This window comes from Canis lupus, chromosome 10, assembly GCF_048164855.1.
Source record: "Canis lupus baileyi chromosome 10, mCanLup2.hap1, whole genome shotgun sequence".
In the NCBI taxonomy this organism is placed as follows: Eukaryota; Metazoa; Chordata; class Mammalia; order Carnivora; family Canidae; genus Canis; species Canis lupus.
In genome coordinates, this window is record NC_132847.1 from 11,226,462 (window position 1) to 11,370,640 (window position 144,179).

Here is a 144,179-nt window from a genome sequence, read left to right on the forward strand (position 1 = left end):
GGTACCATGGAGTACCAGGAAGTATTGGGGTTATAGAAGACATAAGAAATCATTTTATTCTATTCTTAAGTGTTTATACCCACATGCAGTAGCATTTAGAATGCATAGAGCCAATATATATATCTCTGTAAGTCTGTTGCTTCATCTGAAGAGGCTAGAGTGAAGGGAAATGTTTTTGGAAACATTTATATTTCAAAAAATATATCTTTCTTCTTCACTATATACCAACTTTTGTTTAATATTTGTATTTAAAATATGTTAAATATAAAAACGAACTCAAGTCCAAGTAAAAGGGTGTTGATTATTGCAGGATCCACAGCGGAAGGTGGCTCTAAATAATGTAGATGCTCTTCCATAGAGGACAGGTTAAATAAACTGTAGCCCTACCATGGAATATTATGCCATTCCAAGGTGAGGGGGAACTTGTGTACAATGATATCGAGGAGTTATTGTGTGAAAAAGACAAGATTTGGAACAGGTTTCATAGGGTAGTTCCCATTTATATAAATAAAAAATGTTATTCTTTCATGAAATTCATGCAACAAATATGTACAGGGCACCTACTGTGCGTGGGACTATTCTAGGTGCTTGGAATATAGTGGTGAAGGAAACCAAGTATTCTAATGGAATTTATACTCCAGTGGAAACGGATATTGAAAAATGTATAGATATGTCATGTAGCAATATGTAGTGTTGAGTACAGTAAAGTAAAATATGAGGGGGAGAATCACGGACTGGGGTTGCTCTGCCCTATAAGAGACAAGGGTAAAGGGACATTTGAGCAGAGGCTTGAAGTTGGTAGGAACAGATGGGAGGGAATGAAGATGGGGTGATATCTCTAGGCTTACTATTTTGAGTTTTGAGTCATGTAAATATTTTTCTGAAATAAATTACAAGAATGAAAAAAAACCCTGAGATTCAACATCAGTATACATAAATGAACCTCGTATGTTTTCAAAGTTGAAAACACAACCACAGAAGATAAAAATGTAATCCAAGTATCTTCAGCAGCCATTTGTGGGACATACCCTAAGGGCAGCATAGCAATAAAATCTTAAGCTTAGCAGTTTTGTTGTAAGTATTGCGAGTGGTACTGCAATTCTGAAACTATTTTCTGTATACCAGAAGATAGAGCAAATGAGTTAAGATACTGATCTGTTGGGAATCAGTTTTCGCTGTGGAAGAAGGCAGATGACAAAAAGGGTATTGTAGAATATGAGGGTTACCGTTAGGGCATGGAAGAACTGAGTTTTTGTAAGATTTGAAGAGTTAAAATTGTGGAGGATCTCTTTACAGAGAATTAGAAAGGAAGAATTCGGTATAGAGCCTGAAAAAAGAGCTCATTTGCCTCACAGTAAATGTTTCTCACATCTGGTGTTGAATTTGACTTGAAAGCAGAGGTGTGTTTTCTTGCCCTACACAGCAGAAAGGCTTAGAAACAACAGTAATACCCTTTCTAGCGATGAGCACAGCTACTGTTCCTACTGTGTTTTTCAAAATACATTCCCCAACAGAAATGAGTGAAATAACCCTGGAGAAATGGCTGTCCTGGTCTGGGCTGGAAAATTTTAAGAGGGGAGATCCCATAACGTCTTGTGCCAGACTCCGGGGCTCAGAGGAAATGGGATCCCATCAAAATGACACGCCAGGATAGGTCCTAAAGCTTTTGGTCCAATCCTGCTGTGCATATCCATATACTTGGATGCTAATATAGAGACATCATCCTTGAGCAGCGTTCACTTCCTAACGCTGGGTCAAATCTTTCTGATGGCCATGTGGGCTTGGGAGTGCAGTTGAATCAAATTCAGGGGTACTGGGAAATTTTCCTAAGAGGAATGCTGTAGAGCTGGCCTAAAATGGATGTGCCTCAAAGGGCGCCCAGACAGCCATAGACGGGCAACTTCAGCATGCTTTTCATTGCAAACCTTGCCCTGCTTTTCAGAGAATCCATAAATTGGTGCAATTTGTCCTTAGGGAATATCCTGGTTGGCTGTTAGCTAGTTGCTGCTTACCCAAGGAGAAGAAACAGTTTCCTTTCCTCCTACTGTTTTTTTTCTTCTTCTGTGTTTTTGTCTTTAATGAATGAAATTGATCTATTAATTGGTTTCTCTTGTATATAAAATAGCATACTGATAAATGTCTCAGAATTCTTTCCTGATATTTAAGTTTGTCTTACATTCATGAAATCCTATTATGTCTGAAAACCAGTTGTACTGAGGAAAATAGGTTCTTAACCCTCCCCCTGTTTTTTTTTTCTTTTCTAAATTAAAGATGCTACAAGGAAAAAAAACCTTTTTATTAGAATATTTTTTGAGTTGATAACTAGCTGTGTTAAGGACCTTGAAACTTTAGGACCACTGGTTTTCCCAAGTACTCATTAATCCTTCCAAAATGCCCAAGACCAAAATAAATAGCATTCAAATCAGAAATAGTAGGGCACAGTAGAATATTAGTGAGATGCCAGCAACCATATTTAGCCCCAAAATTAAGAGGAAAATATTAAATACATGTGATGAAATGTATTTGAACATTTCATATTGTATTGGCATATAAAAAGACCTGAAAGCAAGTAGCTAGTGGAGTAAAAGGAAAGGGGAATGGGAAACAGCAGAGATTATCCAGAGAGGTAATAAATGGGTTGTTCAGGGTCATTCAGAGTGGACTGAAAAAAAAAAATTGTTCCATGAAAATGATGGGAAATAGTAGCACAAATACAAACCTGGTGGAAATATCATTCTAGATTTGATGCCATAAAGCTTTTGAATACCCTATGTCAGTGAATGGAAGCCTTCAAAACACAGTGCTACTTCTGATGAAATGGGCTTATTCATTAGGGAGTATTTAAGGCATGGTTCTGAAGAACGCTGCTCACACAAAGCCTGATGGTTAGAGCCTCTCTTGGCTTTGCATAGTGGTGAATTAACATGAACGTGTGTGTGTGTGTGTATGTGTATGTGTGTAGGGGGTATGGGATAAACCCAAAGGAAAAATAGATACTCTGTTGAAAACTCAGATAAATACGGAATAAAGGTTTCTCTCACTCCGCAAATAGAACCCACCGGGACTCATGGAAATGAAACCATAAGTTTGTTCCCTCTCAGGAAAGCATACCTCATAATGTAGAATAACATTGCATTAGAATGGAGTCAACGTTTTGGCAAAATTTGGGGGAAAAATAAGTTCTTTTAGCTGGTTTAACTTAGACTGGGCCTATCATTAAGAATATGGAAATAATCTAGTAGAGTCCACAAAAATTGTGGTATTTTTAAGAAGACCATTGGGAGGCTGATTAGACATCTATTTGATTTGGCATTTAAGAAAATTGGACCTAAAATGTAAAGGAAGCCAGAAGGGCAATTACATGTATAGATTGAATATTGTTACACAAACGTACCAAATCACTCTTAGCACTTAAACAAATGATTACCAGCAGAACGATGCATTTGAAATTCAGTCCATGTTTCTGTGGAACAAAGTTCTGAGGCAGACCATAAATCTTGTGTGGATGCCGCACATGAGCATGGGTTCTTTGTTTTTTATTTTTTGGCATCCCCTTAGTCATTCTTAAGTTAGAAAATCACAGAATCAGAGTTGGAAGGACATCTAGAGACATCAACTAAATTACTTCTCTGCAGCAACTCACTACCTTGTGTATAAACATTTCCAGGAACAAAACATTTACAACTTCCCCAAGGAGATTGTTAAATCATTCCAATGTTTGTAAGCCCTCACAGCTAGCAGTTCTGTTCCACATGGGTATCGTATTTGCCCTCATTCCATTCTCCCATTTCATGTGGCTTCCTCTTGTTTGGATCCTATTTTCCATTATTCAAATCCATCTGTTTTCCCTCTTCCTGCATCCTTAGCCCAGGTTTTGTCTAGAGTTCACTGCCACATTGGTTGTCCTGTAGTCTTGTCATCATCCCCAGATCTGTTTTCTCCTGAATCATTATTTTGGATCGCGAGCAAATGACCCCAAATGTTACAAATCAAGCTGGGAGGAAAATGAGGGATGAGAAAGTATGACTGTCTAAAGGACTGTTTTCACCCAATGCAGGATATAAAGGCATTCTTGCAGGCTTAGGAGACCCTCAGTGGGGAAGGCTGGCAGCCTCTCTCAGGCTTACTTACCCAGGCATTGTTGGGAATGCTTGCTGGCCAACACTCAATTAGCATACATAAAGCTCTGTGCTGGGAAAATTTGCAGAATCAATTAGAGTTCAGATTATTTTTTTAAAAGCATGGTTGAGGGACTCATTTAATGACTTGCATTTCTGGATGTTTCTATTCTTGTAGGAACTGCCTGTAGAATATTAGCAGGTAGCACTTAAGACCATGGGAAATTGTGCACTTCAAGAGGCATTCCTGTATGCCTTTTCCATCTAGTAGGGTAGCACATCAGTTTGGAATTTGTGTCGTTCCTCAAATCTAAATTTTATACATCCCACAGAATTTTCCAAAGAGTAATCTTTATGTTTGACCTAGACTCACTATATAAATCAATTTATGAATAAATCCAGTGATTCTTCTTTCTGTGAGCTAAATTCTTGTTTCATGTACGTTAATAATGCTGAGTCCTTTTGTTTTCACCATCGAGGCAGTCCCTTGATTTGCTTAGCATAAGTGGATTTTTTGTGCTAAGTGAGGAGCACAGTTTATTCCAAAAGTCTCAGCTCCTGATAACTATAGGATTTTATTCTAAAAAAGGATCATACATATTCATCAAGTTTTTGGATAAAAATAAAGGCGGTATTTTAATTTACGACATTTTTTATTAATAGAACTTTTGCAGCCTACTTATGTTTACAGAGAGTTACTATTTGCAGGAGGTATTCAGGAAAGTATCAATGTCTGTCAGAAAAGAATTTTATTGTAGAATCATTGCAGAGGGATAGACCGTTCTTTCAGATGATCCAGAAGAGAGAATGTTGAAAGTTTGAAGTCCTAGCTCAAGGATACTAGGTGACGGTTTGGGGAAACACGTAAGTGAATGAAGAGGTTAATTGGTTATTGAAAAATCTTTATAGCTGCAGAAATACACGTATCATTTAATTACAGTGTGATAAGTTTCACTGTGAGAGGTAATGCATAAGAGCCACCTTCTTAGTGTGTGTATGCACATGTGTGTGCATCCTCTATTCTAGGAGATGATGAATTATGATTAATGAGTCCTATGGTTACACAAATGTTTAAAGGGAATAGTCTTCTCCTTTCCATCAAGTCATAAAGTCTGTTCCAGACCTTGAAGCTCCAGTCTTTTGCCACTCCTGCCTCTGGCCCCTAGGAGTCCTTCTTTGAGGTAAGGAGAAGGTAAACTTTTGCTGTAAAAGGCCAGATAATAATTACTTTAGTTTTCGTGGGCCATGTGGTCTCCAACATAACTACTCAGCTTTGCTTTCCAAGCTTGAAAATACAGAAACAAATGGATGTTACTGTGTTCTAGTAACACTTGATTTTCAAAAACAGGTATCTGGTGGGGTTTTATCCATGATCTGTGGTTGACTGACCTTTGTTCTAGATATCTGAGTCTTGCTCATTATTAGACAATTCTGTCATAGAGGTTCTTGGTCATTTCCCATTCTGCCTGAAGAATGTTTCTAAAGATATTTTTCAAGGTAGCTGTGTCGCAGTATATGTCTTAAAGGGCCCAGTTTTATCACCTAGTGGGAGACTGAGGTACTAGTACCCCTCTGGAAGGGCTGATGTTAACCTCCAGGGAATGTCTGCAGTGTGTGGTGGACAGAACCATGGCATGAGATTCAGGAAGCTTGAGGTCTAGTGTACGTCTGTGACCATAGGACTTGGTTTCCTCAGTAGCAAAGGAGGATATTGGGACTAGAATTCTATGAATTTTTACCCGCTCTAGGATTTTATGATGCTAAATTAAGGTTCTTGGCAAAGCTGATTCTGTAGGCAGGCTTAGATCTCCATGCTTCACTTTTAAGCCATGTTCCTCAGAACAAACAGAAGACACTTGTAACTTGAAGGAGAACACATTTCTTGTTTCTACCTTAGGAATTGATGAGAAGCAGTGCATTTGTGGGCGGTTTTAATATACTGTTGGTATATTCACTGCTTACTTACATGAGACTGACATTGCTTTGGGGATATTTGTGGATAAAAACAGGAGTATTTTTCTTTTGAAATTGGTAGCTATAGTGAATTTTTTAAAAAAATTGGGTCACATTTTTAGTGTGATGTATTTCGCCCTTTGTGAGTCCCCATTTTACATTTTAACATCTATAAAATCACAATGTGTTACACAATTACTGTCATTTAGGTAGCAATTGTGATGCAGTTATGGCCTGTATTTGGGCATCAAAACTTGTATTACTGTATAGATGTATAGCTAAGTATTGCTATTGATAACTGTATACTCCACAGCTTGCAAGGGAATCCTGAAAACAGCTGGTGAGACACAGTTTAGAAATTAGGCTTCAAAAAAAAAAAAAAAAAGAAATTAGGCTTCATTGTCAAATCACTGTGGCACGTCCAAAACTAATGTAGCATTCTGTGTCAACTATACTTAAAAACAAATGCTGTTTCACCAAGGATCTTGATGGCACAGAGGACAATGTTCTATAGAAAATTACTGGCCTTAACAATTGACCAGTATCTTTTGAATCTGAATGTGAGTAAGTTTTGGCAATAATTTGCTTGTATTCCTTTTTACGTACACACCAATGACATGATGAAAAAAAACCCTTAGGTCTACTAAAGTTTTAGTGAGCTCTTTTTTAGCCGAAGACTGCAGGTGGTAAAAAGTATTGGGACATAATTTAATTGGCAGTGGTATATTTTTTTCGTAGTGGCTCATAATATAACAGTGTGTTCTTATAATTGATGACATCTTAGATTTATAAACTTGCTACTATGAAGATGGGAAATGTTTGAGAATTTAGAAAAAAACAATTATGAATTATAAGAATTAGGTGGCAACTTAAGGCAAAAGGAGATTTCATTTTGCCTTTTGGCACTGAGAGAGGTAAAGGATGAGAAAAATAGACTGAAACCTTGATGCACATATTCTATCCCCAGTGGAATGTAATAAAGCCCCTGGAAGAGCATTGATCCTGTCTTTATCCTATTATTATTACTTTTTAATTTTTTTAAAAAGTAAGTTCCATGCCCAGTGTGGAGCCCAATATGTGGCTTGACTCAAAACTCTGAGATCAAGACCTGAGCTGAGACTAGGAGTCAGATGCTTAGCCAACAGAGCTGCCCAGACGCCATGATGCTGTCTGTCTCTTACCTCCCTGTTCCTGGCACCCAGCACAGTGCCTGGTGCAGAGATGGCTGCCCCATAATCTTTTTTTGTTGATCATGAGGATAAATGGTCTCTAGAGGAAGGTGGGTACGTAGGAAAAGCTGTGGTCATGCAGCCCTTTATGTGACATGAAGAGCTTCAGAAACCTCCCTGGTCACAAATAGAAGTCTTTCTTTGGGTCTGAGGTTTCAGAATATTTATAAAAGGTGTTCTTACACTTCATCTCTGAGCTTGTGTTGGACAAAGAAGCATGAGTCAACAGCACTGATACTCAGAACTGCAGGTGTTCGTACTGTAACTGGCCTTGATGAAACAATTCAACCAGCTTGAAAACCAAGCCTAAGTTTTCACTGAACTTTTTCTTTTTTAATAAATAGGCAATTAAGATCTTAAAAACATTTTTTAAAAGTAGCCCATGATTAAACTACCCTTTTAACCATTAGACTGAGAGAAATAGAAAGCCACGGTTATCAGTTTCTGTACCAATTTTGATAGAAGCAGATGCTAACTATGCAGAATTCGTGCTGAACTTGTTTCCATATGGTCTCCAGTATGTTTTGTTCTTGCAATTTTTAGACCCTGGAATACTTTGGGAAGCTTAGGTGTCATCGCCACCCAAGCAAAACCAAATTCTTAAAAAACTTAAAAAATCGTTTTGGTTACAGAAATGAATTTATTTAAAAAGAATAGATGTTGAGGTGTTAAGATGAAAGCTTTACTGGAGTACTTAGAACTTTAGTATATGCATAGGGGTCTTCACTTTATCCATGTTCTGTTCTTTGATGTTGTACACTATAGGAATAAATAAATGTAAAAACAGTTTAGTTGAGGAAATGATAGCAATGTGTATTAAGGAATTAGAATATTGTTCTATATGCATAAGGATTAGGATTCTATGCAGAGATTTTGAGTGATAGAGAAATGTTAGGGAGCAGAAGATCAGTGAGGGTCAGAGTATTCACAGAAGTCTTTTGAGACCTCTTCAGAATTCTGATAGGACAAGACAGAAGGGTGGAATGTAGTTCTCTCCAGGGGGCTCTCTGAACTCTGGGATGCAACGAGGAGGCAGTCAGCCTGAACACAGGGGAGAGCAGGAATCTGGGACTAGAGACAAATAGCCAAATAAAATAAAACCAACGATAGAATATTCCACAGTCAATGATGGCATGCACACCGTGTACTAGACTCTATCCAGTGCTAGAGATTCAGTGGTGGACAAGACCAATGGAGTACCTGCCATCAGGCAACTGATCTTCTAGTGGAGTACAGGAAACAAAAAACAAGTAAGCAAACAAATACAAGAAGCAAGCTTGTGGTACATAATAGCATCAGTAATAGTACTGATAATATAGTGAAGGGGTTATGAACTAGATGCTGTGGCAGCGAATACTGGAGATGGGGGCAATTTTTGGCAGGGTAGTTAGGGAACGCATCTCTAAGGAGTTGATTTGGAAGCCAAGATCTAAAGGCTGAGAAGGAGTCAGCTAGGTAAGAGGAGAGTAGAGAATGGGTAGCACGGAGAAACAAGGATAGGTTTAAAAAGTGAATAGATTTTAGAGCCTGGAATAAAATAAGGAAGGGAGGCAAGGGCTCAAGATGAACAAGGCAGGTAAACGGGACCCAGGTCATGTTGAACATGGAAGGGCAGAGTAGAAAATTGGGATTTTTTTTTCAAAGTGCAATTAATAAAAATTGTTGGTAGCATTTCAAGTAAGAATACGATCCAATATGACAAATAATTTAAAGATGATTCTGGTTCTCATGTATATAGCAAATTGAGGGGGATCATCATCACCATCATCCTTGTCAAGCTCCTACTCACACAGCACTTAGCTGTTGATCACACAACATTTTCAACACTTTAGAATTACTGTCTCATTTCATCCTCATAAGAACTCTGTGAGGTGGGTAGTATTATTAGTTCCCTATCTTAGAGATAAAGGCGCTAAGGTAGTACTAGGAGGTCAGTTACTTGGGCCAGGCTTCCATAGTTAGTCGATGGCCAGACGGGGCTTTGAACTGAAGCAGTCTGTGGTCCTAATCACTGTGCTGTCCTGTCAGTAGGAACCTGGAAGTGGTAGAGGCTTTGCTCTAGTTGGTGAGAGAGAAGCTACTATCTTGTACTGGAGAGTAGGACACATAGGACTTGGTGATAGATTAGAGGCTAATTGGGGCGGAGTGGGGTGCAGCAGTGATAAAAAGAAGTCAAGATTGGTGCCTAGATGTCTTCTTGTGGCTGATAGCATTCCAAGTCAGAAAAGATTTGTGTTGATGACTAGGAAACTCATGAAACGATAATTTGGGTAAGTGTAGAGATAGAGTAATGCTTATTTCAGAAAGATGTGTTTGAGGGTACTGGGAATATGAAGCAGAGCTGTAAAGTCCAAGAACCAGGCAGTCTTCAAGGGGTCTGTTTGTAGGGACCTCTGTGTGGGAATTTGGGGAGCTTGCATAAGACAGATGGCTTTGGGATTAGAAAGGAACACATGGCCACAAAGGATATGTTTTAAGGAAAATTCTTGCCTTTGCAGCATACTAGAAATGAGAAATGAATCAAAAGGCATACCTAAGAAAGCTGTGGAATCTTCTGTGTGACCTGGATGTAATTTGTAATCATTCGTGATTTCTATTCTGTTTCTGAGAGGCGTGTAGACTCTTAGGACTGAAACTGGTATCAGCCACCTTCACATGAGCACCCACATCTTTAAGAATGTAACATGCATAGAATTGAAAATGTACAATTAAAACTCATGTCATTCTTATGACTTAAAAATGAAAAGGGTGTTTTCTATTAAAGTTCAATGTAATAAATACTTACTGGGGGCTTATTCTAAGTCAGTGAGGTGTCAAGGATGTAATAATGGCAAAAGCAGTGCTAAATTACTGCTCATCTGTAGCTGTACTTAGACTCTGGAAGATTCTTTGTGCTTTGTATTTTGTGATTCACAGACCTACAACGCCAACGGAAAGAAAATATATGAATGTTAAAAACGTTATCACTTTCCTGTTCTTCATGAATCCCAAAGAGTTAATAGCGAATGTATCTCTATATCAAGTTTCCACAAATTTCCCCTAAATGTCAAGTCACTTGAAATAAAATACCAAGAGGCTTCATTTTCAGAGGTGTATGGGAGACCGTTTTTAGGGTGACTTCTATAAAGCCTCTTGAGATTTGTCCCAGTTTGTATTTTGAGCAAAATAATTTCAAAACATGACATAAAATATCAAATAGTAATAAAAATGAGAATGTTTTCCTTCATAAGTAAAGGAAACACATTGAGTGTTAATTTTTTCTGTTTTACAAAGTGTAGATAATCATGCTTTGTGTTGCCCCGCAGGACTTGGCCATCTGTGGCAGATAGCATTAACATGCGATTTTTTTTTTTTATCCTCTTAACAAATTTTGACTTTAAAATTTTACTGAAATATAATTAAAATGCAATATTATGTTATTTGCAGGTGTACCATAGATGATTTAATCCCTATATTCCTAAATGCTCATTGTGATAAGTATTTTCTTTTTTCTTTCTTAAAGATTATATTTATTTGACAGATAGGGTCAGAGATAGATAGGGTCAGAGATAGGGATAAAGCACTAGCAGGGAGGAGAGGGAGAAGCAGACTTCTGTGGGCAGGTATCCCGATGTAGGGCTCAATCCCAGGACCCTGAGATTATGACCTGAGCTGAAGGCAGATGCTTCACCGACTGATCCACCCAGGTCCCCACCGTAAATCCACTCTTAATCCCCTTAATCTCTGTCACCCATCCACCTACCATCTCCCTTCTGGCACTCACCAGTTTGTTCTCTATAAGAGTCTATTTTATCTATTTGTCTTTGTTTTTCTTTTTTCGTTTTGTTTCTTAAATGCCACACATGAATGGAATCATATAGTATTTGTCTTTCTCTGACTGGCTTATTTCACTTGGCATTAATACCATCTAGGTCCATTTGTGTTGTTGCAAATGTCAAGATTTCATTCTTCTTTATGGCATATTTCTCAGCCATAAGGAAGAATGAAAACTTTTTTAAGGGGTACATTAAATATTGTTGAAATGAGGACGGAAACGAGAGAGCTGGAGGCTGCTGCTGGGTGGAGTGAAATCCAGTTGCTTATGTTTGCACATCAGATGGCATTGTGAAACTTCCTGGTGATGGTAGCGCAGGACTTGTACCTGTATGGGGCTGAGGGTTAAGGAAATAAGCCAATGATAAATCAGGTAGGAACAGCCCAGGTCTGAATGGGGTAGTGGCAAACTCAGAAATTTAGTTCTTAAAGGGAGACTTGGGAAAATAGTGATCACAATAGCAAAGAGAGCTATTACCATGCTTTAGAGAAGGGTGTGACATGATGGGAGAAAAGATTTGCTTCCTGAGATGGTTGCTGTTGGGCAAATTGTTGTTGCCTAGGTGAGAAATGGTCCAGTCTTAAGCTAAGACGGTGGTAGACAAATGAAACAAAGGACAGTATGTGATTATCAAACCATGGCATTGTAGAGCTGGATGGTGCCTTAAAGATAATCTTCCACACAAGAAATTGCAACTATACCATCTACTATCTGAGTGCCATTGGACCAGTTTATTATTTTTTTTAAACATTGCTGATGGCTGGTTTGAATAATTTGTCAAATGGTGTCCCAGTGCTTTTATAAGACTCCACTGAGATATGCTGTAAACCACATAGACAGTAGAGAGGAAAGGTATAATTATAGGAAAGAAGTGACAGGTTTTGGCAATAGACTCCATGTGCAGAGTAAAAGATGACTCAGAATTTAGTCATTAACACATTCTATTCCTTTTTGGTCATAGGCATTTATGAGACTCTATAAATGAAAATGATTAACATTCACTTGAACGTTAAGCGGCATATTGGTAAAACAGTTTTCTCTGTTGGCCTTTTGTACTGTAACTTCCCTAGCATTCTGTAGCTGGAAAAGCGATCATTTGCATTGATCTTGTTTATTGTGTTCTATCATTTGCTTTGCACAGGTTATTCATTCTCCATTTACTTTCTCATCTGTGCAGTGTCTGCATAAAAGATTTTAATTGATGTATAGTTCTTGGCCTTGGTCTTCAGTGTCATCTGTGGATTCCCTTGTCAGCTTCATCAGCAATGTTTTACTTGTGATTGTTTTGTGTCGGTAGTTTTTCAGAAATGTTTCCTAGAATTGTTAGGTAGCTCTTGGAAATACACTGTTGCACAAAGAGTCCAGGTACCTTACTTTGGTTTGCTCAAAGAAACCTTGAACAAACCTCTCTAATGGACAGCTTGGGACCCTGGCCCTAAGTCACTGATTTGTGAACATACCAGTGCCTCTATAGCAAAAGGATGTTTTAATTCTGTATAAATCAGCATAAAGAGAAATTTTAGTTTACTGGCCAAAAAGCCTGGCTTTGACAGCTTGCCCTCACTTTTGTTAACTGTGTATTTAAGATCCATCAGTTTTGAAATCTTGGCTATTTACCCTCAGAAAACTCAGGTATCTATATACCTTATTCATACAGCTTTACGGCATATGTCCTGAATTGCTCAAAGGAAAATAGAAGAATCCTGTGACACATAACTAATGGTGCCCAGATGAGTATCTTGCCAAGGTAGTTCAAAGTAGGTGAGTTATGAGAGATCAGGTAGCCAGAGAGAAGTTTGGTGAGTTACAGAACATGAGCGTCTGTTAGGCAACATGAAGCAAACTCATGAATGGTCCACCCCTGTCCTTTCACCCTTCCTGGGCTCGCCTCCAGCTGAAGGATGAGACGCTGTCTGGAGCACTGACACCTTTTTTCCAAAGAACTATCTGCGTCTCTCTTGTGCCTAGGATCTCTCTCGTGCTAGGAGAGATCATTCTCTTAGCATCAGGGCTAATTGGATGAGGTGCCTTGTGCCACTCTCCACAAATGGGAGTGGTAGTAAAAGCCCCAGCCCCAACAGTTTTCAGGTGTATTCCACCCACAGAGGACCATAATCAACTGAGACCCAACACCCACAGAGGTAACCCGCTTTGGAACTCATGCTTTAGAGATGTTTCTCCCTTCCCTGTCTCATTTTCCCCATTCCATCATTTGTGCTTCTTAGGACCTATGAAGAACCAACCTGCGCTGAGATACTTGTTTCAAAGTAAGACACAATCATGAAGTGTACACTTGATTTTCAAGACCACGGGGAGCCAATTATGAATTTTAAAGCAGGGGAAAAGATATGATGGGATTTACATTTCAGAAAGTTCACTGTCTGAAGTGCAGAGAATATATTACAGCAGGAGAGGACTGGAGGCAAGAACAGTAGGAGGTGGTTGAGTTAATTTCGGCAGGAAATGAATATTTTGGAGGAAAAAGGCATACATGTAAGAGGAAGTTCTTTAACCTTTAACACAGTAGCACTGTTTTAAACAACTTGGGGGTCAGTCTCTGTGACGGTGTGAACAGCCCAGCCTTGTTCCATAGATGAGTCAAGGGTCAACTTTCTACTCCTTGTTGGTTATCACCATCTTACGATTGCTTAATAATCGACTCTCAAAGTCGATTATTGGAAGGTCTCTGTTGATGCGTAGGCTTTACTCCATGCTAAACAGAATGACCAATGTTTCAGCAGAGTCTCAATGTACTTGAAATCTCACTCCAGAGCACAGAGGAGGATTTGGTACCCCTTCCTAAGAGGCTGGAGCTGGCCATTAGAAGATCAGGGTTCTCTTCTGGAAGTTTTTTTCTCCATGAGGCACTCAGTAGACAAATTATGTAAAAACAACCAAACAACCCAAGATTACTAGTGTCATTGGCTGGACTTTTTTTTTTTTTTTTAAACACATGTGTATTTAACGAATTACATTCCTGAGGTGGTTTATTTACTTGGAGGACCATGGCCTGCAATTTGGGTCAATTGCTACCCTGAAATTTGGGTAAGTTGGTGGTGTTCAGCCTGTGACTTACTGGTTTAAGCAGCTGTACTTATTACTGTGTTGGAAGTGGACCATAGCTTTGGTGGGGCCTTGCTGTGTTGACTGCCTCAGGATGGAGTCCATACCAGAGTCCCAAAGGACCTGCAGGGTGGGCATCAGGGGTGTGGGGTGTCAGCAGTTAATGTGTTACTCCAACCAGTTACACATTTTCTTTTTCAGTGTGAACTCAATATAAATAGGCAAGAATGAAACATAATAAGTATTAAAATTATACAATTTTAAGTTTAATGTATACAACATAGTAATTGGATTTGTATCTATCTTGCAAAATGATGACCACAATAGTTAGTTCACACATGTATCACCTCACGTAGTTAAAATTTTTTGTGATGAGAACTTTTAAAATATAAAACATAAAGTTTTCAAATATATAATACAGTATTAAGTGTAGTAACCATGCTAGACATTACATCCCCAGAACGTACTCATTTTTTTAACTGGAGGTTTTTACTGCCTGCATCCATTTTTTCCCCCTTCCTGTCTCCTCCCCCACTTCTCACTAGCAACCACCAACACTGTTTCTATGAGTTTAGGTTTTTTTATTTTTTATTTTTTTTAGATCCCACCTATAACTGAGTTCTTATAGTATTGATCTTTCCTTGTCTGACTTCTTTTATTTAACATAATATCTCCCAGATCCATCCATGTTGTCACAAATGGCAGGATTTTTGATGGCTGAATAATGTTCCATTAATATATACCATGTTTAACCTCTTCATAATTAGTGACCACTTATGTTGTATCCATGTCTTGGCTATTGTGAAAAATGCTGCAGTGAACCTGGTGTGGGGGGCTGGTGCAGATACTGCTTTGAGATGGTGATTTTATTTTTTTCATTTACATACCCAGAAGTGAAACTGCTAGATCATTTACTAGTTCTGTTTTTAATTTTTTGAGGAATGTCCATGCTGTTTTCCATGGTAGGATGTACCAATTTATATTACCACTGGGTTAATTAATATGGTATTCAGGGAGGTTATGTGACTTGGAATATATTACGGATTCTTCACCTGGCTTTATTCCTAACAAACTCTTCCTATATAGTGTCTTATTTTATCTAGATTCTAAAGCTATGTTCTTTGTCTCATAACCCCTTCCTCAGTCTTCGAAGCTAGCAACATAGCATCTTCGTATCTTTGATTTTGTCACATTGCCTTCTCCTCTGTGATGAAATATCCCTTCTTCTCTCATACGAACACTTGGGATTGGATTTATGGCTTGTCCACATAATACAGAATAAATACAGAATAAGTGCCCTACATAAAGATCCTTAATATCTACAAATTGTCTCTTGCCATAGGAGGTAATGCTCACAGATCTCAGGAATTAGAACCTGGATATCCTTCGGAGTCCTTAAGCAGCCTGTGGCATTTCTTTTTTCTCAGAGTGTTACTCCATGCTGGTTTCCTTAACCTCAAATTTTGGTGAACAGATGAAATTTTCTAGCTGGAAGGTTTTTACTTTTTAAAATTTTACTTAAATTTTTTTAAAAAGATTTTGTTCATGAGAGACACAGGCAGAGACGTAGACAGAATGCAACTTAGAATATTTGTTGAATCAAAAGAATACATTTGTACAGGTATACATTAATCAGAATAATGCATTTGTGGGTACATACTTGTATATGTATTTACACATTTGTGTAAAGTCACAGAGAACATAAAAATGGCATCACAGGCTGTTTGCGTAGCATGCTCAAAAACAAGAAAGAAATAGTAATTTATCCAAGTGGACATCTTACCATGAAGGTACTCCTGATCAGATGAAAGAAAATCCCCCAAAGAATAATTAGGTGATAGTGAGAGATGTGAAGTAAACTAGAATGAAGTGAAATAAATCCCCAACTGCAAAATACACAACCTCCCCTGTTACAAGCCCCATTTGCTATTTGGTCAAAGAATGACAATCTTCTCACAAGGGGAAGCTTTGATGTTTTCTGTTCCTCTGAGCAACTTAAATCTATTCATGAATTTCTATTCCTTTCCAAAGTCCACAGATTAGAATTTATCCTTCTTTAAAATTTTTAAAAATATATATATATTGGCGTTCAATTTGCCAACATATAGCATAACACCCAGTGCTCATCTCACCAAGTGCCCCCCTCAGTGCCCATCACCCAGTCACCCCAACCCCCCGCCCACCTCCCTTTCCATGGAATTTATCCTTCTTTATGAATATACACCTACATCCTTAGATGTACCATGCTCAAACTGTTGAAAATCAAACATGTAGAAAACCTTGAAGGCAGGCAGAGAAAAAGGAGAAAAAGGACCTGATATATGCAGAGGGAAATTGTTAGATTAATAGCTGATTTGTAATAAGAAATGAGACCAACCAAGAGAAGATGGAGTGATAACTCTAAAGATTGATTTTAAAAAATCATTTGTATAAAAAAAATACCTTTCAAAAATAGAAGAGAAATCCACAAGCCTACACAACTGATAGAATTCTGTGGAACTTACTACATACATAGAATCCAACACACAGATAGATGTTGACAAATGAGTGCAAGTAAAACTGAGGAAATCATAAGGTCAAATGCATTGTATTCAAGTCAATATCCTGGTTGTGATGCTGTACTATAGTTTCCAGAATGTTACCATTATGGGAAACTGGCAAAGTGTTTAAGAGAACTCACTATGTTTATTATAACTGCACGTGAACCTACAATTACATAAATCAAAATTTGAATTAAAAATAGCAAAATAACAGTCTCCCCCCCCCCCAACAAAAGCAATTGTGTTAAAAAATGAATGTGAGTAAAGGACTATACTACAGGAAATACTAAAAGAAGTCCTTGACGCGGAAGGAATGCAATTCCAGACAAGATGAAATGTGTATAGACTATATAAGCAAGTATGACAAAGGGGAAAGTTGATGATATATATTAAATTATAAAGCTACATTAACCCCTTTCCCAAGGATAATTAGATAAATAGAATTGATATTCCAGCAGCATTCTTTCTCATACAATCAAAATAACATGTCAATTGTTAAAAGTATATCATTGACTCAGTGGTGTTGAACTGTTTGGTCACCTTTTTAGAGTAAAGTTTAAATTGTACTGTGCACCAAAATAAATTCCCAGGGTATTGATGCTTAAATACCGATAATGAAATTATGAAATAACTAGATAAGATTGTTGAAGAGTTTGACTATGGAGTATTATGGAATGTCTTTCAATGTGGCATAGGAACAATTAATTTTCTTATCATCTGAGATAAGAACCCTCATTATTTAGGAAACTGTCTTGCTAGGCATGGGAAATTTACTACTGCACACCAGTGTTTGTCCCTTTTTCCTCACCACACAAACACCACATGTTCCTGCCTCTTTATATCTAGATGCAACAATGTGACTCTTTCTGACTAGTATATGTTATCAGTGAAATGTGTTATTTTTAAGACCAAGGCAATTAAGGGCATTTATGCCTTTCTCAAGCTCTCTTTGTTTGGACTTCTGAAAGCAAAGATGATGGTGAAAGCACAAAAATATGGAATACAGAGTTCCCAAACAGCCAAATATACCACCCTCTCTCTCTTTCCGTGGGCACTAGGTGGTAGCTAAAGAAACTGTTGCACTAAGCCACTGAGATGTGGGCAGTCTGTTAGAATTGGTAGTCTCATCTGACCAAAACAAAGTTAAAGGACTTGGTTGTATCTGAGGCAACACAAGAAATACTGAAGGTGTTTTGTGTTAATATTAGGCGTTTGTCGGAGAAACTACATGGATTAGAGGAGGGTGAAGGTGCTATCTCTGTGTGGGAGATGTGATCCCATCCAATAGAGACAAGAAAGTTTTAAGAAGATGGACATATTAACATAGGATCTGCCACATGATTTTCTCCTGAACTCTAAAAGTTGCTACACAAAACTGCCATCTGTGCATAATTAGTAATAGAGAAAGAGGCTGGATATTAGGTCTGGGTAAATGTAGTGCAGGACAACAATGGCCCAAGAGAGATGCTAAGATAACCTTAAATTGAACTAATTCAGTAGGACTTGGAGTCTGAAGCGACTAAAAAGGAATTTCCAAATGTGTGGTTTTATTTTGATTTTAAGAAGTATAATGACATCAGCTGACATTTGATTTAAATGAGGGTGAGACTATCTAAAAATAGAATTCAATTATTTCACATTTTTGTGAACCTGCATCAACAAAATTAAAAGACAAATGGTAAATTTGCTCTCTTTGGCAGAATAATGAATTCTTATGAATGATTATTTACAATAATAAAAACTTGAGCATTGCATTTGAACAAATGAACAGGGAATATAAAGAAATGACAAATGGCTGATAAATACTTGAAAAGTGTTCAGTCTCAGAATCAAAATGAGAATTCAGATAATGAACTACCCATTGCCATCTATTGGACACAGATTCAGTTGAGGCCAATTTGGGCTGTTGGTAGAGTAGATGGTTGTTCATAAGGCTGAAGGTTTATGAATTAAGATTAGGGATGTCAATTTGTTAATAAATATATGAGCCTCTACCTTGACTTCTCATTGGAATCACATAGGGAACTTTTAAAAGCAAGAGAAACTTGGGTCTCATCTTGGATCAATCCAATCACAATCTTCAGGGGTGGAACCCAGGTGCCAATATTTTTAAAAAGCTCTCCAAATAACTCTAACATGCAGTCAGAATTGAAAAAATATTAGTGTATCAATAACATACATATGGACTCTGTTACAAGAGTAAAACTGGGTTGTACACAAATGTTTATAGGAATTTCAGTAATGGGGCTCCCTGGGTGGCTCAGCGGTTGAGCCTTTGGCTTTGGCTTAGGGCGTGATCCTGGATTCCCTAGATTGAGTCCCACATAAGGCTTCCTGCATAGAGCCTGCGTCTCCTCCCTCTGCCTGTGTCATTGCCTCTCTCTCTGTGTCTCTCATGAATAAATAAAATCTTAAAAAAAAAAAAAAAGAATTTCAGTAATGTTACAGTAGTGCAAATGGGGCCTGATGTAAATAGCCAATATATTGTAGAATGCAATATATACATTTAAATCAGGAGAATATCACATGGAAAAATGCTCATACTCCCTGATAAAGTTGTATTTGGAACATAATTCCAAATCTGTCAACCACTAAATTATCTTTCAAGTACATAATAGGACTTTGGGTAAATTGGGGGTAATTTTTAAATACAATATTATAAATATTATGTAGTGAACATAAATGAAACTGACTTGCATTAGGATTTACCAGATGATAAGGAAGAGAGGAATGGAAAAGTTCATTTCTTCTATGTATTAAAAAACTCTCACTGAAGTCTCTTAATTCTTTAAAACTCTGATGAGCTCTTTCCTCTCTTCACTTCTCCAGCCAAAGTGTTGATTCTACTTCTCACCTGTCTGGGCTTTGTCCAGGTAAATGACATTTTTACTCTTAAAAAATATGAGCTATGCCTTGGAGGGCCATTTTGATTTACCTTAGGTGTTGACTGGTTAGGGAAGTTGGGAAGAATGCAAGATGAAGTTTTTAATATACTTCCCAAAGAGAAATGTGCTTACATAAGCTAAATAGCTTGTAGAATTTTTTTTCCTAATGGATTTCTGTACATAGTGGCTCAAACAGGTTTTAATTGAAGGTACTGGACTCAGTCATCATTTGTAATGCTTACTTAATGGAGACCTAGCTTTACAAATAACACACCTGTGATTTACAGTCTGTTAGGAAAATGACAATTGTTCTTTAAGTTTTTTGACAAAGTACTGAGTTTTCTAAGATATTGAATCACTGTACCTCATAGTAACTTGACATATTTATGAATTTGGTTATTGATGATCATTAAAAAGCTAGCTCCCTTCTCTTTCATTATGTCTCAGTCTTCCTCCCTCTTATTGAAGCAAGGGACGGTTTGGGCCTAATTACTTTCTATCGTCCTATGGATAGAGGGCAAGATTGGTTTTTAACTTCTATATGAGTCAACTGCTGTCGTGTTCTTAGCTATGTGAAGATTAATATGGAACTGAAAAAAGATCATTATTTAATCTTTATCTACCTAGTCTCAGAATTTCTGTTGAATATGGTCAGGGCCAATGACACTGTAGTTCCAAGACAGTTGAATGAGGGATATTAGCATTTCCAACTCCATTCAGAATCCTTGGCTAGAGAATGAGGAAGCCTTGTTAGATGTCTTGGAATTAGCTCTCTAGTTCCAGAAATAATGTTCTTCAGAAACTTTTTTTCCCCATGGTTGCCATTTTTTCATCATAAGGCCTTAGTGATAAGTGGGTCTTACTTGATGTTTTCTTCCCTAGAAATTTATCCCTACAAGATGAACTGGTCAGGAATAGTTTTTCCAAATTAGTCTCTATAAATAATTACTAATCTTGCTGTATTAATCTCTCAAAAGTGACTCATGGATTGATAGGGTAAATGGTATTTGAAAAGATAGTACATAAGTTTCACACATCTGAGGGAAATTTGTCAATATAACTGGTGATATATAAGGTGATTCAAGATTGGTTGGTGATCAGGATATAGAATTAAATATCATTGTTTCCATGGTACTGCCAGATTTATCTTTTAGTTATTACTATAGCTCTAGTAGCTAGACCAATCTTGAACTTACCCGGTTATGTGACCAGATTGCTATATTTAAAAGGGACCTCAAGTAGTGAAAATGGGAACATTCATTTTTAATTAATTTGGCTTACCTACCCAAATGCATACAAAGATAGGTAAGAATGTTAGAGATTGAATATTTGTATTTGCTTCCCAATCTGGCCTCTTAGAATTGAGCTATAAAATGCTGTAGTGAATTCCTTTAAGTAAAATGGATATACCTGTTACAATTTGAGATCGAGGGTTACAGGATTCTTTAATCTCCGATTACTGACACTATATAGAGACAGAATGAGCAATCCAATTGTGTGTGTGTGTGTATGGGGGGGATGTAGAAGTACTTGTCTTTCTAGAGCAATTAATCTGAGGAAAAAAAATAAATGAAGTCCAACAAATGTGTAAGTTATATTGGAGGAAAATGAAGTTAGAGATAGGCTGATTTAATGGAAAAGAAGGATCCCATGAAATCCTGAGCTATGAGAGCTAAGTTACATAGGATCAGCCTGAGATCAAGTAGTTTCAACTGGGAAGAAAGGTGGGGGAGAAGACACTGATGGTTGCTGATGACATCAGATTTAAAGAAAGTAAGATCAGTGTCCTCAGGTGGATAAAATCTCTTAGTAGGAGTGAGTTGGACAAAGATGATTTCAGGTAGAAATTTTGAGGTTCTAAGGGTAATACCATTGTGTGAGGAGACCTAGTAGTAAACACTAGGACCTGTGGATGGGTTAAATTTTTTTATAGACTGTGTTGTTTTTTTTTTAAGATTTTATTTGTTTATTCATGAGAGACACACACAGAGAGGCAGAGACACAGGCAGAGGGAGAAGCAGGCTCCATGCAGGGAGCCTGACGTGGGACTCGATCCTGGGTCTCCAGGATAACACCCTGGGCTGAAGGCAGCGCTAAACCACTGACTGCTTTTTTAATGAAACTTGAAAATAGATGTATTGAGGATAAAAATCACCTTACTAGCTTGAAATTGCTTCAACCAGTGTTTGGAATACATCTTTCCAGAAATTTTGTATGTATGTTTATGTGTGTACATATATAGGTGTGTGTGTGTGTGTGTGTGTGTGTGTGTGTAAAGTACGTAAATAACATTAGACTTTAAAACTTGAATTTGGGGCACCTGGTGGCTCAATCTGCTTTCAGCCCAGGTCATGATCTCTGAGTTCCAGGATCAGGTTCTGCATCAGGCTCTCTGCTCAGCAGGAGTCGGCTTCTACCTCTGTCCCTAACTCCACTCATGTGTGCGTGTGCTCTTTTATTCTGTGTCTCAAAAAAAAAATCTTAAAAAAAATAAAAACCTTGAATTTGACATAGGCATCATAAAACTAGGGAAAAAGGCAAGCACCAGAGAAAGAAATAAAATGAACAACATATAAAATCAATAAAAATAAGACACATTATATGAATAGAATCCCTACAAATAGGTAAGAAAAACATGAACCAATAAAAAGAAATGGGCACACATTATAAGCAATTTATAGGACAGGAAATGCAAATGGCAAATGTATGTGGAGATACTCAACATCTCTAGTATTGGGGGAGGTGGGATTGAAAATAAGATAGCTATTAAAGATAGGTTGGGTGACCATATTTTTCAGTTTGTTTAGAGTAACTGAGGTTTTTGTCTGTTGTTCTTAAGTCTGCCCTCCCCCTCCCTTTTCTTTCAAAGGTTTCCTAGATTGGATAAGTTATGGTATCATTATCAGCATAGGTAACATCTTGAAATGCCTCTACACGTCAGGAAGGTATAACATAATAGGAGAATTGGTTGCTTTGGAAAATTTAGTTATGTCCTGCCACCAGGAATTCATATACTTATTAAAAAAAAATCCATGTGGGTTAAAGTTAGTAAAGACATTGAGCTGCCAGTTTCGTACTTGTGTTGGGAAACATCAAGTCTTTACTCTTGGTGGGAGTGAACACTGGTACAGCCAACATGGAGAACCAATTTGTCCTCCTCTATTAAAACTGATACTATTTTCCCAAATCAGAATCAAGTGATTCCATTTTTCCATATGAAACCTAGAATAAGACATTTGTGTAAGTGCACAAAACATAGGAATATGTATTGTAATCTTGAAAATAATAGTAATTTGAAAGCTATGAAGATGCTTATAATAATAGAATGGTTAAGTAAAGTATGGTTTATCCATATTCTGGAAGATAGCATATTAGGTTAAAAGATGGGATAGGTCTATATGTATGAGCATAGAATAATTTTCAAAAACAGTATGAGAAGCAATATGAAAAATATGTAAAGTCTCTAAATATAATTTTGACATAGAAAATACTACTGTTTCCTTCCCAGGGTTAAAAATCTCTCATGGTTTGTTTCCCTCACTCATTTCTTCTCATTCCATTTTCCCCCCTTCCCCTATGATACTCTGTGCTGTTACTTCCTCATATGAGTGAAACCGTATGATAATTGTCTTTCTCTGATTGAATTATTTCACTCAGCTTAATGCCCTCTCGTTCCATCCACGTTGATGTAAGTGGTAAGATTTCATCCTGTTTGATGGCTGAGTAATATTCCTTTGTAGATAAATATACCACATCTTCTTTTCCATTCATCTGTTGATGGACATCTGGGCTCTTTCCACAATTTGGCTGTTGTGGACACTGCTGCTATGAACATTGGTGTGCAGTGCCCCTTAAGATCACTATGTTTGTATCTTTTGGGTAAATACCCAGTAGTGCAATTACTTGGAATTGAGGAACCTCCATACTGTTTCCCAGAGTGGCTGTACCAGCTTGCATTGCCACCAATGGTATAGGGGGGTTCCCTTTTCTCTGCATCCTTGCCGGCAAGGGTTGTTGGAGGGGAGGTGGGTTGGGGGGATAGGGTAATGCGGTGAGAGCCATTAAGAGGGCACATGATGGGATGCCTGGGTGTTACATGCAACTGATGAATTACTGAACTCTACATCTGAAACTAATGATGTACTATGTTAGCTAATTGAGTTTAAGAAAAAGACATTTAAAAAGTACTTTCTATTCGTAGAAGTATAAGGTAAATGCATAAAGCAATTAAAATAAAGGTTATACAAGCATAGTATGCTAGTAGTTGGGCTATCTTCTGGATAGGGAACTTAAAGTTTATAAAATATGTTGCACTTTAAAATCAAATACAATGGTGATGTCACTGTAACTAGGAAAATTTAGGAGGGAAAGAAAACATTCTGTAAACTGATAGTCAATGCACGTGTCCCTATTGACATAAACAAGTTCTTTATAGTTGAAAAGATTTCCCCTATGCTTCCCTTGAAATAGTTAATGGGAATTGCCAGATAGGATGGAGGTTGCAGTTTTCTAAAGCCTTTTATGGTTGTAGACAGAGCTAGGATAAAGTGAGGTGGGATTTTAATTTCAAATTCTATGATCTGTGATTTCTTTAGATGGACCATGGCTTGTGTTTTAGGAGTCAGAAGAGTGTGTGTGTGTGTGTGTGTGTGTGTGCGCGCGCGTGCGTAGGCAGGCACAAATACGTACTCATATATGTATTTCACTGTCTCCAGTGAAAGCAACTAAGCAGAGCTAGAAAAAGACCAAAACAGAAAAACATAAAATACCCAATTAGAGAAAGAAAACATTGTGGAAAAATATAATTTAGAATTGTAAATCTTTTTTTCTGAATCGTGTACATGGTGCAGTAAACTGACCCAATGCAAAGCTAAATTTATCACCTTTATTAAATAAAATCCACAGAGACACTGCTGACATAATACTGCTCTTCTTCACTGGGAAAGGAGAACAGGTTTTTGTTGTTCAGTGTAGTTACTGTAACAGTACAACTCCCATTATTTTAATAAGTGCAGAAACTGAAAATGGATCGTTGATACTTTAATTTCATGTTAAGTTAATGTGTAGATAAATATTAAAAACAAATGTCATGTACCTGATACTTTAAAAAAAATGAAATGAGTTCTCAAATTCTATGATTTCAAAGTCATGGTTGAAATTTATGCTATGATATTAATAGAAGTTTCAGTTGTCTTCAGAAGTTGTCATCTAAGCTATGTAAAAATCTTGGTTTCCTAATTGGGAGAGCTTGAACTCATACCAGTTGTTTATTCATTAGTTAGTGCAAATCCTTATGTTCTCAAATAAAAGTATATCATCAATCCCTTCCTTAGGCCAATCCCTTAAAGCAAAAAATTTCTGTTAGTATAACACATTTTAAAATAATTATTTATTTGTAGCATTAGATTTTAACCTGACCCAAGGGATGCATTGACATGGCCTTATTATGTGTCATTTTGTTCGTCAGTGCCAGCTAATTCTTGCTAACTTCTCTCTTGAGAAACTTCCAACGAGAAATCATTTAGAGGTTGTAGACTTTAGAAATTGTCTAGAACTCAATTTAAGTTGTCAGTTTGTCACAACTTTCTTATCTATCATAGGCTTTTGAATCTGTTTGAGATAAAGCTTTCTCTGGCTGTGAGAACTTGATGCTTTTTCAGAATCAGCATTTCACATCTATTATGGCTACCCACGTGACTGGATCCACAAAGATAAACTTTTTTATGAGCTGAAAAGGGTCAATTCTGGTTAATTGTGCCTTATTTTTCATAATGACAACTCTGAATTGTGACATTTACCCCAGTACACAAATTAAAATTTTACTTCAGCATCCATTCTCACATGGCAGAAATAAAAACGTTTTTTATGGAGATAATAGTTGCTGCTGCTTCCACTAAATTTGTAGTAGAATAGATGGAAGTCTGCAATGAGGTCAGCAGCATTCAACCACTGAGGTGCCTTTTTATAGAGCACAGGTGATATTTTTAAGTTTTTTTTTACAGAGAAATTAAATGTGAGTTGTAATCCCTTTACCCAATGATGAATGTTCTTCCCTCCTGTGCTATAAGAAAATGTTTAAAATTTGAAATCCTGTATAATTTATAATTCTTCTTAGAAAATTGGTAAGCACAGAAGATGAGGCTCCTTTTTTTTTGGCACCCTGAGGTTATCTGAGCTCCTCCTAGCCACCTTATAGAGAGAACAAGGGGGAGGAAAAGACGGTCTATATCACGAAGACTTTATCTAAGAGAGCCTGGCAGGAAAGTTTTTGATTGGAAAGGGTGGAAATGATTAAGAAAACTTCAATCCTGCCCACCATTCTCAGGAGGAGGGCCATTGGGTTACTTACAGAAAATAAAAAGGTTACTTGTTGCATTTCTGTGTGCCTCTCAGTAAGTATGTTCTTTTATCCTGTTAACATATCACAGAACACACAAACCTTTGGGTTACAGAGAAGCCTACTTTCCCCTCAAGACATGGCAATACAGTTCTATGGGTTTCCAGTGTGTGTGCACAGCATTTGGGTTTAGGTGCACTGTTGTGATCTCTGAAGGGGTGGTGTACCAGGCCAACCTAAGATTATAGGGCATATAGGGTTAAACTGCTTATGCGATGACCAGGCCTTCTGTTTGCAAGGTTCCTTGATACACTTGTCATCCATTTATATACTTTGTAGCCAGGGAACTATATCATATTGTTCTTGATACCCTTGTTTCCTCCTTTTCCTTTCTCTTCTCAACCAGCTCAACCAGCCATGTTGTCATGGGTCTCCTTTCCATTAAGAGAACTATAAATATACCTGAAATTTTCAAAAGGGAAAATGTGGATTTACATCTTCAATGTGGTGGAAGGTTGCCTGAGCATATTTTAATCAAAATAAAAGAACAAAAATAAGAGAATGCTCAATTCTCTAAGAAGGTTCAAAGTTAGGAAAAACAGTAGGTTATATAAATGAAAAAATTTTGAATTTGGTCAGATACAAGATTTTTGAAAAAATTGGTGAAATCTGGTGAAAATTTTAAATTTTAAGTTATTTTGAAGCAACACTATTCAAATTAAGACTATTGCACATAGCCTATTAGTGCTATTTTATTTATAGATTGCAATGAGTGGGTCTTTGTATTACAAGGATTAATCTCACAGTAATATGAGACAAACGAACGTGTCTTATACCAGGCCCAAGAAAAATAAAGGTATTTTAAGCAACCCAGAAGGCCCTTTGGAACAAATGGAATGTGAGCTTCTGTTCTGTTCTTGGGTTTTGTCAAAAGAATTAGCCTCAATATGGCAATAACCGGTTTCTCTTATCTTGGCTTAAAAATGATATAAACAATCTTTTAGTGAATGATAATAATACTAGTTTGTATATTTCCAAATTTCCTTTCTCTGCCTAGAAATAATGTTCAAGTAACTTCGGTTTAAATTCTTAGGGACAACTAATCCTTGAGAAATACAGTTAAAAGAATTTACAAAACTTAATAAAGTCCATGATGAATTACATCTGAAAGATACTAAAGTGCATTTAAGGGGATATTAGTAATTTGAAGTATATTTGAGTATATGCCAAATATACTCAAATGGGTGTGACTGGTGTTGAGCATTTGTTCATTTCAGACACATCTATAAGGAGTTAGTTCTAGTTTTAGCAGCTCCAGTATGAGCTGGATTTTTATGTAAACTAGAACAGTTCTCCTTTTCTTTTATTCATCATAGCTCTCAAAGCAGTTTCTTAGCCTACTTAGACACAGGTTTTAAAATACACCGATTCTCATCCTGAATTATTGATCATTTAAATGAGAATTTGATGAGTAGCACTCAAACAGTGATACTTTTCCAAAGCTCCCAAAGCCTTTTATTGACTTAATCTAAATTTCAGAATTGTATTGAATATTGTTATAATTAGAACATTGTGATGGAAAAAAATCCTTACCAGAAAATTTTCTGACCAGTTTTTCCTCCACCTGTAATGTCCTACAGTCTAAAAAGGTAGTAAAATAGACTCTGCTGGAAACTGCTGTATAAAAGTCTGTTACATGTTCATATTCTTAAGTTTCTAAAGTTGTGACATGACTTTTTGTCACAAGATATTTAATTTATGAATTTCACAAGGTGACGTGAAATGTCTGAGTCCAGTGTTTGTGATGAAGATAATTTTTTTCACTAACCTAGTTCACACCAAGAATTTTGTTTAAAAAAAAAAAAAGAAAATATTTAATTTCCCCTTAAACCTGTAAAGTCTGTCAGATAAAATAAAAAAGCTATTATGTGATATAACTGCAGGCATATTCACTCTGATACATGGGAACATAAACTTTGTCTTAAATTGGAGTAACACTCTCTTTGCAGGTTAATACACATTTTTTTTTTTTTTTTTTTTTTTTTTGGGCATGGGAAACTAAATCATTTATAGGGGAGAGGAGCATATTCTCATTTTCCTAGATTTTCTTTTTTTTTTGCCTTTTTTAAAAGGATAACTGGTAATAGCATATTAGGTCCCCTAGCCATATTAGCTCATGTGGATAATAATCATTGAAAGCTTCGATTTTTATCAGCAATCTTTATGTATATAAGCACAATTATATACACACAGATACTTGCATTGTGCCCAGGCCTGGGTACATAATTTTCAGGGCCAGTGCAAAATGAAGGTGTAAAGTCATTAGTTTGAAAATTATTAAGCATCTCTTGATAGCTATAGCAGAGCATAAGCCAAGCACAGGGCCCATCTGTACAGGATCCTGTGAGAGCATACATCATAGGCCCATGATGCAGTTCTAGTTGTGCCCCCTACTGTACGCAGAGGGTATCCTCTCAAGAGCTTAAACATGACATCACTAGAGAGTGGTGCATGGTGATAAGCTTGATAGCACTATTTAAAACGCCAGTGCAAAGTTGGAGACTAGAGGAAGGGTCATGAAGAGTCCTCACCAGCCTGGGAAATGCCATTGGTGATTTACCGTTGGATGGTGATATGCATGATCTTGGGCAAGTAACTTACCATCACTGACTTTCCTCATTTGTAAAGTGGGAATAAGGACCTTCTGCAGGAATGTCATGACAACTAAGTGGGATAGTTGATTTAAATTATTCATAAATGGTAAATTTGGCCTTTTTTGAGAAATAGAATATTTTTAACCTGAATATATTGTAAAATGCCTGTCCTGTGCTTTCTCTTGTTCTTTATAACTTCTTTTCCTTTTGATGCCAATATGTACTTTCCATGAATTTTTATTAGCATTTAACATGTTTACCTCATTGAATCTATTGTTTTTAGAATACTATTTTATGTTTTATTTTTTTGGTTGTGCTAGCCAGACTAGGTATAAACTTGAAAGTGTTACTAAAATTTAAAAATTAATGATGTATATTTCCTTGCATTGTGCTTCTTAATTTTTTCATGGGATTTAGAGATGACAGAGTCTGAAAGCTATGGAATCTCTGTACCAACCCAATTTCGCATAGAATTTGAAATAGTTGATACACTATCTAAAGCACACTAAAGTGAATATAATGAATTGCTGTTACCCAAACATAGTAATGATCACCAACACAGAAGAAATGTGACTATCCAGATTAATTGTCCAAGTCACATGGTTACCTGTTCTGTGGGCTCTTGGCCACTTGGTCAGGCTGGCATCTTCCTTTAAGAAATAGAGAAGAGGAAAAAGTACTTTAAGAATTCAGAAGGGTAATATAGAAAATTGTGCTATTTGGTTTTTGAATCCCTGAAAGTGATAGAGGTAAGAAATTGAAGAAATGACATTACTTCATTTGGTATTGTAGAACAGGGAGAGTAGTATCCTAAAGAACTTTTCTAAAAGAGAATACAAGGTATCCCTGAAAAGCATTGGAACCAATTAGAAAAAGTGATAGGCCATCCTTGAGACTTAAAAAATGTTCCTCACCTGCTATGCAGTTCAATGGATGATGCAGCATTATGAGAAATGTATAAAAATTCGCTGTTGTAATTTTTAGAGAAGATGTACAAATTTGTTATTATAATAAAGGAAGCACTCACCAGTTGACCATATCTTTATATGATAGGTAGGAGTGCTAAGTTTTCAGGGACTAGGGCTTATTTAGAGAAACTACATATCTAAATACTACATACATACATACATACATAAATGCATACATATATATGTGTGTATATATATACATATATATATACACATATATATATATATATATATATATATATATATAATTTTTTTTTTGAGAAAGAGAGTGAGAGAGTAATTAAGCACATGAGCACAGGTCAGAGGGAAAGAGAAAATCTTAAGTATGCTCCATACCCATCACAGAGCCCAATGCAGGGTTTGATCTCATGACCTTGAGATTGTGACCTGAGCCAAAATCAAGAAACAGATGCTTAACCTAGGTGCCCCTACCTTTATTTCTAACTTGCAATGATCAAAAGTTTAAAAGCATTTTGTCTTTTACTAATTCTTGGAATAAAAAATGATGGCAGGTTCCTTCAAAACTTTAGGGTTTGTCCGATAGCATTTCATATTTTCATATTAGCCTATTGCATTTATGGGATTACATTTTCATTATGTTCCTAGCACATTTTGTTCTTTTTGAACTTTCTAGATTGGTTACTTTCCAGACAAACTGATGTTTCTTTCTGTGTAGTGCATTTTAAATCATTTTAATTATTTTCTATCAGGCTAAAGTCTGAGCTAGAGGACTGCTGTGGTCAGTTCTTGGTTGATTTCATTCCAATAACTGAACATCACCAAAGTTAGATTCCTAACACAACATTAGGTGTGGATGCCACCTTAGATTCCACCTTGTCCCAGCCACTGACTTTGTAAATGAGAGAATTCACACCCGGTGTGACTAAATGACCTCCTCAGTCCTATTGCAACTTTCAAAACTCCATCCATTAATGAATTCAAGTATTTAATACACACTTGTTAAATGAAATAGCTGAGTTTGTCCTATAATGAATATGATAGGCAAAGGTAGTTTAAAGCTGAATACAGAATACCCTGCTTAATAAATAATTCAACTTTGGGAAAATCTGCTTTTATTTGTTTTATACCAGGGAAGAATCTTTGCATATTTGAGCAGCAAAAATTACTGAAAAAATATGAGTACTTGGGTAAAAAGTAAAGGAGACAAGGTGAAAATTAATTGGCAAAGGGGAGGGCTCAAATTATAGTAAATGTTGAATAGAAACAGACTAAGTCTAATTGAGTTGGTTGAAGGGGGAAGAGGAGAAAAACTTTGAGGCTTACCTAAATTAAATAAGTACATGCTGTTTTAAAGATATAATTTCTTAAGAGAAATTTTAGGTTTATAACAATATTTAGAGGAAGGTACAGATTTCCCATCCATATACCATCCCACCCCACATACACATGACCTCCTGTATTAACAATATCACTTGCAAGATTGGTATTTGGATTTATTTTAAACCAAGGTTGAACCTACATTGACACATCATAATCATCCAAAGTCTAGTAGTTTACTGTAGGGTTTACTCTTGGTGGTGTATATCCTGTTTGGGATAAATGTATAATGACTTATTACGTTATTATGGTATCACACAGAGCAATTTCACTTCCCTAAAGATACTCTCACCTCTGACAACTAGTTTCTTTGCCATCCTGCTCCCTGGCAACCACTGATCTTTTTATGGTATCCATCGTTCTTTTTCAGGATGTCACATGGTTGGAATTGCATGGTGTATATATAGCCTTTTCACATTGGTCTCTTTGACTTGCGCTTATGGTTCCTCCATGTATTTTAGTGGCTTGACAGTTCATTTCTCTTTAGCACTCAATAATGTGCCATTTCTAGGTAGACCATGGTTTGCATATCATTCACATACTGAAGGGCAGCTTGGTTGCTTCCAAGTTTTGCCTATTAGGAATAAAGCTGCTAGGGCATCCCCGGTGGTGCAGCGGTTTAGCGCCGCCTGCAGCCTGGGGTGTGATCCTGGAGATCCAGGATCGAGTCCCACATCGGGGATGGAGCCTGCTTCTCCCTCTGCCTCTCTCTCTCTCTTTCTCTCTCTCTCTCTGTCTCTCATGAATAAATAAATAAAATCTTAAAAAAAAAAAGGAATAAAGCTGCTAGAAACTTTCATGTGCAGGTTTTGGGTAGACATAAGATTTCACCTCCTTTGGGTAAATGTCAAGGAGCATAATTGCTGGATCATTCAGTAAGAATATGTCTAGTTTTATAAAAAACCACCAAATTGTCATCCATAGTGGCTGGACCACTGTGCATTCCATCAGCAGTAGATGAGAGTTCCTGTTTGTTCCTCCACATCCTCATCAATGTTTAGTCTTACTGGTGTCTTGGATTTTGACATTTGAATAAGTTTCTAGAGGTGTCTTATTGTTGTGATTTACATTTGCCTTATGGCGTATGATGTGGAAGACCTTTTCATAAGCCTGTTTGCACTCTGTATATCTTCTTTGATGAGGTTAAGGTCTTATGCCCATTTTTAAATTGGGTTATTTGCTTCCTGTTGAGGTTTGAGAACTGTTGAGCCTTCTCCCCACTTTGACACAAAATTGGTATATAACCTAGTGTAAATTTAAGGTGTAAGACATGTTAATTTGATACACTTAGATATTGCGAAATGAGTACCACCATAGTATTAGTTGATACTTACATAATTAACACTTCTTTTTTGTGGTGAGAACATTCAAGATCATTCTCTTGTTTACAATACAGTATTTCCAAGAGTAATCATGCTGTAATTTAGATCCCCAGAACTTGTCTTGTAACTAGAAGTTTGTACTTTAAAAAAAAAAAATTACTTAGGAAGAGTGAGCGAGTGAGTGAATGTGTGAGGAGAGGGAGAGAGAGAATCTCAGGTAGACGTCCTGCTGAGCATGGAGCCTGATTTGGAGGTTAATCCCGTGACCCTGAGATCATGATCTGAGCTGAAAGCAAGTGTTGGATCCTGAATTGACTGAGCAACCCAGGTGGCCCAGGGAGTTTGTATTCTTTGACCAACATTTCTCCATTCCTCCTCACCCCCAGCCCCTGGTAAACACCACTCTACTTTCTGTGTCTATGAGAAACGTGTATAGATTACACATGTAAGTGATACTATACAATACTTGTTTCTCTGTGTGGCTTATTGTATGGCCCTCTGGGTCCATATGTGTTGTTGGAAATGGGAAGATAACATTTGTCATGACTGGATAATACTCTGTTGTGTATCCATATGTGTGTGTGTGTGTGTGTGTGTGTCTCACATCTTGTTTATCTATTTGTTATCTATTAATGGATGCTTAATGCTGTTTCCCTGACTTGGTCATTGTAATGTTCCTATAAAGATGGAAATGTAGATACTTATCTAGAATCTGTTTTCATTTCCTTTGGATATATACCCAGAAGTGGAATTGCTAGATCATATGGTAGTTCTACTTTTAATTTTTTTAAGGAAATTTCATACTGTTTTCTTTGGTGGCTGTACCAATTTACATTTCTAGCAACAGTGAACAAAGCTCCCTTTTCTCTACATCCTTGCCACTACTTGTATTTTGCCTTATTTTGATAATAGTCATGCTAACAAGTATGAGGTGATTCCTCATGGTGGTTTTGATTTGCATTTCCCTGATGATTAGTATGTTTAGCTCTTTGTTATGTACCCTTGCAGTCATTTGTATGTCTCCTTTGTGAAAATGTCTGTTTAGAGCCTTTGCCCATTTCTTAACTGGATTGCATATCTGTTATTGAGTTTTAGGAGTTATTAATGTATTTTGGTTATTAACCTCTTAACAGATATGATTTGTAAATGTTTCTCCCCATACGGTCTTTTGGTTTTGTTGATATGTATGTATGTGTGTGTGTATGTATATATGTATATATGTGTATATATATTAAATATAAAATATATATAAATTAAATTAAATATATATATTTGCTGTGCAAGTGCTTTTTTAAATGTAGTTTCACTAATTAACTTTTTATTTAATCTCTGTGTTTTGGGTGTCCTATCCAAAAAAATCATTGCCAAGGCCAGTACCATACAGCTTTTTCCTTTTATTTTCTTATAGTAGTTTTATGGTTTTAGGACTTAAATTTCAGTCTTTTATCATATGAGTTAATTTTTCTAAGTGTTATAAGATAGGGGTTCAGTTTTATTCTTGTACATGTGATCATCCAGTTTTTTCAACATTATTTGAAGAGATTTTTCTTTCCTCATTGACTCTGAGCTCCTTTGTCACATATCAATTGACTACATATACATGTGAGGGTTTATTTTTAGGCTCTCAATTCAGTTTCATCTTTTTCTCTGATTTTATGCTAGAACCATACTGTTTTGATTACTATTGCTTTGTTAAATAGTATGAAAAAAAAAAAAAAAACAAGTGTCAATCCTTCAGGCTTGCTCTTCTTAGGATTATTGTGGTTATTCAGACTCCTTAGTGGTTTCATACAAATTTTAGGATTTTTGTTTCCTCCCTCCCTCCCTCCCTCTCTCCCTCCCTCCCTCCTTCCATCTTGAAAATGCCATTAGAATGTTGATAGGTGTTGGGTTGCATCTGCAGATTGCTTTGGCTAGTTTAGAAATTCTTAAAATATTTATTCTTGCAGTCCATGTATATGGGATAGCTTTCTATTGTGTCTTCTTCATTATCTCTCATCAAGGTCTTGTAGTTTGCAGTGAACTAATCTCTAACCTACTTGGTTAAATTTACTCCTAATTATTTTATTATTTTTTGATACTATTTTAATGATCTCTTTAGTTCTGTTTCAGATGTTTCATTATTAGTGTATAGAATGTAGGGCAGCCCCGGTGGCACCCCGGTTTAGCACCGCCTGCAGCCCAGGCCGTGATCCTGGAGACCCTGGATCAAGTCCTACCTCAGGCTCTCTGCATGGTGCCTGTTTCTCCCTCTGCCTGTGTCTCTGCCTCTCTCTCTCTCTCTGTCTCTATGAATGAATAAATAAAGTCTTAAAAATTAAAAAAAAAAGAATGTAAATGATTGCTATATGTGGATTTCCTATCCTTCAACTTTACTGAATTTGTCAGTTTATAATAGATTTTTGGTGAACAGCTTAGGGTTCTTCGTGAGAGAGCATATCACTTGTGAACAAAGATAGTTGTAATTATTTCTTTCTGATTTGGATACCTTTTATCAAATGCTTTCCCTGCATCTATTTAGATGATCAGATCACTTCTAGTATTCTACTAATGCATTCAATTATATTTATTGATTTGCATATTGAACCATCACTGATTTATCTGGGATATTGGTCTTTAGGTTTACTTTCTTGTGATATCGTTTACTTGCTTTGGTATCAGGGTATTGCTGGCCTTGTAAAATGAATTTGGGACAGTTCTCTCCTCTTCAGTTTTTTGAAAGAGTTTGAGAAAGGATTGGGATTAGAGCTTTTAAAGGTATTTGGTAGAATTTACAGCAAAACTATCTGATCCTGGGCTTACCTTTGTTTGGAAACTTTGGGTTACTATTTCTATCTTACTTATGTTTGATAAGATTTTCTTGTTTTTTTTTTTTTCATATTTCCCTCTTGATAGGTTGTATGTTTGTAAGAGTTAATTTCTTTTAGGCTGTACAATCTGTTGGTTTATAATTATTGATCGTAGTCTTTCATAGTCCTTTGTATTTCTTCGGTAACAGTTGAAATGTCACCTGTCTTTTAAAAAAAAAATCTTAGTTTTTTTCCCGTTTCCTATTGTTTTTCTGGCCTGTTTTATTTCTGTTCTGATCATTATTTCCTTCCTCCTACTAAATTTTGACTTGATTTGTTCTTCTTCTACTCCTTTGAGGTATAAAGTTAGACTGTTCACTTGAAATATTTTTTTCTTAATTGTAGTTATTTATCACTATGAACTTCCCTCCTAAAATTGCTTTTTCAGCATTCAATATATTTTGATATGTGTGTTTATGCTTTAATTTGTTTTGGTATGTTTTTGGTTTCCCTTGTGATTCTTTGAGCCATTGCTTGTACAGGATTGTGTTGTTAAAATTGCACATATTGGTTAATTTTTCAGCACTGCTTTTGTTACTGACTTCTAGTTTCATACTATTGTGGTCAGAAAAACATATTTGGTATTACTTTAGATTCCTTTAGTTTGCTAAGAGTTGTTTTGTGACCTACCATGATGGAGATATCATGTGTGCTTGAGATTAATGTATATTCTGTTACTGTTGGATTGGAATAGTCTGTACATATTTGTTAGGTCCATTTGGTCTAAAGTATGGTTCTAGTCCAGTGTTTCTTAGTTTCATTTTATGACTCACTGATCTTTCCTTCACTTTACAACTCAGTGATCTTTCCATTGTTGAATTTCGGGTATTAAAGTTTTCTATTATTATGATATTTATCCCTTCAAATCTGTTACTATTTGCTTGATATACACAGGTGCTAAGATATTGGGTACATATTATATATATGATATATAATATATATAATATCTATTTTCTTGATGATTTGACCTCTTTATTATGATGTAATGATCATCTTTGTTTCTAGTGTTTTTGTCTTAATGTCCATTTTCTCCATTCTTTTTCCTTTGTTCCCCTCTAAATGAAGAGTTTTGAAGTTTTCATTTTCAGTCTTATTGATTCTTTCTTCTTGCTGAAGTCTGGTGTTGATGTTCCTTACTGCATTTGTTATTCTATTCATTGTGTTCTTGAGCTCCAGATTTTTTTTTTTGGTTCTTTTATGATTTCCTTTGTTAAACTTGTCATTTTGTTAGCATATTTTTCTGAGTCTGTGAAATTTTTTCTCTGTGTTCTTTTTTTTTTTTATTTATGATAGTCACACAGAGAGAGAGAGAGAGAGAGAGAGAGAGAGAGAGGCAGAGACATAGGCAGAGGGAGAAGCAGGCTCCATGCACCGGGAGCCCGACGTGGGATTTGATCCCAGGTCTCCAGGATCGCGCCCTGGGCCAAAGGCAGGCGCCAAACCACTGCACCACCCAGGGATCCCTTTCTCTGTGTTCTTGTAGCTGATTGAGTTCCTTGAAACCACTTTGTTGGTATTCTTTATCTGATAAATGATAGCTCTCCATGTCTTTGGATCCAGTTAATGGAAGATTTTATGATCCTTGGGTTGTGTCTTATTATTTTAATTTTTCACGTATCCTGAAGTTTATTTTTCTGTCTCAGCATTACAAGGAGTAGTCACCTCCTCCAGTCTTTATTGTTTGCCTTTGGGAGAGAGAGACCTTCTGTGAGACTTAATAGAAATTTTGAGGCTTGCTCAGAACTTTTATGGGTGCATCTGCTCCATGCTTCTTGCTATGTCTTGAGGAAAATTCTTAAGCTTTGCCTGCCTTCTGTGGATCCTGAAATGCCCATGGCCAAGTGTTGACAACCTCTTTTGTTTTCTCAAACATGGTGCTAGAGCTTAGGTTTATTTTCTCTGCCTGTCCTACATATTCCATTGGCTTCAATGTACCTTCTAGTCATCTTCCAAAGTCTTTCCCTGCTGCCATTGGGAGTCTGCACTGAGTGAGGGCATGTGTGCTGAGGCATGCAGAGTACTGAAGGTGCATATAGATAATTTGGGAATCTGATGGGTGAGGTATTCCCAGTAGCTCATTCACAGGCTTCTTAATGGAGTCTGCCATAATTAGTAGGCTCTGTGTTCCTCTAATGTCTCCCAAGGGTCCTATTTGCTGCTCTGCCCATTCCTTCATTGTAGCTCATGATTTATTACTCCAGATGGCATAAAAGAAAAATGAGCCCCTTTGGCAGCATCCTAAAAAGCTGAGGAAGCCAGATGCTCACTCCTATGGTTGCCCTTTCCCCCACAAGAGAAGTTTCTAAGGAAGATCTCCTTTGGCTCTAAGCTGTGCCACCTTGGACAAGGGGTGATATAGGTCAAGTCAGGCTGTTTCTTTTGCCTACTCCAATGTATCTGGATAAAAATATTTTTGTTCCAGTGGTGTCCTGGAGTTTCTCTGAAACTCCTGGACTTCCACAAAAGCTCTCTTTTATGGGTGATTGTCTGCCTTAGGGTTTTCCAGCGGCTCCTGGGAGCACAGTGAAAGGGGATGAAACTGGTTTATGATCCATAGCCAAGACTGAGATCTATTTGCCTGTTACCTGTCAAATGGATGGGTGGTGCTACTTCTAAGTTCCTTTGCAGGTTGTAGTAGATCTCACATCTCCATCGAAGGCAGTTTTGTGCATGAATCATGAATTTTTGTTGTTGAGTGGGAGATGGAATGAGGGATGTATAATAACACCATGAAGTTGACGTCACCCACTGTAAGTTGTATTTTCATTTAGTTCAAGATAATCTTAAATTTCTCTTGAAGTTTTTTCTTTGACTTATGTGTTACCTAAAAGGGTGTTCTTGAATCTTGATGTTTTTGGGGGTTATCCAGTTATCCTTCCTATTACTAATTTCTAACTTAACTCCATTGTTGTCTGACAGCAGATACTGCTTATGATTTCTGTATTTTAAATTTGTTCATTGTTAAATTTGTTACTTGTGTGTTTTATGGCCTACATGTGATTTATCTTGGTGAATGTTTGATGGATGCTAGTGAAAATGTGTATTTTTGGATGAAGTAATCTATAGATGTCAATTATATACAATTGATTCATGGTATTGTTCAGTTCAACTGTATCCTTACTAATATTCTGCCTACAGGATCTGTCCATTTTTCAGCCAGAGTTGTTGAAGTCTCCAGCTATAGTAGTAGACTTATTTATCTCTCCTTACATTTCTATGGGTTTTTGCGTCATGGAGTTTCAGGCTCTTTTATTAGGTGCAAACACATTAAGAATTATTACGTATTCTTGGAGAATTTAATATAATGAATTTATATTAAATATATATAATACATTTATATTTAATTTAAACTTATATTAATTTAGTATATTTAATTTAGTATATTTATATTTAATATAATGAATACTCTTCTTTATCCTTGTACAACTTTCCTTACTTTGAGGTCTGCTGTATGGTACATAAGATTTTTAGATAGTCCTCAAGTTAGTTGTAAAGAACAGTTTGGGAAGCATTGCACTTCTTCTTGTCCCCTATTTGTTAATGACACTCATTATCCAAGGAGACCTGAGGTCTGGAAGCTGAAGGCCTTGAGAAGTATTTTTGAACTAGTCTTCTGTTTGGCTATGGGAGGATTATTAAATGTTTAAAAAATGGTGAACAGATCCTATATAACTCTGTAATTAGGATTTCTCCTTATTCATCCCTCCCTCCTTGAATTTTTTTCCTTCCCTCTCCTTCTGTTTCTCCTAATAATTATTACCTAATAACTACAGCACAAAATGGGAACAGAAAACTATAATGTATCAAAAATATAAATTATGCACCTGAGTTACCCTAAATTAGGAAGAAAATAAAAAATGTCCTAAATGTAAAACATAAGATTCTGTGGAGCTTCTACTGGAATGGAGTGGGGAGAGATGAAAGAATATTCTGTGAATGCTGTATCATGTTGGAAAATAACAGCCTTTTTGGCAAAGTATTCAGTTTAGAACTTTATATATACATGCACCAATATCAACTTCAGATGAAATTGATTTGGTGTGTAGTTCTTTTTAATATTCATTGTTTTCCTGATGGTCTAGTTATATTTAGATTTGCTTTCTTTCTTAAATATTTACCTAGGACTGGTGTAATGTCGTTTATCCTAAACCTTATGTAATTTGGCAATCCTACGTTCATTCTGGTGTATAGTTTTGTTTTATGAAATGTGAGAAGGTTTTCACTGTTTTTGTATTTTATTGGATACAAAGGTTGATATCCCAGCACAATTTTATTCCTTGCCGTAGTTACCATGCTATTTGGGAGCTGATCCCACCTCTAGTGGGGGATCTTAACGAGTCTAGGCCCATGGTTCTCATTTTTACCTGTTAAGTTAGAATCACCTAGGGAATTTGCTGAAATTACAGATACTTCAGCATCACTGAAACAGGTAAGGCCTGATTATTGAGATAAATTGTTTTTTAACTTCACATGTGAGTCTTAAGTGCAGCAAGACTTGAGAGTAATGAACCTTAGGCAACTATTAGTTTTAGGCTTCTTGGCTCAGGCTCTCAAGCCTGAGTCCTTATGACAGTATTGTCCTGGCCACAAGGAAAGGTCAGAAATGCATAGATGATTTCATTTAGGACATGGGACCAGAGAGGAAATTGCTATGCACTTCTTGGTAAAAATTCCTCACTTTAGAGAGAATGCTGTTGAAATATTTGATCTCTCACGTCCCTGAATACCATCATTTATTTGGTATAAGGCTCATTATTTCTGTATCTATGTTGTTACTAATCCCTGTAGAGATCCAGGGGAATGGGCAGTCACTGCATTCTAGACTTACTGCTAGTGTTTATGTACATGAAATTAACCATTTGATGTCCTCCCATAAGACTTTGGGGACTCCTTGTTTTTATGTCTTAGGCTTAGTAGCTTACCTATGCCTGATGCAGTAATGAATTTTGTCTATAAGTACTTTTCTTTAAACTTGGACTTCTCTTTATTCATTGTATGTATGTTAGAATAGTTACTCCATCTTTGGCTATATTTGCAGTTAATTTCATAAATAATTGTTCATTTTTTCTTAAATTTTTTTTTTGTATTTGTTATTGAGCGTATGTCCTTTCCTCTCCCATCCTTATGAAGTTATCCAAGTACAGTGGAGATAGAACCTGGCAAATACTACAAGCTGAGATGTTAGAAAGTTTTTTTCTTTTCCAACTGCTTATCTGTGTTTCCATAGCACACAACCTGTTTGAATACTGATATTTTTACATCTTTGGCAATGTCTTTACATATCTTTTAGTAATACAGATTGAGAAAGCAATGGATATTTGCTTGTTACCTTCTTGTATTACTTCAGCCAAATAAAATGTAGTAGGGAACAGTATGTACCATTTTTCCTTTTTACCGTTAGGAAACCTTAAAACACATTTCTAATCATGTGCAGTTTTATTAAGTACTGCTTCAAACCATTAGATTTTCATCAGAGTTCTCCTATTTTATGATGAAGCCAGTTTTTTATGGAAACTTCTGAAGAGTGTCAGGGCGACTAAACAACAAGCACACATGTACTGTGTGAGCCAAACAAAACAATCTGGTGGGGCGTGTAGGTGGCTCAGTTAAGTGTCTGCCTTCGGCTCAGGGCATGATCCCACATTGGGCTCCCTGCTCAGGGAGTCTGCTTTTCCCTCTCTGTCTGCTCCTCCCTGCCCTGCTTATGCTCTCTCTGTCTCTCAAACAAATAAATAAAATCTTTTAAAAAACTCCACAATATATCTGGATTGCCAGCTAACAATATGTACTCTTTGGGATAGCTAAACAGTTACAACAATGAACCTGAATTGGATTGAGGGTCTCCTCCTTGCCCTACCACCAGCTCTTGCCTAGTGTGGACTTCCCATCCTAAGACCTACTGATCAACCACCACCAACTTAGGTCCACTTTCCTGCTTCTTTGTTTGTGTAAATTACCAGGTATGAAGAATTAATTTAAAAAAAAATTCCTACTGTCTTAGGTATGTGTGTTCTACATTTTGTTTCCTATTTTGCAATTTAAGGCCACCCAAATTAGAGCAACGGATTCTCACATATAGAATTTAGTGTTATTTTTAACACTTTCTCTTAAATCTTTGTAATTATAATAATTTTTTGAAGATTTTATTTATTCATGAGAGAGACAGAGAGAGGCAGAGAGGCAGAGGGAGAAGCAGGCTCCCAGCAAAGAGCCCGATGTGGGACTCAATACTGACCCCAGGATCATACCCTGGGCCAAAGCCAGATGCTCAACCACTGAGCCACCCAGATGTCCCTATAATAATTTTTTAAAAAGAGTTTATATTTATTTATGTAGAACTTGAGCAGGAGGAGAAGCTGAAGGAGAGAAGAATGAGAATCTCAAGTAGACTCTGCAGATTGCTAAGCCTGAGTGCAAGCTGGATCTCATAATCTTGAAATCATAACCTAGTCGAAATCAGGAGTCAGACGCTTAGCCAACTGTCACCCTTGGTGCTCCAAAAGGGCAAAGATTTGTTTTTTATTAAGTTGGCCCCACACCCAGCATGGAGCCCAATGCAGGGCTTGAACTAATGACCCTGGGATCAAGACCTGAGCTGAGAACAAGAGTTGGCCCTTTAACCGACTGAGGCTCCAAGGCATATAAATCTTTGTAACTATTTTTTGAGCCTTCCTCAGACTTGCTTCCTATTATATTCTATTGAGAAGTGTAAGTTTTACCACGGAATTCTTTTGCTATTGCAGATTATAACTTGAATTACATTATATATGTGTATATGAACATGTGTGAATATAAATTTCTGCATATATTTTGGGCTAATTTCCAATAATACAGTAATGTAAAAGAAATAATTGAATCTTCTAGTAGAGTCAATGACAAAATTGTACTTCATCACAAATATTAGTATGTTCCAAGTTTCAGAGTAGAGTACAAGGTATTTTTTTTAAGATTTTTTACATTTATTTATGTATAAGAGATACATAGAGAGAAGCAGAGACATAGTTAAGAGGGAGAAGCAGGCTCCTCGTGGGGAAGCCCAATGTAGGACTCAATCCCAGGACCCTGGGATTATGCTGTGAGCCAAAGGCAGATGCTCAACCATTGAACCACGCAGGTGTCCTAGAGTACAAGGTATTTTTAGCTAAAAAAGTCAAATGTGTTTTTCCAAATGGATGACACCTGAAAGTGTGAGGTCTTTGGTATCACATGAGGAAATTGTTAGTGCCACTTACTCTATTGTTCTCTGGCCTGGGACCCTTGGTGGAAGGGAATAACACAATAAACAGTCATCTTAATAATGTGTATACCCTGCTGTGGCAGGAGTGGAGAATGCAGTAGTCAGATTTTCTGGAGGACAGACTCCCAAGGGCCTCTTCCGATTTCTCCACAATTTTAGTGGACAAGCTCTGGTATTTTGTAGTCACAGTTTCATATTTAGTTTTGAGAGGGGGAAAAAACAGACCTGCCATTAAATAAAGACTTGGATACAGCAGTGATTTTCTAAGTGCTTAAAATGACTATTTCTTGTAATTCAGTAGAAATGAATTCCAGTGGAATCTTGATTTCCTTTATTTAAAAACAAAACTCTTTTTAATGAAACATACTACCACATCATTAAACAGGGTTGAAGAATTTATGATGAAAAATGCATAGCTTTCCTACCCTAGCTGTTGGTGTTCCTACATACAGACACATACACATTTGGATTTTAAGTTGTTTTTCTTCAGGTTTTGCGTTTTTAATAAAGCCTCCAGACTGAAAATAAGTGTAGTTAGTTTCTGAAGAGAGGTGCCTATAATTAATTCCAATTACTAACCCAGAGAAGAACTAGTCCAACAACCTCAAGTGCATCCACTTCCCCCTTCAGGGTATATCAGAGGACACTAGACTTTGATAGGAGATAGTCTGTGCCATAGAGAGTGGAGAATTTTGGGTCTTGTGTAGAATGATGTCTTTTCTCTGTTCCCTACTTTGAAGGAGGTTAAAGGGACCCTTTCCTTAGGCCAAGCCATGTGTATTTACAGAAGTTGCCTCTGTTTTAGGAGGAGTCTGCAAAAAGAGGAGATCATTAGCTTACTCCTCTACTCAGCGTCTCCTAGACAGGTCCTGGTTCAGCCATGGCACCAAGATTTATTTGGTGAGAACATTAATGGAGCAAATTTCTATGAATCCCTTGAAGATGGAGGGGCTCACAAACACAAACACAGGGACCTGTGTTTTGCTTAGAGCATCCTGAGGGCAGAATAAGGAAAGAAAGGAGCTGTTGAGTAAACCTACATTACTACCAATTAATGTTGGGAAACTATGTGAGTTTATCCCAAGCCACATGGGCAAAGGAGGTAACTTGGCTAGAACTGTCATGAAGAACTTCTTCCCAAACATCACTTGGGGGGTGCTAAGGAGAGGACTCTAATAACAGGAGGCTTTCAGGTATAGTGGTAGGGGCAGCAAATGAGTGAGTTTGACAAGAAGGCAACTGGAGGAGGCAAGGGCCCCAACGGGATTGCATCATGGAGGTTTTCTTGGAAGAGCCATAGTCCAGCCAACATGACATCCAGCATTTGGCTGCTGCTCTACTTAAGTGGATAAGGCCAAATGACATCAATCCTCTAAGAGACTTCAGCTGCTTTTCTTTCAACCTCACCTCTGATACCAAGGGACCCTCAGAAGCAACACAGGAGGAGAAAGGTATGATAAACTGTCAAGAGGGAGTGGAAGAAGAGAGTCAACATCCATCCTGATTTCATGGCTTCAAGACACGACCCACACCTCAGGGGATAGGGAAGAAGCGTTGCCTTAAATGTGGTTTGGGCTATAGAATGGACTTTATATTATCTAGAAAGTCATAATTATTAAAAAAGACTATTATGAATTAAAAGTGATCCAAATGCTATGGGGTGATAGGAAAGGACACCATGAATTAGAGAAACATGAAGGGTATTCCTATTTTTCACAATGTTAAACTCTTAATAAGCCATTTATACCTGTGGAAAATTCATCTACATATTTTTACTAAAGCACAAATGTGCAGTACTGCTTGTAATGCTTTGTACTTTTCTTCTCTAATATATCTTGCCTATCCCTTAAATGAGTATTCTGTGTTAGTTAGGATAATGTTAGCTCCTGTGACAGGTAAATTCTGGAGTTTCAGTGGCTTAGCTCATAGAAAGCTTATCTCTTGATCACCTGATCAGCAGCAAGGTTCCCTCCATAGCCCTTCTAGCAGCCTTCTTTCTTAAACACATGACTTCCAAGCTACCTGGATTCCTCTGCATTAAATGGAGAGAAAAGGCATAGAGGTAGAATGAGGCAGGGTTTTTTTGTGGGTAGGTGGGGGCTTGGACCAGAGAGTATATACTGATTCTGTTCACACTTAATTGACCTCTTATAATATGACTGCATTTCCCTAACTGGGAAATTCGGAAATAGAGGCTAATTCTGTGACCACTATGAAGAGTAAAGTGCTTTGGTGATTAACTCACTAACTAATAACTAGGAAGCTTTAACATTTACTAGGAAGCCTAACTTTTAAACAAGGATATTTAGCTTCAAAGTAGCTACAGACTATTCCATTTAATAGCAGTTGTGTCATTTATGTGACCTAATCCCTGTTGTTGGAAATGTGTGTTCCTGTATTTTTTGGTTTCCAGCACTGCTGCAGAGAACTTTCTTATTCTGGAATTTGGGCATTGACATATGTCTCGAAGATAAATTCTTAGAAGTGAAGCTGCCGCCTGAAAGATTATAGGCAATTTTGAATTTTTAGAATTATTGCTCTCCACAGAGATTTTCATCAGGTCCACACCTTTCGTTAGTTTATAAGCATGTCTCTTCCGCCTAGCCTTCGCTCCACTTTGCCTGTTTTAATTTTGTTCTTTTAATAAATATAAATTTTATTTGTGGGACATCTGGGTGGCTCAGTGGTTGAGCATCTGCTTTGGGCCTAGGGTGTGATCTTGGGATCTGGGATTGAGTCCAAAATCGGGCTCTCTGGGGGAGCCTGCTTCTCCTTCTGCCTATGTCTCTGCCTTTCTCTCTCTGTGTGTCTCTCATGAATAAATAAATATCTTTATTTTTAAAATATTTATTTATTCATGAGAGACGCAGAGAGAAAGAGGCAGAGACATAGGCAGAGGGAGAAGAAGGCTCCATGCAGGGAACCCAATGTGGGACTTGATCCTGGGACTCCAGGGTTACGACCTGGGTGGAAGGCAGGCGTTAAACCGCTGAGCAACCCAGGTGTCCCAATAAAAATCTTAAAAAAAATTATTTGTATTAGTTGCAGTTATTCCTTAGTGCTCTTTGTAGATCTCCACTGCAGCTAGTTTTCTTTTAGTAAAGTGGGGAGGGAGGTGGGTAGAAAATTTGTACTCTGTCACTTAACCAATTTTGTGGTTTATATAAGTATTCACTTTGCATTACTTGGGCTTTAATTTCTCATTTGGAAAATTGGAATATTAGATTTGATTTTTGTAAGGATCTCTAAGTTCATATACATAATTCTAGCAGTGTCTGCAAAAGTTTTGCAAGCAATGCAACTTTAGGTTAGGAGCAGGCGTGTACCAGATTTGTTAATGAAATAAAAGATATTCCACTAAAAGTAATGTTAAAGGAAGTTGTGTTTAAGAGACAGAATGCTTACCAGAACATGATATAATACCATATATTGTGATACCTTATCATCCTGCAAAAACAGATGTTGCTATAATAATATACAATAAGTATTTTAAAAAGCAAGTAAGTGAAAGATGATGTTTTAAGTTCAGTTTTATGTTCAAAATTAAGCTTTCAATTTTTATATCTGCTTTTAAATTTTTTAGTTAAATAATCTTGTAAAGATTTTTCTGTTGCACAAAAATTTGGAAAGTAGAATATTTACATTTTTAATGGAAACAAGAGCAGTGAAAAGGTTTTTTTTTTTTACAAACTGATGGTGATATTCTAAAGATGTTTGTTGCTTAATGTGCTTCAACTAAACTTTAGTTTGCATTTGTCTATAGGCAGATTATTAAGGCTCAGGTTGTAAATACAGGTTCAATATGCTTGTCTGTATTTGTGCATTCCCTTGACCTATGTGAGGTATTTGAGCAATATTTGAGGAATAATTTGTAAGCTCCCTTCATCAGTTAAAATCAGCTTGATTGTTAGAAGACACATATGATCAGAAGGACTGTAATATGGTATTCAAACTGGAACATCTGCACTTGAGGCTCTGTGTCCCCAGTAATGGAACTCTATAGCTAGTGGCTCCAGAAAAGGCTGTGTGTATTTTGGCAGAGGAGATGTTTGGGGAAGAGGAGAGAGATTGAGAATGGAAATTCTGTTTGTCTGTAATGCTATAGTGGCTACTGGATCTGAAGTAAATTTGAGAGCCAACATTCACCTCACAGGTGAAGAATCTGCTCAATCAAGGCAAGTGAGGTCTCAGGCAAATTTCTAAGGGAAGCTGCTACACTCTTGGCTTTATGTGAACTCTACTGGATCCAAGGCAAAGCTGTATAGGAAATAGGGTTTGTAGTTGTGATTTCTAGTCTCAGCTTTGTGACTGCCATTTCTTCCCCTGTGGGGCTCAAAAAGGTGAAGAAACTCTAGGGGCCTGAAATAGAAGAGCAGTGATGTTAACATTAGGCATATCTTAGGATTCCAAATACAGTTCTCTTTTGCAACATGGTTGAGTCAAATTCATTAGGCTACAAGCTATATTAGAGTAGCGTCCTTACCTTGATGATCATCTCATTCTCCTGATTTTAGGGCAAATGGTGGGTACATCATATTTTTAAATGAGTGTGTGAACAAATAAATAAGGGAATAAGGCATACTTTTTAATTACTATACATGAACTGCCATCCGTCTCTTAATACATTTAAAATGGTAAAACATTTCCATGTGAAACTTAAATGTGAATATTGAGCTTAAAATAGACTTTAAATGATACTTAATTATCATCTCTAAAAGTCAACATGAAGAATAGTGCTTCATGACTTAAAGGTTTTAATCATTAAAGCTGTATTTCACATAGTTGCTTTTATTTGTGTTTAAGTGTTTCTCCATAGAGTAGGTTAAAAGCTAATGAATTCAGTGGCCATTTGGAATGTCTGACAGTAGCCTTTCATTAAGTTGCATGGGCATCCAAAGTGAGTATCTTGGAGGTCAACCTGTAGAATCCTTCTGGCCACAAGACAGGGAGCATTGTGTAGAACGAAGGAACAAATTTTCTATAAAAGAGACCAATTAGAAAAATCTTATCTCACAAGAACAACATTCCCAGATGGTTTTTCAGTGGTTGGAAATTGTTTGTTTGTTAAGTGAACCAAAGCTGTCACCTTGTCACTGAAAAACAAATTGCCAATTGAGAAGTATGGGCAAGTCTTCATTATGTGACTCACAGAAGGGAGGCAGGTAACACCATGTTAGCTATTTTCTTAGAAAAAGGCAAGATTTAGGGTGGCTTGAAATTAAATTTTGTTCTGGCTCTCATTGTCCTGTGTAGAGAAATCATCAGTAGTGTCCTCAGGCTGGTGTCATTCTCTCCAGGCTATCTTCCTTGCAATCTACCCTTGACAGAATTTCTGGAAGGGTACGAAGGGTAGTGATAATCAGGAGCAAGTGGTTATAGATCTACCTTCAAAATATATCTTGAGGGACGCCTGAGTGGCTCAGTGGTTTAGCGTTGCCTTCAGCCCAGGCCGTGATCCTGGAGACCGGGAATCGAGTCCCGCATCGGGCTCCCTGCATGGAGCCTGCTTCTCCCTCTGTCTGTGTCTCTCCTGAATAAATAAATAAAATCTTTTAAAAAAAATATATATATATATATCTTGAATGAGGCCACTTCAAACACTTTAGGTCAAGTCAACATTATCTCTCATCCGGATGACTATGATATATTTAGTTATCTTTGCTTCCATTCTTGCCCCTCTTCATTTAAAAAAAAAACTCATTCTATGTCCATAATGCTGTATTTGAACAAAACCATATGCTGTGACTCCCATTGCTTTTTAAGACCTGCATGATTTGGCCCCCTGGCCATCTCTATAACCTCATTTTTATCCTTATACCCAACTTCTTTTCTAGTGAAAATTTCATGAAGAATATACTCTTTTTTAAATCATTTCATGCTTGGCTTATTTTGTTTCCTTTACCTAAGAATTTCTTTTGTGCCTTAGACTTCCTCAGAGGGAGAATCTGGGTACAATTCATATTTGTGTTGAAACTTGTGATGGTGTTCCTGCTTGCAAAGGCATTGTAACTTGATTATTTCTATCGTGAAACTCATTGAGTTACATTCCCAAAAGTCTCTACCTACAATAGACTTGAACCTTGCATTTTTGGTATAGCAAGTAGAGAAAAGTGGATGATGTTAGACCAAAGAGTCTTGGCCTCCCAAACTCTAAATCATATCCATTTGGCTGGAAGAGAGACCCTACTGACTACTCCTATGCATGTGTTATGATCTTTGCTGATTATCACTTGAGACAGAATATGTACTCTGGCCACTTATCCCTCCCAATAAAAGAGGAATCAACCATTTTCACTAGTATAAAGTAATTAAGTATTAATCATCTACCCAAAATACTTGGATTTTAGTTTTCAGGCTATTTCGAAAGTAATCACCTTTTCCGGCTAATCACTAGGGAAAGTATCACAGAATTTCTTGCCAGGGGCAAAATGGTTCTTGAGAAGAGATTTACTCGTTTTAACTCAGAAATGTCCTTTTCTTATCTATGTGGCAAATACTTAATCTTCTTTCAATGACATTTCACATCTATTTCCCTCTCTGAGAGGCTTCTGCATTTTTCTCAGGCAGAGATTGTACCTTTACTATGCTCTCACAAAGTGCCACTGATGCCTCTTTATGTCTCTTTACATTTTGAGTTGTAATTTGTAATTCTTCCCATTAGTGGATTTGAACTCCCTGAAGGTATTGAGGCAATTCCCTAGAATGTAGTAGGTAGTCACAATATATTTGCTAAATGAACAGGTCAACGTAGCAGGATTAAAATGGTATATGAGGGATGGGATCAGAACATCAAACAGGAGATCAAGGGACTATGGGGTTTGATGAATCTGCCAACTTAGTTTTTATGTTAATGGTACTAATATTTTCTACAGTAATAACTTTGTCTTTCATGTACTATATTTAATGTTATTCTTGAATCACCCCAGTGAGGTAAGCAGGTATTGTAGATATTTTACAGATGAAGGAAACATCATTGTGACTTGTAGAAGTTCACATGCAGAACCAGAACTTGATTCCAAGCTGGAAGGGAGTGTGACAGAGTAGAAAGGTAGTAAGTTTTAGAGTTATAAAGGCCTGTACTTTTAGAAGCTCTGTGAACTTGTAAAGTTAAATACATTTTCTGAGAGAGAAGCTATTTTTTATTTGTAAAATGCAGATATCCTGCACCTTAGATAATTATGGAGGAAATTAATTAATGCATTCATGTATTTTAATATAAGAAAAACTCCTAGGAACATGGTTGGCTTTTATTAGGAACTTAGTAAATATTGTTTTATTTTTACTTTTGATTGTAAGATCAGTACAGCGGATATTATGGTCTTTGGTATCTCTCTAATATACTTTCTGAGCTATTTTATTTCCCTTTTCCTCACTATTACCTACTTTGCTCCAACTACCATTTGCCAAGGGATCTCTTACTGCCCCAATTGCATTCTTGATGCAAGAAAAGGAATCCTGCAAATTCATTTTTATTAAAGTGTTAGAATACAATAAAAGTAATAACAGTAAGAGGTTCAATTTACTGAATACTATGTATGCCTCATACATACTGCCTACATTTGCACCAACTTTGCAAGTGAGGGATTATAATCTTTAGTTTAAAAAAAAAATAAATCTGGTCTCAGAAGTTTAGTAACTTGTCCCAAGCTGTGCAGCTGGGAAGCAAAACAGCTGGTATTCAAACACAACCAGAACTAACTTCAATGTCAGGCTTTCTCCATTACACAAAGTTTCTTCTTCCTCCAAACAAACTGGTCAGCTGGCCTCTTGGATTAGATGGGGGTATTCTTGGTTAGGGAAAATTTTGTAGAATGTTCCAAATCTTATTATGTAGGCAACTGATGGAGCCTCTGGCTCTCCACGAGCCCTAGACCCTGTTATGTAAGACAGGGACCCCTGTTTTTTCCTAGACTTTGTACTCAGAATTGCTTCAGAGATACCAAGCTGCTTTGGAAATCTGTCAGGCATTCTTAAATAGGGTTGAGTGGATTTTTTTGAGGTTGGGTAGGAGGGTATTCTTGGGGTTAGGCAGAAAGAAGAAAAAGGAGGTCAGGGGGAAGAATCTTAAACCTGGAAAAAGTAAAACTAGACAAGTAAACAAGTATCTCAGTGTTTAGTTTAAGGCATTATTTAGTGTGATGGGAAAGGGCTTGATGAAAATTAGGCTAGGCTCTGGTGAGTAAGGACTAGGTCAAGTGGAGATGGTTCTGAGGTCATATGGTGAATTGCAGAGACTAGAGAAAAGGAGAACTGGACCAACATGAATGTCTCCCTGTGTCTGTATTTTGGGCTTTGCTAGTAGGAAATAATGGATATGTAATAGGATAATATTTAGTACGAGAAATCTAATGAGATTCATTAATGAATAATATGCAAGACAGTTTTGACAGTAAAAATCCTGACTGGCTTAGTTCTGGACATACTGTTCTGTTGTAATTTCGATTCTGGGGTCATTAGGTGGTCTTGGTAGTGGAGAGGGGCCACTATAGAAGATCTGATAGCAACAAAATTTCCCATTTGAAAAGGTAGTTCTATATCCAACATCGTTTCTCCTCTACTTGAGTCATGAAAATTTCTACACATTTAGAAAATACATGTTGGTTAAAAAAATTACTTTGTATTTATAGAAATATGCAGAATGTTGCAAGAGTTAATGGCTAAAGAAAATCAGTCATGATGACCTATTTTTTCATGAATAAAAATGGTATCTTTAAGGACTTTTGCTAAAAATATATTTTGTTGTTGCTGTTGTTTTCATTTGAGGAGCTCATATAAGATTCTTAAACTATAGAATGTTTTGAATGCCCAGTAACCTGGTTTTAGTAAATGTCATTGCTTTATTATGCCAGTTAGGCCTGTGGTTTGTTAATGATGTTCTTTTCTCTTACAGGAAAGAGGACATTTTAAGCCTGATCATTGCAATACTAAGTAAATAATATTAATTAGATTGTAGTTATATAGCTTTCTCCCACATCAAATTAAGCCTAAAAAAAGTTGGTTGGAGACAAGGACAGGATTACTTTCAGGGGAAAATATTCTTATTTTGATTTCCTTAGAGTACATGTATATTTGTGTCACTTTCATATTTGGGTCTTCAGGGGCTGTGTCCTGCTGGGTATCTGTTGAGGACCCTATGTAGGACAGAATGAGGTCAGAGAAACATATACTGTAAAGGATACAGGGCTGTAATCAGGCTCAGCAAGTGTCACTAGACTTTCTACAGGAAAAGGAGAGCTGACAAATGGTCATTGAAATAATCTCCTTAAATTAAGGAGATGACACTTCTAGAAACTGATAAAACAAGTTTGAAATATATATTTTGAAAAGTATTCTGCTTTCCTTTGGAAGTGAGACACCTGTCAGGAGAATTGATAACTTGCTTTTACACTAATTTGCCACCCTACAGTCAAAATAAAGCCAACATCTACTTTATTCTAGGTAATAGGGGATGATTTAATATTTGAACAAAGAAACATATGTGTTGAATAATGTATGATGACCATAAATGTGTCATTGGCTGTAGGTTGACAAAAGAACTCAGTTCTGTTTGCACATTGAGAAGATGAACTGGAATTATCTGCTATAAGAAATACTTCAAATCTTACTTAAACTAATGCAATGAGAAGAGAATACCATTAATTTAATTTACGTTCTGGTTTGAAGCTTATATTGCATATTGAACCTGGAGAACCTTTTTAAGATTCATTGATAGTGATGGAATTTAACTCCATTGCTATTGGAATTTTTGTCTAATAAATTAAACTAAACTGATTACATTTAGACCATTTTTTTTATCCCAGTTTCATTTCTTGGTTTCCCAACTATTGATCACTGCCCTGTTTCTTTCCAGCGTGTTTCTCTGACCCCATTCTGTCCTGACAAGGGTCTTCAAAGGCTGCCCAGTAGGGTACAGTCATTGAAGAGACAAGTATGAAGTTGATTGAAACTATATAATGAACTAAAAGATATAAAGCAATGGCTTAGAATACTGCCGTAAACTAGAAAGCAAATCTAACTTTTGCACTACAGAGAAATTTGGTTATATTGAAAGTATTCTTAGATGTAGGCAGATAATCTGCCTTTTTCCTTTGTGCTCTTCCACATGTACAGAGTCTTTGCTTTGATGGATTCCTGAACATGCCATACCTCAGGAATACTCCTCAGTCATGTTAGGAAGCAATTTGATCCCTCAGTAAAATATAGTATATTTGGAAATGAGGAGAGCCATCAATATCCAGAATCCAGAAATGTGAAACTGTTCTATATTTAGGCAGATTTCAATTTCAAAATTTCACTTGGGTATTTTGATTGGGCACTTAAGAACCTGTATTCCCCAAAGAAAAAAGGTCCATATACCTGAACACAGTATGGTCTTAGAAAATCTGAAACATTTTCTTTCCTGATTTTCTAACTTGAGTCCTGGTCATTTTCCATCCAGTGAAATGTTTCTGCTACTTCATATGATGTAAATATAAAGTACTGCATTCTCCTATATTTTTAGCTAGGCAACATTAGCTTGAGATTTTATCTCAGATTTTAGATGAAAGAATCTCTTAGGAAAAAAGCCATGCATGTGAAAGCCAGCATCTAAAAATAGTTTCTAAATATGAAGCAAAGAAAGAACAGTAGTCTTCCTTATAATTAGAGATGTGCCAGAATGTTGATGTGGATGCATAAGACTCCGTTATGGGAAGAAGAGAAAAATGGGGGAAATGCTGCTGAGAAAGAGGAGTTTTAAAATTGTGTTTCTAAGAATATTAAAACAATTAAATACTCCTAAGCAGATTTTTATTTCTCCCTTATTCAAAAGATTGTGATTTGAAAACACACACACACACACACACACACACACAAGCACACACGTACATACAGAGAGGTCTAAGAGACTAAGGCAAAATCATATTTTAAAATATGAGGTATATATTTCCTAGAAAATCATGAAAAGCTAAACATGCACTTATGGTATATAATTGTAAACCAAACAAAAAGAATCATCATCAAATCATATGACCGATACTTGTAGTTTCATTCAGCTAAACACATGTGTTAGAGATTAAGTTTATAAAATTACTGCAGTAATTTTCATATGGTAGAGTGCCAGTTCTATATTTATGCACAAATCCTCTTCTCTCCCCTACAGTTGTAAATGATTATAAGTGATAGATTTTCAGCATTGAGAAACAGAGTTTTGTGAAATGTAGAAATTCCCTACAAAATTGGTACAATCTGTAATTTTAAAAAAAGTATTTAGAATGCAATACACAACAAAACATACATTTACTGACAATTCTTCCAGCTTCGGGACATAAAAAATTTAGGATCTATGCTAAAATTTATTTTTTAAATGCAAATAAAAATTCATCATTAGAAATAGATCTCCTAATTCTATAAAAACAGATGATTAAGAGTATATATGTGTCTCCCTACTTCTGTGGTGTTACATTTAAAATAGAGGTGGAAAATGGTGGTTTGGGACAGGAGCTTAGTCTGCAGATTTTTGTTTCCTTTGTAAAGCTGAAGACTAAAAAAATAACTTTAGCATATTTAGTTGGGACCTGCATCTCCAGGTAGTTGTTTTTTTTCTAGGATGTTACACAGTTCTTCACACTTCTAAGTCACATGTTGATCTGAAGTGGCAATTCATTTGTGAACCTCGACAAACATTAGAAATGTCAGAAACAATGGTTAGCATTGAATGTCAGAAACATTAGAAATGTCAGAAAACTCCAGAAAGAGTTTTATGGGGGTTATAGTTCTTGGTGAATTGAGTCTTTAGTTCCCAAATCTACTCAGCTTTATCAGTGAGTCCCAACTTGATCAAGTTTTTGGGATAACATGGAATGAACATGAACTTGGTAGAGATAATTCTTATATCAGAAAATAATTTATCAACCTTGCATTGGGGTATGTATTTATCTATTATTCAAACAATTGGTGTCAGTATTTCAAGGTACCCTGCCTATACTATTAAAATATCAAGGAAATGAAATCATTGTGCATAAATTTCTCAAGTGAACAATGATTTATGCCAAGAGAATTGCATAATCATGAAATCTATTTAGGCAGATTTCCCACAAAGGTCACCCCATGTTGACCTTTAATAGCTGTTGACTATAGTCTGTTTCTCTAATAGTTTTCAGTAAGCTTAAACAAATTCTTATTATCCATTTACTTTGATGGACACATGCCAAAGACCACTCTTAGGTCAACGTGGTGGAACTAAGATTGATAGCTTTATAAATAAGTTTGCATATGTCTTTGGTAGTAACCAAGTCTCACTTAGGTAGAATTACTTTTGTGTATAGCTAAGGTTATCTATCCTGTTTTAATCATTAGTAATTTTGCCTTTAATAGTTCTAAAACAGACAAAACAAGATTACTAATGAAAAAATGATAATGAAAGATAAATAAATGTAACCACTTTACAATGAAAACTTGTTACATTTAAGCTCACCATAAAAAAAAGATAAACCAGGGGCACCTGGGAGACTCAGTGGTTTAGTATCTGTCTTTGGCTCAGGTTGTGATCCAGGGGTCCTGGGATCGATTCCCATGTTGGGCTCTCCACAGGGAGCCTGCTTCTCCCTCTACCTATGCCTCTCTCTCTCTCTGTCTCTCATGAATAAATAAATAAAATCTTTAAAAAAAGAAAAAGATAAACCATATCAAGTGAAGATGACCAACAAAAGATTGATATCAAGACAATGTATTTAAAACAAATTTCTACAGATGAATAGCTCATCTTGGAAAACATGGATTTGGCATTTGAAAGAAAAAACACAATTGCCAATGAAAATGGGAAAACCCAATCAACCTCTACCATAACTACAAAGTGATAGTCTTTTACATTAAATAGAGTGGATAAAATGAGTTTTGGTGTATATTTGGAGCAATAACAGGTATCAGTGATAGAGTAGTAAACAACTAAAGCTTTTTGGAAAACAATTTGGCCTTATCCTAGGAAGCTGCCAATGTTCAAGTGTTTACCTCCCAGCAATTCTAGGTTTACACCCCAGAGCTGTGATTTTTATCAAAGCCTAGGTTTCTGGCACTTTTTAGGGCATTTTAAAATTAATTCAACAACTGAATACCAACATGTTGAAATGAAATATAATAGTATGCAATATAATAGGATAAAATTTAAAGAATATTAGTATGTATTAAAGGGGTAGATATTGTTTCAGGAAATATTTGCTTAGATTATGTGTGTGTGTGCATGCATGCATGCGTCTCTGTGTACATGTGTGTATCCTGGGCTGCCATATAATGGGTCTCCATTTAATGGGCACCAGGGTCGTTCAGTCGGTTGAGTGTCTGCCTTCAGCTCAGGTCATGATCCTGGGATCCTGGGAGTACCTCACGTCCAGCTCCCTGCTCCGTGGGTTGCCTGCTTCTCCCTCTCCCTCTGCTTCCCACTCCCCCTTGTGTGCATGTGCGCTGTCAAAAAAAATAGAATCTTTAGCCACTATCCTAGAGCAGACTTCTTGATTTGTTCCTCAAGACACCTGTGTAAGAATATTAAAAATAGTAGTGTTTTAAAAAATGAAAATAAAATGATAGTATTGTTTATGATGAGGAAAAATTGGAAACAACTCATGTCTCCTGGCAGAAAAATGATGAAATGGTTGTCTCCTGATACAGAAGACCAGTCAACAAAAATAAAATGAGCTGAAGCATTGCTTCATAAAAAATCATCATCTCAAACACATGTTGTGGGAAAAGAGAAGGCTCTAGAAGACATTAAGACAGTAATTTTGTAAAACAAATCTAAACAGTATTATGCAGGGTATATCCATTATACTTAAATCCACTGTACTTAAAAAAACAAAAAAACAAAAAACAGAGAAAAGAAAATGGTAAACACAAGTTTTAGAGGAATGATGACCTTGGGAGTGGGAGGATGTGGTTGGGGAAGAAAATAGTCCTCAAGCATATTGGTAATGTATTAAGTGGTGGATCTGCATGGATCTTTGATTTATTGTCCTTGATACAATCAAGACATACTCTTTGCATTAAATATTTCCAATAAAATCAATTTTAGGAATAGTTTCCATTCAATCACTTCTCATTGCAGTCCAGTGGCTCTTATAGGCCATAACGGGTTCAATAATTTCTTTTTAAAGATTTTATTTATTTATTCATGAGAGAGACAGAGAGACAGAGAGAGAGAGAGAGAGAGAGAGAGAGGCAGAGACACAGGCAGAGGGAAAAGCAGGCTCCATGCAGGGAGCTCAATGTGGGACTCGATCCCGGGACTCCAGGATCATGCCCTGGGCCAAAGGCAGGTGCCTGGCCACCCAGGGATCCCCAAGACTTTTTAGCTAATCACCTGTTCTGTTGGTTTTAGTTAAGATGGGGTAAAGTGAGAGATTCTTTTTTCTAATTGACTGACACCCAGTCATGACATGTATTAGATGAGCCTGTTGTGGGTTTTACTAAATACAAGGTGATGACTTGATATTGAAATATTTTCCACCTTGTCATCCCTACAAACTGAACTCTAGTGTAGGCCTTTGTCTTTTTATTTTTTTTTTTATTATTTTTTTTTTTTTTTTGGCCTTTGTCTTTACCTGTGCTATTGTAAAGGATATTAATTGCCCTGTTCAGATTTTTATCTACCTTTTTTGTGTATTTTGTTTAGTGTTGACAATAATTATTATAAAATGCAGCCATGTTTGTGTCACTCCCTATTGCCTTTGCTATAGGTAGATTTCTTTTTATTTTTAAAGGTTTTATTTATTTATTGGAGAGTGCACATGAGCAGGGGCAGAGGGAGAAGCTGACTTCCCCACTGAGCAGGGAGCACCATGTTTGTGGGGCTTGATCCCAATACCCGAAATCATAACCTGAGCCAAAGACAGTTGACCAACTGAGCCACTGAGGCTCCCCAGTAGATTTATTTTTAACATAGGGATTGCTCTGTGACTTAGAGTAACCTAGCACATAATCTTGACCTTCCTTTAGCCTGACTTTTCTACTTTGTCCTTTGACCTTCTTCATCTAGCACTTGATGCTCTAAAACAAAATAGTTCTTTAACTTTGGAGTGTGTTAGAATCACCTGAAGATTTGATAAAATAGCTTTCCTGCTTAAATAGCCTTGGTCTTCTGTCTGCTTTTTTAGTACTCCAGGTAATTCTGGTATATAAAAGACTGAGTATGTTTGTTCTAATACGAGCAATAACTTTTTGCCTTATTTAATTTTAATTTTTTTTCTTTTGAGAGAGAGAATGAGAAAGAACCAGCCAGGGAGTGGAGAGGGGTAGTAGGAATGGGAAACAATCTTAAGCAGGCTCCATGCTTAGCACAGAGCCTGACTTGGGGCTCCATCTCACAACCCTGAGATCACGCATGACCTGGGCAGAAATCAAGATTAATTGCTTAACTGAGCCACCCATGTGCCTTACTTTTTGCCTTTCTAAGCTGCCCCACTGTGCACCATAATGATTTTTTGTGCTGCTTATTTTTTTTATTTAAGATTTTATTCATGGGAGACCCAAACAGAGAGGCAGAGACGTAGGAAGAGGGAGAAGCAGGCTCCCTATTGGGAGCCTGATGTGGGGCTCTATCCCAGACCCCTGGATCATGCCCTGAGCCAAAGGCAGACACTAAACCACTGAGCCACCCAGGCATCCCATTTTTTTTGTGCTACTTTATTTTTTTCTGTGTGTTTATTTTCTTTCCCTGGAACACTCTCAATAATTTTCTTACCTTGGTTTACTTGCTACCTAGGTCTGCTTGCTCACATTGAGTTCAGATAAAATTATTTTCGTCATGACCCCAAAGCCCCACATGGTTCTCAGTACTTCCTGTGTACCCCTCTGTAATGATATTGTAAATACGATCATACGTCTCCCCCGTAAACCTCATTAACTCAATAGCTATAATGGTGTCCAAAATGAGATAGGCACTCTTTAAATATTAAGCAAAATCAGACTGAAAAATGATGTGATAGTATAAATATTGTTTTATTTGTAGTATAACGATAAAAATTTACAAACCAGTGTGATAGGTACCATGATAGGTACATGCGCAGAGTACCAAGGAGCAACTATGTGAAAGAGATAAAAGGAAGGGCTATATACGTGTTGTGATGAATCCATTTTTCCCCTTTCAATGATGAGTGAAATGCATCAGTCACATTGGCTGAACCCTCTGATGACTTAAGTTAATTTGATAAAAAAAATCAATGAATGAGTTACCACTATACTCTCCTGGTGTTCTCTGACTCATGAAAGAGAACGTATTGATCTTGTTCAGCTACCAAGAAGATAGCATATTAATTTTGAGCCATATTAAATCCAAAAATCTAGGAACCTCCAAAACTCAATCTCCAAGTTGTTAAAAAGAGTCACCTACCATTGTTAATAAGTAGACTCACTTTAAAATTTGGAAAGAAAGAGTACATAACCCAAGGGTCCTTTATATTTAGATTTGAGTTGCGTGGGATCACTCTAGGGGGACAGAAAATTTGTCTTGCAAGTAATTTGGGGCAAGGATGAGTTGAGAATTGTGCAGTGGGAAGGATGTTGATCCTCAATACAGAGAGTTGGGGACTTGACTTCTGGTTGCTTATGAAGCATTGGACAAGGGACTTAACCTCTCTGTGCTTCAGTGTTTTGTTTTATCCCCCTCTTCCTATAAATTGAGGAGATAGTCTGCATATCTTAAGATGCCTTATAGCAAAAACAGTCTCTGAATCTGGAAATTTCAAGATAATAGCATCACTTGATACTAGCTACATATTAGAATCTTACTCCTTTAGGAATTCTCTTTTCTCTTCTACTCTGCAAAGTTTTCTTTTAATACACTAAATGTTTTTCTTATGAAACTAACTTTAGCGATGCTGGCTAACCTTTGGAAATGAAAGCCTATCAACCTGTTTTAAAAGTTTTCATGATAATCCAGTGAAAATGAAATATGGCTATGAAATATGGTTAATGGTATATGAATATACAATATGGAATGCCATCAATATCCAATCCTTTCATTTCTAAACTCAAGGACTCATACTGATTTATTAAGATTATTCCATATAAAAGGACTTTCATGATATGAAGTCTAAAATGAACTTCTTAAATTTATCTTTGAGTACTCAGCACCTAGTAATCTGATGCATCTTTAAAGAAAGAATCTCTTTTTGTGAGGGCACTTTTGTAAATAACCATGAGAAAAACAAAGAGTATACCATTCAAGTGCATCGTAATGATTCTGTCAGAAGACAAAATAAGGGTAGACTTCTGATTGTCTAAGTTAATTTATTTGTAGATAGCAGAGCAACTACCTAGAGCCAGGATTTACCCTCTATTTTGATAATGGAAACAGAGTCACTTAGCCTTCCATTTCTCTCCCATCTGGAAGAATCACAGAGCCATTTATAGTATTATCAAAGCAATTGTAAATAGATATTTTGGCTCAGGTGATTTAATTTTTCCTTCTGTCCTTGGTCCTTATTTTTAAAAATTGCATTATACCTATGTCTCTGCTCTTTGTAGTAAGTACATTTGCTAAAAAGCCACTTCTGAATTAGGCAAGACATCAATACAATTTGGTGGTAAGTATTGTCTTGCAGTAAAATGGGAAAAAAATGTCCCATTCCTTTGAGAATTTAGGTCAGTTATAAAAGGAAAGACAGGGCTATGGGATGATAAAGAGATCTCCTGAGAAAGGGATTTACCATGGCTCTGGGAGTTCATAGTTACCTAGATGGAGGGTGTAGAAAGCACAGAGTAGACACCTCTGACACCAGATGCTATGCTTTCTTGGAGTGTGGATCAGTGGTCTTGCATATCCATGGTCTTGTTATTTACACATGGCTGGAGTGAGAGTCTTAGAAATTGCTCATGATATGTATGAATATTTCCCCCTAAATCATAAAAATAATGTAAAGGTGAAATGTGAATATTTTATTTTTTTTATTATTTAAAAAAAAATCTGTGTTGTTTGTGGAATTAGGAAAACCTACTTAGGAAACTTACTTACAGTTGGCCTGCTTTAACTAACGTTGGCTTGCCATATGAGGAACTCTTAATCTGAATCAGAAGTGCCACCTCTGAGCTCCTGGGCCATATGGAATTGAGAAGGGAGGCCAACATTCTCTCTGCCTTCATAACACTTGAAGCCACACACTTGATGAGAAGGGCTGTTGCTTTTTTTTTCCCCAAAAAAAGTAAAATTCTGAGCCTTATTAAAGTGTCAAATTGCATGAAGAGCTGACTGACATGAGGGAGATGGGCATCTTAGATGGTCTTTAAAGGAGTAGATATCTGCCTTTATCTTTTCTGAGCAGGAATCCTCAGTTCAAAGCAGCATGGAGGGGAATCTACCCTGTGAATCCCACCCACTTGGTGCTGAAATGGCACACCCTTTGATACTGACTGAAACTGTATCGCGCAAGTCGGCCCTAAGATTGTGATAGGAAGCCAGAAAGGCCTCAATTCTGTCTCCGTTCTTTGTGAACTTCTTGGGTACTCCATAAGCTTTTTCTTCCTTTTTGAAATATTTCCATGAAAAAGAAGCAGAGATCGGACCTTTTTTGCAGGCTAGTACTCAGGTTATGATGCATAATCAGAAAATTGCATTTCGATGTGGCTTTCCTCTTTTGAAGTTTAACCAATGACATTTCAGTTCAGCTGTAGAAAACCCTTTTTATTACACACCTAAGTCCTTTTCTCCAACCTAATCTTTAACAGCATCAAATCTGATATTTTAACCTCCATTATACACCTTTTCCTCCTGATTCTGAATTGGCTTAGAATTGGTTCAGTTTTGTAAATGCTTATTCTTTCACGTTTTAAAAGGATGCACTTAACTTTAATGACTATTTCAAGGGAAATGCATCCAACTAACACAGTAAGGGAAAGGAAAGGTGCACTTTGAGAAAATGGTTCCTGTGAAAGCCGCCAGCAGTTGATTGTGGGCTCTGTTCACAGCGCTGCACACACATACCTCACCCTGGAGCTCTGTATGGCATGTATTATCGGCTGTGTGCACTTTGCTTTTGAACGTCAATTTTATCAGACTAAATTCCGTGTTCTTCACGTAGCTGATTTGTGTGATGCTGTGCTATATGCCCTATTCAGCTCCCTTTAACTACTGATGCTGTGACACATGTTAAAGGCCCTTGGAATGTTAAAGTTTTTTTTTTTTTTTTTTAAGATTTACTCATTTTAGAGAGAGTGAGCACGAGTGGGAGGGGGGAGAGATAATCTCAAGCAGATTCCAACACAGAGTGCAGAGACTGATCCAGAAGTCGATCTTACCACTTTAAGCTTATGACCTGAGCTGAAACCAAGAGTCAGAGACTTAACAGATGGTGCCACCCAGACACCCTGAAATATCAGTTTTTAAAAGGCTGTCTAATAGCTGGCTATCAAAACTCTAATCCAGAACCTAGCATGATCAGCTTGTGAAAAATGTCCAGCTTTAACTACTGAGATTATGTTTTCCACAGATGATTCTACTTGGAGTCTTATTGTGTCATTTTGTAAAGTGGCTTAATAACCTCAATAATTAGCTTTCTTTTTTTATGGGTTGGTAGTGCTTACCATAGCAACAGGATAGGTTTATAGGAATAAATAGTTTTTGGGCATCCACGAGTGCTTAAGTTGGCTTTAGTTGGTATATCCTTCTTAAGGTTAATGTCATTAAAGTTAACTCTGAAAATAGATTTCAAAAATTTTATGTATTCATTATTGATCTGTACAGATTGGTAGTCATTCTTTTAGTCAATATATGCTGATTAGGTTAGGAAATGAGATTCTGGAGATTGCTGAGTAGAAATATACAGAGTTGTATTAAATCGAAAATCATGTTAAAATTTATAAACGTTAGCTGAGTTAGACTCAAATATCAGAATGGTTTGATTTTTAAGCTCTTCACACATTTTGTAGTCTTGTGAAAGTGACTTAAATTTTCTCAGCCTCAGCCTACTTAATTACAAAAACAGGAGTAATAAATGTCTGTTCTTGTCTATGGGGGTTTTATGTGGCAAAGTGTGGTTTTATTGTTTGGCATTTTGATAGTGAAAAGCAGATACCTATTTCTTAGGCCTTCCTTAAAGTGAAGAATACAAGGCAATAAAAGTATGTGTCTAAGACTTTTTAGAAGTCAGGTGAAATGAGAAATGGGCACAGTTTATTGTTTATAACAGGCTTGATTGTTGATGGCAGCATGGTGCTCATTGTAACAGAGAGGACAGTAGCTACTCCAGGGGTAGAGTTAAGAGGCCAGTGGAAAGAGAATTGGGAAATTGGAGACACTTAGAAGCATGGACAAGAAACACTGTTCCAGGGAGAGAGGTTTTCATCATGATCTTAAATTACTGTTCTGGTTATGATTGTATTTATGACAAGGAGCCAGAATAATTTTCAATGCTGGTGAGAATGGCCAAACTTGGAAATAAAGCTTCAGGGTACTCAAGAGATGGACTAATCCCTAGCATGTGCTTTCTGACAAGGCATGAACTGTAATAGAACATTCATAGAGAAACTAGAGATGATGGAGAAGAAAAAGAGAAGTTGAGGAAGTCATAGGGTGGCGTTTTAAGTAATTTCTTATAAGAACTTTTCTTTCTGAAGTAGAGGATAGGTCATGTGCTAAGTGTCTGAGATTGGAGGTGTGAGGATAGCTCCAACAGCTAGTAAAAACAGCTAATAAAGAACAGCTAATAAAAATTGTGATTATTTGGAACTCAAGAAATTGTGATCATAAGCTTAGTGATTCTTTATGATAATAACCCTTGCTATGTGTATTGCACTTTATTTTTCATTAAATGTTTCTATATGCATCATTTCACAAAAAATGACAACTTTTTCCCCCAGATTTTTTGAGTTCTGTTGAAACACAACATTGTATGTCCATCATGCAGCATGATGATTGGATATATGTTTATACTGTGAGATGATTACTGCATTCAAGTTAATTAACATATCTACCACCTCAGAGGTACATTCTCCCCCCCCTTTTTAGTGGTGAAAATATTAAAGATCTATTTCTTAGCATATTTTAAGTATATAATAAAGTATTATTAGTCATAGTCACTATGCTGTACATTAGATCCCTAGAACTTACACCTCTCCCCATTTTCCACACATCTCAGGCTCTGGCAACGACCAGTCGGCTCTCCATTGCAATGAAGTCAACTCTTTTAGATTCCACATATAAGTGATACCATAGAGTATTTTTAAGTCCCTGTCTACATTTAATTTAGCATCGTGCCCTCTAGGTTCATCCATTTTACAAAGGCAGGATTTCCTTTTTGTTTATAGTTGAATAAGAATCCATTGTAAGTGTATACATGTATGTGTGTGTATGTGTCTGTAAAATGCCTTTTTATATGTAATGTTACCTGCAAACAGGGACAATTCTAATTCTTCTTTACTGCTTTGGATATCTTTTATATTTTTTTTTCTTAATAGTCTGGGTAGAACTTCATGTAATATGTTGAATAGGAGTGATAAGTGTGGGCACCCTAAATATTTCAAGAGAAGCCTTCAGCTTTTTACCATTGAATATAGTGTTAGCTGTAGGTTGGTATATATGAACTTTGAAAATATTGACATAAATTCCATCTGTACTCAATTTGTTAGGTTTATCAAGTAAGCATGCTGAATATTGTCAAATGCTTTTTTCTGCATCTCTTGAGATGATCATTAGATTTTTATCCTTCATTCTGGTTAATGTGACATAGCACATTCATTAATTTGCATATGTGAAACCAAGAATCTGCACCCTATGAACAAATCTCATTTGTAATGATATATTGTCCTTTTAATGTGTGAATTCTATTTGCTAGCATTTTGTTGAGTATTTTCATATAAATATTTTGCATATATACTCATTAGGAATATTGACCTATCATTTAATTTTTTTGTAGCATCTTTATCTGGCTTTTTTTTTAAAAGATTTTATTTATTTATTCATGAGAGACATAGGCAGAGGGAGAAGCAGGCTCCCCACAATAGGGGGCTTGATCCCAGGACCCCAGGATCATGATCTGAAGCAAAGGCAGAAGCTCAACTACCGAGCTACGCAGATCAGATGCCCTTGGCTTTGATATCAGGGTAATGCTGGCCTTATAACAAGAGTTTTTAGGGGTCCTTACTTCAATTTCTTGATGGTAGTTTGAGAAGAATTGGGTTAATTCTTTGTTTAAATGTTTGGTAGAATTCACCACTGAAACCATCTGGTCCTGTGTGGGGTGGGGGTAGATTTTGATTAGTAATTCAGTCTTCTTACCTTTTTCCCCCCAGTCCTCTTGATATTGGTCTGTCCGAATTTTCTATTTCTTCACGTTTCCTCCTTGACAGGTTATATGTCGCCAGAAATTTATTCATTTCTTCCAGATTATCCAGTTTGTCAGAGTATAATTGTTCATACTAGTTTCTTATGGTCCTGAGTATTTCAGTTGTAATGTCTCCTCTTTCATTTATAATTTTACATGAGTCTCCTCTCTTTTTTCTTGGCTAGTCTGGTCAAAGGTTTGTAAATTTTGTTTTGCTTTACAAGAAACGCATGCTTAATTTTGTTGATCTTTATCCTTTTCCTTTCTATTGTCTATGCTATTTATTCTTTGATATTACTTCTTTATTTCTGTTAACTTTGTGCCTCATTTTTTCTTTTTCTACTTCCTTGAATTGTCAACTGAGGTTATTTGATCTCTTCCTTCTTTCTTTTCTTTTCTTTTCTTTTTCCTTCCTTCCTTCCTTCCTTCCTTCCTTCCTTCCTTCCTTCCTTCCTTCCTTCCTTCCTTCCTTTTCTTTCCTTTCTTTCCTTTCTTTCTTTCCTTTCTTTCCTTTGTTTTCTTTCTTTCTTTCTTTCTTTCTTTCTTTCTTTCTTTCTTTTTCTTTTTCTTTCTCTTTCTTTCTCTTTCTTTCTTTCTTTCTTTCTTTCTTTTCTCTTTCTTTCTTTCTTTCTTTCTTTCTTTCTTTCTTTCTTTCTTTCTTTCTTTCTTTCTTTCTTTCTTTCTTTCTTTCTTTCTTCTTAATGTAAGTGTTTATTACTATAAACTTCACTCTTGATCTGCTTCCAGAGTAAGACCGCCTATGGCTCGTTTGTGGTTTATCCTCAATGAGCCTAACGTTTCTGCCATTTATTTCTGTACCGTCCAGTTTATGCAAAGCTCGCGTCACGTCAGAGTAGGAACGGCATTCAAGCACCCTCGTTGGCGCGTGCTTCGTGAGCGTCCGCATAGGTTCCTTCACGGGCTTGTCTCATGAAATCCTTTAAATCCTGCAGACTGCAACGACTAGAAAGATTTTCTACAATAAGCCTGAATTCTGTGGAACAGGTGGTCCGTATTTGTCTCTGCCGGAGGTTCTCCGACTGCCGAATCCGCCTCCACCACGGCGGCTTCCGTAGCCGTAGCCGTAGCCGTAGCCGTAGCCGTAGCCGTAGCCGTAGCCGTAGCCGTAGCCGTAGCCGTAGCCGTTCGCGGTCACGGCGCGGGCCCGGCGCGCTCCACGCTCCCGCGCTCGCCGCCGAGCTCTTTGCCCTTCAGCCCCTCAATGGCGTCGCCGGCGTCGCGGGAGTCCTCGAACTCCACGAAGCCGTACCCGTTTCTGAGGTCTATTTCGAGGAGGCGGCCATAGCCACTGTAGACACGCGGCATGTTGGTGGCGGGCAGGGGCCCCGAAGGCTGGCTATGGAGCGGCGGGCCGCAAGGCGAAAGCCGCTGGTCGGGGCGGCGACGGCGACGGCGATGGCGACGGCGAGGGCCCGGACACGCGCCTCCCACCGCGGCGGCGGCCGAGTCCAGCCACGCAATCGCTTTCCTTTTTCTTAATGTAAGTGTTTATTACTTTAAACTTTACTCTTAGAACTCCTTTTGCTGCATTGCGTACATTTTGGTATGTTGAGTTTCCATGTTCATTTGTCTCAAGATATTATTTTATTTTATTTTATTTATTTTATTTTTTTAATTTATTTTTTATTGGTGCTCAATTTACCAACATACAGATAACCCCCAGGGCCCGTCACCCATTCACTCCCACATATTTTTTAAGATTTCCTTCTTGATCTCCTTCTTTGACCTGTTGGTTGTTCTGGAATGTGTTGTTTAATTTCCATATATTTGTGGATTTTCTTACTAATGATTTCTAGTTTCTTATAACTGATTAGAAATGATCCCTGATACGATTGCAGTCTTCTTGTGTTTACGTCTTGTTTGCTCTAGGTCTCTCCTGCTGAATGTTCCCTTCGCACTTGAGAAGAGTATGCATTCTGATGCTGTTGAATGGAATGTTCTCTAACTAATGTTGATAAAAAGATTTGTTGAGTTTATATAATATTTTGAATACAGTTCTAAGCTCTTTATATTTGCATTGCCTTTCTAGCTTCACTATACTCAGTTATTCTTTACATTTTTCAGATAAGAACTGAGTCAATCGGAGAAGGACAAACATGTTCTCATTCATTTGGGGAATATAAATAATAGTGAAAGGGAATATAAGGGAAGGGAGAAGAAATGTGTGGGAAATATCAGAAAGGGAGACAGAACATGAAGACTCCTAATTGGGAAATGAACTAGGGGTGGTGGAAGGGGAGGAGGGCGGGAGGTGGGGGTGAGTGGGTGAGGGGCACTGAGGGGGACACTTGACGGGATGAGCACTGGGTGTTATTCTGTATGTTGGCAAATTGAACACCAATAAAAATAAATTTATCCAAAAAAAAAAAGCAAAAAAAAAAAAAGAACCAACAGGTTAAGTTACGTGTTTAAGTTCATGTAGCACAAAGTGAATACGTTCCTTGCCATCTTTTAGAAGTAAAGTTGCAGTTTATCATTTGATCCAATAGCAGGTCACAATACAGTCATGACTATATTTGTATACTCTCTCTCTTTGAAAAGAATCTCTCTCCTTTGAACATAGGTGATTTTAATTATCCTTTCCTTAAGACCCTCTCCCAACTGCACAATTCTTCAACACTCTAGTTCTCTAAAAGTAATCAAGTAGTCATTTCTTAAATATTTATTGGGCTTTTATGATGTTCTAGGTACTATGCTAAGCCCTGGAAATAATTAAATGAAAAATATAAAACAAAGAGCCAAAACCCCCTGAGCTATATACGTGAGCTCAAGGCACATTCCACGGCAGCCCTTGACAACGGTTGTGAATACCTGGAGATAGCGATTAGTGGGAGCCCTCTGAGAAGCTGCCTGCCCCAGAGACCTTAGTTATAAGGCCCTTGAGTGATAGGACTTCTGTACCAGTTGTCTGTGACAAGCTGTATGACTTCAAGAAATGGAAATTTATTCACTTATAGTTCTGAGGAAGTCCAGAATCACAATGTGACCACTTTTGGTTTCCTCAGTGGGTTCTGAGGGAAAATCTCTTCATGCCTAGCTCCTAGCTTCTGGTGACTTCTGGAAATCCTTGGTATTCATTGGCTTGTAGACCCATCATTCCACCTCTGACTCCATTTTCACATCAACTTCTTTTCTGTGTGTCTTTTTTTCTCCTTTCCCGTCTCTTAGAAGAATGTGTGTCATTGGATTTAAGGCCCATGCAGTTAATCTATGATGACTTCATCTTGAAGATCTTTTGCATAATTAAATATGCAAAGACCCTTTTTACAAACAAGATCACATTCAGAGGTTCCAGATGCCCCTACTGTCTGGATGGCTACCATCCAACCTGCTGCATCCTTTTACTGTATCATTATTCTTCTCTCTTGCAATGCTCCTTTTTTTTTTTTTTTAAGATTTTATTTATTTATTCATGAGAAACACACAGAGGCAGAGACACAGGCAGAGGGAGAAGCAGGCTCCTCATAGGGAGCTGGGTGTGGGACTCTATTCTGGGACTCCCGGACCATGCTCTGGGACGAGGCAGGTGCTAAACCACTGAGCCACCCAGGGATCCTCTCTCACTATGCTTCTGCCAAACTTGCCTTCTCTCTATTCCTCCTTAGGGACAGATTTCTTTATATTTCAGAGCCTTCTCATGTAGCCTTTCCTTCCTCTCATTCTTATCTGGTATCAGACTGACTTTAATTCACTTTTGCCATTTCACTTTGAAGGTCAATTTCTCAAGGCAGCTTTCTCTGCTATCCTTGAATTGTAGCCTTCAAGTTAGGTTAGAGCTTTATTCATGTAACAGATCATCAGAACATCATGCATTTACTTTTTGCAGCACTTAATCCGATTATAATCTAGTAATTATTGCCACAAAAATAGCTTCCATGAGATTGCACATCAGTTTGTGAGTTTGAGGACCACGGAGAATTTTGATTACTAGTGCCTTACCACAGTGCCTGGTAGAAAGAGCACAAGAATTACTTCAATCTGATTTTAAAATACGTGGTTTAAAGTGATAGTGGCTATACCGGCAGGAAGCTTTGAAATTGAGATTGGTTTTTGTGTGTTCCTACATGGCTTACACTCAGCTGAATACAGTTTTCTTTCTTTACCTCATATTTTTTCACAAATGAATCTGTGCATAAGCAAATGCAAAATTTGTGCTAGGCTCAAATAGTTCTCAAATGTATCAATCGTTTGGAACAAATTTGCATTTTCAAAATAAGCATATGGCAAAACTAACCATCCAATTTTATCACATGGTTGTTGATACTTGGCTTCAGTAGAGGATACTGGAGAATTACCAGATGTACATGACAGCCAATAAATATCCTAGTTATCAATAACACCAAATATCTAGGTCCTGTAGATAATAACAGATAATAACAGTATAACTTACAGATTATTTTTTTGAAGAAAGCTTAAAATCGAAAGGTAGTGAGTTGTTGGAAAGGAAGGAAAGAATAAAGGCTCAAAGGATAGCTGATGGGAGTGAAGGTGGTGTTGGGATAAGCAAAAGCTTTTCACATGACTCTAAACTTGGAGAAACCAAAGGAAAGGAAAGGAAGTTCAGAATAAATAATTTAAATGCAATAGATTGGCAAAGTGAAAAGTTGCCAAGTAGATATTAGATGTTATTAGATGTTGCCAAGAAGATAATACAACTGAAACTCTTCCATACCACTTAATGGGATAGAAACAGGTATAGCATTTCAGAAAATAATTTAGTGTTATCTCACTCAACCAAAGATGTACATATCACATGGTCCAACAACTTCTCTCCTAGGTATACTTTACTAGAGAAAATTTTGGCCATATTCTGAACTTGCAGCATTTTTTTTCATAAATTGATTTTCCTAGCCTGTGGAAGAATTTATAAATGATTAAAATTATTTGTTTATTGAATGACATTGTATTATTTGATAGTCCATTGGATATATATTCTTTGATGTGATATTTCTATGGAAAATTTTCAGTTATTGATCAAATTTCTTTAATGGTTGTAGATCTAGATAAGATTTTTTATTTCTTCTCAATCATATTAGGTAAACTGAGCATGTTTTTCTAGGAATGTTTTCATTTACATTTTCAAGTCAGCCCCCTTAGATAATTCTGGCTTAATAGGATGGACTAAAACTCAGCTCCCTGGATTTATAGGAGCCCAAGTCTTTGGTTCATTTCTCTGTCATAGGGCATCTGCTTACCATTTAAGTTTTAGTTCACTTTTCCATTGTGGGTATTTAATTGGTTATTTGTTTTGTTTTTGTTTGATTTGGGATTTTTGTTTTGCATTCTTATTTATTCAACATTGTATTAAAAAGTATCTTTGGTGAAAATTATCCAGGATACAGAAGCAGAGCTTGAAAAAACTCAGACCAAAGCAAATAATACTGATCTTATTCCTCCCCTCTCCATCCAAACATTTGAATTCCGAATACTTTATCACTCAGCTAGCGCTTCTTGAATTATGCTTCATGTTGCAAGATGGAACTTTTTGGTACCTCCATAGTTCATTCAAAGTCGTGACCATTTTGGGTCTTAAGACACTAATCTCATGATCTGTCTACAGAGGTGGTAATATTCATTCTGAATCTTTGAGCAGCTTTTGGAAAATACTAGGCTTGATTTTATAGTAGGTTCTTTATCACTCACATCTCTCAGTAGTCAAATTTAAAAAATAGTCAAGATGGCATAATCAGAACCTTTATTTGCTGCATATTTTGTCTGTTTTGTCTGCATATTCTTCTTTACTATATGTTGCTGCTTTCATTCTATGGTTTGTATCATGATTCTTTAAGATATTTTCAAAATCTTAGAGTTTTTACTATATTACAATAATAATGAATGGAATTGTAGAATAGTAAAGCTGGAAGGAATCTTGGTGATAATTATGCCTAGCTTTTATTTAATAGCTTCTTAGGAAACTGAAGTCCTCAGAAACCAGATGATTGGTCAAAAATCAGGGCTTTGATTTAAACCAGATATTTTCTAGTTCTCTCCTGTTTATTGTGCCACACACCACAAGACCTTGTTTGTGAGCATCAGTTTCCATTTTATTACTATATATGTAAAATTAAAAAGTTTATAAACTAAGCTCACTAGCTGACTATGACTAATCCTGGCATATGACCTGAAAAGTCTTTATGAATCAGTCGTAGATTGACCTTACTTTGATCATTTCTCATGTTCTCATAAATTGAGTACATCCATGAGTGTGCTTAATTGAGTCTTGCCTAAGAAATCACATAAGACTTCATTTGAACTTAACCTTGAAAACTCTCAGAATTCTAAATTATACAGAATTTTATTGCCTTATTTTGTGGTCATTTTAAATACTCTGCTTTTAAAGATTTACCTGTCATCATTTTTAGTCTTTATGCATTTAATAATTTGCATTATGTCCCTATCATTCAAATATTAGGAAGGGAAAAAATGCATGGTCTATTTCCCACCATATACACCTTGAACAGTGTCTTTTGGGGTATTTTATATCAACACAAAGCAAGCTTTATTATCCTTTTTTTGAAAAAAAAAAAAAAAGCTGTAGAATATTCCATCATGTAGATGTAGCATTATATATTTAATCAGTACCTTGTTGATGAACATTACATTCTTTGTAATCTGCTATAAAATAGCAGTGCTGCTATGAATACTTTGTACAAACATCATTTTGCAAATAGGTATATATGATAAATTTCTAGAAGGTGAAATTCTGAGTCAAAATGTATATTAATAGTTTTGATAAAATATCTTATATAAAGTTATTCTCTAATTCTGTAATTGTACCAATGTATACTTCTACCAGGGGTGGACAAATTGTGTGTGTGTGTGTGTGTGTGTGTGTGTGTGTGTTGAGCATAGAAGGGCAGTTGGCTAGATGACAAGACCAAGTGATCTGCAGCAACATTTGCTGAGTCTCCAGGTACTCAGTTGTCTGTAAAAGCTGGGATAAGGATCTAGCAAGGCTGGTCGTTAGATTTTTTTTTTTTTTAAGATTTTATTTATTTATTCATGAGAATACACAGAGAGGAGAGAGAGAGAGGCAGAGACACAGGCAGAAGGAGAAGCAGGTTCCACGCAGGGACCCTTATGTGGGACTCGATCCTGGGTCCCCAGGATCACGCCCTGGGCCAAAGGCGGCGCTAAACCACTGAGCCACCTGGGCTGCCCTGGTCGTTAGATTTTGATACAGGAATCCTGGCTTTTGTGTTGTGGAGTTTTCACGCAATGTTAGTGAAGAAGTGCCAGCCCTCGTTCAGCCACATTCAAGGTCTTGGGTCCAAGCCCTGTGTTATAGTGGCAGTACAATGTGTTAGAGCTTGTCCTCTCTCCCTTTTCTGCTCTCTCAGCATTTATTGATTGATGCCCTTGTGTTTGCTTGATTAGGAGGATGGAGTTTGAGACTTGAGGTTATAGCTCTGCTGAACCTGTGGTCTGAGCTGCCATCTCAGCTTTCACTAGGACTGATTGCTTCAAGAGTTTGGCAGGGGCTGCTTTCTGGAGAAGTTTGCAGAAGGCCAGCCTGTGTGAAATTTGGCTGGAGCATGTTAACCCTTACATCTCGTTCTCTTTGCTCAGAGCCTCACCATTATTCTGGGTTCAAGTGTGGTACTCCCTAAAACTAAGGCTTTTTCTCTTTCTTGTCACTTTATTTTCAGGTTACCTGAAGTAGGATCTCAATGCCCTAATAGAGTCCAAAAGACTGGCCCTTTATAATGAGTAATGTGGATAACAGTTTGAGTGGTTCAAGAACGAAATCGTAGAATGATAGAGGCTTGCTCCTCTAAGATTAGGCTTTCTATAACACTCAGAATCCCAGGGTATTTTTTTTCTCTTCATGTCACTTTGCATCATGTAGGCTAATAGAAGGATTACCATTTATCATATGTTCAGTTATGTGAACAAATTATATGAAATCAACAGAATGGGTAACTTGTTTACACCTCGGTAGGGAGTGATACAGAGATAGCTCCTAAAGGAAAAGAAGGCAAATCCAAATGAGTGTGATTCATAGTTTGAGACTCTTCTAATTGCTTCAACTTTGAAGGAGGCCTAACCTGTGTGTGTGTGTGTGTGTGTGTGTGTGTGTGTGTGTGTGTTCATTAGGAGGGACAAAAATAAGCAATAATTGAATTTTGGGGGGAAAAGGTAAAAAAGTACATACTAACAACATTTCTTTGTTATTCCCCCCTTCCCTACCTCATGTTGGGAGGTTTCTGCAAGATGCAAAGACTAGAATCATATTTCCTCACCGGGTATTTTGTTAAGGTCCAGAATCTTTGGACCCATACTTCTGCCATGGAGAAAGAAATGTCATCAGTTTGCTAATGGCATAACTACCTCAAGGACTGGGGAGGTAGGATACCTGGTTTTTTCATAATTCTGAAGCAGGCAAAAGATGGAGGTACAGCACTAACACTTTGGGTACCTCATGAAGTTGATCTGCTGTGTGAAGGACTGGCTTACTGGGATTCTAAGGAGACATTTATAGGTAGAAGGAAGGAATCAGCTCTCTTCTGGAAGAAGATTTTCATTAGGAGATGAGGAGGAAGTGCCACAGGTGCTGTCAAAGACCATCCAGTGCACCTCATGAAAGAGTGAAGCAGGGGTGCTCTGCTCTGGGTCAAAAGAGCCAGGAGATAACATGAGATTCATGTGCCCAAGGCTGATGGATGATCTGGATAATGGCTTTTATATACAGATATCAGAGCTTTAACCATGTATTGGTTATCCCAGACCACAGAAAATAGAGTCGAATAAATTTTTAAGTCAGTAAACTATACTTGTATAAATATAACTATTAAAAAGGTTATTCTGCACAGATGACACCATTCCAAAGTCAAGTAATTGGCTTTTTTTTCCCCCTGGATTTAACTTAGGAGTCTTAACTTGGATGACTGAAAGTTATTTCCATATAGTTGAAGGGTGAAATTATGCTGCTTTTAGCTCCTAACAGAGTGATGGTTAAAAAAATTCTTAGTATATTTAGGTAAGCAAAAAAACCAGGAGATCAAACATTTATTTATTATTCATTCTGTATGTGTCTCTGGTTTATACATTTATGGCTTATAGGTTTCAGAAGGCTGAGTTCCTATTTCAGTAAAGAAAAATGTACTGAGATCTATGAATGTCAGATCTTTAGATTTGTAAACAAGTGTTTGGCAGTAGCTATGAGGGCTTAAGGCAAGAAACAAGTCTAGTTAGAACCAGATTTCTCTGCCTGATCCTTATAAGTGTTAACTTTGATTCCCACAAGTATTTCATAATACTATCTGTATGGAATTGCATACTTTTGATAATAGGATTTATATCTACATCATAAAACGAGCTTCTTTCTCTCCCATGTAGGATATTCTGGGGACTACTTGTTTAATTGATGTAGAGGGTAGATTTACATTTTCATGGAAGTATTTCTGGCTATTTAGTGACAAATTGTAGAACATTTCATGATCATTTGTCTTTCTCTTTTTCCAACCTCATTTAATAAGCAATATCTCACCGTAACATGAAGATTTAACTTTTTAAAAGACCTTTAAAATGTGTAGTTTAGTTTAATTTTCACAACCTGGTGAGGTAGGCTTTATTCTCTATGTTTTGCAATCTGAGGAACTTGAAGCTCAGATTGCTTAAGAGATTTCTTGTAAAACGTCAAGGTAGATAAATGGAGAGAGGTGAGCTAGGACTCTGAAAACATATTTACAACAGTTCTTAATACTGGCATTTAGTGTCTCAGACACACTCTTTTGTACCTTTTCTCTATGGAGTTTGAGGAATTTTCTGTTCCTGAACTGATTCTTTGGTTTCTCAATGTTTGGAGGACTTTGATTTTAAATTCGAGTTGATTTTAGATGGACTGTACTAGAAAATCCCTTATAGAGTGTCCTAGGAAACTCTGGAGCTTTCCAAGAAGTGAAAGTGAATGAGAATTTATTTTATTTTATTTTATTTTATTTTATTTTATTTTATTTTATTTTATTTTATTTTATTTTATTTTATTTTATTTTATTTTATTTATTTTTGTGAATGAGAATTATTATCAGGTGCTAGATTAACCTCAGTGTCTTTTGAAGAGGTGGTGTTGGAAGGAACTGATTCTCATTGAGTACTCTGAGGAGGTTTTTCATTTTAGGTAATGCAACAACTGCCAGTGTTGAATTTTAGTTTTAAGGTATGCATCTATGGGAAATGGTTATTTAAATGTTTACTTGAATTGGCCTTGTTGTGAGAGAGTAGATGTGAAATACTCTAAAGCAACTGCTATACTTCATAGCGTGAGGTATAGCATTTGTCTCTAAATAGATTTCCATCACAAAACTCTCAAGTAAGACAACCTTGCCTAATTAGGAAAGCTATATAGCCTCAAAAAGTCCTGTTCTGGCCACTCTTGTTCGTCTCTGAAGACCTGCATTTCATTAAAAGCCCTCTTCCCAAGCAAGTAGGAGACCAGCATGCTAGAAATACCATTTTGCCAAGACTTTTATGCCTTGTTCTTTACCTGATCTGCTGAATCCTGGAAGCTAAAAGTGTGTGTGTGTGTGTGTGTGTGTGTGTGTGTGTAGTCCTAACCATTCAAAAATCCCTTTTAATGATGTGAAACTATTTTAAGTGTTTATATATTGAAATACTCATTTTTGAATGTGTGAATTACCCAGTGGAGGAGAAAAACCTCAGGTCATGAGTAGGATTGATGTCCTCGTCCTTGGAGAATGAAACCTCATTTGACCCTTGTAAAGGTCTCTGCTGACCAGGCACATGACTGGCATGAAAGCAAGACCTCCAGTGCTGACTCAGAAGTGTAAGCTGATTGCATGGCCACTGCAGGCTCACTGGCAATGGGGCATTTTGTGTGTGGGCTTCAGCCATTTGACATAGAACATTATCCTTCTATATAGTTTTTTAAAGTAGAACAACATGGGCTCGTTCTCTCATGTGAGAATTAGAATCAAATCCGTTTTTTTAATTTAAATTCAATTAGCCAACATAGAGTGCATCATTAGTTTCAGATGTAGAGTGCATTAATACATCAGTTGCATGTAACACCCAGTGCTCATGACATCACGTGCCCTCCTTAATGCCCATCACCCAGTTACCCCATCTCCCACCCATCTTACCTCTAGCAACCCACAGTTTGGTTCCTATGGTTAAGAGACCCTCATGATTTTTCTCCCTCTCTGATGACTTCCCACTCAGTTTTCCCTCCCTTCCTCTATGATCATCTGTGCTGTTTCTTATATTTCACATATGAGTAAAACCACAGGATAACTGCCTTTCTCTGATTGACTTATTTTGCTCAGTGTAATACCCTCTAGTTCCATCCAAGTCAATGTAAATGGTTAAGTATTCATCTTTTCTGATGGCTGAGTAATATTCCATTGTGTGTGTGTGTATATATACCCCACATATTCTTTATCTATTCATCTGTTAATGGATGTCTTGGCTCTTTCCGCAGTTTAGCTATTGTGAACATTGTTGCTATGAACATTGGGGTGCAGGTGCTCCTTCTGATTATTTGTATCTTTGAAGCAAATACCCAGTAGTGCAATTGCTGGGAGGTAGGGTAGTTCTATTTTTAACTTCTTGAGGAACTTCAATACCATTTTCCAGAGTAGCTGCACCAGTTTGCACTACCACCAACAGTGTATGCAGGTTCCCCTTTCTCCACATTCCCACCAACATGTGTCATTTCCTGACTTGTCTATTTTAGCCATTCTGACTGGTGTGAGATGGTATGTCGTTGTGGTTCTGATTTGTATTTCCCTGATGCCAAGTGATGTGGAGAATTTTTTCATGTGTCTGTTGGCCATGTGTACATCTTCTTTGGAGACCTGCCTGTTCATGTCTTCTGCCCACTTCTTGATTAGATTCTTTGTTTGTTGGGTGTTGAGTTTAATAAGTTCTTCATAGATCATGGATACTAGTCATTCATCTGATAGATCATTTGCAGATATCTTCTCCCATTCCATAGGTTGCATTTTTAACTTTGTTCGATAGTCTGTAGGAAGATAAAAAGAAAAAAAAACATGAAAAATGAGTTAGATTTACTCATCTGTGAAGATTACTACAATATTATAAGCAAAAATCATGGATCACTTGTTTCAAAAATAAGATTTCTGTTCTCATGCTTTATATGAGATACAAGCAGCAAACCAACCCTAACTAAGCTAAATATTTTATTCAGAAATGAACTAACACATTTTTGTGGCCTTGTGTGGGAAGGTCTGATTCACAACAAGGTAACTTTTTCATAAAAGGTTTATAACTAAAACAGCATGACTAAATCTTGGGAATATGTTGAAGTCTTAACTGTGGTAGTGAAACATCATGGGGCTGGTGTAGAAGAGAGTGAACAGTTTATCTCTAAGATTATGTGTCTGTATATATCTGTATCAAAGAGAAATAAATACTGTAAAAGTTCCTGTGATTTTCATTTCCCTGAGGCTAAATATCTGAAGAAACTTCTTTTAAGTCCAGTGCATGAAAACATTTTGTGCTTCCTATCTCTCACTACTCTGTTGGATTTTGGAATAACAGAAGCCATCACCTAAAGGTGAATGTAAAAGTCTGCTTATGTGAGATTACGGAGGAAGAAGTAAAGTAGAATCTTGACACCATGGTGTAGAACTAGCCTTCTAGGGATGCCTGGGTGGCTCAGCGGTTGAGTGTCAGCCTTTGGCTCAGGGCATGATTCTGGTCTGGGGATCGAGTCCTACACTGGGCTTCCTGTGAGGAACCTGCTTCTCCCTCTGTCTATGTCTCTGCTTCTCTCTTCAGGAATAAATAAATAAAATATTAAAAAAATAACTAGCCTGGTATGCTTAGCTTTTGCTTTCCCTCCAGATAAAAATCAGCATATAGAGAGGAGTAAGGAAACACAAGATAGAAAATAATTCTTTCACAGCTTCTCAGCTATGGCTAAAAATTGTTGTTGATTTGATTGTCAAAAGTTTGGTTCAATTCAAATAAGCCTGAAACACTTTATGCATACAGACAACTCAATTTCCTGTCATCTGGCAGAACCCACAATGTTTTTGTTTTTATTTTCTGTATGTAAGTACGTATGTATGTGTTACTGTAGTATGATTAACATATGATCTGTTAGTTTCAGGTGTACAATGCAGCGATTGAACCATTCTTATCCCAGACTATAAAAGCCTGTTCCATGTAGGAATTTTCTCTAGTGTGTACTCAGAGGTATCCAACCAGAAGTTTTGACGAGGTTGACAATAATTTTCTATATGACTACATGACTATGTGTAAGTGTGTGTGTGTGTGAGAGAGAGAGAGAGAGAGAGAGAGCATGTAAATATTCACACACATGCCTGTGATTTTAGAGATTGAGCAGAGCCAATATATTATTTGGTATAAAGAGATAAGGTGTTTCTTGAAATCTTTTCATTCATTGTTAGAGTATTATTCACCTTCAATAAATTGGCTGAGGTCCAAGGTGCAGTTGTAGAATATTGGAAACAAATCAAAAGTGATTACATCTGGAATCTTAAACTAAAATCTAATTTACTTGTATGAAATGTAAAACAAACAAAAAGACCATAATGTCCTTGTGAACTTAGGAAATTTCTTTTTCTGTTTGTAAGATACACACTGTTTGAAATGAAAGGTGGCTCTGTTTGTGCAATTTACCATGTGGTATACAACAAAATGGGGTGTTTGTAGGAATGGGGTGTTAATGGAGGAATCACTCAACATTTCCCATTGTCATGTTAGTTTTGGAAAATTTTGAAGACAACCAGGGAATTTCAGCATAATAAAAGAGTTGGTGTTTCTGTAAACTGAGTATCCAGGAAAGAATGTACATTTAATATTTTGGTTCAACATATGTAGAAGTATTTAAGGAACTCATTAATTTTTGCTGCTGTTCAAGAAAGGGTGAATTTAGTATCTAAGTGATAGCATCAGACATATGACAGGCTAGAGAAGATAGTTTTTGCATTTACTTGGATAGTCATATATGTAAAGACTGATCTTGTTTGATATTTCATTAACGGATATAATCATTTCATCTCTCTTAAACCAACTTCCTCACTTGCTTACCAAAGAGAGGGATTACGTTACCTTCGTAGTTTGCCTTCTTTCCAGTAGCCAACTGTGTTTCAGATTCCTTCTTCAGCATTTTTCTAGAGTCCTAAATGGCAAACACTTACTAAAACATCAAAGCTGGATTTCTTATTACATTACTTATTTTTGCCCAAATCCAATATCTGCATTATAGAATCTTAACTGTATCTATTGAAATTTAAAGTGATTTATTTTTATCTTTTGTATTGGGAATTCACTTTTGATATGATTCCACTAATGCAAAATTCTCCTTCTTGAAATAGAAACAGCATCAGAACTCTAAATCTTTGAATATAGTTATTCTAAACTATATTCTGGATAAGCATTGTTAATTTGAATTATAAGTACTTTATTTTAAATTAGGTACTTCCTAGGGCACTTGTATAGACCTTTTGCAAGAAAAGTGAACACGCAGGAGTAGTGATTTCTCCATATATGTGTTCTGATACTTCAAAATGATGTTGCTGATAAATACAGAAAATGTCTATCATAGCACATGATTTTGTGTTCTTGCCAGGATTTAGTTCATACTTAGAGGAAGGCAGATATAGTTTGCCATTTCCTAGGCTAATATAACAGACCAAAGTGAAAGGGCTGGTGTGGGTTAAGTGACAACAGGTTAAAAAATAACAGACCTTCCTTTAAGGCAGGTTACTTATTAAAGTATCAGTGTCCTCACCTGTACAATGGGAGTCAGACCGTTCCTATTTGGAGAGCTATAGTCAGGGTTAAATAAAGCAATGAAACTGAAATATTTACACAATGCTCAAAACATGGGATATTATCATATAAATGGTGTGTATGATGAAAATGTTGAGGAAGAGGAGGGGAGGAATAGTAGCTGGTGTAGCGTGGCCTCAAGTGGGTAGGATCCAGGTTTTGAAAGCTATTAAAACAATTTCAGTTGATGATACTGTCTTGAGGACACTTTTGTCCATTTGGTATTTGATTATGAATTTTAAAAAATGTATTCATTAATTCAACCAGTATTTAAGTGTCTTTTATGTGATAGGCAGTGAGGCTGGCCATAGTAAGAAGTTTCTACCATCATGGAGGCAGTGGAGACACAGACATTAAGCATGCAAAAGTGTGCCCACATACGGTTTACCTTGAAATATGGACAGAGATTAGAATAAAGTAGTTCATGGAAAGGTAGTCTGTAATAGAGGATTTAACCTATTTGAGGAGGTCTAGGGGAGGCTCATCTGAGGAAGTGGTTTTCAACTTGAGTGCCAAGGACAGAGCAGAATTGTACAGCAGCCAGGAGGGGAAAGCAGAGATACAAGCTAAGGACTAGTGGAGGGGCCACATGGGAGGACTAAATAGATTAGGCCATGGTGGAATTGAATTTACTGTTACTATTTTTTTAAATTAAATATTTTATTTATTTGAGAGAGACAGAGCAAAAACAGGGGGAGGGACAGAGGAAGAGGGATAAGCAGACTCTTCACTAAGTGTAGAGCCCTGATGCAGGGCTGCATGCCAAGACCCTGAGATCATGATCTGAGCTGAGGTGAGATGCTTAACCCACTGAGTCCCCCAGGCCACTCTTATTGAGTTACATTAAAAAAAAAAAAGATTTTTTTTTATTCATGAGAGACACAGAGAGAGGCAAAGACATAGGCAGAGGAAGATGCAGGCTCCCAGTGAGCAGCCTGATGCAGGACTTGATCCTAGGACCCCGGCATCACGACCTGAGCCAAAAGCAGACGCTCAACCACCAAGCCATCAGGTGCTCCTTGAGTTACTATTTTAAAGTTGTCTGGTTTGAAAGGAGTGTTTATAGCAACTTTTGTAGATATTCTCAACATTGAGTAGAAGGTAAAAAAACATTGAATTTTCAACCTGTTAGGCAAACAACCTTATTTCGCATTCCTTTTTTTTTTTTTTAATTTTATTTATTTATGATAGTCACAGAGAGAGAGAGAGAGAGAGAGGCAGAGACACAGGCAGAGGGAGAAGCAGGCTCCATGCACCGGGAGCCCGACGTGGGATTCGACCCCGGGTCTCCAGGATCGCGCCCTGGGCCAAAGGCAGGCGCCAAACCGCTGCGCCACCCAGGGATCCCTCGCATTCCTTTTACTTTAAGATTTTCCAGTTACTGGAATACCAGCTCCACAGAATTATGGATATAATCAGCTTTTGTTTAATATCCAGAAAAAGCAACATATCCAGAATTAAAAAGTAAACCTTAGTTTCAATTTATGTATATATATGTGTATATATATGTATATATAAATATATAATTTTCATGGTTTTAGGTATTCATATCTTGTTATATACTTGTTTCAAATGCAGAAATATCAAGAGAAAGGTATATTGACCTTTTAATGCATTTTAGTTGGACATCTGTCATCCCTGGAAAATAAATTATTTGAAATTTTTGATAGGTCAATCATGAATGATCCATACTATCGCTAATAGAGAATGAGCATGCCTATTACTGAAGTATTTTAAATCTACCAAAGCTCATGGCTTTCAACAGTATTGTGTTAAGTGCAAGATACCAAAAAAGAATGAATGTACAAACAGATTGTGAATTCCTAGATTATGCATCTGTTGTTATAATGAGCCAGGACTTGTGGAACCTATTCTTGTATTAGATTATTTTTAAGAAAGGAGAGATTGAATTCTGTGCAATGCGGTAACTGTATTAAATAAAGTACTTCAAACTTGTCTCTGCTCATGTCACGGTCTAAGTTGAGAGTCAGTGTAGTTTTTCAGTGAGTCTGGTTTAAGAAAGAATACATTTGGTCCCAAGAAATCTTTTAAGTATTGTTGCTTTATAGTTGCCAAGCATTTATCTTGCTGATTCGAGGGGACATCACTGAGCTGCCATCCCATATATACCTCAAAACAGAAGAAGACTTGTGTAAGTAAATATTTCCACTTTTTAAAAAGGAACTGAGAGTTTTGAAATAAGTATGAACTTATATCTATGTATGAGGCACTAATTGTTAACAGGATTTTTAAATAAATCCTTTGTAATCTGTTCTTGAGACAAATGCCTTGCTCTTAAAGCTCTACTATATAAAATCTGGTGTAGCACGGTTACAATGGTGGTGATGATGGAACATGTAGTGTTACTACATGTTAAATGCATGTTAAGCAGTGTTCGTAGTGTTTCATGATCCTCTCAGTTGCTCCATTAAGTGTCCCACTTGAGAGAGAAGTCCACTTAGGCACTGAGCATTAAAGTGACTTGTACAAGGTTGCAAAGTACATCTGGAGGACTGGCTCCAGAGCCAATATCTTTAACTGTCTCTTGCTAAAGAAGAGCATAACCACATTTTCCCCAAGCTAGCCACTTAAAAAATAGTGTTGATCAGTCTACTCCACTAGTGAAGGACTCACTTGGTCCAGGACACAGTTTATGATTTATCAGAAAGAAATAGAAAAACATTTTCTTTTTTTTTTTTTTTTTTTTAAGAAAACGTTTCCTAATTCAGCCACACACCATCATGTCTGGTCAAACATATAAGAATGTACATTCCCCAGGCCCACCCTGAACAACAGAACCGTGTCTCAGGCCCAGCATCTAGCAGCATTTTAACACCCTCTTCTTCTTAACACCCTTTATGAACTCAGAGCCACTGTCATCCACATGCAAGGTATAGGAACCTTGAAATTCAATGATCATGTCCTCAAGACCCCAGGCATTTGTATTTGAGATTTCTAAAGCTCAGAAAGCCACCTTTCTTGTCTGCATGTCTTCTTTAAAGCCCAATTCAGATGTGGGTCTGCTGGAAAAGCATTCTCTGACCTCTCCAGGCAGCATGCACTGCTGCTTTATTTATTTTTTGCCTTATCTCTCTTCTGTGTATGTGCATTATTAAACTTCACTACAGCGTGATTACTTACTAACTTTTCCATCTCCCTTCTCAGAGAGACAATTTTGAGGGACATTTCATCAGAGATACACTTCTGTCATCTTTCTCACTTCTGAGTTTTGCATCAGCTGCACACATTCTTCTCTGGTCAAAACTGATCTCCACTGTTCTGATTTGTCCCACCACAGATTGGATTGAGCACTGCCTCTGTAAGGTCTGTATGCCTCTTGGCAGAGTTTTTAGTTCTTGGCTTTCATGGTTGAATTCAGATTTAAACTAATAGCAAATTTGTAAATTCCTTACAATTTTGAGGTTCTCACATGCCTTAAATCAGGGCTTCTCAAACTGTCACATGCCATGTGTGAAAATTTTATTAAACGTGCAGATTCTGGTACAGGGCCTGAGAAGCAGCATCTCTGACAGGCTATAGGTAGTGCTATGCTACTGATCTGGTCTGAATAGTAAAGTAGGACTCATGGATACAGTAATGAGGTAGATAATAAAATTTACCCAATTTCTCTGGATAAAGGAAAGTAAAGAAAAAGAGATTAAATACATAGACCCAAATAAAAATTGTGTAAGTGGCATCACCTCTAGAGTATGAAGGTTTGCCTCCCGCATATATATAACTTTGGCTCTTCTGCTCCGGGGTGCTGTGGCAATTATCCATATAAATTTAGAAGGTAAGGAGGTGCTGGCACTTTGCACTTGGCAAAATGGCCCAGTACAGTTGCCGCTCCTCTCCTTAGAAGGAATGGTGAGGGCAGGGGGAAGGAGAGGTTTGGATCAGTGGTTTCCATATGGTCACAGCTCAGATGGTTCTTTCATCACATTTCACTTGAAGAAGATGAAAATCCAAATAGACTTCATTGCTGTCTTTTTCTGTGAGGGTTGCTGATTACATGATCTACTTATTCTTGAGTCAGAATATTGATCATTTGGGTCCCCTGAGTTCAACAATTCCTGTGTAAGAATATCTGAATTTCTCTGGGTGGACATTATAAAGACAACCAAAAGCGTCAGGTAAATAATGCCCAGACACATGATTAAATGTAGTCAAGATCGATCCCTAAACTAAGCAAGTACACACACACACACACACACACACACACACACACACACATATATAGGTATATGATATCTGAAAATAAATATGCCAAACAAAATAGGTATTTATATAGAAAGTTGGTATTGATCCATGATTCTATCATTTATTCTGATTCTGCTTGAGCAGAGGATTAGAGAAAGTTTCCTAACTGGGTAACTTCCTAAAAAAAAAGTTCTTTTTTCCTCCAAGACTACTGAACAAAATTGCTGGGCATGGAGCCCAAGAATCTCTAGATTTAAAATGCTGCATAGGTCATTCTGATGATCATTTGAATTTGACCACCACTTTTAGACCACTCTGACTTTTGGCAGAAAGAGTGCAACCCTTTCAGCATCCTTCAGTCCATTAATCAGAGAAATGTCTCTATAGTTTCTTGAACCAGATCCTGTGTCACTGTTGGCTGCAGCTGCTCAGGGCTTTGCCATTTAACTATCTCCTGCCCTTGATGTGGGGGCACATTTGTGCATGACTGTGATATGGGTGCTTCACACTTGTGAAGCTTATTTGTAGAAACACCGTCTGCTGGAAATTAGATGCTGCTACAGTGGGAAAACAAATCACTAAAACCTGGTAGATGAGATATCTGAGACACTGCTTACATGTGTTAAATAAGTTTGAAGACAAGCCAAGTAGCAAATGAGAAAACAATTGCTGGCTTCAGAAATACTTTGGAAGTATCTGATAATTTAAATTTAGCAGGGAAGGTAGTTTCACTTATTGAACAAAAGTGATTTATAAATAATCCTGGAAAATTAAGTAGCTGGACTAGCCCAGGACTTGCATATTTTATAATTTCTTAAATGATTCCAAAGCTGACTTAAAATAAATCTGAGGAATTTAAAATAATTTTATTTACCACTGAAACCTCACCCAGTTGCTTATAAGAATTTCATGTGTTGGTTTATTTTTTTTGTATAAAGTGGATGATCATTCTACTGAAATACTCTTTATTTTCTATATAAAAAGGATCACATGTCTGATATTTGGGCATCTGAAGCCTCTCAGTCAACTTTCTAATTTATTTTTAGGTATGTAGGTCTTCAAAAAACCAAATATCAGATTTATTTTGAAAGTGACAGAAACCAATTTCCTAGAAGGTGATCATAATGCTTTGCAGCAAGGCAGGTATATGGACAGCTATTTGGTTTAAGATCATGACCCTCTGAGTTTCAGGAACTTGTTCAGAGAAAAGGTGTAGCAAATCCATTTTGAGCCATCAGACAGCAGCATGGGAGGAGTATATTCGATGTGGAGAAGCTGAGGTAGGAGTTTAAAAAGAACTATCAAAAATAGCATGAGAACTGAGAAGATGATTTTGGTAGCTTCTGGAAACTGCAAAGGAAGCAATAAATGGATTTTGTGTTCTCTGGTCACCCAAGAAGGGGAAATAAGTAATATTAAAGAAGTAATTGTTTTAATTTTTTTATTGCTAGGATAATATTTTTATGCTAATAAAGACAGCTTTTGGGCTAGTGCTTCAAATATTTCAAACTGCAAACTTTTAGAAAGCATGAAGGGGGCATGTATAAAACTGAGGGTGAGGTTAAAAGTCTTCTGAGAGCACTTACCATACCTATTCATCAGGATATTCTTGCCAGGCCTCTATAGTTTTCAGTATTGGTTGCACAATAAATACATCCTAAATGAATAAAGAATGTGAATAGAAGTATGCTTTTTGGTGCATTATCTTTGCTGAATCCTGAGTTGTTTTGAAGAACCAACATATTTTTTTTTAAATTTAACATTAAATTCATTTTAGTATTTTGATTAGTTTTGAAGTTGAAGCTTCTTTTCTAAAATATAAAACATGGTACATAGGGAAGAAGAATAAATTGTCTCTTAGGGTCTAAGTCCTTTTCTGTTTAAACTTCATCTTTTACCATGAGTCTTGCAAGATCACATGGCTAATACCTTTTATTGCTATTCCATCTTAGTTTGTAATTGCTGCAGTGAAATGGTTTGTGAATTCTGATGGGACATGGCTAGACTAGTAGATACCTTTGTTTAAACATGTACAGTATAAAGAATGTCAATAATGTTTAAGTATCCAGGGACACTGTGCTGGAGGAACCAATATATCTGTGTGGGAAAGTAGAACGGCATGGTAAGTATTTAGTTGTTCTAATGAATTGTCTTCCAGCTGTTTTGATGATATAAAGTAGCAGATGGAATATTTTGCCAATAAGGGAAAAACCAAAGATAGCTCTTTAACCTTTTAGTCAATGTTAGATATTTAGTCTTGGTGCTGTGTATTTAGAAATAGATATTTTAAATTGCATGCAGAATTTTTTAATTTGTATAGTACGTAAATTTTTTTTATTTGGAGTTGGGAAAGGTAACTTGATGAAAACCTTGGCTTGCTAATCTGTTAATAACATGTAAAGTCCTATATTAGTCGTTAGTACTGCTCTTAAAAAAAAAAAAAAAAGAAAACCAAATATTTCAACCCAGGATATGGGTAAAAGTGGCTAGCTACATAAAACCTCTTTTACTCTCTGTCTTCTGTTTTCCATGTGTTGGCAAAAAAATTAATCACTGTAGCAACTTAGGACATAGTATCTTCCAATTCTGAGAGTGAAATATTAAATAAAATATATTAAAATCATTAAGTATATACTTGATATATATGAAGTCATGGCAAAGGGAATCATTACGTTAAGTATGTTAGTCCATCTTTATGTAAGAATTTATATTTTAAATCAATAATTGTTATAAATTTTTTCAGAGCTCATTTCTTTGCTATCAGGAACATAAAAACAAAAATAGAGATATCTAATTTTTAAATAATTGGAAGAGACTTCAACAATGAACCGGAGTGTTGTTTTTTTTTTTTTTCCTTTAGCATTACTGTTTTACATGAACATAAGGATATTGAAGAGCTGAGCTCTACATACCTAGAATTTGTTGCCTTTCTGTTAACATTCCAGAGTAGATGGGAGGGTTTTTGTCAGTCTCCTTTGTCATGAAATTAGGAAGAAACTTCTTTATTAAAAAAAAAAAAAAAGAGGAGCAATTACTTTAGAGAATGAGGGAGCGGTTCATATTATCAACCGAGAAATGTAGGTTATAATTTATGGTAATGTGACTGCTACCACTGCATGTTTTAATCTCTGGTCATTAATTTTCTATTATTGAAAATTATTTTGCCACACCTACAATATCAGCTCTGGCTTGTGCCTATAAAGGACATCCTCAATAAACTTAGTAGTGAAATCTGATTACTTCCATGAATCAAGTTTTGGTCAAAGACGGTGTTTGTTTTAGGAAGCTGTATTTGACCACATGTGGAACTGCTTGAAAAATAAATGGATTGATTGTGCTGCAGTGTAGACCTATAATCCAGACCTCTGGACAAATCAGCAAGCACTTATTCCCATTGGATTAGAAAACTTCTGGGGTCTTGTATGGTAGCTCTGTGGGCAGGAAACAGGATACAGGCACAGCCATGATCATAGATTTAAAAAAAATATATATTATATTCTATATAATTATGTATTATATATTTAAAAATATATACACATATGACATAGAAATATAAGTTGATATATATAAATATAAACATAGAAATCAGAATGAAGCAGAACTTTTATTATCTGTGTTTATTTTGCTAGCTACTCATACCCTTATAGAGAGATTAATAGTGTCTGTAACACTTTGTTTTTGCCCTTGTCCTGCCACGTGCTGCTTCACGTCTCCATGTCACCCAGTGGGTATTAACTTCCTTTAAAGAAGGAACTGAAAGCCTAAGCCAAAAGGAGTAACCGGAATGGCAGAATGCCAAGTGCAGAATGTTGCATTAAGCTGGTGCAAGTGAAGAAATTTTAATAAGTGAAAGATGGCAACAAGACTACCGGTACTCCTCTGCCAGGAAAGCTAGAGGGTAGGTGAAGCGTATGGGAAGGAGGTTTAAGAGTATTCAATAGAAATTAAATTGGGAGATACAGTAGACAATTCTAAGTGGTCTCCTGAGGATATGAGGAAATTAAAGCAATTAAACAATCTGGTAATGCAGAGTACAAACCAAACAGGATCTCTCTCTCTCTCTCTTTATAAATTCACATTAGATGGTGGTTTATGTCCTCCAAGATTAGTCATTATACTCTGCTTTATACTCCTTTTACTGTCTAGGCAGTTTTTCGGTGGCTGTGCACTGGTTGATGTCCTGCCTCTGTACACTGTCCGTCACTCCCTTATAACTCGCTTCTTCATCTATTCTGTACACAAATTCCAGATTAATTTTAGGTTTCCAAACATGATACATTCTATACATTCTCTTGTTTATCTATTCAATAGCCAGTGACATCCCCCTTTTATTTTTACCAATAGAATGATGATTGAATAGCAGTAGCAAAATGCCCAATGCAGAGTCTAACTCATGATAGACCTAGTCTAATATTGGCAGACTGTCCTCCTTTGCCTGAGATCGCTCTCAGGTGGGCACATGGTCACATTTTGGTGAAAGAGGTGTAATCAAACATATTCTGGGAACTTTGGGGATATATTTTCCTCCTTGAGAAGGAGAACTGCATAAAGAGGAGTTTATTGTTGTGCTGTGTGGGAATATGAAGCCCAAAGGCAAATGTTACCATGTCAAGGATCAAAGTAGAGAATGTTTAACAGCTTAAGGTTTGGAAATGCCTACATCTGGACTCTTAGTAAACAATAAATACTTTTTGGCATAAGCAGCTATTCAATGGGTATTCTGTAGTGGTTGCAAATGCATTTTAAATAATACATCTCGTTTTCTCCAAATGGCCAGGGATTCCAATTGATAATTGAGGTGTCCGTTCTCTACCATGGCACTTAGGGCTTTTTAGCAGCATTTCACATGAGTTGTCTTGTTTCCCTCTCCCCCGCCTCCTCTTCTCCCTTGCTACCTGCCTGCCTTCCTCCCTCTCCATATATAAGTTCCCTAGTCAGATTTGTGTCTTGATTATGAACATTCATTCAATCTTTTTGCCACTATCCCTCTGCTTTGTAATTCCTTCAATCTCTAAGTAGTCTTCTTTGTTCCGGGTGCCTTTACATCAACTTGAAAGGTCTCATCTGAAAGTGTACTACTCCCCTGATGTCTTTAACTGCTCACATGCACACAGTAACTCACATATAATATATACATACATGTTACATATTTTATATATATGTATGTTTTGTATATATTTTGGGGTTTTGGGGGTTCTGCTTAGCACATGTATTTTCCCTCCTCAAAAGACTAATCCGATGTTTCTTTGAAACCATTCCCCTCCTTATCTCATGTACTTGTGGCATATGGTTAATCCCAGCAACACACTCCATATTCTTCCATCCTTGGCCCAGCCATAATGATTCCTTTATAGATACCAGTGTAACCTAATCAAAACTCATCAGACTCAGGCCCAGAGTATGAGTTAGAACTTTTGGGGAAAAGGTTATCTTTTTTTTTTTTCTGTTGGAATTTAATCAAGGAAGATACAAAGCCTGAATTTGAGAGGAGCCCCAAGCGAAGCAAGGCCTAGACAGAAAGGAAGAGAACTATAACAGAGACTAGATTCTTAGAACAATGCTTGAGACTGAAGTCAGTGGCATCATGAAATCTTTTAAAGTCTGCCCTCCCTCCCTCCCTCCCTTCCTATTTCCAAGTTAGGTACACGTGAATCATTAAATTAAAAGGGATTCAGCCTCCCTCTAACAATGCATTCATTTGTTAGTCATTGTTCATATACTGAATTAAACACTTTAATGCAGATACCTTGATAGAGCCCTTCTTTTGTGAGTACATCACCTTCCTAGGGATAGGGACAGTAAAACCTGGTCCTTCACTCAGCACATTTCTCTGCCATTTACTTAGTAGACACAACTACTGAACTGATGTCAACTCTGAAATTCTGTATATTGTGGGATGACAGCCAATTTGAGATTTTCTAAGAATTTCCTTACAATCACAGCATCCTATTTGAAAAGTGCATTTTTTTCTTGTCACATGTCTGTGTCTCATAACTGTTGAGGGAATTTTGTGTATAACTTCTTCCCTTTCTTAGCATAATTCATTCTAAATTGTATACTTCTGACCTAAAAGCTAATAGTTACCTCCTTTTATGGTCTGCAATTTTAAACTGCTCCAAGGCTCAGTTTTTAGTTTTTTTTTTTTTTTTTTTTTTTTTTTTTTTTTTTAACTTCTTAATCTTTTTCGCTCTGCACCACACCTCCTTCCCTTTACAGTCATTGCTTGGTGATCACATTCAGTCATCACAGCTTTGAATAGCATATATTTGTCTCACAGTTGTATACACTAATATTAAACTTGTCCAAAAAATGTCGTCAATCTAACCCCCATAAACCAAGGTTTCTCACATTCTTCCTCAGCTCATTTGGTGGTAAATCTCTACTTCCAGTTGTGTAGACCATAATTTACAGTTAGCCGAGTACCAAGATATCCTTGATTCCTTTTGACTCTGGTACTCTACTGAAAATCCATTTTCTTACCATGTAGGCTCTACCTTTAAAATCTATTATGAAACTAATCGCTCCTTAGCACTTGTGTGATCATTATCCAAATCCCTTTTACCTCTCACCTGGATTATTATAATAGTCTCTTCACTGATCACCACAGTCAACATCATGTTCTCTTCTCAACCTAATAGTAATTTTCAGAAAGTTGAAACAGATCAAATTATCTCAAAACTCACCATGACTGTGCCCACTAAATGTTCAGGGAATTTTTGTATAACTGTCTAAGGTCTCACTTTATTTTATCCTACTTTGATAAAAATTTACCCCCAAAGTGGTTGATAGTAAGATAAGAAAAGTTGAAGTTCTTCCAGTGCTCTAAAAAGTGGCCTTCCCCCTGTATACCTGATTTCATTTCTAACCTTTTGGCCTCTTGCCGACAACATTCCAATTACTCTGGTCTACTTGTTGTTTATAAAACACATCAGACAAATCCCTGGCTAAGAACATTTTTACATGTGTTCTTTCCTCTGCCTGGATTTTTTTTTTTTTTCTCAGATACTCGTATGGCTTCTTCCTTCACCATCTTGAGATATTTGTCTGCATGTCACTGTCCAAGAGAGGGCTATTCTGATACTTAGGATGGTGACCCCCTTCCTCTTGATTCTGAGCAGTCTCTTGCCTCCTTGCTGCTTTTTTTATTTTTAAAGATTAATTTATTTGTGGAAAGGGAAGAAGGAGAGAGAGTCTTAAGCAGACTGCATGCTAAGCACAGGGCTTAATGCAGGGCTCTATCTCACGACCCTGAGATGAGGACCTGAGCTGAAACCAAGTATCTACCACTTAAGCTGCTGAGCCACCCAGGAGCCCCTGCTTATCTTCATAGAATTTATTGTTAGACATTTTCCCTCTCCTTCTCTCTCACCTGGAACCCTTCCTCCACGCCCTCTCCCTTCTTTTTCTTTGTTTCTAGCCCCTGGAACAGTGCATGACACAAAATGGGCATTTAATACATATTTGTTTAAAGAAGGAATGCCTAAAATCTAAGTTTTGTGACTTGATTTTTAAATGACTTCTAATACTCATTTTTTACATGTGTGCTCATTGAACAATGTTTTTAAATGTTTAAGACTATTCTTTTTGGCATACCTCATGGCCTTCATTGTCAAATATACTTGATTTTTTAATTCTAGTTTGAACAAAAATAAGTTTAATTTTCAATATGAAATTATGAAACCAAATCTGGAGAAACTTTTTTGTTTTTTGAGATCTATTCCATCATTGAGCTTTATTTCAAGTTAATCATATATAGTATTCAATCCTCGTTTCCCTATTGGCTTTGTAGGGCCTATCTCTGTCTCTCTATGTGAGTATACGTAATATTTAGTGGTTCCTCTTGGTTGTTAATATACATCACCATTTATTACATTACTATATGTGAAGTGTAAAACCATTGCAATAGTCTACTGTCTTTATTTCTTACTGAATTTGTGCTATCGTCATATATGTCCACCCATAAGCCCCATGATAAAGTGTTAAAATTCATTTATTCATTTACATGTATTTTAAAGAAATAGAATAAAATATAGTCTTTTGTATTGATCCATGTATTTATAGTACTTACGTTCTTTGTTTCTTCCTATATTTCAAAGTTGCTGTGTTGGTCTATTTCCTTCAGTTTAAAGAATTTGTTTCATGATTTTTTTTTTATCTTAAAATGTATTTATATCAAATACACATTTGAAGAGTATTTTCATTTAATATAAAATTCTGAGTTGACAATTTTTTTTAACTCTTAAAATAATGTTTTTTTCTGGTCTGCACTGGTTAGAAGTCAATTGTCCTTTATTTCATTGTTCTCATAGGTTTTGTTTTTCTTCCTCCTTTTAATATTTCATCTTTGTTATGTTTTTCAGCTGTTAGGATGTGATGTATCTAAATGTGTTTTATTTCTGTACGTTCTTTTTGGGTTTTGCTGACCTTCCTAGATCTTGGTTTTGTGTTGTTCCAAATTTTGGTGGTTTTTTTTCTTTTTTTCATGTACTCTTTCTGTCCCCTTGACATTATCTATCTGGGACACTATTTATATATATGTTTTACCATTTAATTTGAACTCACAGATCTTTAAATCGATTTTTTCTTTTTATTCTGTTGTTTCTAAGTTGTATTAATACATTCACTGACACATTCCCTGCCCTCTTTTTTCAAGTAGTTATTTTGCAGGTCCATCAGTTCATTGATTATGAACATTTAAGTCTCTGAATACATGTAAGTGCAAAAGCACCTTGTCTACTCATTCCGACATTTAGGCTTTTGTGGTCAGCTTCTGTTATCTTTCTCTGGGAAGTGCTGAGTTTTATTCTCAAAGGCATCACCTTACTAGTAACCATCCTTATCTTGAGGCTTTTAAACAGCTCTGTTAAAGTGAGTCATCATTTGCTATTATTCTAGGACCTAGTAAGTGACTTCCTGGGAGTCAGCCCAGTACTACCTCTTCAGGAGAGACGTTCCATTCTTTTTTTTTTTTAACTTATTTTTTATTGGTGTTCAATTTACTAACATACAGAATAACCCCCAGTGCCCGTCACCCATTCTTTCCCACCCCCCGCCCTCCTCCCCTTCTACCACCCCTAGTTCGTTTCCCAGAGTTAGCAGTCTTTACGTTCTGTCTCCCTTTCTGATATTTCCCGCACATTTCTTCTCCCTTCCCTTATATTCCCTTTCACTATTATTTATATTCCCCAAATGAATGAGAACATATAATGTTTGTCCTTCTCCGAATGACTTACTTCACTCAGCATAATACCCTCCAGTTCCATCCACGTTGAAGCAAATGGTGGGTATTTGTCATTTCTAATAGCTGAGTAATATTCCATTGTATACATAGACCACATCTTCTTTATCCATTCATCTTTCGTTGGACACCGAGGCTCCTTCCACAGTTTGGCTATCGTGGCCATTGCTGCTATAAACATCGGGGTGCAGGTGTCCCTGCGTTTCATTGCATTTGTATCTTTGGGGTAAATCCCCAACAGTGCAATTGCTGGGTCGTAGGGCAGGTCTATTTTTAACTGTTTGAGGAACCTCCACACAGTTTTCCAGAGTGGCTGCACCAGTTCACATTCCCACCAACAGTGTAAGCCTCCACCCCAAGATTGCTAGAACTCATACAGCAATTCGGTACGTGGCAGGATACAAAATCAATGCCCAGAAATCAGTGGCATTTCTATACACTAACAATGAGACTGAAGAAAGAGAAATTAAGGAGTCAATCCCATTTACAATTGCACCCAAAAGCATAAAATACCTAGGAATAAACCTAACCAAAGATGTAAAGGATCTATACCCTCAAAACTATAGAACACTTCTGAAAGAAATTGAGGAAGACACAAAGAGATGGAAAAATATTCCATGCTCATGGATTGGCAGAATTAATATTGTGAAGATGTCAATGTTACCCAGGGCAATATACACGTTTAATGCAATCCCTATCAAAATACCATGGACTTTCTTCAGAGAGTTAGAACAAATTATTTTAAGATTTGTGTGGAATCAGAAAAGACCCCGAATAGCCAGGGGAATTTTAAAAAAGAAAACCATATCTGGGGGCATCACAATGCCAGATTTAAGGTTGTACTACAAAGCTGTGGTCATCAAGACAGTGTGGTACTGGCACAAAAACAGACACATAGATCAGTGGAACAGAATAGAGAATTCAGAAGTGGACCCTGAACTTTATGGGCAACTAATATTCGATAAAGGAGGAAAGACTATCCATTGGAAGAAAGACAGTCTCTTCAATAAATGATGCTGGGAAAATTGGACATCCACATGCAGAAGAATGAAACTAGACCACTCTCTTTCACCATACACAAAGATAAACTCAAAATGGATGAAAGATCTAAATGTGAGACAAGATTCCATCAGAATCCTAGAGGAGAACACAGGCAACACCCTTTTTGAACTCGGCCATAGTAACTTCTTGCAAGATACATCCACGAAGGCAAAAGAAACAAAAGCAAAAATGAACTATTGGGACTTCATCAAGATAAGAAGCTTTTGCACAGCAAAGGATACAGTCAACAAAACTAAAAGACAACCTACAAAAAAAAAAAATAATAAAAAAAAAAAAAACAAAACAAACAAACAAAAAAAAGACAACCTACAGAATGGGAGAAGATATTTGCAAATGACATATCAGATAAAGAGCTAGTTTCCAAGATCTATAAAGAACTTATTAAACTCAACACCAAAGAAACAAACAATCCAATCATGAAATGGGCAAAAGACATGAACAGAAATCTCACAGAGGAAGACATAGACATGGCCAACATGCATATGAGAAAATGCTCTGCATCACTTGCCATCCGGGAAATACAAATCAAAACCACAATGAGATACCACCTCACACCGGCGAGAATGGGGCAAATTAACAAGGCAGGAAACAACAAATGTTGGAGAGGATGCGGAGATAAGGGAGACGTTCCATTCTTGTTGGACTGCTGTGTGTTCTAGCACCTGACAGATGCTGAAATCTCCAGCTAGCCCTCAGTTCCAGTAGCTGTTCTCTTCCAGACCTTTCAGAGTCTCACTCACAATACACACAGCTTTCTATTTCACCAATATCAGAAAGGGAGACAGAACGTAAAGACTGCTAAATCTGGGAAATGAACTAGGGGTGGTAGAAGGGGAGGAGGGCGGGGGGTGGGAGTGAATGGGTGACGGGCACTGGGGGTTATTCTGTATGTTAGTAAATTGAACACCAATAAAAAAAAATTAAGAGGAACTTCATGTAGATTATGGACCTTCTTTTCTCTTCAGCTCCCTTTTGTCTGGTATCCTAACCTGACATACCTATTTCTAATTGTATAATCTCAAAGATTTGTTTCTGCTTACCAAATTTAACTATGCCCACATCTTTGCCCTCTTTCCTAAAATCTCTTTCCTTTTTGCATCATGTCTTCCCTGTTTCTCCTCAAGTATATGATTATTTACCTCCAAGTTTGATCTCCAAATTTTATAGTAGTGTATACACCCTATACTTTTTTATGTATTAATTTTTAATTAGTAATACACTTGATTTTTAGGACAAGAGGATGTTACTTAAAAATGTCTGCTCTTCTCCTTTCTCTGTACTTATTCTACATCATCTAGTAATCTCTTCTTGGTTTTCAATGACTTTTAATAGTGACTTTTCACCTAAAAATTATATTTATGACCAAAATCCTATTAGGAAGTTATGCTGGTAAATTGTAGCATGCATGCAGTGAGCTGTTTTTTATGTTTTCCAGTTTGGAAAATTCTGATTTTTGGCCATGATGGTGCTTAAGAACCATTGCTCTCAGGAAATATTTTACAAATTCTATATAAATTCCTCCTGGGACAGTTTAAAGCCACACACATATAATCCACAATATCACTATTATGAACATTATTCAGTTTCCTTAAGTACTGAACAAAATGGTCTTAAATGAACTCTGTCTTCATCCTTTTTAAAGAGATATGAGAAAGTATTAAAAGAACCCTGAGGAGAAACACAGTTACTAATTCAATAAATCAATCACATCCAAAAATCCTTGCAACCAGGAATTCAAAGCACATTTTCATTACTAAGCTTTATTCGTTTAAAAATGGCAAGTGATGAAAGCTCAGCCTCTAGAGAATGAAAGTTTCACTTTGAATCCTGGCTCTGTCACTTACCTACTGTCAGTACTGGGCAATTTCCCTAACATCTTTGAACCCCAATTTATGCATGTTGAAGATGAGCATTAACAATGTACCTATCTCCTTGCATTATTCTGAGAGTGAAATAGGATAATAAATGTAAAAGAGGTTTAGATAAACCCTGTAACTTTATAAACATGTGATAAGTTAAAATTATGAATAAGCATGGGTTATGTGCAAATTTAATAATTGTTTACTGACATATCCTAAGTATATTAACTATTTTTATATCTTTACATACTTTTAGGCACATTTCTAGTTCTCCAGAATAGTGTCTTATATACAAAACACTAAGCCAAGCATTTTATAGGTTATATAATCTTTATAATGCTATATTTCAGTATTTTTCACATAAAAATAACCAGAATTCAAGGAATTTATATATTCAGCTGCCTCTTCTGGTAATGATACAATAGTTATTTTTTGCCAGTAGTTCTCAACTGGGGCAATATTACCCTGAGGGTATATTTGGCATTGTCTGGAGATATTTTTGGTTATCAGAACTGGGGAAGTGATACTGGCATCCAGTGGATGGAGGTCAGGCAAGCTGCTACCATCCTACAGTGCATAGAACAGTCCTCCACAATAAATTATCTGACCCAAAATGTCTATAGTGCTGAGATTGAGAAACTGTTTTAGACTATATCTTCTACTGAGAAAAGTCTGCCCATGCATTAAAAAAAAAAAAAAAAGGCGAGAAAGCTATGTAGGCAGCATGAATTCTCTATGTGAGAGCATTGACCTCCTCAGCCCACCATGGAGAGGCCAGGCACCAGCGCATGGTGCCAGGTGCAAGAGTAACGCGCCACCTGTTAGGAGGGGAAATGCACCTGCCCTTCCTGGGAGCTGCTGGAGACAGAGCGGTGCTACCAGGAATAGCTGGGGCTGGTGGCCTCATACTTCATTTGAGTTTTGAAAGCCAAGAGCATCCTGTGACCAGCAGAACACCAGATCCTGTTTGGGCCCTGGGAGCTCATTTAGAGCACCAGCCAAGAGCTGCTTCCCTCCCTCCAAGGAGGGCACCTAGGGACAGGGGCTGGAAGTCTTCTGACCCCACCTGGAGTTCTCTATCCAATTTGCTGCCAACCGAGAGTGGTCCCAGACCACTCAGTAGGTGCAACTAAAGAAAAACCGTTTCCTGAGCTTTATGTGACTGCAAGAAGCTTGGCATGAGTTTAGGAGGCTTCGTCTTAAGATCTGCTTCCCCTGCCTCTGCAGAGGCTCCAGATACTTCTGGCTGAAACTTTGGCTGAAAACACAAGTCCCAACAGCCCTAACCACCAGCAGCTCACTTGGGCTGCCTGTTTGATAAGTGAGGCTGCCCAGAGAATCCACAGCTTTGATTAGAAACAGAAGAATGGCTGGCACTTCTGCTGTGGCCATTAGCCTGCAGGCAAAGGGGTTTACCCCAGGTTGGTGGTTTCTATGCCCAGGACTGGCTGATGGTAATACCCTCCCCATGGAGAGCCTCTCTGGAATGCCCTTTCTTGTCTTGGGTGTGCTCCTCATGCCCAATTCTCAAAGCTCAAAGAATCTGTTGTAGAATGGCACCACCTGCTATGCCGCATGGCCTAGGGTCAGTGCCACAGGGTCTTTGGTCACTCAGGAGACCCTTGTGGTGGACTTTTCAGCCTTGCCTTTCCCCATGAGAAGCTACTGCTCCTATCTACAGAATGGAAGGAGCTGCTGCTCTGGCACCACAATCTACCTTCAGCCATCAGAACTAGCTGGAAGAACTAGAAGAATAGTAAATATTCCAGAACCCAGGATACTCGAGAGATTGGTCAGTCAGGAGAAAGGGCATATAAGGGAAGGGAGAAGAAATGTGTGGGAAATATCAGAAAGGGAGACAGAACGTAAAGACTGCTAACTCTGGGAAACGAACTAGGGGTGGTAGAAGGGGAGGAGGGCGGGGGGTGGGAGTGAATGGGTGACGGGCACTGGGGGTTATTCTGTATATTAGTAAATTGAACACCAATAAAAAATAAAAAAAAATAAAAAAGTAACCAATAAAAAAAAATAAAGAAATATTTAGTACTAAACAAAACAGAGAACCCTTCATGGTTGAAAAGGGTGGTTTTGTGTTTTCTTGCAACCAAGCCATGCCAGCTTCTTTGGCCAGTTCTAAAGAATCAGGAAAGCAAGTCTGACACCACTGAACCAGCCCCTCTAGCACAGATGAGGGAATTTGGGACTGATAAGCTTGGTGCTGTGTCTATGGCTGGTGGATTATCAAGACTGCAGCTTTGTAAACATGGATGTTTTTATGTTATGTACAGTTTATATATTTTCCCACTGGATTTTAGTAAAGTCTATTCTTTTCCTTAATTTTTTTTTTTTTCTGGATTGAAATCTTAAAAAGGGAAGTAGAGTAGATAGTTTGGTATCAGAGGTCATTCTTCACTTTAAAGCTAGGATTGGCAAACTATAGCCCATATCTAGTCCAAATCTAGCCTGCTGGATTTTTGTATGGCTCACAAATACCCTTGAGCCATGGAGACCAGGCTGGGACATCTTCCTTCATTCATTCCTCTCCCTCTATTCCCAGCCATGCCAGTAGTGGTGGGTTGCTACTGTTGATGGCCCATGTTGGTCTTTACCTAAAAGTTGAGAGCTGTGCTCTTGGTATTTGCCAGGAACCTAGAATCTGAGTCATAATTGATAGCTCAATGAACTGGCTCCGCTCTGGTGAACTACCCACGTGGAGATGGCTTGGCTCCCCAACGGGAGAGAATAATGTTTGCAGATTCAGTGAGGCAGGGACTAAAATGGACAGTTGGGTCCCTTCAGTATATTATCTCTGCCTGCCCAGTCCACTAAGCATCTCTCCTTGGGCTGCTCATTCTTCATCTGGAGGATATCTCTTCCGTGGCAGTTGGGCCTTAAAGTGTGCTGACTACCCAGGGTCCTCCTCTGTAGGAAAATGGATCGGGACAGATATAAGATTTCTCTCTTGCTATATATTTACCTGTACAACATACTCAGTTTCTTCTCTTGGTCTGCAAAGTCTAAAATGTTTTACTTCCTAGTCATTTATAGGCAAAGATTACTGTCTGCTTAAAGGCAATAAATGGCTGCTTTCATTTAATTATCAGTAGATGACAGGCTGAGAAACTGAACAGAACTTTCAGGAGTTTCAAGGAGGTTAGGAGACAAAAATTTCCATTTAGATCTAAGGAGAAGTTGTCCTGGTAAATGCCACAGTTTTCTAAGGGAGATTCTCTAAGGGTCAGCCCTAGGATTAAGTCTAATCAGAAACTATGCTGCTGGTTCCCAAACTAAAGCTTTGCTGCAAATACAGGTCTTGAGTGATGTAATGGTACCTGTTTCTGGCCCACATGGCAAAAAAATTTTCTGTCCTTTCAAAAAATATTTCTCTAATTTTTACATACACTATCTAGCACCGTATCAAAAATAATCAGGTGTTCAGAAACATAGATCTCCAAAAACCAACAGGAAAGAGTGACTATAGAAACAGTTACAGGAAATCCAGATCATCAAATAATTAGGTGTAATGTTCAAATAATTACAATTAAAAATCTAAGGAATTAAAGATAGAATGGGTAACTTCGGAAGACAACTAAATATAATGAAAATATTAGAATGAAAAATATAAATAAAAACTAAAATTATAATAATTCAAAGGAATGGCTAATGTAAAATTTCCTATGTCTGTGATTTCTAGGTCTTTTGGTATAAATGGATTTATTTTCTGGCTAAAGAAATCATTTTGCTTTGTTTTTCCAATAATTCTTATTTTATATGAAACATCAATCTTCTGCATCTAGATTTTGTTTTTTATTAATGGATTTTTGGGTGTTATTTCTGCTAGCAGTTGATTTGCTTTCATATCAGTTCCTTTTAAAAGTTGTCTTAAAACTTGTATATGAAGGATCTGAAATAACCTTTAATTGGGGCTATATTGGACTTACATATGAAGTATAGTTCTCAAGAGCTCTCTTCTAAGTGCCTGAGTATTCAATGAGGTCTTTCCTAATCTTTTCATTATTGCTCTAGCAGTTATTCAGAGCCCTTTCTATGCTCTAGTAGTTACTATTTCTCTAGTATTTTTTGCTTGGTCACTTAGAGACTTGCCCTATAGAAATACAGCATAATATTCAGCCCAAATCTCAAGCAGGCTCTCTCAACAGATTTATTTATCTTTGTTCTCAGAGACATGATCATCTCTGTAAAATATTTGAAAGAATTGACAAAACTATAGGAACTAATAAGTGATTACAGCAAAGCTGTAGGATATGAGATTAATATACAGAAGTCAATTGCTGTTTTATATACCAACAAGGAACAAGTGGAATTTGAAATGAAAAACACACCACCACTTGAATTGGCACCATCCAAAATGAAATTCTTATAAATCTAACAAAAAGTACAAGATTCTATGTGGGGAAAACTATAAAACTCTGAAAAAATGATATCAAAGAACTGAGTTAATAATCCATTTTGATGGGTAGGAAACCTCAGTATTGTCAAGATGTTAGTTCTTCTCTACTTAATCTATAGATTCAATGCAGTCCCAATTAAAATTCCAGGAAGTCATTTTATGGATATTAATGAGTTGATTATATAGTTTATATGGAAAAGCCTCCATAAAAGATCCAGAATAGCCAACACAATATTGAATGAGAAGAACAGAACTGGAGGGGTGACACTATACAACTTTGATTTATTACAAAGCTATAGTCATGAAGACAGTGTGGTATTACAAATAGACAAATAGATCAAAGAGAGCAGAGAGCCTAGAAATAGACCCACATAATAAATGGTCAGCTAATCTTTTTTTATTTTTTTACATTTTCTTAATTTAAGCTTTTAATTTTAATCCCAGTATAGTTAACATATAATGTTATGTTAGTTTTAGATGTACAATATAATGATTCATCAGTTCTATCCACTACCCAGTACTCATCGTAATAAGTTTACTCTTTAATCCCCATCACCTATTGCACCAACCCTCCCCTCTGGTGACCAGTTAGGAGACTCTTGGTTTCCCTTTCTCTCTCTTTTTTCCCTTTACTCATTTGTTTTGTTTCTTGAATTTCACATATGAGTGAAATCATATGGTATTGATCTTTCTCAGACTTAGTTCACTTAGCATTATGTAGCTCCATCTACATTGTTGCAAATGGCAATACCTTCTTGACTCCTCTTTCAGCAGACCCTTGGCTTGGTTCCATAATTTGGCTGTTATAAATAATGCTGCTATAAACATGAGGATGCATGTGTCCCTTTGAATTAATGTTTTTGTATTTTGGGGGTAAACACCCAGTGGTGCAATTACTGGTTCACAGGGTAGTTCTATTTTTAACTTTTTGAGGAACTGCCATACTGTTTTTTAGAGTGGCTGCGCTGGTTTGTATTCTCACCAGCAGTGCCCAAGTGTTATTCTTTTTTCTCCAAAACCCTGTCAACATATGTTTTTTCTTCTGCTTTTGATTTTAGCCATCTGACAGGTGTGAGGTGATATTTCATTGTAGTTTTTATTTGCATTTCGTTGATGACCAGTGATGTTGAGAAGCTTCTCATTTGTCTATTGGCCGTCTTTGCATCTTCTTTGGAGAAATGTCTATTCGTGTCTTCTTGGTTTTTGGGTTTGAGTTATATAAGTTCTTTATATGTTTTGGATACTAATCCTTTATCAGATAAGTCATTTGCAGATATCTTTTCCCATTTCATTTGTTGCCTTTTCGTTTTGTTGACTGTTTTCTTCACTCTGCAGAAGCTTCTTATTTTGATGTAGTTCTAGTAATTTAATTTTGCTTTTCCTTTCTTACCTCAGGAGACCTATCTAGAAAAATGCCAGATAAATTATTGCCTGTGCTTTCTTCTAGGATTTTTATGGTTTTTGGTCTCACATTTAAGTCTCCAATCCATTATGAGGGTTTTTTGTGTGTATGGTGTAAGAATGTGGTCCAGTTTCATTCTTTTGCATGTAGTGGTCTAGTTTTTCCAAAATTTTTTGTTGAAAAGATTGTCTTTTACCCATTGGATATTCTTTCCAGCTTTGTTGAAGATAAATTAACAATATAGATGTGTATTTATTTCTGGGTTTTCAATTCTTTTCTATTGGTGTATGTGTCTGGTTTTGTGCCAGAACCATACTGTTTTGATTACTATAGTTTTGTAATATAACTTGAAGTTCAGAATTGTGTTACCTCCAGTTTTGTTTTTCTTTTTCAAGGTTGCTTTGACTCTTCTGGGTCTTTTGTGGTTCTATACATATTTTAGGATTGTTTGTTCTAGTTGTGTGAAAAATGCCATTGGTATTTTAGAATGGCTCAAGCCTCAATGCTGACAGCACCAAATGCTAGTGAGGATGTGAAGCAACAGGAACTCTCATTCATTCATTTTTCATGGATAATGCAAACTGGTATAGCCACTTTGGAAGACAGTTTGGCAGTTTCTTAGAAAACTATACTCATAAAATACAGCAATCACACTCCTTGGTATTTACTCAAAGGAACTGAAAACTTATATCCACACAACCTTATTAGGGATGTGAATAGCACCTTTATTCATGATTGACATAACCTGGAAGCAACAAAGATATCTTTTAGTAGGTGAATTGATAAACAGAGTACATCTATACAAAAGAATACCTTTCAGAGATAAAAGGAAATGAGTTAACTAGCTAGGAAGAGACAGGGAGATGCCTTAAATGCATATTATGAAGTGAAAGAAGCCAAGCTGAAAAGGCTACATGCTGTATCATTTCAACTATTTGACATGGCATTCTGAAAAAGGCAAAACTATGGAGACTTAAAGATAGTTGGTCACCACAGTATGATGAGGAATGAGGGCTGGGCAAGATGAAGAGCTTCAGCACAGAGGGATTTTAGAGCAGTGAAAATGCTACGAATGATACCACAATAATGCGTATATGTCATTATACATTTGTCCCAGACTCATAGATCACACACCATGAAGAGTGAACTGTATGTAAGCTACAGACTGTGGATGGTTATGATGTGTCAGTGTAGGTTCTTCTGTTGTAACTATTGTAACTGTTGTTATGTCTCACTTTGGGGGGAGGGTATTGACAATGGGGGAGGCTATGCACATGTGGGGGCAGGAAACTTAGGGAAATTCTCTTTTGCCCTCACTTTTTCTGTGGAACTTAAATTGCTCTAAAAAAATCTTAATAAGAATTTATTTGTAAGAATCACAAAGTTTTAATGTTTTAAAAAGAGAGTAAAAAAAAGTGATTTTTACAAATGTTCCAATATGAAAGTAATATAATGGCATTATCCAAATTAATCGGACCCTCAAACATAATATTTCTTTTAAATGGTATGTTGACACTTTCACAAAAGTTGAATACAATCTACTAAGAGAAATACTAATGCAGAGAATGAAGGGACTTCATTCATCTATCCAGTAGATAGTAAGAAAGCTGTCTAATCTTTATGTAGTCTTGGAGTCCTGTCTGCCAACATCCAAGAGGCCAGAGACCAATTGCTTCATCCTTTTGGATTTCCATTTCCTTCTATATGTATTGGAGATAATGAGATACACTGTTAAGAGATTATTGGTAATTTTTGTTACATTTAATCTTTATTATATTTAATGTAAAAATCATTAAAGTCATGATTTTAAGGTTGTTAAATTTCATGTCTTCCCCTATTGTTGATGAGCTTATTATTATTATTTTTTCTATATTCTTGGTGCTTATGTGATACTGGTTCTCTCAACAATGCTAACTTCTGCCTGTCAGGTATCTTCTGGCATATGTTTAGGTTATCCTCTTACCTGCCTCCACTCTGCATGGCTTTGATCTTTTGTCTAGTTAGTACCTCTGCTGATTTTTGACTGGTAACAAGTCACTTTGGAACTTAAAATGAGTGAAAGCTACAACAATATTATTTCCTACAATATTGTGCATCAGGCACTTAAATAGGGCTCAGCTGGATATTTGGGAATCTGAGATCATTGACTTGTCTGGTATCTCTGTGCTCCCCCTTATGGCTTCTTTATTTTTCTACCATGGTATGGCCTTGATTTGCTTGGAGCATGGTTGGGCTCTGAGAAGAGAATTCAAGGATAACCTGATTTGGTGATAAAGTAATTGTCAATTCCCTGTTTGCATCATGCTTGCCACTCTACTATTGGGCAATGCAAAATCCTATAGTAGGGCTCACAGTCAGTGTCTGGAGTGGTTTTTAAAGGCATGAATATATAGATATATGGTTCATTGCAGTCCACTACTGAGATAATCTGCACAGTGGCTATGATGGGAATTAAATAATGTGAAAGTTGACAGTTTTCATAAAGCCTGTTATGATGTAATCCAGTAATTCTCAAATTACTGAGATTATTTCCAAAAACCTCCAAAGATTCCATGGCAGCAGCTTTATGTAGATATAATTCATTGTACTAATTAGAATATGATGTGTTCATACTACTGTTGAGGAAAGTCATTGCTCATGGAAAAAAATATGTCACAGCAGATTATCCTTCTCCTTCCTTAAAGAGCGAGATGTTATAGAAAGAATTCTAGACAGAATTCTAGTATTTATCCTGTTAAACTTACATGGTGTATGGAAAAGTATTTACTTTCTAGGCCTCAGTCTTATTTTTATAAAATTAGACATTTGAACTGATGGTCACAGGGAACATTTGCAGCTCCATATTTTCATATATTCCTTGGTCTTAGTGGAAATACCTACGGTGTTTTGAAAAAGTTTTAGTCGCGGTTAGGCAATAGTTCTGGAAAAGAAAAAGGTACTTTATGACTTTCTTTTGCTTTTTGGTGAAATGCTTATTGTGCTACCAACAGCCTTGGGATGAAATAAACTTCTAATCAGAATTGGTTTCAGGGGATCCCTGGGTAGCTCAGCAGTTTAGTGCCTGCTTTCAGCTCAGGGCGTGATCCTGGAGTCACAGGATCGAGTCCTGCATCAGACTCCTGCATGGAGCCTGCTTCTCTCTCTGCCTATGTCTCTGCCTCTCTCTCTCTCTCTCTCCCTCTGTGTGTGTCTCTTATGAATAAATAAATCTTAAAAAAATTGGTTTCATTCAAAGAGAAAAGAAATAGTTTACCTGTTTGAGTGTTTATACTAAAAAAAAAAAAAAAGTTTACATCAAGCCATTCACCTAATCATTCTATCATGCCTGTATTGATCCATCCATCTATCCATCTTTCCATTTACTGAATAATTACCATGTAAGAGGATATTCTGTAATGAATGTTTATATTAGGGTTACTGTTTTAATTAATGACTGCAGAAAATTAATGACTGCAGCAACTTTGTTTGGCTGTAAGAATGTTTTTAAATGTAGGCACAATTTGTAATTTATGTTCTTCAGATCTCTCTTTTAGATCAGATTCCTTCATATGTTTGTGATGAGTGCCTGGCCCCTGAAGGCATTTAAGGTTATGGAAACCCTAGCTTAAAGTATTATTATTTATCAAAAAGTAGTATAGCATTAAGAATGTATTTTGTCTGTCTTCATCAGAATGTAAAGCTGGGCCTGCACACAAAAGTTTGAAGAGGACTATGGTTGTTGGGACTTTAAGGAGCAAAGATGAAAAGCATATTTTGTTCTGGGAAGCTGGTGGTGAGATCAGGGAAGGTCAAAGATAAAACCAAGTTTGGATATTTAAGTGATTCTTGAGTTTTTGTTTTGGTAAATGATTGGCAGTTTAGGTAACAGACATGTAAGAATTGTCATTTATTTGGGGGAGGGGAGAATTAAAATTTAAGATAGCTTATCGGGTGTTTAAAACAAAGGTAATCATTTATTCTGAGAATAGGGCCACGGACCCTGCCAACCAATTTTTTTTTTTTAGTTTTTATTTATTTATGATAGTCACACACAGAGAGAGAGAGAGAGGCAGAGACATAGGCAGAGGGAGAAGCAGGCTCCATGCACCGGAGCCCGATGTGGGATTCGATCCCGGGTCTCCAGGATCGCCCCTGGGCCAAAGGCAGGCGCCAAACTGCTGCACCACCCAGGGATCCCTGCCAACCAATTTTATATTATTGCTATATTAGTAAGGACTATGTTATTTTCCAAATCAATCCTCACTTTTTATCTATTTAATCCTTATCTTTAACAGTGCTTTCTATTTCAGTTGGAAGATGGAAGGATTATATAGAAATGAGCAAATAATATAAGGATAGCACTGGAAGTCAAGGTAGACTCATTAGGCAGTTAAGATTAATAAAAATGCCCTCATTATCTTATAAAGAATGGAATAAAATATCAAACGAAACTCAAACTCACATAGCATCCTAAAACATGTGCTAAGAAACATATACCTTGACAATATTCCAATGTCTGCATTCAGTTCTGTTAAAGACTTTTAAAGACAAGTAGTGGAAAACATAAAACATTTTCTCAAGATGACCAATTCAAAGATAGGTAGCTTCGTGGCCAATAGCAAAATTCGGCCTTGGGAGAGCTGCATTCTCCATTGGCTCCTGCTGTCACAATTCCTTGATCTTGTTAGTTTTTCAAGGGACTGAAAATGCTGGAGACCTAAAAATTATTGGCTCCAAAATACAAAAAAATGTACATTTATTTATTTTTTTTGAAAATTGTACATTTAAAACGCACTCATATTAAAGGCACACAATGCATAGCAATTGCATCTTGTTGGTTGCAATAAACTCCAGTTTTGGATGGTCATATATAGAAACAGTATTTAGTGAGGATGTGAATATATTTTAATGTTTAATATTATATGGGGTGCAGGGCATCATAAATAGTTGCCTAGAGCCTAAGTATTTCTTTGAATTTTTCTCATTTTCTTGCTCTCCATCTTTCTCTTTCTCTATCCCCTAACTCTGTTTATCACTCAAACAGCATTCTCCTTTGTGTCCTTCTTTCTCCATGCCATTCTCATTTTGGTTGAAATCCTAGCAATCCTAAGCCTTGTAAGATAGATAAAGATGGTTTTTTTCACTCATGAGGAAGAGAATCACTACAAATTCCTTTGAGCTTTAAAACCTAAATATCATGGCTGGTTTTTAAGTGTTGTTCATCCATTAAAAATGTATATTTTCTGGTTCCTTTGGCAACTACTCTCCTATTGAGTCAGGTATTTTATTAGAAGAGGACACATGAATAATGTGTACTCATCATTTAGATTTTGGGGAAATATTTTCAAAAATATTTTGGGAACTATTTTTAACTTAGAAACATGCACATTTGCAAAACAACTGAGAGATTTTGGGAAATACCAAAGAAAGTGTATTCTCATATTCTGCTGTGAAGTTAATTCAGAGATTGGTTTACATTTTTGTTTCTATACATACAAATGAGAAGTAAAATACTTTAAAATTTTTAAAAATAAATAATTGGATAAGGGTAATTAGTTAAAAAAAGAATTTTATCAGGAGAGCTTTAAAGATTCCTTGAGAAGCAGTCTAGATTTAGCCATGCAAACTGAATTCAAACTCTAAAAGTGACAATTTCTTCTGTGTCCTAAATGATTTCATTGTCATGAGAAATAATTCCACTAAACTCGGTATTGTTTATTGTCAGTCAAATGTAACTAAAGGCAATATTATATACATTTTGAGTTATGAGTCTCTGTTCCTCTCTATCATAATATAAAATTTCTGGAAGCACCATACTTTTGGAATCATCTGTGGTAGGTGTCATCCAAGGTCATTCATAAACCCTATTTCCTAGTAATAGAGTATCTTCACTTGAAATGCTACTAAGCTAGGTCAACTCTGATCATTTACATACTTTAATTGTATCATATGGTCAGTAAACATGCTACAAAATAATCTTTAGTGTTTCATGTTCCTATCACTTAATTTAATGAAATATTATACTTAAGTAATTTTAGTATTTAGTTAACATTAATATTCATGGCACACATTTGTTTGCAGTCACTAGGTGATAGGGTAGTCTTAAAAACTCTTTAATAAATGATAACCATATGAGTATATTCAGTTATAGCACAATTATCTGATTTTGGAGAAAAAATGGACTTCTCTGTGTACTTTTTAATTCTTCAATATTAAAAAAAAAAAAAAGGGTATCGTCATACAGTAAGTTAAATAGACCTAAACTGAGATATCCTTAAATATATGGACATAGGCTGCTAATTTTTTATAATAAAAAGTTTTGTTTTGATTGGCTCCATGACTAGTAATGGATAGGAAGAGTCAAGTGCAAAATGGCAGCAGGACATTAAGGATGGCTGGGATGATACATATCTCGGAGATATCAGGGTGCAGAGGTCAGATTTGGTCTTGTGTTCCCATTCATTGATGAAGTTTATGACTTACCCAGTAAAATCTGAGCTTCATATTTACAAATCCATGAAATAAGAATTATCATACTTACTTCATAAGATTACTGAAAGGATCAAATAAGACAGTAAATGTCAAAAGTGTTCTAAGTCGTATGAAATACTATTCAGTATAAGAAGCAGTGCTGTTGACTAGGAGCCACATGATATAGTATATAAAAGTAATTAGCAATATTTTGTGCTGAAATACTATAAGCACTTGAATATTTGGCAGGAGTAGCAATGTAGAATAGTAATTGGTATCATATTAATTTTAAAATGTAAAATGGGCAGTAAGAGACCAGAAATATATGGCTGATTTCTTTCCTTCTTTTAGTTAAAGTTATCCTGAGAAAAAATAAAGGCGCAGAATTGAAAGTAAACTTTTTCTGTTAATATGATTTATTTGAATATTAACCTCCTTCTTAGATATGTGCTAACTCTGCTGTATCATTTAGTAGGAGTTGAAATAGCCTAATTCCCATTCTCCCTTTCTGTCTCTCTGCTCCCCACCCTTCCTGTAAGTTTGGGTAACCATACTTCCTCATAGTATGAATATTTTCTTAATTGAAATAATGTGTAGACTTGTGAATTATTTCCTGGGTTTTCTTAGTTCTGCAAAAACTACAAAAATTGTATTTTCAGGAAAGAATATATTAATTTACTCATCCACCAAATATTTATTTGTGTGCCTTCTGTGTCAGGTATGTGTTAAGAAAATAACTTTCTAACAAAGCCATGGTGGATTCTTTTCAGACGTAGGGAAAGATGAGATGACTTATTAACTGCTCTAAAAAAATCCACAGACTCTAGGAAGAAAAATAGCAGCAAAGTGTTCTGTATTTATTACATATGCAAATGTAAGATGTATGGCAACAATAGTACAAAAAATGGAAAGGGAGAACTGGAAATATATTTTTGTAGGGTTTTTATGCTATATGTGAAGTGATACATTAATTAAAGACACATATAAAACCTAGGGTAGCCTCCAAACACAATTTTTAAAGTGGTGTAAATAAAAGCCCATAGAGGAGATTATATTGAGTCTTAAAAACTGCTCACTTAATTCAAAAAAAGGCAGAAAAAAAAAACCAAATTAGAAAAAAAATAACAGCTAGAAAAATGGTAAATTTTGATCAAGAATATTAACATTTATGCTAAGTACACAGAATCTAAGCACACCAATGTAAAGACACAGATTATGAAATTACACTTAAAAAATAGACCAATTATGTGTTGCCAATAGGAAACCTAACATAAATAAAAAGACATATATACAGGACAAGCATAAGGATGAAAAAGATAAACTGTATTAACACAAATTAAAATAAAGCCAGGTAGATATATTCATGTCACACCTATAACCTTCATAAGGAGAAATAAGACCAGAGATAATGAGAGACACTCATTACAATTAAGGGGTCCATTCTCCAAGAAGATAAAACAATTCTAAACAACTATGTACCAAACCAACAATACCAGTTTCAGAATATATAAAACAGACCAAAAAAAAAAAAAAAGGAATGAAATAACATTTAACATATATCAAAATGCCTAGAAATAAGACTGATCATATTAAGTCTTGGCAAGAATGTGTAGCAGTTGGAATTCTTGTAGATTGATGGTGGGAATATAAAATAGTACAATCGCTGAGGAAAAAAGTTTGGATGTTACTTAAAAAGTTAAACATACATTTCTAATTTGTTTCAGCCATTTTATCTTTAGATATGAAAGTAAGAAAATAGCATATGTCTGGACCGAGGTTCATACACAATTGCTCATAGCAATTTGGATCGCCAAAACTTGGAAAAAACTTAAATGTACATCAACAACTGACTGGTGAAAAACATTGTGTGGGATACAACAGAACAGTAAAGGGGATGAACTCTTTTTTTTTTTTTCTTTAGGTTATTTAAAAAAACTTACATTCAATTTGCTAATATAGTACATCATTAGTTTCAGATGTAGTTTTCAATAATTCATCATTTGCATGTAATATCTGGTGCTCATCACATCATGTGTCCTCTTTAGTGCCCATCACCCAGTTACTCCATCCCCTACCACCTCCCCTCCAGCAATCCTGTTTGTCTTTCTCTCTGACTTTTCCCTTTCAGTTTACCCTCCTTCCCCTATAGTTCCTCATGCCATTTCTCATATTCCACATTATCATATGTCTTTTCTTATATGGGGAATGAACTCTTGATAGAAGAAGTAACATGGAGGGATTTAAAAATAATTTAGTCGATTGGAAAAAAAAACCAAAAGTAAATACTTCCTGCTTCTGTTTGTATAGAATTCTAAAACTGCGAACAATAAAAATTCCAGAAAATGTAAACTAATTTATAGTGGTAATATGCACATCAGTATTTCCCTGGGGCAAAGCAGGGAGAGGAGAAGACATGAGGGATGGTAATTGACAACGAAGAAACTTTTGGGGGAGCAATTGTTGTCTAGCTGTTAAAACTTATATGTGCAATTTGTTAAATCTTCAAAAAATAAAACAAAAAAACATTTAAACTTTTCTCAATGTTTCATCTAGAACTAAGACATAAATACATGAAGGGCTAGAACAGGAACAAATCTAGATGATTGACAGCTCATTACTTCGATTTAATTACTAAGTGCAGTTTGCTATGCTGTTTCTCTAGGATGAGTCCTTATTTAGAAGGCTCTGCATGTAAAGGTGTTTTTTAATTGCCTTAACCACCAGTCTGCCATCATGCTAGAATGTTTGTGAATCCTAGTGGTGAACCTTTGTATGGTTCATTCACTTGAAAAAATGAAGAATATTAGTAAACATGTAACGGGTAATGTTTAATAAATACAAAATTAGAGATAATACAATTTGCTTCTAAATTCCCCTCCGAACTAACTGTAACTTCAGGTTCAAAATTTCACCTCTGATCAATTTCTTTACATCCACACTTAGAAAAATGGAAGGAGCTAGATAAATTCTAAGGAATTTTCAACTTCTAAAAATGTATGATTCGGTAACAATAAACATTTATGTCCCCGCTCTACTCTGTGTCTACCACTGTGCTCACTGTTACAGATAAGCATATAAAATCATTCCCATCAAGGAGTTCATAGGTCACTGAAGGAAGCAGTAAGCGAATTATTGTAATACAGTGTGTTTTCTGCAGCTGTAGACATTAGCATAAGGTGCTTTAGGAACCTAAGGAAAGAATGCCTAACTTTGGGAAGCAGAGAGATTATCTTTTCGTTATTTTCCCATTATCCACCACTACTTTACCACTTTCTAGCATTGTTGATTATACCACATATCCTTGTGATTCCAGAGAAGTTGATTCCACTGTGCCTTCAAATATAAAGCTTTAGCTTGTTCAATCAAAAATCTTAGGACTTATATTGAAAATTTTGGAACACACCTATAATGAACGCAGGATAGGAATCCTAATACCTTCATTCTACTTTCTCCTCTGAACATTAAAGACCAGTAATACAGGCATACCCTATGCAACACCTCCACAGTTAACTTCGGAATATTTTATTCCTTTTAAGCTTTCAAGCATCTGAGCCTAATTCTCATTTTTGCTACCTAAGTTGCATATTCATGTTAGACCAGACTCTAGGGTATGTATGCAGTTCTCTGAATTGCTGTGGCTGCATCATAAGCCTACTCATGTTGCCTGGCTGGGTGGAGTCGCTCTCCTTGACTCTATGAACTAAAGGTAGGAATCAGGTGAGCCTTAAGTAGAGATTGTAGTACCATTCATAAAAATTGAAGAAGATGTATGGCTGATCCTTGATAGATGTCAATTACAATGTATAATTAAATGAGTTGCTAAATCCATTTTAACACCCAAAGACTATTCCTGTTACCTGAAATTGTGCCTCATAGGTAGAATAAATTTAAGAGCCTTTTTAAAACAAGTGACTTATAAACTTTTGCTCAAGGTTTAGAAGATGAGGATTAGAAGGTTAAATATGTTGTGAGAAGAAAAGAAAAATTAAGGATGTGAGTTTGTGTATCCTAGAAAGTTAACTGTTTGATCCCTCATTCCCTAAAGGAATATTTCTTTTCTGGAACTATTCTCAGAAGGAGTAAATTATTACTTTCCAATAGTTCGAAGAAATTCTCCATTTCTGTCTACATAATAACTTATACCTTGTGACCTATAAATATCAACTTGATAGTGTATGTGTGTTTCTTTTTTTTTTAACCAGATGATTTTTTTAGGTACACTCTGATTTTTTTCGATTTTTTTAACTTTAACTTTTTCTAGTATAAAATGATATCCTTAATTATCTTTTCATATTTTCATTCATAAGCTACCAACCATTTTTTATTTCTATAAAATTCATGGAGATTTATTTACCTTTCATTTTTATTTATTTTTTTAAAGATTTTATTTATTCATGAGAGAGACACACAGACACAGGCAGAGGGAGAAGCAGGCTCCATGCAGGGAGCCCAATGTGGGACTCGATCCCAGGTCTCCAGGATCACGCCCTGCGCCGAAGGGAGACCCTCAACCACTGAGCCACCCGGGTGCCCCGAGTTATTTACCTTTGAAAAGAGAGGGAGAATCTTATATTTCACTATTATTTAAAGGAGAAGATTAATACGGCTTCCACATCTCCATGGGAACACAGTAAGTGTTCCCCATGATTTATTTTCTAGAAATGGAGAAAAAAACCCATTGTTTCCGTGGAGATACAAAGGTGAACTGAACAGAGATGGCCCTGAGGGCACTGACATCCATAAGCCCTGGCAATTCCTCCACCTTTCTGATCACAAATATGAGGTGCTCCAGAATTCAACCCAACCTGCCAATGAGTGACTTCATTAGACATATTTTTGTATCTTCTTAAGTTTAAAAAACTATTGGGGTTTGTCATGTGGTAATAGAAAGGTGCATGTAAAATAATCTGGGGGAAAAATTTCTTTGGAAATAGAATAATGAAGTTCGAGGCTCAATCTGGGTGGGGGGAGATACAATAAGACACCCGTGAAATGACAATATGTCACTGCTTTTGGAGTGAGGAGAAAAATCTCTTAATTAGTGAACTCTATCAGAGAGTTTTTAAAAATTAGAAGACACCTAAATTAGTACACGTGTATTGCTCTCATGTTAAGAATCCTTACACAAACCCTTTTTCCTTTACATCTGGCATTCTCTAGTTACAGAAAATCAGTATTCAGTTTGTTGGTGGTAGTTTTTTTTTACAATGAGGTAGAATTATTTATTCCTTTGTTTTGTAGGTATGTACTTGGTTAGTTTATTTACTTTATTTTTTTAAGTAGGCTCCCCAACTAGCATGGAGCCCAATGTGGGGCTTGAACTCATAACCCTGAGATCAAGCCCTGAGCTGAAATTGAGAATCGGATAGTCAACCGACTGAGCCACCTGAGTGTCTCTCCTTGGTTAGTTTCATGACATGGTATCTATGTGCTTAAGTAAAAATGAAAACCATACTATGTGTTTAGCACAATTCAACAAAAGAGAACATTGTATGGAATAGAGCAGACCTGGTTTGTGTTCCACTTAATTAATGAATTCATTTATTCGGGAAAAAGAAATTGAGTATATGCCATGTGCCTGGTAATGTGCATAAAGCTGAGAATACAGAAAGAAAAGGTAGGAAATAAAAAGAGACATAGACTTAATCTTCCCTTGGCAATCTCTTTCCTTTTTTTTTAAAATAAGATTTTATTTATTTATTCACGAGAGACACATAGAGGCAGAGACTCAGGCAGAGGGAAGCAGCTCCATTCAGGGAGCCTAACATGGGACTTCATGCCGGGTCTCCAGGATCACACCCTGGGCTGAAGGCGGCGCTAAACCGCTGAGCCACCCGGGCTCCCCTTCCCTTGGCAATCTTGAGTACAAAATAACCTAATAAAGGTCATGTAAGAAGTAAGAACAGAGAACGGTGGGAACGTTAAGGAGCAGCTTCTATCTCAGCTAAGACAGAAGTCAGGCGATGTGACTCTTGAAATGGAGCTTGAATAATGTAGGATTTAACCAAGTAGGAAAGGGAACAGTGTAGAAAACACCAAGGTGGGAGACATTAGGAAAATTGCAATATTAAGTGCTTCACCATGACTGAAAGCTTGGGAATGGGCATGGGGAATGCTGGAGAAAGAGCTAGAATGTTGAAGAACATTTTTGCAAGGTTCTATAGGCCATTCTTAGCATTTAAAGCAGATGTGGGTTCTAAGAAATAGCATGCTACAGCTGCACTGGAGAGAGAGTCAAAGCCCATGCAATTTTCAGAGAAACCAATTAGGAATTTTTAAGATATTAAATATTTATATTTAATATTTTAAAATATTAAAAAAATTCCAGGGAGGTGATTTATGTGAGTGGTTTCATTATCCACGATGGGAAAAATACAGATTATTAATCTTGAAAGAAACATCTGAATTTTATGGATAACGGTTTATTTTATTTCAATATATTGGTCTAAGACATAGATTGCCAAGTGACTTATGAACATTCTTTGGTCCAATGGTGTCCTGGTTCCTTCTATTTAAAATAAGTGAGTTTGAATGTGTTTAGATTCACCAGGTAATTTGAAACCCAATTTGCCACAGTCTCCACCTCTTGGACTATATTCCTGAGGCCCAGAGTTGAAACATGTGAGTTTGTCAGCACTCACTTAAAGGTAGTCCTAACTATTAATTTTAGATGTCATGTTATACTTTCTGGATGCATCCCCTTGATTTGGTTCATCTTTCTTTATATGTTCTGCTGATTTTATTTTTTAATAGATTTTATTTATTTGGGAGAGAAAGGGTGTGTACACAGGAGAGACAGGGGAGGGGCAGAGGGAGAGAATTTTTAAACAAGCTCTCCACTGTGCAAGGAGTCCATCACTGCGCTGATCTTAAGACCTTGAGAGCATGACCTGAGTGGAAATCAAGAGTCTGATGTCAACCAACTAAGCCACCCAGGTACCCCTATTCTGCTGATTTTAAAAGTAATTTTTATGATTAGGCTTACCATTGACAATGAATGGCATGTGTGAAATTATTTGACAAATTTGACCACATTTTAAGGCTAGACTTTTATTATAACAAGTATGAAAGGAATTTCTGCATAATCTAATATATCCCATTGAGATATATTTATCAATAAATAATAAAATATTTTCCTGAATAAGTTATTTTGACATGAAATATTACCATTTGGGAGCTTTGAGATTATTTCTTTTTTTATTTTAATTTTTTTAAAATTTATTTTTTTTGAGATTATTTCTGTATATTGTTTGGTTACTGGCCTTTGGGCTAAATACAGTAGTTATATATTTATGTTTATATCATGTATTTTGTTTTCCTTTTTATATTTATTTAGCCAATGTATGAACTTGAATTAGTGTGTTTTTCTTTTCTAAAACTGTTTAAAATGCTTTTAATCTTTTGCCAATATTGAGCTTGATAACACAGTAATTATAAACTTAGGGATATATTGCTTCTTACTGTTACATACAACAAGACTTTGATTAACTAGTTGAGACTTAACAAGACAGGTAAATTGTTTTTGTTGGAAGCCCAATAATCCAGGGAGTAATCTGTAGGCATTTCTTTTTTTTTTTTTTTAATTTTTATTTATTTATGATAGTCACACAGAGAGAGAGAGGCAGAGAGACGGGCAGAGGGAGAAGCAGGCTCCATGCTCCGGGAGCCCGATGTGGGACTCGATCCCGGGTCTCCAGGATCGCGCCCTGGGCCAAAGGCAGGCGCCAAACTGCTGCACCACCCAGGGATCCCTCTGTAGGCATTTCTAATAGGAGTAATGAACCTGGAGACCAAATAGAACTATTCCTACTACATAATAAAAATAGCAAACAACTATTTTTTATTTACAATGTTCTAAGTACCTCTAACCAATTAAATGGGATGAACTGATTTAATTGTCACAATACTCATAATGAGTTTTACAGATAAGACAATCAAGGCACAAAACAGTTAATTGACCTGATTTATAAAACAGTAAGTGATAGGGTTTGGGATATGACCTAAAAAATCTGAATGAGAATAGACTCATCTGATGAGATCAGGGAATTGCTCTTTTGTATGGACTATGATAGGCACTCCAGCCACTGAGATTTGTGGATTTATTTTGTCATTAAAAAGCTTTTTATTATAGGGGTGCCAGGGTGGCTCAGTTGATTGAGTCTGACTATTGATTCTGGGTCAAGTCATGATCTCAGAGTCCTTAGATCAAGCCCTGCATCTGACTCCGGGCTTGGTGGGAATTCTGAAGATTGTCTTTCTGGGGCACCTGGGTGGCTTAGTTATGATTTCAGGGTCCTTTGATTGAGTCCCGTATCAGGCTCTTTGCTTAGTGGGTAGTCTGGTTCTGACTCTGCCCCTCTCTGCTGCTCATGTTCTCTCTCTCTCTCTCTCTCAAATGAATAAATAAAATCTTTAAAAAAAGATTCTCTCTGCCTCTCTCTGTCCTTCCCCCACATTGCCCCCTCAAAAAATCTTTTTATTATAGAATTTTTTAAATACATGGAAAAGTAGGGGGAATTTTTTTATATCCATTATGCTGCTTCAGTAATAGCCCAATCTTGTTTGTTTTGTACTCCCAACCATACCCTTTAAGAAAACTAAATTACTTTAAAGAAATCCAAAATATTGTATCTTATCTCAAAAAATAGAGAACTATGATACCGTTATCAAATTTAAAAAGTTGTTAATATCATATATTCAGTTACATCACATATATTTTGACTTGGGTTGGAAGTTTTCCCAAGTTTTGAAAACTAATATGAAATTATTATTTATAGTATTTCTGGAAAAACTTGGTAAAAGCATATTTTTTCTAAGACTGTAACTTGTAGAGCTGGCCCAGTACCTGGGAATAGCAGGTAATTTATAAAATAAACATTGACTTAAACTTCTTTAAAACATGGAACAAAGATATCTGCCCTTGGTTTTCCTTCTGTTTTAATTTCCCTCTTTAATAGGTAACCTCATGTCGTCTCTGTTTTTTAAAACTAAAAGTATTATTGAAAGTCTGAGTAATAACATTTTTTCCTCTTATTAAGGACTTCATACCATTATTAACCCCATCGGTATTAATGAAATGCTGTATATTTGCCATCATTTACTCCTCTGACAACTCCCACTGTATTTCAGCTTCTTGAACATTGAGATTCTTTGTACTTTCAACAGAATAATTTGGAGAAAACTTACTTCCTAGCAGATATGGAACATTATTACAGTGAAAGTCTGTTAAGAAGCCTACTATACTTCAAAATGAAGGGACAGGTGTGCTGAACTGAAAGTCATCCACTTTTAATTCGCTTACAGTAAGCTCCTATCATTCCCCAGAGACGAGGTGCTATAAATATCTCAGTGCTGGGACAATTACAAAGGAAAATTGAATTTGAGGGTGGGGGCTCATAGAATTTCTAAACTTTGGTATGTATTACTTGCACCTCAAGTGTTCCACTAGAATGAGCCAAAGTGAAGTCTATTACCTGGGAAAACCTAATTAAAGCTGTTGGTAAGAATGGATAGAGGAAAAGGGACCTACAGCAATTAATTTCTTAGCACACACTCGTACTTCAGGCAATTGACTTTAATGTAATTGAATCTTTAAGACAACCCTAGGAGGAAGCCAGTTATCCCCATTTTAAGGATGTGGAAACAGATTTAGATCAAGTTATATATTCACAGTGATAACACATGATGCAGGTGTTTCAACTGTAAAATTTTTGCTTTTACCACCACACCAGTATTAATCACAGAGACACTGTTATTTTATGTAAAAAAAAAAAAAAAGATACAGAACATTACTGTAGGCTAGGATAAAGCATTTTATATCATTGGTAAAAATAATTATTTTTCAGTTAACTGGGTTGGTACAATTGTCCATTTCCTTGGAAAAAGATAAACTTTGTCCATATTTCACATTATCAAAAAAGTTACTGAAAGAGCAAAACTCTTGTGGGTTTTATATAGATAAAGAAGCTGTAAATACTATGGTAGGGAAGGCTTTCCTAGCGATGACATAAACCTTGAAAGTCATAAAGGGTGAGATGGACAGGTTTGGTTACATTAACATGAAAAACATTGAATGATTCTATTAACAAAGTTAGAAGGGAAAATGGGGAGAAACATTTACGATGAATTTGAATAGAAAAAGGTTTAATACCTCACTATGTAGAAGAAGAGCAACAAAATATACAAGAAAAAAAAATCCCACAGCCTAGAAGAGAAGTAAACAGTAGATAAAGAATAACAATTCAGATTTGAATTGTAATGACTAAAAAACATCTGATAAAAATAAATATTATAAAAGGCCAATTAAAATGACAGTTTTCCATCATTTATGTGAAAACGGCATTCACATTTATGTGCTGACTTGTAAAGATAGCTCATGATGTATGCTTCATCTGTAACAAAGTGGGCTGTAAAATACTATTGTTTTGGTAGGAAGCTAAACAAAATTAGCTTTGTACATATGTCTGTGTTCTCTTTCTAGCTATGAGATTAAACAAAACATGTTGATATATAAGCAGATATATAGATAAAATAAGGTATTGGTACCTCTGTCATACTGGAGAAAGATATTTTTTCTTACTGTTATATACATCTAAAACATGAAAGAGTCATTGGATTATAAGTGACTTCTTTTTTACTTGCTAATGTTTAATCCTCTTTTGTAATCAGAAGCAATTACCATTAATGATTTAAAATGTTTTTTTTGTAAATTGTAAAATTACATCCTTATAGACTTCTGGAATGCTAGCTGTATTATTTATTGTATACTGCTAAGGGCTTGTTAAAGTCCTTAGGAAATTATCATAATTATTACTTCAAGTTGGAGAAAAATATCCAAGCTAGAACATCAATACAGTGTCCCAAATATAATATATGTCTCTGAAAAGACAAGGATAGATGCTGTCAAACATGAGAACTTAATTACCTTATCTGTCATTGCATTTAATGAAGAGAATGTATTCATATATTAATTTGTATAATTCAAATTTTAGAATAAAAAAATAATACATTTGATCAGTTTTTGATGGTGATAGATAGCTCTTTTGAGTCAAGGGCAATTTCTGGTGAAGATTAAGAGGTGATGCCTATTGGTAGGCCGTACTCACAGAAGCAAGGAATTAGCCCTCAGGTCCTATAACGGGGGGGATCTCAGTGGCAGAACAAGGTGTCCACTTCTTCATGAACGTTCTTGGTACAGTGACTTCAGCACTCTGGTGGGCCTCTTTTCCTGGGGGAGATGGCTGAAAAGGGAGGGCAGTGGTATACGCTTTAATCTACACGAGTCAAGATCTCAGGGCTGCAACTGGTATTTAACATCTCCCTCTACTGTTCATTCTGGATTGCCTTCAGTCTCAGCATTTTGCTGTCCCAAGTAGCTTACTCAGTGGTGTGAACCAGACTGTCTACACTGAAGGCTCTGAGTCCTTGACCCGTCCTTCTCAGGCTTTTGCATTTTTTCTATTTAACTTTAAAAATGAGCAAAGGAATACCAAGACATACTCAGATGATTCACATTGGTGCCAAATAATGACTCCTCGCCCTACTTAGCTAACAGAAGCTATCTTCTCCTGACCAGAGCCAGTGATCCCTGACAGCATGATGACTCTTGCTCTTGCCCCCTAATCCCTTGGCACAAATAATTCAAAGCAGGAGAGAGGCAGCTGTAATTTAAAGTTCAGTGGGACTCTTGCTCTATCTTAGTGCTCCCTTAAGAACCAGAACTTCAGAACTCAGGGCACCTGGGTGGTGCAGTTGATTAAGTATCTCACTCTTGGTTTTGGCTCAGGTCATGATCTTGGGATCCTGGGATGGAGCATCCATCCAAGCTGCCTGCTCAGTGGGGGAATCTGCTTTTCCCTCTTCCTCTGTCCTTCCCCATGCTTATGCACTCTCTCACTCACTCACTCTCTCTCTTTCTCAAATAAATAAATCTTAAAGAACTAGGACTTGTAAACCTGTAAAGCTCAGGACTGTGAATACATAGATACTGAGAGTTAATAGGTATATGTGCATTATTGTGTATATAAACATTTGTATATGGATATGGATATTATGTATGGCTTTATAAATAGATTATATATAAAAATAAAAGATAAAAATTATATATATGTATCTTTCTATATTTTGTAGCACTTTTTGCTGAGAGACTGTGAACTATGAAATCCAGGAGTAATGTAAACATCGAACACTTGAATTTGAGTTTTGGAAACAGTCTTCCAGTAAAAGGAACCAAGGCTCCTAGATTATAGAGCTGGGGCCAGTGAGCATCTAACAGGAGTATTAAGATTAGCTTGTATCATATTGTTGTGCTAGAAAATAAGTAAATGCTTAAAGGCTTTTGGGGACATGGCAGAAACACACAGATGCAAGTTTGAAGGAACTATTCACCAAATTTGTTACAATTTGAGCATCACAATAGATTAGAGAATATTAGATTGCAAACCAATAAATAAAGTAGAAATCCACCACTCCACACTTACATAAGTAGATAAATAAGGAAGAAGGAAAAGAACTTCCTCAGAGTAGTTTATCATTTTTTTTTTCTGAATCACTTGATAAAATAGGGAATCATGATTTGGCAGCCATCACTGGGCCAGTCGGCACGGGTGAGAATCATCAATTACATAAATGCTAGCTGGTAGGCTTTTGGTAAGGAACAGGGTAACTATGTAAGCAGAATAGTTCCCCATCAGATAGTAGCCAAAACAAAGGGAAGAAGTTTTAGTACAGTGCCTGATGCTGAGAACAGTACTACCATCCAACTCGGGAACCCATTTGAGTCTACTAACTTCCCTGCATCTCTTTATCCTTGCAGCCACCTGTCCAAAAGTGGGTTTCATTGAAGAAACCTGACAGAAAGCAGGTGACAATTTGAATATGATCAGTGGTGGGACGTTACCAAAGTGTGCCTCCTAATATGACACACAGCATGCACGGCCTCAGTCTTGTCATGGGGGTAGGTCGGATACCAAGGGTTATCCTGTAGCATGAAAGCCTGCACTCTTGAAGACTATCAAGGGCTGGAGAAATGGGGAAAACTGATGGGGAATCTGCTGAGGCATGTTGGATAAATGCAGTACATATTCTTGGGTGGGTTGCTGGACAGAGAGATTATTATGTTAAACTTTGGAATCTATGAGTTGAGTCAGTTTTGTTCTGTTATTTAACTGAATGGAAAGGGTGTATGGTGATAATATATAGAGGTCTCCTTGTTCTTGGATAAAACACTGCAGTATTTAGAGGTGATAACGCAAATGGATTTGTTAGATTCATTTGCCATTATAGCAAAATTTAAAACATAAATTTTTGAAATAAGACTTTTTTTTGCCTAAGATTTATTATTGTGTCAGGAGAATCCTTACCTCTTAGTAGCTTCTTTCAAATATTGTGCATTGTACTTAAAGACCGTAGTATGTGCATAATCTCTGGTGAGGCATTAAACCTAATGAAAAAAAATCTGTTGGTGTTAGGAATTAACTATCTCAGGTAATGGTACTTTGGTTAAATCAATATGGTAGGTGAAACTAATGGCCATTTTCTAACACTGAATACAGACAAGCCCAAAGGCTAACAGAAGCTGGCACAAAAGCAAAAACAAACCACAAATTCTAATATACTCCTGGCTTTCTTTGGAAGCCACATGTTTTCAATCTAGATTAAAGCTTTTATTTTATGGACTTATAATTGACCTACAGTAATATTATATTAGTTTCAGGTATACAGCATAGTGATTCAATATTTTTATGCATTATGAAATTATGCCTCTTGATAGGTCTAGTTGCCATCTGTCACCCTACAAAGTTATTACAACATTATTGACTACATTCCTTGTGCTGTATGTTATATCCCCAGGACTTATTTGTTTTATAAGTGGGAGTTGGCATCTTTTAATCCCCTTCACCTGTTGTACCCATCCTCCAACTTCCCTTCCTTCTGGAGACCACTAGTTTATTCTCTGTGTCTGTGAGTGTATTTCTGTTTTGTTTTGTGTTCAAGATTCTATGTATGAGTGAAATTGTACAGTATTTGTCCTCTTTCTGACTTATTTCACTTAGCATAGATTAAAAGTTACTTAACTCTCTTTTACTGCTTCCCTCTTGATTTGCTTTCTGCAAAAGCCATTTTTATTTCTTCCCCAATTTTCTTTATAGATTGGTCTGGGAAAGAGCTCTGTAACTTTATTAAGTATTTGTAGTTGTGAAATAGCTCTTCTCTCCTTAATCCTCTTGTTTACTCTCATAAATGAGTCATTGGTGTTTCCCAACAGTTCCGGAGAAAGGGAGGCCTGCTTCTTGTTAATGTCACAAGTTGTCTTTTCCTGGAAATCAACAAGTGAGCAAACCAGAATACGTCTAAATGAAATTTAATAAGTATCTCTTTTAGACCATCTGTAATTAAAATTTTGTTTTTAAAGATTTATTTATTTTAGAGAAAAAGAGCAAGAGGGAATGGTAGAAGGGGCAGAGGTAGAGAATCCTCAAGCCGACTGCACGCAGAGCATGGAGCCTGACATGGGGCTCAATCCCAAGACCCTGGCATCACGATTTGAGCAGAAATCCAAAGTCGGCCATGTAAGCAATTGAAACACCCAGATGCCCTGTGATTGAAATTTTTTAAGAGTATCTTATATTCTTTTTTCTCTTTTAAAATGTGCCTGTATAAATCTCATGCAGAAAATTCAAATCATTTTGTTATATCCACTTTAACATTTTTATTTAAAAATTTTTTTTTATTATTTTTTTATTTTTATCATTTTATTTTATTTTTATTTCTTATTTTTTTGAGATTTTGTTTATTTATTCATAAGACAGAGAGAGACACAGACAGAGGCAGAGGGAGCCTGATGTGGCACTCGTTCCCAGGACCAGGGGATCACACCTTGAGCCGAAGGTAGATGGTCAACCGCTAAGCCACCCAGGTGTCACAACATATTATTTTAATATAAAGTTTTAGTTGAAGGGAAATGATGAGTTTTTCATTTAGTAATTTCCAAATCTTTTTTTTTTTTTTTTTAATTTTTTTTTTTTTTATTTATTTATGATAGTCACAGAGAGAGAGAGAGAGGCAGAGACACAGGCAGAGGGAGAAGCAGGCTCCATGCACCGGGAGCCCGACGTGGGATTCGATCCCGGGTCTCCAGGATCGCGCCCTAGGCCGAAGGCAGGCGCCAAACCGCTGCGCCACCTAGGGATCCCTCATTTAGTAATTTCCAAACCATATTTCTTTCACTCTCCTGTTCAGGTACTTAGTTCTAATTCATACTTCAAAGCTCCAATAATCACGCTTATGGCATACTTACTTCTATGGGAATCTTTTTTTTTTTTTTGTAATTTCCTTGATAATCAGACTATATTTTTTAATTGGATCCTACTAGATTGTTCAGATTCTTTATCAAAGGCACTCTGAATCCTAATACCTGGCTTCCTTACCTCTTTCTTTTCTCTATGTGGGATCTTTTATCTTGCATTTCTGTTGGGTGAGCAAGTCAGCTCCTCTATTTGGTAGTAACTCTGTGAAATTACTTTTTTGAATTTCATTCATTTCAATCTACCCCAGATTGTCTTGGGCACAGTAAGGGGAGAGATGGGGAGTAAGGAAACTTGGAAGAAAAAGACCCTCTTCTCCTTCACAGCATGATCCTATAGGCGTATGTTCTTCTTGTTTCTTTCATTCTATCTTGTCATATTTGTAGTATGTCATTATAAAAGGTCACAAAGAGCTCTCAGGAAAAAAAAAAAAGATACTAATCTTTCTGGGAAGAAAAAAAAGACACAGTAGGAAAAGTAATCTGCTTTTTTTCTTTTTTCTTTTTTTTTTTTTACCTGATATATGTGTGTGGTAATCGCTGTAGGAAGAACTGAGCTAGAAAGAGAATTGAGATTTGGCTTCAGGCAGGTGGTATTGTGGAAGGAAGCCAATATTATCTTTGAGGCTGTTTTTGCTCATGTGCTCCTTGAGAGGATTCTTGCTCAGGACATTGACCTCAACTTTGTAGTTTCATTGACCCTACATTGTTTAATTTCCAAAGATAAAAAGACTCTTTTTTTAAATCAATTATCTGGAATACATATTTTCTTGATTTTTTTCCTCTTAAAATTGTACTTAAACAATAAAAATAGTGCCCACTCACTGTAAGATACACAGTTCTGACCCTGAGAATGTGTCAAAGAGAGGGTGGTTTTCAGTCCAAGGGAAAGAGATAGCAACTCAGAGAATTGTATTGATAGCAGGTCAAGAGCCCTCACTGCAGTGGATGCCAGACTCATTTTCTCTAAGTACCCCACAGGACAGGCTTTATTATCCCTTTCATGGACTTGGAAATGAGATCCTGAGAGGTTAAATAACATAGTAAGGCCGCAGTCCACAACTTGGAATGCCCTCACTTCTCATGACTGATTCTTGTTTATTCACTGTTCAGGTTCCCATTCAGGGTCACAATTTCTTTTCTTTTCTTTCTTTTTTAAGATTTTATTTATTTATTCATGAGAGAGGCAGAGACACAGGCAGAGGGAGAAGTAGGCTCCCCGAGGGAAGCCCAGTGCAAGACTCAATCCCAGGACCCCAGGACCACAACCTGAGCCAAAGGTAGATGCTCAACCACTGAGCCACCATTTAAGTAAATCCACTTCCTTTCTCAGTTCAAGACACGCATGGTAACAGTATTTCCTTCATAGAATTGATCATTTCTGACTTTTTGAAGTTGTAAGGCAGAATAAAACTCACTTATCCTCTTGACTGTTGTATTCCCAACTTCTAGCACTGTGCATCATAAGACTATTTTTGGATGAATGAGTCCACTCAGGTGGCCCTAGTTTGCAAGGCCACCAGTAGCCACCTACGAGAGTATCAGAGCAACTATTTCAACAGATGTCCACTAGTGGCTCTGAAGATTTTTTTTTTCCCCTGCATAAACACTGGAGACCCAAATTCTGACATCACCTAGCCTACTTTGGACAGTGGCTCCAACCCATTAATGAATCTCAGATGGGTGTACTGTTGCTCTGCTAATGGATTCTTAGCAAAGTCTTTTCTTGCCTATTCACATTACTGTTTAAGACCAATGTCCACTCTCTCATGACCTTGATCCTGTATATAATTTTTCTGTTGGCATTATTGCCAGTGACCTGTGCACAATGTCAAAGGAATACTTTTATGGATGGTTATGGCTTAAAGGTACAACCTGTGGCCACAAGAGGAGAGTTTCTCTTGGAGACCTAAACTGATCTAATACAGGAAGAACTGACATTTTTATTTCATTACAGTGATACTGAAAACAACTGAAATAAACAACTATGATGCCCCCTCCCCTTTTTGATCACTTGGCATGACTTGCACTTAAGATACTTGGAAAGACATGGAGTTCCCCTTTATATTTTCCCTCATTCTCTTTTCTTTAAATCATGATTTATAAATGCCTAGAATCCATTTTCACTCACAGAACTTTGAACTCAGGATTGCAAATTGATCCAATCTTGATATCCTGTGTCCATGTACTTGTAGTGGTGTTTTCTCCTTCATTTTTGGATGGGATAGTCAGTAAACAAAGCAAAACTTCTCTATTTTTTTAAAATTTCATTCCACGTAAGTTTCATCTTTCTTTTATTATAAATTTCTTTGGCATTCTTGCTTCACATATGGCTCTCCTTTATTGTGAAGTCTGTAAATATATCAACCACTCTCATTCTGGTGGAACTATCTTTTTATTATGTATGGCTCAACTTCCCAAATGCTGTTTTATTATCTGCATTGGTTCAATGAAATCAAAGCTAAATCTTTGGGGATCTGACAAAGACATCATATGCATTGAGTTGAATTGCACCTGAAAACTAGCTGGGTGAATTTCCTGGTGAAGTAGAAAATGGACTCATTAGTAGGTAAGAAACTATAAAAGGTAATATAACCTCAGGACAAAATTTGAAACAAAAAAGATGCTGAAGATTGTAAAAATTACTGCCTTTTCTATTAAAAAAATCTTTGCTCTTAGAGTTTTCCTATAGTTATGTTTTGACTTCATCAGTAGCTGGCAAGCTGTTTACTTCACCTTTATATTAGAACAAATTATGTTTCATCTGTCTCTCTCAGAAATTTCTTCCCAGAATTTCAAGAGCTCTAGAGGAAACATTATTAGTCTTGCTTATACTCCCAGTTGAATAATTGCTGATTATCATTTTCTTTTGATCTTGACATACAAATAAAAGTTTATTCCAAAGGAAATTTTGTATCCTAATGTATGAGGAGTTTTTATGAAGTCTAAATAAAAGCTATTTTTCTCCTTATGTATTTTAGTGATTATGATAAAATGATTCTCCATTTCTCCTATTTATAAGTTGTTAGCAAATCCATCCCATTTGTTACTCCTCCTGTTATTTTTGTTAAATTGCTTTCAGATGTCATAGTTTTGCTGTGCCACAAAAGGTTACATTTTAGCTTTCTAGACACCAGTTGTGAATGGTAGAGCTCTGTTTTATTATTATCATGATTGATAAATTAAAAAGTTATTGGCTTAGGAAAATATACTTAGTAAGTTGTAAAACTGTACATAAAAATTAGCTCTCAATTCTTAAAATTTTTAATTAAATTGTGATTTGCTAAATTTTTATCATATGAATTAGAGCCTTACAAAATTTTTCGTCATTACATTTTTGAAGAAGATATTTTGTTTTTAGAACTTCCAGAATTAGTGTTTTACTCTGTGAATCAATAGAACCTTACAAATTTTTTTTCTTAATGATATTTGATAATTATTTCCTCTTCCTTAAAAAAAAAAAAAGAAGGAAAAGAAAAAACTTAAGCAGTGACCTAATTTTTAAAAAAAGTATACTAGGTATAAATGAAGGGAAATTTTTTTAAATTTTTATTTATTTATGATAGTCACAGAGAGAGAGAGAGAGAGAGAGAGGCAGAGACACAGGCAGAGGGAGAAGCAGGCTCCATGCACCGGGAGCCCGATGTGGGATTTGATCCCGGGTCTCCAGGATCGTGCCCTGGGCCAAAGGCAGGCGCCAAACCGCTGCGCCACCCAGGGATCCCCAAGGGAAATTTTTTTTAATGAAGGGAAATTATTAGGGAAATAGTAATTGGAAATCAGGGCTATATACTATGTGACACATTTATATCAGTATTATATTGTATGCATTTACTTTTTTAAAAAATCATAGCATATTCAACGGTTGAATGGATAGTGATTATTTATTAACACAATGGGAACAAAAAATATGCTGCTGACATATTTAGCATCATAATTTTTTTTAAAGATTTTATTTATTTATTCATGAGAGAGAGAGAGAGAGAGAGAGGCAGAGGCACAGGCAGAGGGAGAAGAAGGCTCCATGCAGGGAGCCTGACACGGGACTTGATCCCCGGTCTCCAGGATCACAGCCTGGGCTGCAGGCGGTGCTAAACCGTTGAGCCACCCAGGCTGCCCATCATAGATGTTTCTTAAAAGCATTATGCTAAGTGAAGAAACTAGATAAAAAAAAAAAAAAGACATACTTTATGATTCCATTTATATGTCATTCCAAGAGAAGACAGAGTTACAGAGATAGAAATAAGGTCAGTGGTTGTCATGGGTTGGGGTCAGGAGAAAGAATTTGTTTAGAGAAGGGCACAGGGATATTTTTGACATGATAGAAATGCTTTATTTTTTGATATATATGCCTTTGTCAAAACTCTTACAACTGTACACTATTTACTGCATGTAAGTTATAGCTCAGTGAAGCTGTCATAAAACAGAAAAGTTTGCTCATGAGTGAATTTAGTAAACTTTTGTGGATGTTTCCAGAAAGTATACTCTCTTAACTGTCTCATCAAATAAAATAAACTTTATAATTAGAAAAGCTTAGCATCTTGAACAAAGTCAGATTTTAAAAAAATATGCAGGGTTAACTTTCAGAGAACTAAAATAACACCTGGGAGGTGCCTATGAAACCATGTTGGCTGAAGTAAGCTAAATCTACATTTTCCATAGCAGTAAGTAAGTAGGCTGGGGCCCCTGGGTGGCTCAGTGGGTTAAGCGCCTGCCTTTGGCTCAGGTGATGATCTCAGGGTCCTGGTATTAAGCCCCAAGTTGGAGCTCAGTGGGCAGTCTGCTTCTCCATCTGCCCCTCCTCGGCTGCTAGTGTTCTCTCTGTCTCTCTCAAATAAATAAAATCTTAAAAGAAAAATAAACCAGGCAAGAAAGCAAGCAGGCAGTTTCTACAGTCAGTAAATCAGGAAATAGAATTCTGAGCATCTTATTCAAATATTCAGAGGTAATCGTTAGAAGAGCCAAAGCCTAAAGTGGTTTAGAGTGGTAACTTCATGGCCCAGACTTTGAGGTGGAAGATTGAGCAAAGGTTGTTGCTTTTCATTCATAAATCCCTATGTGTTCCTCACTTGTTTAACTGTATACTTATATTACTTTAGCAAGCAATATTTTTTATTTAAAAAGAAAAATCTACCTCATTGGCCATGTGTAATCAGCTGTGCTAGGTATCTTCTGTCTGTCCAAATCTATAGTTCCTCACAACTGACTCCCCCCTTACTAGGTTAATTTGCTTGGCCTGTGTCAATAGACCTTCAAGCCAGTGGAGATGTTGAAGGCAGGGAGGAGAGTGAGGAGAGTGAGATCTGACTATTTGTTCTGCTGGTTCCTCCGTGAGGTGCATCAGAAGAGCTGTTGAATTGCTAAATGCCACCTTTCTTCCCCAGGGAGGCTTGCTCAACTCAAAATCTCTTTCTTTCTCCCTTAGGAGAAAGAAACTTATTCCTCTCCCCATTCCTTTAGGCCTGGAGTTATAATAGTGCCCTATCAGTAGCCCCAGGGCACTAGAGTATCTTTTGGAATTTCTATACCTTCATAATTGTGCTCCTCTTACTCAAATTATACTAATTTGGGTATGCCATTCATTTCCTCCTGGGGCCCGACTGATACCAGCCAAATTATCTTTCTCAGAAAAAAAGAATGGGCCAGGAGATAACTGTGAGTAATAACAAGTGAAATAGAATGGAACTCTTGAATGGGCAAATGTAACTAATGTTTGTGGCATTAGTTTTATAATAAGAATAGGCAGTGATTCATTTTGTTCTGGTTGGGTGGGGGAATGTGCCTTCACCCATGCTTTCAGAGCCACAGAATGTGAGCTGTAAGACATGTTGCTCCTTGGTCTTGGGTTCCCACTTGTATCATAGACAATGTTCTTTGCATTTGCCACAAGTATTGTCTCTTTTCCTGTTAAGGTTTCTTCCCCCTGTTCCTTCGTGCTAATAGTCGGCCTTCTGGAGTATGCTTCTCCTCATTGTGCTCCAATGGCAGATTGATAAAGTCAGATATTACCGAATTGTGGTATATATTAGGAAAATAGGACCAGATGGTTTCCAGAACATGTGGTCATAAAACTAAGTGACACCATAATCATACCAGCTTCTTCACACACACACACACACACACACACACACACACACACACACACACATCTGGTATTGTGTGAGATCTTTGTTTTATTTTATATTTGTGTATTTTCAACTTACATAGTTCCCAACGGGCAGAGGGCTGAGTTAATCATATTCAGTGCACATTATCATCATTGGTTTGTCCAAGGCTGTTTTCTTGTTTTATGTATTTTCTTATTCCATTTTAACCCTAATCCTCTCTCTCTTTTTCCTGCTCCCTGTAGGCATTCATTCCAATGCAATTGATTTATCTTCACTTTATAAATGAAGAAAGTGAGGCTCAGAGAGATCACACAGCAAGTCATTAGCAGACATGGAATTCATACTTGACTCTCTTGGACTCCAAAAACCATATGCTGTACCCTCCCATAGCTGCTTTGATCAGTTTTACTATTTTAAAGATGAAAGCATATTTATGCACATTTACTCCATTTCTAAACAGTGAAAAAGAAGTACTTACATTTATTGAGATAAAATTAACGTAACATTATATTAGCGTCAGGTGCAGCATAATGATTTGATATTTGTACCTAATGCGAAATGACTGCCACAATAAATTCAGTTAAGATCTGTAACCATACATAGTGACAATTGTTTTGTTATGGTGAGAACTTTTAAGAGCTACTTTCCTAGTTATCTTGAAATATGCTATACCGTATTTACTGTAGTTACCATGCTGCACATTACATCACCATGATTTATTCATTTAGCGAGAGATACTTGTAATGCAAAGTAAAAAATGAAAGTCTTACCATGCCTTGTCATCCTGTGAATTGGAAGAGATAAACAGAATTAAATCAGTTGAATGGTGTTGAGATGAAGTGTCATGTATTAATTTTTTATTTGGAAGAAAAAAATGAACTGATGAGTGCCTTCTAGAACTGAAACTACATAATTTTCAAGACTTTAAGACTACTTATATTGCATAAACCTCTTACTAATGTTTGATTATAGTACTTTCCAAAGTACTATATAAAGTTTACATGACTAACCATACTATTATTTTTGTAGTATTTCTCCTCTCCCCACCTCATCGTATTCTGCTTGTTTAAAAGGTCATGGTAAGATGGAAAGGTTTAATACACAGAATTGTTATAAGACTTTTAAAAATACATATAAAATTAGATTTCTGAACATCACTTTTAGGAGATCCAAATAGGCTGTGCATGTTCTTATTGGCCTCTTTCTTTAAAACTCATCTGAAAAGTCTGTCCAGTTGTCAGTCTTGGAAAGCCAAGGTATTCACAGAATTGCATGAGTGTTCATGGCTGATGTGGAAGACAGCCACGGAGTCCACGCGGAAGAATCTTTAGCCTTATGTTAATGAAACTTAAGTGTCAGGGCCTCTCACTTGCAAGGCCCCTTTCATGGCTCTATACCTTAATTGTATTTATAATTTTATGAATTCTTCCTCAAGACTGTCCCCACTTGAGGATATCCTGAATACATATTTTGTAGGATTACAATACATGTCGACCTAAAAACTTACATCTAGCTGAGTTCACTTTCTGGGAGTAGTACTATACGGATATGGATATAGACTCCTAGGTGTATAGACTCATCCTATCACATCAGGTTCTGATACAAGTTTAGCTTCAAAGAGAAGGTAGTACCAGTATATTACCAAGATGAAGAATGCATCTAAAATTACTTCCGTTTTTTCTTTGGTGATATTTTAAATTTATTTTTAAAAAGAAAAAGACCAAGTTTCCCCTCTGGGGTCTTAGTATTGGTGAGACACCAAACATGGGAATTTAAATGTGAAAATAATTGGCCTACACTAAGTCTGTGATTAAACATTTAACTTCTGTGGACAGCAAGTGCCAGTGTTCATTACAGCCTGTCAGATTCTACCTGCCACCCATAGTGTAGCAGTCACATTCCATTAATCGGGTGGGTGGGTGGGAGGTTCCCTCCTTCCCTTATACCACACACATGCAATTACACATGTATTATTGTAGCATTCCTGAGTTAGGTGCTTAGAATTTTTATTATGTGTATTATATTCAGACATCACCATTTCTGAATATCCAAAGTCTCTTTAGTAATAGTATTCAGTAACTTAAAACATTGGTTTCCTTTAAATAAATTCATAATTTATAAATCCAAAGGAAGAAAAAAGTTAAATTTGAAAAAAAAATCACCAGAGTTTTATTTTATGTATGACTTTCTCATGACGTTAGGCTGTGAAACCAGAATCCTGAAATCTGATCAAACAAGGAGTTAAGGAATTATGGAGATCTCAGAAAGAAAGGAAGAGTGAAGTCTTAGAGAGTGCCACCAGTAATACTTAGACCTGAGAATTTTTGTGGATGAAATTTTAAAAAATAATAATTTTAGAACTCAGTTATGCCAGTGAAAACTGTATGCAGATTACTTTTAAAATGTTTTGCCCCCCTTAACCTGTAAGTGATGTAAGTAAATGGGTATCTTTCCTCAGTTTTTTGCTTATCAGAGGAGCTAACATACACCTTCCACTTATGACCGAAGTCTGGAGTTGATTACTTTCTGAAGTGAATAATACTGACAAATAAAAGAATACATGGGACCCTGAGGACAAACAATTTTCTCAAACCACGTGTATTTAACATCTGTGGTTTCCTCCCTCAATTGTGTGCATTCTTATTGAACTAGCACTGATTCCCCTCAGGTCCTGAACAAGCCATTTACTTCCATACTGGAATCTCTCTGCCAGGAAGACAGGTGGGAGACACATTCAGTGCTTAGGCTAAGACTCATGACTCTGAATGCCCTAGGTAATAAAACAGCCCCAGACTACTTTCTGTAGGAATTAGGAGACCTGTTTGCTAGAATCATTTTAGGGGGCAGCCCCCGTGGCGCAGTGGTTTAGCGCCGCCTACAGCCTGGGGTGTGATCCTGGAGTCCCACGTCAGGCTTCCTGCATGGAGCCTGCTTCTCCCTCTGTCTGTGTCTCTGCCTCTCTCTCTCTCTCTCTCTCTCTCTCTCTTCCTGTGTCTCTATGAATAAATAAAATCTTAAAAAAAAAATCATTTTAGGGCACTGAGGCCATGTGGCTATGAGAACAAAAGAATCTGGCTAATAAAGGCTAATTCTCTTATTAATCCCGAGCACACTATTTATTTAAATATTTTGTAGTTCATTGTTTGTCCTATTCTAGATCTTTCTGAACTTATTGTGCGCACACTTAAGTCAAACCTTCAGTTCCACCTCCCATCTAATTGCCTTCCAGACACTCTAGCCCTACACTTGAGTGTTGACTATAGATGGATTCAAGGTCTCCTTTATATCTAGGTTTAACTTTGTTTCAGGTGTTAAACTAAGACTGTTCATTCACTCATTATTAACTCATTAATTCATTCATTCATTATCTAAATATTGGTGTAATGTCCACCGTGTTCCAGGCATTCTCTGAATGCTGGAGATAGATTTTAATAGTTTATATCAAGCGCTGGAATCGATTCATAGACAGCCAATAAACATCCTAAATGAATGAGTGATTGAATTAATAAGTAAGGGAGAAAGGGCATACACATAGAAGCAACATGCTGTAATAAGGGAATAAAAATGTAGTTATATGTCTAGAACAAGTAGAAATTCCACATCCTGTGTTACTACCAGATTCTCTTAGAAGGAACTTACACCCGTTTGTGGTATGAATGTAAGATAATTTTATGAGAAAACAGAGGGACAAAATAGTGCTTTATTTTATGAGCTCTGGAAGCTGTTTCATTTTACTAGAAGGAAATAGTGTTTTCATTCTGTGAAAATATTTGAAACATTGCAAACCTTGCCTCTACAAACCATATATTTGGGGTACAGAGGATTAAGCACTGCCCTTCACTGTCATTTAATAAATGTGTGCCTGTGACTTTATGATTCTTCACATTTCTCTGAAGTACACCCTGCTTGAGGAGCACTGCAAGCTCTTTGTTTATAGGAATTCTTTGTTGAATTCTTTTCTAAAAATGAAATTCTTCTGTATTATCCATTTCCCAAATCTTACCTGTATTTCCCAAACTATAGCAATTTTGTCTAACACTATTAGTAGCCACAGTACTCAACGCAATCATATGGAGGACTAAGTGTCCCACTGGGTTTGCACAACCTATAACTGTGGCCCCAATTAGTGGCTGTATATAATGTCTCTGAAGTCAGATTGCCTTTGTCTGAATCCTTTGTCCAACAGTTCTGAAATGGAATCTTGATAAAGGTTTTCAGTTCTATTTGTGACTCAGTTTCCAAATCTCTAATGTGAAAAATGATGGCACCTAACAGTTAGTGGACCATTTAACAGGTGTTCTATTATACAAGTCTCATGCAAACCTATAGTAGGGGATCTGAAAATAAGACATTTGATTGAAAAGTTTGAAGAACTTGAGAAAAAACAAGGTTCTGTTGACTTGTCCGATAGTTCACTTTAGGGAGGAATTGTAATGTGGTGAGCATTAATAAGTCTATAGGTGAGTGACTTTGAAAATTGTACTTGAAAATTTAGCTTTTGGCTTAGCATAATGCTAGCTAACTGTTACCACAAACCCTTAGCCAAGATAAATTATTTTTCTCACCAGGAAATCCAAGGCAGGTGTCACTTGTCAGGAACAGCTGTCTTTTCTATTGTATGTTACATAGGAGCTCCTATTGATGGAAACCCTGGTGAGGTATCCAAGACATCATGGTTGTCTAAAACCAGTAAATTGGGAGAAGTAGAGATTTTGAGACATTTTCATTGGCGCAGCCTGGAAATTGTGCTTCCTACATCATCCCATGGGCACACAATAATGCAAGGATGTCTGAAAGATATTGTGCCCAATTTTGTGCCCTCAGTAGGAGAGTATGTGTGTTTGTGACTAGCAGGCATTTTTTTTTTTTTTGCCACAGTTTACCCTACTGATCCTGAAATACTAGTCATAGCCTTTGCTTCATATTTAAGGCAGACCTATGCTTTTCCAAGTGAAACAACCTACAGCCCCTTTCTATTACTGTATGGTATGCCATATACAGTAAAGTCCAGAATATCTGGAAGATGTTCAGTCCTCTTAGTCAGGACCAGTTCTGTGTTTCTATATTTTAATTCCTATGAGCTAGCAGATAGCATACTCTAGTAGAGCAAGTTACATAGTAATTGTAAGAAACCTGTATTTTGACAATGTGTGAATGGGAATCTCATGGCTAGCTCTAGCATAGAAAAATGCTGAAATCCTTCTAGGAAGGCAGTTTTTAGACTTGTCTACACTGACAGGAGAGGAGATTACATTAGATCTTGGTTCTGTGTTCTGGAAGAAATTTCTTGTCCACTGATCTTCATGGACCTAATTGCCACCCTCTTGAAAGATCTTCCTTCTATATTTACATCTGCAGACGCATTTAAAATGGGTCATGGAGAATAAATACTGTTCTCTCAGGGAGCTGTGCAGCTTTCAAAGTCCAATTCTTGATCTTACACAAATGGGAGTCCAAGGATTGTTTTACATTCTTTTTCTTAAATTTTATTTTTTAGTCTAAACCCATACTTCAAAAAAAAAATAAAATAAAATAAACCCATACTTCTTTAGCTATAGAATTGTCTCCAAAGTTTCTAGCATTCTAATTTAGTGGTTTTCAATGTATTCCAATTGTTAGTAACCATAGACAATTTCTTTGTTTTTTTAGGTTTACTTCTAAACCTTGCTGTATTTCTTTGCTTCTTTGCTTCCATGCCTATTTCTTTGAACCTAGTGGTAGCTGCCATCTGAATAAGAGGTTTTGGTAGGAAAGCAACATCCTTAATCTTATTTTTGGCTCTAGGGTTGACTTCCTTGTCTAATGGAGAATGTGACTTTGTGCCCACAGCCTTTTTCAGTTTTAACTCTTTTATTAGGGTGTTTGAAGAAATTGACTTCTCTGCAAGACCCTGATACCTGCCTGCAAACCAGCTAGTCCTTTCCTGAGCTCATTTCTTTCTCATGATACTTTGACAAATGCATCAAGCAGCAGTCAAACCAAATACCCTGGCCAATTTCCTTACCATTTCCTGAGCTCAAGATTTAGTAGATGCCTGGGTCTGTCTTCAGGATTTTTATAAGCAACAGTTTTAACATCTATTTAGACAAAAAATAAGAGTTGTTCACCATTCTGGCATCCCGTAGGTGTTTCTCACCCACTTACTGCTACCATTTTCAAAGTAGGGAACTTGAGTAACACAACACTCCCCTCATTCCAATCTCTCATAAGTAAGAGCATGGAAATACCCTCAAGAGATTTTCAGACCAAGATTGGAAGCAGCACATTCAGTCTGGTTCATATTTCTTTGTGAAATACTCATGCACATGCCCAGAATTTATCACGTGGAGGCTGGAAAATGTAACCTAGCTTTGGGCCCAGAAATAAGAGGAAGTAAATGTTGGTGAGTGCCTTGTGGACACTGTGACAGATTCTTATGGATTTAGTATGTACACTTAATTATTATGTCATATTATGTTGACATAATTATTAGTATGTCATATTATTATACCAGATCTGGAATTTTTACTGAGGGCTCTCTCTGGAAATTTTGTAAGTAGTTGCCTCTTTTGAGTTGTATAAGTAAGCTCTTCATACCATTTATGTATATAAAGTTTATATGGAAAACCGAATTGATATTTTTGTTTTAAATGCATCATGAGATAAAAGTCTACAGAGAATATATGGAATTTTATTACACTATACAATAAGAAAAATTAAAATTTACCACTTTCTAGTAATTGTCATATTAGTCTTTTTGAAGTATATGTGGATCATAGTATGGTACTTGAACATGGACATTTATATCATTATGAATTTTACATGTACTTTTAGAATCAAAGTGTTCTAAGAAATTGTCAACTTATCTGAATTGACTTGAAACTTCCTAAATAGAAGTAACTTCTATTTATAAAAACATGACACCACAGTCAAGGTATCCAGAAAAAAAGAATGAGGGCTTTAAGGTCATGGTAGATTCCAACTCCAAGAATTCAGGGAACTTGGGGGCAGCCCCGGTGGCTCAGCAGTTGAGTGCCACCTTCAGTCCGGGGTATGATCCTGGATACCTAGGATCGAGTCCCACATCGGGCTCCTTGTATGGAGCCTGCTTCTCTCTCTGCCTGCCTCTCTCTCTCTCTCTCTCTCATGAATAAATAAAATCTTTAAAAAAAGAATTAAAAAAAAAAGAATTCAGGGAACTTGACTTTCTTAACTTTTGGATCTGCAGGACTAGCATAGGACTGGGCAAGTATAGGTGCTCAACATAAAAGTGATGAACTGGTGAGTAAAAACATGATACGTGAATCAGAATATTATTTGCTTAAAAGGGCTGTGGGATCTCAAATTTTTACAAAAAAATCACTAATTATGCACATCTTTAACAATGTATGGCCAATACATGGACATTTTCCCAAATAATAAGGTTATTGCTACAATTATGTAATAATGGCTAAGCATGAACTAATCTAAAGGACTCAGAGGATACATATAAATAAGATTTAGTCACATTGTTATTTGATTTTTATATATGAATTTTGCTGATTACTGAGCCAGTATAGGAAGTATTTCAAAAGTATTTGAAGATGTGGGTAATATAACCATGGTAATGACTTTTTGTGAGTGTGTGTGTGTGTGTGTGTGTGTGTGGTAATGATTTTTAAAGCAAAATGGGAAATAGGACCAAAAATGAAATGATACTGACACAGTCTGTGTTGAAGATTATTATGGGTAGAAGACCCTATGTAGGTAAAATATTATAAATATGAATTAAAGCAAATCAAATTATATTTTTCACTAGCAAAAGTTTATTAGGTTAAATATCTCTAAGGAAAAGTTTGATGGTTCTTTTGATCAATGAATGCAAAGAAAGTGAATGTATATCAGTGCTTTTGAAAATAATTTGATAGTTGACATCATGGATTCTCATTTTTTTCAAATTGTGGCTATTGAAAATTATTACAGAAAATCAAATTTAAAAACGTCAAAATTAGATGAGTTTGTTGGGAGAGAATAGTAAAGTTAGTGGTTTACAAATGAATTAAAAATGATTTGTTTCTGTGTTTCCATTATTTTGAATGTAAGTGCTATCAAAAACATTAAAAAGATGAACATAAGGGGGTTGCAGTAGGCTGAATCTTAATATTTATGGAGTAAAATTATCAGAAATATTTCTCTTATCACTGACACTTGGCAGTTTTATATTAGCAAAATATTTCTTTTTTTTAATTTATTTTTATCGGTGTTCAATGTACTAACATACAGAATAACTCCCCGTGCCCGTCACCCATTCACTCCCACCCCCCGCCCTCCTCCCCTTCTACCACCCCTAGTTCATTTCCCAGAGTTAGCAGTCTTTACGTTCTGTCTCCCTTTCTGATATTTCCCACACATTTCTTCTCCCTTCCCTTATATTCCCTTTCACTATTATTTATATTCCCCAAATGAATGAGAACATATAATGTTTGTCCTTCTCCGACTGACTTACTTCATTCAGCATAATACCCTCCAGTTCCATCCACGTTGAAGCAAATGGTGGGTATTTGTCATTTCTAATAGCTGAGTAATATTCCATTGTATACATAAACCACATCTTCTTTATCCATTCATCTTTCGATGGACACCAGGCTCCTTCCACAGTTTGGCTATCGTGGCCATTGCTGCTATAAACATTGGGGTACAGGTGTCCCTGCGTTTCATTGCATCTGTATCTTTGGGGTAAATCCCCAACAGTGCAATTGCTGGGTTGTAGGGCAGATCTATTTTTAACTCTTTGAGGAACCTCCACACAGTTTTCCAGAGTGGCTGCACCAGTTCACATTCCCACCAACAGTGTAAGAGGGTTCCCTTTTCTCCGCATCCTCTCCAACATTTGTGGTTTCCTGCCTTGTTAATTTGCCCCATTCTCACTGGTGTGAGGTGGTATCTCATTGTGGTTTTGATTTGTATTTCCCTGATGGCAAGTGATGCAGAGCATTTTCTCATATGCATGTTGGCCATGTCTATGTCTTCCTCTGTGAGATTTCTGTTCATGTCTTTTGCCCATTTCATGATTGGATTGTTTGTTTCTTTGGTGTTGAGTTTAATAAGTTCTTTATAGATCTTGGAAACTAGCCCTTTATCTGATACGTCATTTGCAAATATCTTCTCCCATTCTGTAGGTTGTCTTTGAGTTTTGTTGACTGTATCCTTTGCTGTGCAAAAGCTTCTTATCTTGATGAAGTCCCAATAGTTCATTTTTGCTTTTGTTTCTTTTGCCTTCGTGGATGTATCTTGCAAGAAGTTACTGTGGCCGAGTTCAAAAAGGGTGTTGCCTGTGTTCTTCTCTAGGATTTTGATGGAATCTTGTCTCACATTTAGATCTTTCATCCATTTTGAGTTTATCTTTGTGTATGGTGCAAGAGAGTGGTCTAGTTTCATTCTTCTGCATGTGGATGTCCGATTTTCCCAGCACCATTTATTGAAGAGACTGTCTTTCTTCCAATGGATAGTCTTTCCTCCTTTATCGAATATTAGTTGACCATAAAGTTCAGGGTCCACTTCTGGGTTCTCTATTCTGTTCCATTGATCTATGTGTCTGTTTTTGTGCCAGTACCACACTGTCTTGATGACCACAGCTTTGTAGTACAACCTGAAATCTGGCATTGTGATGCCCCCAGCTATGGTTCTCTTTTTTAAAATTCCCCTGGCTATTCGGGGTCTTTTCTGATTCCACACAAATCTTAAAATAATTTGTTCTAACTCTCTGAAGAAAGTGGTATTTGATATTTTGATAGGGATTTTGGTATTTTGATAAGGATTGCATTAAACGTGTAAATTGCCCCGGGTAACATTGACATTTTCACAATATTAATTCTGCCAATCCATGAGCATGGAATATTTTTCCATCTCTTTGTGTCTTCCTCAATTTCTTTCAGAAGTGTTCTATAGTTTTGAGGGTATAGATCCTTTACCTCTTTGTTTAGGTTTATTCCTAGGTATTTTATGCTTTTGGGTGCAATTGTAAATGGGATTGACTCCTTAATTTCTCTTTCTTCAGTCTCATTGTTAGTGTATAGAAATGCCACTGATTTCTGGGCATTGATTTTGTATCCTGCCACGCTACCGAATTGCTGTATGAGTTCTAGCAATCTTGGGGTGGAGACTTTTGGGTTTTCTATGTAGAGTATCATGTCATCGGCGAAGAGGGAGAGTTTGACTTCTTCTTTGCCAATTTGAATGCCTTTAATGTCTTTTTGTTGTCTGATTGCTGGGGCTAGGACTTCCAATACTATGTTGAATAGCAGTGGTGAGAGTGGACATCCCTGTCTCATTCCTGATCTTAGGGGAAAGGCTCCCAGTGCTTCCCCCATTGAGAATGATATTTGCTGTGGGCTTTTCGTAGATGGCTTTTAAGATGTCGAGGAAAGTTCCCTCTATCCCTACACTCTGAAGAGTTTTGGTCAGGAATGGATGCTGTATTTTGTCAAATGCTTTCTCTGCATCTAATGAGAGGATCATATGGTTCTTGGTTTTTCTCTTGCTGATATGATGAATCACACTGATTGTTTTACGAGTGTTGAACCAGCCTTGTGTCCTGGGGATAAATCCTACTTGGTCATGGTGAATAATTTTCTTAATGTATTGTTGGATCCTATTGGCTAGTACCTTGTTGAGAATTTTTGCATCCATGTTCATCAGGGATATTGGTCTTAATTTTCCTTTTTGGTGGGGTCTTTGTCTGGTTTTGGAATTAAGGTGATGCTGGCCTCATAGAATGAATTTGGAAGTACTCCATCTCTTTCTCTCTTTCCAAACAGCTTTAGTAGTATAGGTATGATTTCTTCTTTAAACGTTTGATAGAATTCCCCTGGGAAGCCATCTGGCCCTGGACTCTTGGGAGGTTTTTGATGACTGCTTCAATTTCCTCCCTGGTTATTGGTCTGTTCAGGTTTTCTGTTTCTTCCTGTTCCAGTTTTGGTAGTTTGTGGCTTTCCAGGAATGCGTCCATTTCTTCTAGATTGCCTAATTTATTGGCGTATAGCTGTTCATAATATGTTTTTAAAATCGTTTGTATTTCCTTGGTGTTGTTGGTGATCTCTCCTTTCTCATTCATGATTTTATTAATTTGAGTCTCCTCTCTCTTCTTTTTAATAAGGCTGGCTAATGGTTTATCTATCTTATTAATTCTTTCAAAGAACCAACTCCTGGTTCTGTTGATCTGTTCCACAGTTCTTCTGGTCTCGATTTCGTTGAGTTCTGCTCGAATTTTAATTAACTCTCTTCTTCTGCTGGGTGTAGGATCTATTTGCTGTTTTTTCTCTAGCTCCTTTATGTAAGGTTAGCTTTTGTATTTGAGTTCTTTCCAGTTTTTGAATGGATGCTTGTATTGCGATGTATTTCCCCCTTAGGACTGGTTTTGCTGCATCCCAAAGATTTTGAACGGTTGTATCTTCATTCTCATTAGTTTCCATGAATCTTTTTAATTCTTCCCTAATTTCCTGGTTGACCCTTTCATCTTTTAGCAGGATGGTCCTTAATCTCCATGTGTTTGAGGTCCTTCCAAACTTCTTGTTGTGATTTAGTTCTAATTTCAAGGCATTATGGTCTGAGAATATGCAGGGGATGATCCCAATCTTTTGGTATAGCTTCAGACCTGATTTGTGACCCAGTATGTGGTTTATTCTGGAGAAAGTTCCATGTGCGCTTGAGAAGAATGTGTATTCAGTTGAGTTTGGATGTAAAGTTCTGTAGATATCTGTGAAATCCATCTGGTCCAGTGTATCATCTAAAGCTCTCGTTTCTTTGGAGATGTTGTGCTTAGAAGACCTATCGAGGGTAGAAAGAGCTAGAATGAAGTCACCAAGTAGAAGTGTATTATTATCTAAGTATTTCTTCACTTTGGTTATTAATTGGTTTAAATATTTGGCAGCTCCCACAGTCGGGGCATATATATTGAAGATTGTTAAGTCCTCTTGTTGGATAGATCCTTTAAGTATGAGATAGTGTCCCTCTTCATCTCTCACTACAGTCTTCAGGGTAAATTTTAGTTTATCTGATATAAGGATGGCTGCCCCTGCTTTCTTTTGAGGGCCATTTGAATGGTAAATGGTTCTCCAACCTTTTATTTTCAGGTTGTAGGTGTCCTTCTGTCTAAAATGAGTCTCTTGTAGACAGCAAATAGATGGGTCCTGCTTTTTTATCCAGTCTGAAACCCTGCGCCTTTTGATGGGGTCATTAAGCCCGTTCACGTTCAGAGTTACTATTGAGAGATATGAGTTTAGTGTCACCATGACACTATTCTATTCAGTCCTTGTTTTTGTGGATTGTTCCACTGAACTTCTTCTTAAAGGGGAATTTTAAGAGTCCCCCTTAAAATTTCTTGCAGAGCTGGTTTGGAGGTCACATATTCTTTCAGTTGCTGCCTGTCTTGGAAGCTCTTTATCTCTCCTTCCATTCTGAATGAGAGCCTTGCTGGATAAAGTATTCTTGGTTGCTTGTTCTTTAGGTTCTTTAGGACCCTGAATATATCCTGCCAGCCCTTTCTGGCCTGCCAGGTCTCTGTGGAGAGGTCTGCTGTTACCCTAATACTCCTCCCCATAAAAGTCAGGGATTTCTTGTCTCTTGCTGCTTTAAGGATCTTCTCTTTATCTTTGGAATTTGCAAGCTTAGCTATTAAATGTCGAGGTGTTGAACGGTTTTTATTGATTTTAGGGGGGGGGATCTCTCTATTTCCTGGATCTGAATGCCTGTTTCCCTTCCCAGATTAGGAAAGTTTTCAGCTATGTTTTGTTCAAATACATATTCTGGCCCTCTGGCCCTTTTGGCGCCCTCGGGAACCCCAATAAAACGTAGGTTTTTCTTCCTCAGGCTGTCATTTATTTCCCTTAATCTATCCTCATGGTCTTTTAATTGTTTGTCTCTTTTTTCCTCAGTTTCCCTCTTTGCCATCAACTTATCTTCTGTGTCACTCACTCGCTCTTCCACGTCGTTAACCCTTGTCGCTAGGACCTCTAGTTTGGATTGCATCTCATTCAATTGATTTTTAATTTCTGCCTGATTGGATCTAAATTCTGCAGTCATGAAGTCTCTATAGTCCTTTATGCTTTTCTCTAGAGCCACCAGTAGCTGTAGTGCTTCTGAACTGGCTTTCTGACATTGAATTATAATCCAGATTTTGTAACTCTGTGGGAGAGAGGACTGTTTCTGATTCTTTCTTTTGAGGTGAGGTTTTCTTTCTAGTCAGTTTGCTCAGTGCAGAGTGGCCAAAAACAAGTTGTATTGGGAAAAGGAGAAAAAGAGAGAAAGAGAAGGGAAGAAAAGAGAAAAAGAAAAAAGAAAAAAGGAAGAAAAAAAGGAAAAAAGAGAGGAAAAAGAGAAAGAAAAAGAAAGGTGAAAAAAGAGGGTGGGGGGAAGCAATCAGAAATCAAAAAGAAAAAAAAAAAACACGGGGGAGTATCTTCTGATTCTGTATACTTTTAAGTCCCCGGACTTCCCCTGGAACTTGTCCGTCTAGCAGGTCTTCTGGGGGAGGGGCCTGTTGTGCTGATTTTCAGGTGTTAGCACTTGGGGGAGCTGCTCTGCCCCTGCCCGGTGCAGGGCTCAGTGGGGGTTGTTTACCCCGTGAGGCCCCAGGAGGAAAAACCACGGTGGCGGGGCCAGCTCTGGAGCCCTGGAGTCAGCCCCTGCAGTAACTCTGGAGCTCTCCGTCTGCAGGGCCTGGAGGCTCCGGGGCGGGGCTGCTGATCTGCTCAGCTGGGGCAGGAGCGTCCTTGCTGTCCTGGGCCCTCCCGGCCTCTGCCTGTCCCGGGGAGGCTGGATCCTGGGCTGTGTCCCGGCGCCCTGTGCTCCGGAGCCTGCGTTGTTGGATTCGCGCTCCTGCCCCGCAGCCCCCTCCGCGGAGCCTCCCCCGAGCCCTCCGAGCTGCTCCCGCCCCGCAGCCCCCTCCGCGGAGCCACCCCCGAGCCCCCCGAGCTGCTCCCGCCCCGCAGCCCCCTCCGCAGAGCAGCCCCCAGCCCCTCCGAGCTGCTCCGGGTCCCGCCCGGTCCCACCGTGCGCGCTGCAGCCCTTAGGGAGCTCGGCGCACTCTCCCGGGGCGCAGGTGTCTGTTAGTGTCCCCGGGAGCCCGAGGGCATCCCCCCCCTCCTGGGTCCTGCTCCACCTCCCCGCGAGCCCCTTTCCACCCGGGAAGTTTGGTGCAGCTCCTGCTTCTCCCGGACGGGGCTCTCCTGTCCTGGGGACACTCGCCCGGCCTCAGCCCGGCTCCTCGCGGGGCCCCTCCTCCTTGGAGGCCTTTGTTTCTTTCTTTTTCCCCGTCTTCTTACCTTGATAGACGCGCGAACTCTTCTCACTGTAGCATTCCAGCTGGTCTCTCTTTAATTCTCAGGCCGAATTGATAGATTTTCAGGATAATTTGAAGGTTTTCTAGGTAATTTGGTGGAGACAGGTGATTTGGGGACCCTACTCTTCCGCCCTCCTGCCCCCCCTCTCTAGCAAAATATTTCTAACAAGAAAGTATTTCCAGCAAGCATGATCAGCCACATGCCAGGCACTGGGCTTAGCGGTAGGTCTAAATTAGTCTGCAGGACTGACAAAGAGCTAATTTTTGGTGCTAAAATTGTAATGGAATTTTTCTCTCGTTTATGTAATTGAACTGTTCTCCATGTGGAAGGACAGCAGTCAGAAACTCTGAACCCTCCTCACTTTGACTTTAGATACAACTGAGTATCTGGACACACGTTCCTAATGTAGCTGGATACGCGTTCCCCACTCCAAAATTGTGTAAGGAGGAGAATT

The 144,179-nt window shown here is 36.9% G+C and overlaps 1 long non-coding RNA gene and 1 pseudogene across 1 annotated transcript; one reads left to right on the forward strand and one right to left on the reverse strand.

The window, feature by feature from the left end:
- Nucleotides 1–7,926: 7,926 nt before the first annotated feature.
- LOC140641210 (uncharacterized) lies at nucleotides 7,927–65,016 on the reverse strand. Its single transcript, XR_012037742.1, has 5 exons — nucleotides 64,545–65,016; nucleotides 29,201–29,243; nucleotides 10,086–10,218; nucleotides 9,834–9,969; nucleotides 7,927–8,059 (listed from the first exon to the last, which is right to left on the reverse strand). It is a non-coding gene; the product is annotated as an uncharacterized lncRNA (long non-coding RNA).
- A 31,503-nt stretch (nucleotides 65,017–96,519) lies between these two features.
- On the forward strand, nucleotides 96,520–97,624 carry LOC140640857 (rho guanine nucleotide exchange factor 39 pseudogene; annotated as a pseudogene).
- The last annotated feature ends 46,555 nt before the right edge of the window (nucleotides 97,625–144,179 follow it).